Source organism: Perca flavescens, chromosome 11, assembly GCF_004354835.1.
Source record: "Perca flavescens isolate YP-PL-M2 chromosome 11, PFLA_1.0, whole genome shotgun sequence".
In the NCBI taxonomy this organism is placed as follows: domain Eukaryota; kingdom Metazoa; phylum Chordata; class Actinopteri; order Perciformes; family Percidae; genus Perca; species Perca flavescens.
In genome coordinates, this window is record NC_041341.1 from 31,727,535 (window position 1) to 31,849,430 (window position 121,896).

Below are 121,896 nucleotides of genomic sequence, written 5' to 3' on the forward strand. Positions count from 1 at the left end.
TGCAGTGTTTGGGGATAGCGTGGGGTGTCTGCTGCATGTGTGGGATGTAGAATAATGTCCATTTCAATGGGCTTTAAATGGGACCTATTACCAGCACATATCCCACAATTGTTTTTTTCAGTGGCTCACCCCCTCCAGACTGAATGAAGTAACAATGCCAAGAAAACAACAAGTCCTCCAAACCATACGACGATATGGGTCATTTATTCCTACCCTCTGATACGCACCGTTAACGTTGTGATATGGTTGCAGTTTGGTTAGGTTTAGGCACAAACGCTACTTAAGTTAAGTTTAGAAAAAGTTAGTGGTTTTGGTTAAAATCAGACTTCACTTCACTTCCGGTTACGCTGGTCGTGATGTGACTCAGTTTTGTTCAATTATTTTCCTTAAAGTAAAAAAACAACAACTTGCCCTTAAATTTTTAAACGGGACACAAACCCCCGGTCTCCTCGGTGAAAGTCCTGTGTTTGTTTGACTGTTTGACCCATCCTCCACCACAACTTGCCTCCTTATGAGAAACTCGGCGCTCTAATACTTGTCACATTACTTCCTGCTTTCAGTCGGTCGTAATTGGCGATGGTGATGACGCAGTGGATATGACAGATGCCTTTGGTGTGGGAGACACAGGTTCAATTCCCACTGCGATACATCAACCAATGTGTCCCTGAGCAAGACACTTAACCCCAAGTTGCTCCAGAGGTGTGCGTATATAGCAATTGTAAGTTGCTTTGGATAAAAGCGTCAGCTAAATGACATGTAATGTAATTGCTGCTTGAACAAACGACCTATGGGAGTGTTTTTTGGAGGACAGTCTCCAAGGAAATGTCTATAAACCTGCCCCCATGTTGCAGGTTCTTTATAACAATATAATGTAATGTTGTTCTGTCTGAGACTCAACAATTTCCAGTGTTTTTGTTGGATGCTAGACAGGCTAGTAATCCAACTACTTGTTAAACCTTCTTTAGCCAGAGCAGATAAACTGTATGAGGCTGTGCCACAACATTCAAAGCTTCATCTGGATGGAGGGGGTAGTTTTGAAACTGTTTACACAGTTCCTCTCTGGCAGCAGACCATGTTTTCCTCCATGTAGATGTGCCTGGGTTTGTGTTTATGCAGGAGTTAGACCTTTATACCACCATCCCTACAAAAACTGTCAGAAATCAACAGACGCCTTGATGTATGGCTCACATGTGGGGGAAAGATGCACTTTAAAGTAGCATTCAGCATTTAGCATCACTGTCTCCTACAATTTGGGTTCACTCATGAAATACACTGAGGTCAGCAAGTGTGTGTAGTTAAGCTTGGACTGACATAAGCAAATACTTTAAGGATGCAATGGGCATTTTAAGGGGACATAGAAAAACTAAACTGGCACAAATTAGACTACGGACCCCCATTTGATAAGATGTTGTCCCAGGGTCCCCCCCATCTGATAGGATTTTAGCTTTCAGACGTTTTATTGCAAAATGTGTATGTAAATCAATGTTAAAAAATAGTAAATTATTAATTTTTAACTCTCAAGGACCGGGACTCCACTTTGGGAACCACTGGTTCAGGAATCCTGGCAGAGAATTTTAAGTATTTGTGTTGATAATCTGAGTCATATTTGGCGCTGACGACACATCTTCCTGATTTTTTTTCCCGTTTATTGTTTTTTTGCTGACATGCAAAAGAAATACGACTGAGGAAATAATAATTAAGATAGCCTACATGCATTGTTTTATGACTTCTGGGAAACTCTCCAGAGGGAAATGAGGGGTTCCACGTGTTCTTAGACTAGTTCCACTAGCAACTCAGATGTCCGATTCAACAGAGCACTCCGTTGTTGCGTCGTTGGACTCACCCAACCCTTTGGGTCTTTGTGGGAGCTGAGGCAACACAGATGTTATTTGCTGAGTCGTAAGTCGTGTTACGGCTCTTCTACTGTTCTACTCCCTGCATTGTGTGGCTCACCACAACGTTCCCCTTTTACTTCTCCAGTGGAGTCGGTCCTGTTGGGAGTTGTTTTCAGTAGGTTGGTGTGATTGAATGGTATTATTTTTTTTTACCCGCAAAGATTTTTCAGCTCTTATTTTCTAATGTAACATCAGAGTCTAATACACCCTAGCTACTTTTCTTTCATGATACTTTGGACCCATCACAATTCATCTCAATTCATCTGGACTGCCCCTTTTAAGATGTTCAGCTCTGTTGAACCAGGCTCCCACGGGGCACGCTTTTCATCATCTGCACATTTGCAGTCCCGATCTGCCAACTTCCTTTCAAAAATGTCTGCTTTGACTTTACCATTTTCCAGCACAGGCGTGTACTGGCATTACTCTGACAAATCCTCATTCATTATTCATTTAAATGGCAGAGCACTGGGCTCATGATGGAAATATGCAAGGCTTTATATTGAGTTAATGAATAGTTAATTCACCAAATAAAAACATTGGTACTAAACTGTAGGGGGGAGCAATATGTTCGAACCCAGTGGTTCCCAAAGTGGGGTCCGGGGACCCCCAGGGTTCCTTAAGGGGGTTCCAGGGGGAATTTTTATTTTTTTGTTAACATAAGTAACACAATGACAGAATGTATGACTATTTTTATCATGGGCTTCATACACTTTCTGTAATAAAAAAAAAGAAGCAAATCCTATCAGATGGGGGCCCCTGGGACAAATTCTTATCCAATGAGGGTCTGCGGTCTAATTTGTGTTAGTTTGGGAACCACTGTTCTAATCAACGTTACTAATAATACTTCTGGCCTCAAACTGATCACCTGCATCAGCCTCAAACCAGAGCTGGCCCAACCCATAAGCGAACTAAGTGGCTGCTAAGGGCCCCTTGGCTACCAGAGGACACCCAAGAGCGCTTGAAATGTCCCACAATAGAGCTCATAATAGATAGCGTTGCTGCTAATAGGTCTCACATTAGTCTTTAAATGCGTATTTGTACATGATTAGTGCTTAAACTAATATTTACAATACACAAATTGGTTTAGTGCCAAGTGCAGTGGTCCTGCTTACGGCCCCCAAAAGTCTAGGGCCGGCCCTGCTCAAACCCTTGCCAATAGTGAATAATAAGTGTTTAAACTCAAAAAACTCACAAAATGTTTTCATACCTTCTGATTTGAAAACCGCTAGCACGCTAAGGCCGGCTGCACACTGGCTGCGTGGCGCAAGCGTGTCAGCTGCGTGGCGTGTCCGTTTATATTTCGGCTCCCATGTTAACAGGTTAGAGCTTACACACTGCCTGCGTGACACACACATCTCAGTTGCGGCTCCAGCCGCCCCCGAAGATGCGTGCATGCTAGAAATAGGACCGCATGTTGGAAGCGTTTCCAGGCGTTTATGTCATTTTGACACAAATACATTTAATAAATGACATTTTGATGTTTGAAAGTCTCTAAGTTTTGACATAAATGCAGATATAGTAAATGTAATGATTTTCTAATATTGCACCCGTCGATACAGAACAAAATATTCTGTAGCCTATTTTGCCGTCAATACTGCCAACGTTGTCTTTGCTGTAATCAGATCAGTATATATTTATGCTAAACATGGTATTTCAACATCCATGTCATCCAAGGCTAGCAGCAGCAGCAACGCGTCAGACACGTTTCTGGTGTGCAAAGACGTAGAAAACGCCACGCAGCCGCCACGCATCAGAAACGCCACGCTCACGCCACGCAGCCAGTGTGCAGGAGGCCTAAGATTGCTAATGAACTGTCCTTCAGATGACTGCGCACTGTGGACACATTTGCCTCGGTAACGCACAACAGTGGTGCTCTATCATTGCTGGTTGCTCTCCCCAGATGGGCTGCAACAACAGCAGAGAGAAGCGGAGGGGCGAGCTCTGACTCGCTTATCTGAAAAGGAAATCTGTATACAAAATAAATGAATTGACTCCATCAAATTCCAAAGGATGAGAGGGCGGGATGTACTGATTTAAATGAAATTATAACCACTGGAGAAGCTGTTTCATGACGTCGCTATTTGAAGAGCAATTTCTCGTTGGTGTTTATTTATTTTTTTTTTTTTAAGATTCCCCTCTTGTAATACACTGACATGCTGTTTTTATGTGCCACATATTTTGTTTTTTTCAATGTATCCACCCTAAGCACATGTTGCATTCCCAGTGGTGGAATGTAACTAATAACATTAATTTAATTACTGGCTTTAAGGTACTTGTACTTTACTTGTGTATGTCCTTTTTTTGTGCGTCTTTATACTTTTATACTCCACTACATTTTAGAGTAAAATATTGTACTCTTTAGGATTTTTTGCCAAGTAAGTAACACTTGGTTGGTGCATACATAGATTATGAAATAAACAATAAATACAAAAAGTGCATACAATTATTGCAAGATGTGTAAAATATGCAATACAAAAAAATTATAGATTAAACCACTACAGAAAAGGATTAGGGCCACATGTGAAAAATATATTTGAGTTCTGACTTTGAAGTCATAATTGTGAGAATAAAGTCAGAATTCATTGTGAGAATAAAAAAAATAAAATGTATTAATGACTTTAAACTCAGAACTCAAATACATTTTTCACATTGGCCCTAATCCTCTTCCATAAACCACCCATCAAAATATAACCACTACGGTCAGCTAAACCTGATTAATTTACTGATGCTAACACATGAATGCATCAGTAACAATAATCCAATATTTCAACTACTTTTTACTTTAAATACTGAGAGGGGAAATTGGTGGTAATTCGCTGTGGGTTTTGTGACCCCTTTAATATTGATTCATTAATAATATAAAAAAATATATTGATTGGCGCAGCTTTAAACTAAACAAATGAAAAAGACAAAACTTGAGTCAAATGTAAAATAGTCACGCATTGCCAGACCTATCTCCACAGCGCTGCGGTGTAAGGTCTGGCACCAGGAGCATACACTCCTGGATAGGAAACAGTCAGGGGTTGTTTGCATTTCTTTAAACCAATCACAATCGTCTTGGGCGGCGCTAAGCTCCAGACGCAGCGAACTTGGGAACTTGTTTTGGTGGAACATTTGCACCCCGCAAAAAGAAAATGCGACATACAATATTAAATGACGTTAACTGTTCACACAATACAGTACCGTGAACTATATAAATAAGCTGGATACATGGTTAAATGTCATTTGCTCTAACCAGTGTATCGCCATGTGTACTTCATCCATAGCATATCCCCGCCTATCGGTCTAAAACGTCCCCAGTTAGAGAGGTAATGCTGTAAACATATTCTTAGTAAATCTTTACAATCATTCCCTGAATGAACCAAGCAGACCTGCCTTGTTGCACGATCCAAATTTTCTTCAAAACTGGACATTTTCTTGGGGTTCCTGGATAGCTTACTTGGTTAAGCTTGTGCCCCATGTGCATAGGCTCATTCCTTGCTGCAGCGGCTGTGGGTTTAATTCCAGCCTGTGGCCCTTTGCTGCTAGCCTGGGAAAACCCTGACGAACTTCCGGCAAATTTGAGATTTGCTCTGCAAGTCAGTCTGGCCAAGAGCCCATTCAAGCCCATTTCCAGTTTTTCCAAATCGAGGCACCAACCACAACCGTTGAGGCGGGCCTTACACAACGACGATAGCGCAGCGACGGCGAGCAGCTTTTTGTTTACATTCAACACGACGGCCACCGAACCCGTTGATGCCGCTGTCGCTGCTACATCACTCGGATCGTTGGTCTGATTGGTTGAAGGACTATCCAATTGCGCCCAGAGGCATTTGAACGGTGTCCGTTGGTGACACCCCTTTGGAAATGAGCTGTGGATGAACGTTCCCCAGACCCACTCTGTTACAACTGAGAAGGGTCTGGTTGTCAACCAGGCTACTTTGCTGCATGTCTAATACAGGCCTAAAATGCCCCAAAAAATAATCTTGAAAAAACATATATGTACACTACCGGTCAAAAGTTTGGGGTCACTTAGAAATTTCCATTCCACTCCATTCCAGACACAATACCTGCTGAGATCAGTTGTATTGTTTTTTTTAACCAGGGCAGCAGTTTTCAGATTACATTATGTGCTTACATAATTGCAAAATGGTTCTTGACTGTTGTAGAAGGAAGTGGCTGAAGAAACACTTGAAATTCATGCTTTTTGGTCTAAACGTCATACCCAAATTAAAAGTGGTACAGCTCCCATATACTTTGACACTCAGGGGTGTGCCTGATATCATTGGAAAGGTGATTGATGTGGGTTTGTTTGTGTATTCGAGAAGTGTTGTATTTTGTAGTTTTTTGGCTTTTTTATTTGCACTTTTCAAATAGAAATAAAAAAACGCACAGACATATTTGTAGAAAAGAATTCATATAAAATCCATTTTTGAGTCTTTTAGCTTCTGAATTTTTTTCTGTAGTAAGCTGAGACGTCTGTCACCTGTCAGATGTGTTTACAGCAGTGTATTTTAATAATTTTACAGATTTATAACTTGGACAGAAATAAAAAATCTCCATTCTAGCCTCTGTAACTCTGTGTCAGTAAGGCCTAGAATCACCCTGACACTTGTAACAAAAACTTGAGAATGTTTCCTTTCCAATGATATCAGGCACACCCCTGAGTGTCAAAGTATATGGGAGCTGTACTACTTTTAATTTGGGTATGACGTTTAGACCAAAAAGCATGAATTTCAAGTGTTTCTTCAGCCACTTCTTTCTACAACAGTCGAGAACCCTTTTGCAATTATGTAAGCACATAATGTAATCTGAAAACTGCTGCCCTGGTTAAAAAAAACAATACAACTGATCTCTGCAGGTATTGTGTCTGGAATGGAGTGGAATGGAAATTTCTAAGTGACCCCAAACTTTTGACCGGTAGTGTATATACTTGCCATTTTCAGTGTGTAATGTTGCTCAGAGGTTCCGTGTAATGTTCCTAGATGCGACTGGAGTTTAGGGTAAACGCAAAGAAAGCGGAAAGTGAGTGACATCTGGCGGAACTTCCTCCGGGGCCGGAACTACCCCCGTACCCGAAACGTCGTCGATCCAGACTAAATGTAAAGCAGCCAATGGTTTGTAGCAGTACTACAGTTAGAGTACAAAACCAGGACTGAGTTGTGACTAAATTTATCAGAAGAAGAAAGGTGTTTGGACAGAGTGAAAGAAAAGACTGGTGGTCTGGGAGTATTATTTACCTCTTGAGAGCCTCAGGGACTGACGCAGCCAAATGAAACATCTTGTAAAAGCACCTGAGGAAGTCTGTGTGAGTTCACATGTAGGAAACACGCTCAAAGCGAGTGATTACATACCCCTGTAAGTTCATCAACTCTGCTGAGAGAAGGCTCTGGTTCTACTGTACGTGACGTGCGTGTGTGTTCACCGTTTTTGCCCTGCTGACTCCGTTCCACAACTGATCCCCACGTTTTAACTCATTCTTTGGCTCCGAACCTGGCCCTGTGCTTTCACATTCGACACCGTAACATTATTCAGATGCCGTTCATCTTGTTCATCATCAAATTGAAAGATAGCCACAGTGGGGAAACCCGAACATGGAGATAAGTGTCATCCCTGATTCCATGGGAACAGAACATCATACGTTCCAAGGTTCCATTTGGACAATGCTCCAGCTGTGAAATGTCTGCCTTGCACATTCAAACATCTGTGAACTTTAAACATTAACAGGGTTTCCTGACACCACTATAAAGTCTGCCATATAAGATGTCTTCCTCTCTTGACAGGATGTTGTGTGGCAGCCACTTGCCACGAACTGATCTGAGGAATAATGCTAAAAAATGTTCATTCATTCATTTTGAAAAATATAGGAGATGAATGCATCAGTGCTTGTTCTTCATTACCTGAGGCTTTACTCTTCCTGTTCATATTATAATTCATATTTCCTTATATATATTTATAGCATCATAAGCATTTGAGCAACATTTCTTTTGTAATTATGGTGACATACTGTACATCATGCACAAGTAACTCTTGCTATAAAATGTGTAATGCCTTTTTATATTTGAAGTTAGGGCACCCTCTAGTGGAGTAAACTCATATTGCGTATTGGCACATCTGTAGTTGCATGCACCAATGTACAGATTGTCTTCCCTCTGTTATGTGTGTACTCTAACTTGAGAACTACGCCTCACAAAATGTATTTGGAAATTATATGCTTGTGTATTAGGTGTGTTTATTTTGTGCAAAACTATCTGTTTTTTTTGGGTTTTTTTACAATCATTTGGCCACAGGTTCTCATCCATGTCCCAATGGATGTTTTCATTGGTCAAACATCTTGGAAAAAACCTTCGGGCATGGCGAACAATGTGGTTTGAGTATGTATGTATATATTTATAGTATATATAAAGTATATATCTCAATCATCAGTAACGAGTTGGCAGAATTGGACAAGCAGTTCCAAGGGGCTGCATGCATACAGTGCAGTACTGTCAATACTGTAAATAGTCTGAAAAGGTGGTCCATGGGAGCATAGAAACAGTGTCTGATAAACAGTAGTACATTACAGTAAAGAAATATGATGAAATATTACATCCATAGATACTGTAGTCTAATTGGTTCATGCTCCACGCTATTTGGTGACAATAAATCTTGTTATCTTGAAACTTTCATGATCTAAACATGGAATATTGTTTGTCTGTTTCCGTACAACTATGCATTAAGAGTAATGCAACAGTTACTTATCATTTTGAGCAGTTGTATCGAATTGATAGTTACATGATTGTAAAGGAATGAATAGACAATCATCTCAAATGTAATGTGTGAATTGCCTTTTGAAATAGTAGTACTTTGAGGTTAAGTTGTGTCATATTGAACAGGTGATGATCTTAGGTTTATGTGTATTGTATCCAAGCAATTGAAACAAGTGAATTGAAACAAGCCTACCCTCTGTTTAGGGTCAAATAGAATTCTAATTTACGGGCGCCTGTGTAGCTCACCTGGTAGAGCGTGCGCCCAGATACAGAGGCTCAGCCCTCGACCTCTGACCTCCCTTTGCTGCATGTCATTCCCCCTCTCTCTCCCCTTTCATGTCTAAGCTGTCCTATCAAATAAAGGCCTAAAAATGCCCAAAAAATAATCTTTCCTCTGGCCTCTGCCTTTCAGTCTCTCAGTGCCTCGTCTACACCAAGAACTGTTGTGTCTTGCATCCGAACTGTCTTCTCACCCAGATTGCAACATTCAGTTGCAGTTTTTTCTTAGACTCCTCAACAGGCGGAAACACTATAGGAAATAATGAAGGTGTCACACAGGCCCAAACAAGTGTTAGAGTTTTGAAAAAAATGGGAATCACAGGGAGGAAAAAGAATTGTTTGTCTGTCTGACAAAACCTGGAAAATTAAAACTTTGAACAGAGACAGAAACAATGCCATGGTTTATAATTAATTAAGAGCTGACAATACTATGTGCTCTTACATGTTTAGTTTCTGTATCTGAAAAAGTGTGTGTGTGTGTGTGTGTGTGTGTGTGTGTGTGTGTGTGTGTGTGTGTGTGTGTGTGTGTGTGTGTGTGTGTGTGTGTGTGTGTGTGTGTGTGTGTGTGTGTGTGTGTGTGTGTGTGTGTGTGTGTGTGTGTGTGTGTGTGTGTGTGTGTGTGTGTGTGTGTGTGTGTGTGTGTGTGTGTGTGTGTGTGTGTGTCTGTGTCTGTGTCTGTGTCTGTGTCTGTGTGTGTGTGTGTGTGTGTGTGTGTGTGTGTGTGTGTGTGTGTGTGTGTGTGTCTGTGTCTGTGTGTACCTGTTTTACTATATCCGTGGGGTCCAAAAACCGGAGACTACAGTATACTTGTGGGGTCTGCATGGCCTTGTGGGGACCAAAATGCTGGTCCCCACAAGTTTAAAGGGCTGTTTGAGGGTTAAGACTTGGTTTTAGGATTAAGGTTAGAATTAGGTTAGGGTGAGGGTAAGGGTTAAGGTTAGGCATTTAGTTGTGATGGTTAAGGTTATAGGGTAAGGGGCTAGGGAATGCATTATGTCAATGACATGTCCCCACAAAGAGTGCGCTAGGAAGGAACTTGTTTTGGTGGGAAATGTGTACGTTCAAAAGTTATTTTAGTCGTGCAACAGTCCTCATGAATCCACTGGAGTTTAGAACGGCAACACAAAGAAAGCAGAAGGTGACGGACATCCAGCCGAAATGAGGGACATCCAGCCAAAATGAGGGACATCCAGCCAAAATGAGGGACATCCAGCCAAAATGAGGGACATCCGGTGGAATTTCCAGCGGCACCACAGCAAATTGAAGCATTACTGCCACACAGTGGCTGTGATTTCCCTTGTCTGAGACCTCAATAATAAAACTGTGTAGGATGTTACCTGGGAATGTTATGTTATGGAATTATGTGTAACACTGTGTGGAACGAATTCTTTTCTCTATTTAAAACATCATGTCTATTTTTCTCTAGTTTTCATTTAATGTATTATATTTTATGATCCAACTAGCTCTTTCTTTCTTCAGTTTACTGTAAAGCTTAAAAAGCTGGAATTTGGTTGAAATTAATGTATTATTAATTATATAATATAAAGTATTATTTATATGTATTAGACATTTATTTCTCTGTTATTTTCCTATTAGATAATGTTTCAGCTGTATACTGTCACCTGGCAATCCTTTTTTGGTTTAATTTTGTGTGTGTGTGTGTGTGTGTGTCTGTGTGCGTGAGTGTGTACGTGTGTGTCTGTGTGTGTGTGTCTGTGTGCATGTGTCTGTGTGTAAAATATGCATGTGGTGTATACTTGTAGTAGAAAAAGAAGTTCCCTGTGTTAAGTCTGCATATCCTCACTGCACCACAGTAGGGCTGCAACTCGATTATTTTCATTGTTGATTCATCTGTCGATTATTTTTCTCCAATAATCGATTAGTTGTCTGGTCTATAAACTGTCAGCAAGTTAAAATGTCTTGTTTTGTCCACAACTCAAAGATATTCACTCACTGTCAAAGAGGAGTGAAGAAACTAGAAAATATTCACATTTAAGAAGCTGCAATCAGATTTTTGTTATTCATAAAACACAAAAAATGACTCAAACCGATTAATTGATTATCAAATGAGTTGCTGATTAATCTAATAGTTTATAACTAATCAATTCATATTTGCAGCTCACCACAGCCCCTACATAGCCTATAGCATATACTGCAGCCATGAGGCTTGTTTACAGTTTAAAGTTAATTTCACTGTTTTAAGTGAGTTGTAGGCTAAATACAATTACATAAACAGTAGGCTAGTAATAGAAGAAGGTCTTCTTCTTCTACTAGTACTACTACTACTACTACTACTACTAGCCTACTACTACTGCAATGAGGACAGATGTATCTCTGACCTCCTTCCTCCCTAAGAATCCTAACCCAACATGTTGACTGTTGTCCATCTATCAGTGACTTCACACTGCCAGGTTGTACTCCAGAGTCACGTGCTCATGCTGAGCATCCTTCGCAGACCCAGCAGTCTGCGTGGCCGGCGTGTCTTCTTCTCTTCACTGGGTTAAGGACCAGTATAACGTTGTCGAGCCGCCGTGTATGATAGCCGCAGCGTGTCTTGCTCGTAGTTTTTCCACCGCTGGACTGCTCTCTGAAACTGCAGGTAAGGCGACGCGTATACATATACGGCGGTTAGTTAGTTAACAAATGCAAATGTTACGGCAGCGTTGACTTCTGAGCGGATGGTAACTACGCACTGGCATCAAAATGATGCCGAGTCGCTGCCTGGGAAGGCTACTTGCTATTCAACAAAGACACACATTTGCGCCTCAGCTAAAGGACATGACGGGCTGACGGTATAGAATTTAGGTTTTTTTGCTCAGACTGAGAAATACTATACGTAGTGAATTGATGCTAGGTCCTCAGGTGTAGTGTTGCCTTTGGGAGCAGGGCTGCACTGTGAGGCAGAGCCGTCCTCATTGTGCTCCGGAGGCGGTGGCTTAGATACTGATGGGAGTATTGATAGTGGTTGTGCTGCAGTGTTTCGCCTGTCCATTATAAAGTATTGTCTTGCTCAAAAAAAAAAAAAAAAAATATATATATATATATATATACCAGAAGCTCTATAGGTCACGTATGAGCCGTGTGCAATAGTCTGAGATCCAGGTTCAAACAGAAAGCTGGAGGTGGTTAAGGTCACATACAGTAGTAATGACTCAGCAACTATCGTCTGCTGAGAGTCAACTCACGGTGCTTCACCGGATTTCCCTAAATTGAAAGCTGAAAGCAGCTGGCTGTTTAGTTCTTGGGGGAAACCAGCTATGTGGCATGTGGCAACCTGACACATTTGCAGCTTTAAAATTTTTTTTTCTAAATAAGGAGTTTGAGAATTGAGTGTGAGTATTGATTATTGTAGCACTTATGGAGCAGCCAGAGCGTGGGAATTCAAAAGCTGTGTAAACTACAGTAGGCTAGGTCAGCCATTAGGCCTGTTAATAAAAAAAGGGTAAAGACTCCAAATCTTTAAGCTATAGCACCTTTTGAGAGACTCGATCCCATATCTATTTTGCATGTTACATACAATAATATTACACATTTTCTAAACTCTTGTCACTTCATATAAAACTGATGATTGAGGGATAAGTGATTAAAGCGTCCGTTCCCCCTAATTAGCCCATGCATAATACACATTTTCTCACTTGCCTCTAGTTGTAACTCACCATGCGGATATAGTATTTTTGAATTGAGTTCTTTAGTCATCTGTGAGATTTCTGACTCCATCCCAATACAATCAAAAGTCAATAGAATTTTGTTTAGAGTCTACAACTCTGAGTCTGAGTCTAGCAGCTTTGCTTTGAGCTACATGTCAATATGCTAATTTGCACAAAATGACAATGCTAACATACAGCTCTTTGAAGACTGTAGTATTATACCCATTACAGTAAGCTACTCATTGTTGTTAGCATACTTTATTTTTGTTACTCAGCACAGCTTCGCCAGTCTGTCTTTAAACAACTCCAAAGCCTCCACACATATTCTGTATGTAAGTAGAAGGAACACGAGAGACATTTTTGTTTAAGCAGCCAGTTACCAAGTAACGTGTTACTAACCAGAGTTGACGCATAGACTGTATAGTTTTTTTAAAAATGTATTTCACCTTTTATACAGGTTAAAGATGAGACAGAGACACAGGTTTCGTTCACAGCTGAGCCCTGTGTACAGTAGAGCTGGGTGATATTGAAAAAAATCTAATATCACGATATTGTTGACCGAATACGTCAGTATTGATATTGCGGCGATATTGTAGGGTTGACAATTGGTGCTTACAAAAAAAATATTTACACAATGAGATTTTTGATATATAACCATCATTAATGTGTAGGCTATATAATAACTAAGTGGGTAAAGACAAATAATAGAAAAGCTAGAACAGTCTGCTGAGTTAAAAAAATTACATCACTTTACTGTAATGCAGCCTTTAAAACCAGGGACAGATAACACTTGTGTCATATCACGATATTACGATATCCAAAATCTAAGACGATATCCAGTCTCATATCACAATATTGATATAATATTGATATATTGCCCAGCCCTAGTGTACAGCATTATTAAAAAAATGATTAAAATCACCTACAGTAAGTGTTGATTTCGAAATTTAGGTGAGAAGACTCTGGGCCCTATCTTGCACCTGGTGCAGCAAAAAGCCCGGGTGCATTGTTGGCGTATTACTATCTTGAGGCAGCGGGAAGTGATCGCGCCATTGACCAACAAAAACCTGGTCTAAAGTCAATAACGCAGCATTTCATTGTTATTTTAACAGCAAATTTGTAAAATGTGCCTAGGCTCGTGCACAGCGCGTGCACACTATGCTTGTTACACACACACAGGAAAGCACAAAAACATGCAAAAGATTACAAATAAAAATATTACGGTTAGGCCTGCACGATATTGGAAAAAACTTACATTGCGATATTTTTGTTTCCTGCGATATATATTGCGATATGAAAAAAAATAGCCCTATTTAGAAATACTAAATCATTCTCAACTACTGGGGTGATTTTGTAGGGGAGTGCATCTACAAAGAAAATAAAAATGAAAATGGAAATTATCTTATGTGAACCAGTCTTTGTTGAACTTTAATGCTTTACAAAAACCAAAACAAGTAAGTGCTGTGACTACTCTTCTGAAGTGATTTTGGAGAGGGAAATTAGGAAGAAATATACTGGTTGACTGACATGACACCATTGTATTCATATAATATCAATCCAGGCTAAAGTGAATGATGTTAATAATGCATGCATGTTGCTTCCTCTAAATTTCTGGTTGTGGTCGACTAGCGGGGCCTGCTTTGGTTGTTTGATAAATTGATTAAAATTGATCATGATTGGTTGTTTTCTGTGCATGCAGAGCCTGCATGTCACACTCTTGCAACAAACTGTGTATCCAAGAGCACTTCAGTCAGTGTAAATTACGTTATATCAGAAACAGACTGCTGTTGTAGATTAGTGTTACGTTTCCAGCGTCGCAGCTCCGAACCGTAACATTAGTTGGGACAGACGCCTTGTTTCTTTAGGCTAACTATGTTAGCTTTAGCCTGGCTGGTAGCAGCTTTCTGCGGTGATAAATGGCTGGGAGGTGTCGGGATTACGTTGCATTAATCAGGTGATTTAGTTTGTCTTTGCAGCGTACATAAAAGTATTAGCATCACTGTGTCAGTGGCAGCTAACGCTTACGGTACTTTTCTACACACGGGCGAGCCTCACTTCCCATAACAACCCCCGTCAGACTAACGTTACTACACATGACCACCTGTCTGTCTTAAAGGGGAAGGGTCGGCCGGTAACAATCATGTAAAAGGAGAACAGTGAAAGTTTACTTTTCTATCAAGCAGCAAACATCGCAACGTCCTGCGATGTGACTATCGCGCATGCGCACATCGCAATGTAGACAATGAAACAAAATATCGCGCAGCCCTAATTACGGTGCAAATCCTCCATCATAATAGCAATGCGCCATGGTACAAACGCGCCTGGCTTTTAAAGGGAATGGGAGAGGACACTCTGATTGGCCCAAAACACACTCTATGAATTAAAGAAGACACTATACAACCCTTTTGAACCATGCGCCCGGCGCAGGGACCCTTTTTTCCGCCGTCAAACTAGCAAAAGTGGATTTGGACACGCCCTAAATGCACCTACGCCATGCGCTTCATGCCATGCACTTAGATTGTTAAAGGGCCCTAAATATGTAGTTTGCCTTGCATTTACCACCAGTTTAAGCTGGAAGCCAAAACATCGATCACTCCCTGGATGCTGGCTGCAGTATAGGTCATAGACCCCACACCGTCCATGTTAGCTTTTCTGATAAGTTTGGTTTTTATTAGCTGCTATAAATGCCATAAAAACAGAGTTGGGTATTCCTGCAGTCCTGGAGCCTCCTGTCTCATGCCTCCCATCTGATGCCCTCCCGTCTCATGCCTGGGCCCCGTCTCAGGAGGGCATGGTACCGGAGGTTCCAGGCTGCACCCATACAGTCTTGTAAAAACGGGGAAACGTTGTGTTTGACAGCTGTGATTGACTTGTTATTGGTCGATCGGGTGTATGGGCAGAACGTTGATACAGCGTCTCCGTCTCTACTTTGCAGACTATGGCTCCAAAATTACAAGATGGCGGCACACGTATCCATATTTTGGCTTCACTTTTGTACAGTGGGAGGAAGTGGTGAAACACCGTCTATCTTTGTATACAGTCCATGGTTACTAAGGGTTATTGTCTGAAAGTGGTTAGCATGCTAACATTAGCTTACTGGCACCAATTAGGGCTGGGCGATATGGCCTAAAAATAAAATTCCCGATTTTTTCATTCATTTTTCCTATATATTCAACAACAACAAAACAGATGCGTGAGATAAAGCTGTTTTCACACATAGGCCTACAGGTAATTCACTTCTCGTTCCTCGCTAAAAGTTCAAATCATTTTAACGTTATTGCGCGACCTTGCCCCTGTTTTCACCTGTTGCTGAGTAACGTACGTTAACATCCCATGGTCTCTTGAATGTAGCATACCTGTAGCAAGCTTGTCGAAGCAGAGCTCCGTGCTACAGAGCGCCGATTGCTAGTTGTTTAAGCCGCTACAGACCTCCGTCACAGCTCGGTTGTATCAGCGGCATTTAGTAGTTGTGTTGAGCTGCAAAAGAGTTCCTCAACACCGCCTCTGGCGCCCCGCATGGTGCTCCGTCAGGTCAGCGGTAGCTGGTGGTTCAGATATCCGAGAATAGGTGACTGTCAGCCGGGGACACAGCAGCGCGAGCTGCCGGTCATTTCGGCGGAGATTACAGTTAAGTAAGAGAAAATCGATTTTCATTTAAACAAAATCGACGTCAACTACACATTCGAGTTAATCGATAAAATCGATTTATCGCCCAGCCCTAGCACCAATCACAGGTAGGTTATACCTGATGGCGCTAGATGAAAAGTTAAGGGGTCACCAAAGTTATATTTCATGTTAGTGGATTGAGTAGTTATCGAGGCATCTCACTTCCAATAGTTGTTGAGATATTTAATTCTGGACCAAAGTTTTTAAAATTCAACAGTTATTTGTAGGGCTGAAACCATTCCTCGAGTAACTCGAATAATTGGATTACTGTGATTTGCCTTGAAGGTTCGTTTAATTGATGTTACCAATGTTGTATCGCTCACAGTGTTTCCGAACGGAGGATTATTACTATCGCACACCGGGCTGACGCTGTTGGTATCACATGCTATGAAGACTGATTACAAAATGAAGAAAGAGTGTAATGGGCTAAGAGACCGGCTGGAGATAACAACAGAAAGTGTCCAAAGTTTGGAATCAGTTCAAACGTAATTAAAACTAAAACTCTGTACAGTATGTCTACTGCAAAATCAAACTAGCTTACCACGATAATAGCACGACGTCAGTGCTTTAGCATCTCAACAGAAAACACTGAGTCGTATGGACAATGAAACTACACCAAACACAACAACTACCAAAATCCAAGACAAGAAAATACGTAGCGGTGACCACAATTTGGTCTAAAGAGCTGACACGTTGACTATCCCTTCGGAAAAACAGCTGACTGTTGCACAGCACTCTCTCTCACTTTCTTCTCTTCACGGAGAAACAGCTGATCAACGATCTACTAGCATAAGTGTAACAGAGCTGTGTAGCATTGTAATCAAATATATAAATCAAAATAGGTTAAGTATAACTAATATTTACATATAGGCCTATGTACAGATCAGTCTCAGGTAGAAACTTGTAGTTCTGAAAGTTAAGTTGCACAAATTGAGGTCATGTTTATGTATGTTTAATGTATGCCTTAGTTTGAGGTTGTTATTGCATTTCAGAAAATGTTTTCTTTAAAAACAACGTAACATGGCACTTAATATGTTTAGTTTTTTGAGAGATGATATTGTAAGCAATGTAGGCAATATTATTCAGATTATTCAGGGCAATAGGATCATATTTTGTGCAAAGAGATTTTGCTGTTGGATTTCTTTATTTTTTTTATGTTTTTGCGATGCTGTGAATTTTATAGGCGAGGAAGCAGAAATCTGACAGACACCGTATTTCAAAGCCTGGGCTAAACTGAGTTTTTTTTGTAATTCGGATGAACTGACCCTTTTAATAGCCTTTTCTGTGTTTGGATACAATAACATTGTGAGTGTAGTAGAGAGGTGAGACAGTGGAACGAGTTGAAGTTGATAAATGACAAATGTTTGGTTTCCATCAGATCTACTCTTTGATCACCTCTATTGTCTTACTAAATGAATGTATGAGGAATATAGTGATGCAACAATATTTGTTTATTGTGTGTACACTTTGGCTCTGGCCTTGAGGCGTATTCCGTTGTGGCACCTGTCTTCCCCATCCCGAGTTTGAAGCCTTTGTAGAACTATGAGCCACAGTGTCTCTGAGTTTGCTGCCCACTTGTCTCTAAATATAGATCAATACGTCAAGAAATAGCTTGCGGCTGTGTCTGGAGTGGATGGATCTGGCCTGGAGTGAGGGGAGTGGTTATTACTGGGCAAAGACCTGTGAATGAAGACTCTGCAGGTGGCCTCTGTTCAGACTTACTGGCCAACACGATTGCATTGTGTTTGCACAGATGGCGCTTTTGGCAGTGCTGCCTGTTAATAAAAGCTGTGTGCATATATAAAAGCTGTGCACGGCTCCATTAATCAGTCAGTATACCAGTAATGATCTGTGTGGTTTAACAGGTTAACTGTGGTTTGCAGTGATTGTAATCTTAACTCTCTCCCCCGTACACTGACTGTGAAGTCCCGTCCATGTGTGTCATTATGTCCTGTGAAACTCTGCAAGATGTCTCGGCACTGATGCCAAGAGTCATTCTTCTTCAGTTTTTCTTCAAAGTTAATCACTCGCCGGTTTCTTCAGCGCCATAATAACTCCCAGATGATTTACCGATTTAACGATTAGCTAACACCTTGAATTGCGCAATCAGAGTATCTGTTGCCAATCCAGTGCAGTTGGTGAAACATTTTATGGTGAAAGCAATTGAGAAGTTTCCTCACCACCTGAGGTTTCTGCCATTGTAACTTTTTAGTGACACCATCCTAATACACACACCTGAGTAGGGGTTGGGACACAATATCAATACGGCAATATATCGTTGTCCTTCTTTGTGCGATACGATAATCGACACGCTGGCACCAAATATTAATATTTTTAATCAAGGAAATAAGGCGCTCTGAATGGATTTCCCTGCTCCCAGCGCTGTTACTTCATGGCTCCTCGAAGTTGCGCTCAAACCATTAATGAGGGAAACTTGAACATAAGTTAACTAGCTGAAGAGGAAAAGGTTTTCAACGGATTGGCAGACAGCAGTTTGAGGAAAATAACAGATGCCCCATCCACGTTTAAGTTCAAAGTCCGGACCCATAGTTGAAATATAGTTGTGTCATTTTAATTTACAGTAAGAATTTGTGCTGCAGAATTGTGCTGTTTTCTAACAGTTTGGACTCGCTGTAAATACAGAGAGAAAACCTGCACCTTTTCACGGGCATTTTTTATTCAAAGTTAGACCGATATCGTGATGTATGCTGTGTTGTGATTCAATCGGTATCGTGACCTGTGTATCGCGTATCGTGTTTCGTATCATATTGGGAGTTTACCCTGTGATTCCCACCCATACACCCGAGGGCACGCCATCCTATACCTTTGACTGTGGACAATACTTCCCAAATTCTTGAAGTTTCAATCCTGATGCACCTCAGAGTGAACAGAGCCTCTTGTGACCATCACATGAACATGGACTTGGTGTGTTTGTTTACACTATGTGACAGGTGCGTGTGCAGCCACGGACTCCTGCTGAGGGACACAACTTTTTAATAATTCTATACATTAAGGATAAGTTTAATTAAGTTTTATCTATTTTTATTCTATTTAACAATAGAAAAAAAGTGTATTACCCTACACTAGATTTTTAAAGAAGTTCTACTGAGCTGAAGACTGATAGTGATACTAACTTTTTTGGAATTTTGGAAACATTCCAATTTGGAAACTTTTATGGGAATGAATGAAAATTATGGGAATTAATGGAAAATTATGGGAATTAATGGGAATTTACGAGAATTAACTGGAAATGTTGGGTAATTCATACAAACTCTATCTTATACAAACCTAAATATAAACATTTCAGCTTCAATCTGCTGTAGAATGTTGGATTCTAGAAATGATCTGTGCAGTGGGTGTGGCCTCAATAGCTAAGTAGTAGCCCAAACCATTGACCTTTAGCTTAACCTATGAAGGTAGCTAGCATGCTGCCTTTGATTTACTATGGTTATGGTTATATGTGTGCTAAGCTAACAATCAGCGCTGTCTATTGTTTCTAGCCTATCAAGAACAAGTGGGCTATACAATTAACACAAATAGGTTAATAGCAATGGGTTATGTATTCCACCCCCCCTCCCAAAAAAAGAAAAAAAAACTCCTGTATTTTAAAAACTAATAGTTGGCAAGTATGTAGTACCCTTTGCCGATAACTACATGCATGCATGTCATTAACAAATGTAGGGAAGACATTCAACTGAAGTTGAATTAAATAAAAAAAGGTTTTAACCAAGATTATGCTGCAAGATGGGATTTTTTCAAGTACACTTAAAGGACAATTCTGGCGCAAAACGAACCTATGGGTTAATAACAGATGTGTACCCACTCTGTCGTTCTATGGGACATGTTTTCATGCTAAATGAATGTGTTTGTAGCTTGGAACATGCTAGCGCGGACCGCTGATTAGCTTACAATGCTAGTATATAGGGCACAGGGACTCTCAAATTAAATAAGCTAAAGGTAAAGGTACTTTATTTGTCACATACACGTACATGTAGCGAAATTCATTCTCTGCATTTAACCCATCTCTCAAGGGAGCAGTGGGCAGCCAATGACAGCGCCCGGGGACCAACTCCAACTCTGAGCCAGTGCCGATCAAGGGCACTGCCTGGAGAACCTAGTACATGTCTTTGATGGTGGGGGAAACCGGAGCACCCGGAGGAAACCCACGCAAACATGGGGAGGACATGCAAACTCCACACAGAAAGGCCACGGAACGACCTGGATTCGAGCACAGAACCTTCTTGCTGTGAGGCCACAGTGCTAACCATTGGGCCACCATGCTGCACAAATCGCTATTTAATACCACTAAAAAGGCTCAAAATATCACCACACCTTAACGTTAGTATAATGAGGGTCCCTAAATGTTAACCGAAGCATTGAGAACGTTGTAAGTGTACAGATAGTTTATTGAAAAGATAGATTATAAAGACAGTCGCGGGCGCACAGACACTCCTGTTCGGTGGCCATAGCTTCACAATGTCTGCAGGTACACCACCAGTTTCCCGAAGTACGAGGCTGTGTTGCTGCATTGACTACCGGTAGTTCTCTCTCTCTCGTAAGCCCTTTCACGGAGCTCCCGTAACTCTTCGTCAGTATATTCCGGCTTGAAAAGATAAGGACATCCATCAAACTGAAAGGGTTTGTTGTCTATGTTTTGAAATTCGGTTAAATAATCCGCCATCTCTTTAGTGTATATCCTGTGGAAGCACTAGCTAGCTAGTCTGTTGCATTGAGCACTTCTCTTATGCGCTCAGTGCTTTCTTCCGGCAACATCGGACCATGGGAGATTCCACATTGCACGGCGTTCGGCTAGTCATGACTGGTTTCCAAGATGGCGCCCGCATGTAAACATGAACGCGACTGTCTTTATAATCTATCTTTTGTACACTTACAACATTCTCAATGCTTTGGTTAACATTTAGGGACCCTCATCATGCTAACGTTAAGGTGTGGTGATATTTTGAGCCTTTTTACTGGTATTAAAGTGTCCCTGTGCCCCATATACTAGCGTTGTAAGCTAATCAGCGGTCCGCCCTTGCATGTTCCAAGCTACAAACACATTTGATTAGCATGAAAACATGTCCCAGAGAACGACAGAGTGGGTACACATCTGTTGTTAACCCCTAGGTTCGTTTTGCACCGGAATTGTCCTTTAAGTTCCCTGTTATAGACTAACAGTATTATAAAAAGCAATATTAAAAATATCCAGTTTATTCCCATTAATTCCCGTTAATTCCCATATATTCCCGTTAATTCCCATGGAAAATTCACGGAATTTTGCAAGCCTATGCGCGACACACACCAGCTGCGGAAAAAATAACCACACTTCACATCAAACTGCTCCGTTTTAATTTGGTACTAGTCATTTTGCTGCTTTGTGGGTGCCAATTTAAAGTTCACCCTCCTCTTTCTCTACTTCACACTTTCCCTCCGTCTCTGTTTCTCTCAGTTTCTTTCTGTCCACATCACCTGGCAGGCTTCTGATATAATGTGATACAGCAGAACTATGACTGCAGTCATTTCTGTTCAATTTAATTGAGTAAGACAAGATGTAGCCTAAGTTAACTTGAAAAAAGAGAAATGTTCCTCTGGATATTCATGTAAAAAGGTTAATTATAGAGCATTGGTAATTGATACAATCATATAAATGGCTTAAAGAAACTATTGTTCAATGGCAGTAATGGCATTATTGTGAGAGGTACCCGGGTTAAAATTGATTATCTTATTTTCCCTAGAATGGGTATTTAATTTATTTTTTACCAATGATTCACCTAAACATTTTCTATTTATACGGTACCTATTTTAGGGGTTCTGTCCTGCTGAGTCACCCTCATCATCTTTATTGTAGCCCTGTCACTCACCAGAGGTTTTGTTTTCCTTTTTTTCATGTCTGTTGGCATTCCTCAGCTGCCCCCGCCCCCCTCACCCCCCTCTCAACACTATCAATGTCTGTCAATTCTGTTTGTCAGCGTCCCCTTCACACATTCAAAGGATGAGCCACGCAGAGCGCTCTGATTACACAGCTGGTATGAAGGGGGCGGGACTTGTGATATGACTGTTGCAGGGAGTTAGCTGGTGGTGGTAGTCCGGAGCTGGGTCAGCTTTAGCCAAGGTTACACACTCCACCGGTGGCCAATCAGGATGACACACTGGCCCGTCAGACACACTGGAAGGTAGGACGGAACATGTGCAGGCCCTGGGTTTATTAATAGGGCAAAGCAATATATCAATATTATATATCCATATCGATGTACGAGGCTAGATATAGTCTTACATATGGATATCGGGATATGACGTTGTAATGTGACAAAGTGTTGTCTTTTCCTGGTGTTAATGGCTACATTACAGTAAAGTGATGTCATTTTCTGAACGTACCACACTGTTCTGTTATTTGCCTTTACCCACTTAGTCATCATATCCAAATTACTGATGATTATTTTTCAAAAATCTCATTGTGCAGGGGGTATATTTCCCCATAGTAGGGCTGGGCAATATATTGATATAGATAGATAAGACATACTTTATTGTCCCCAAAAGGAAATTTGTTTTGGATGTCTGTTCCGCAGCTTTACAAAGACAACACAAAATACAGAAAATAAGCATCTCTCAACACATATTCTCATGCAACATATATCGATATCGATATATGAGACTAGATATCGTCTTAGATTTTGGATATCGTAATATCTTGATATGACAGTGTTGTGTTTTCCTGGTTTTAAAGGCTGCATTATAGTAAAATGATGTCATTACCACACTGTTGTAGCTGTTTTGTCCACTTAGTTATTATATCCACATTACTGATGATTAATAATCAAAAATCTCATTGTGTAAATATTGGGTGAAAGCACCAACAGTCAACCCTACAATATCGTCGCAATATCGATGTTGAGGTATTTGGTCAAAAATATCGATATATTTGATTTTCTCCATATCGCCCAACCTTTCGCCATAGCATATTTAAATAGCACAAATACCACTGTAGTTACTGAAAAGGTGTGAGGTGGTGGGAGTTGCTCAGAATGGATTCATCCATGGATGTGCAGGATTTGGTACATGTGCAGGCTGTTTATTGAGCTGTTGTTCTTGGAGATGCAGCACAGTGTAATAATGACACATTGTGCACAAGAATTGCCCCAAGTACACTTCTGCATCTCCTACTTTTAATTTGTGCAGCGCCTTGTGCGTAATGTGAGCTATATGAGCCAGCTGTAAACGTCTCAGAGGGAGCAAATGATTCAGCTAAATAAGAGGGAGACAGATGCAGAGCCTCTTATTGTGGGAAAACAGCAGCTCCAAACAGAGTGGGTCACTTGGGACTTATCAGCCATATTCCATCAATTCCTACGACTTCTTTATATACACAGTATCTAATATTCATAATGCATGCTTGATAGGGCTGCACGAAATGAGGAAAATATGCGATAACATTGCTGAATATCGCAATAGCGATATTACTTGCGATACACAGATATTAAAGTGTACTCAGTTCTGCATTTCTGCTGATTTCAGTATTCTGCTAAAGTACAACAAATTGCTTGTTGAATTAAAAACAAACAAAAGGAAGTAATTTCCAACATTCTTTTATTGAACAAATTGAACATAAAATGCACCACTAAATAAAGAACAGTAGTTACATTTTAAAGTTCCGTTTTCTACAGATATTTTCTTTAAACTAACTCAAAACATTTCTGAGTGTCCGAGGCTTTTGCCATGTGTTTATTGCGCAAGTTGATATTGCGATGATGAATCAAAATAAAGAATGGATTTGATTGTGCAGCCCTTAATGCTTCATTCAGTCTAATAGTGTATGCTTTTTTTTTTTTTTTTGTGTCATCGTCACATGCACTGTTCTAACTTTATAATCAGGGATCACAGAAGCACCACATTCTGCTATGCCCTATTCCAAAATTCTGGAGACAGACTAAGTGGCAATGATAAATGACCATGGTCTGGCCTGCCCTCTCACACACTGCCCAGAATAATAGCAGACCAACAATCCTTGGCATGTTTACATGGATGAGAGGCACCTGTTTTCCTCCCCGTGAAAACCAAAATAATCAGCAGTGTCTATTTAGGCATCCCCGGGATAATTAAGCGGGCCCCAAGGTGCCTTCTCCAGTTTGTTTATGCCCGTGTGTGCTACCGTGGCTTTCTAATTAGACTGATAACTGAGGATTAAGATAAGTTAAGTGATGCCTGGATATGTTACTGAAAATACAAGACATGGACTTTGATGAGAGAAAGGTTCATTTTATCATCATGTCGCCACCGGTAACAATTTACAATCAATCTGAAGTTAAAAGTTGCTAATTGCTAGGGCTGTGCAATTAATCGAAATTTCAATTGCGATTACGAATGGGATGAAATGTGTCAAGTCTTGAGTTTGAAAACAGAGAAGGTTTCAAGGGTGTTTATTGCAACAACAAAAAACTACCATAATGACCGAATATAATATGACCCTGATTATAAGACGACCTCTTCTTTTTCAAAACAAATTTTTGGAAAAAGACTTTTTGAAAGCCAAATCTCATTTTAATAAAGAAGTCTGTATGAAAAAGAGCGCAGAAATTCTCTCTGCAGTCTGAGGGCAAGCGCTGGGCGAGACTTGTCCTCAGCCACAAACACGGCCCGTTACAGTGCATCATTCGCCTGCACTACAAGCCGAGGCTGGCTTTAAACTCAATGGCGGGTATTTTTAACTCTCTGGTGATTTCCAGAGATCTCTTTCAGTCACACACCCTCCGGTCAAGCTCACGGAAGTGGCCAGTTTTGGGACCGCAGCATGTTTTTCTTTGGCTGTTGGCATTCGGCGACGGTCTTTTTGGGCTCGCCACCTCCGTATATTACATTATGTGATGCCATATTTATTGGCTACTTGGCAGTTTTCTGAGAACTATGCTGCGCATATCACCATCATCTCACCGTTAATCAAAACTTCTTTGCTAACTTGGTCTACTTTTGAGCCGCTTTGTTCGGGATCGCTCACCATGTCTCTGCATCTTTCAGGCTTTCTCGCTCTGTTGGGAGTTTGGATTGACGGATCTGGTCATGAGAGTACATGAGGTACATTCTGTTTACCGCTATTGGGCACCACCTGTTGTTGTGGATGTTTAAAAGTCTAGAAAAGTTTCAGATATCTTCATAGAGGGGAAAAAACCCTGTCTTACAGTTGGGTCAATACGGTAAAAGTCATTGATAAACTGGCTGGAGGCAGGTGGTGGCAGTTGAGTGCTGGCTGGCGTGGCAGATGCAGAAAGTTGTTTGTCCTGAAGAATCACTCGAGAGCCAGAGATCACTGGAACACTGGAGACTGTTCACATGGAAAAACTGAGATTAGAGGACTCAAAGAATACCACTGAACTAGGTAGTAAACTTGCCCTCGGTCGGTTTGGTTTGGTTTGGTTTCACACCTGGAAAAATCCAAGTGTACCAAAATGCGTCACTACAAATCAGGCAAGAACATCCAGCCCAATTAGTCGGATATGTCTGGGGTCAGGAGCAAGAAAGTAAATACAGGAAGAAGGTCCTGACTCCTCCTTCGCTCTGCTCTGCCGGCGTCGTTCTCCAATTTTAGCGGCAGCTGGTTTGACCACGGAGATACGAGTGACTGAGGGCAAGCTTGACCGCACTCTATTTCTGTGATAGAAACACTGCGAGCTGCTACAGTTTGCTACTCTGCTGCATCGCAGATTGCTGAACGCACCTGACTACAGGAGACATTAGCTCAGACTTGCGGAGTACATATTAGTTGGTGCGGTTCGAGTATGGATCACGTCCTCACCACAAGCAAACCGCTCCAGAGTTTGATTGAAAGCGTACCGAGACCACTTCTTCAAGCAGGTCTCGGTATGCTTGTTTGGTCCGCTTTTGGTGCGCACCCGAGTTCGATTGCTGCATTCTCACCTGCCCAAACGAACCGCACCAGCGGGGCAAACAAGCTCTAGTTTGATTCAAACAAACTAAAGGCTGTGGGTGTGAAAACGCCCTATATCGATGGCATTTCATTTCAGGGATTGTTCCGGTGCCGCCGGAAATTACGCAAGATGTCCCTCTTTTTCGTCCGCATGTCTGTCACCTTCACTTTCTTTGTGTTGGAATTTTAACCTCCGGTGGATTTCTGAGGACTATGGTTAACTGCTCCTCAGATCTCTGCAGGATAAATCCAGACAGCTAGCTAGACTATCTGTCCAATCTGAGTTTTCTGTTACACAACTAAAAAAACTTTTGAACGTACATATGTTTCACCAAAACAAGTTCCTTCCCGAGGCTATTTTGCAGCGGCACCATGGCTCCATCCGGCGTTTACCACCACTCAAGACAATTGTGATTGGTTTAAAGAAATGCCAATAAACCTGAGCATGTTTTCTTCCATCCCGGAATGTTGTGTGGACTAGCCAGACCCTCCTTTGCAGCGCTGTGGAAGAAGGTCTGGCTGCGTCTCTTAACCCTTATTTGATAGCTCCTCAACGGCTTGGTCCTCAGCTGAACCGGAAGTTGTTCTGTCCCTCCTCGGTGAAGGCCGTCTCAAAGCCCCAAGGAGTGAGCATCGAGGAGGGAGGGGGGAGAAGAGAAAAAAAATCAAACAAAATCAAACACCACCATGACAGAAAGGTCCTATATTCTTAGATGATCTCCTGTTAAAAGTGACAATCTTCACAGTGTAATAATGAGGCACCAAAAAAAGTCTTATTCATATCAGTGCATAGTATTCTCCTTTACTCCACTGAGACACCAGAGGTAGAAAGTATCAAATCTGCAGAGGTGACATGGGTGTGACCACCCCATCCTTGCTTTGAGACCAGAAAGAGGCTGTGTAGCATGTCAACGCCCTCTCTGTCGCCATGGCAGCTTATAAAAACACCACAGGGAACATGTGGCTCATAAGAGATAATACATCTAAAATAAAAAAACACAAATGCCATCACATGGGTGTGGAGCAGCAATGAAATGCCATGCTATACAGCATGTATAGCATGGCATTTCGCTAACGTTAGACCGAGCGGCAGTGGGTAGTTTTCTACTAATATTATTATATTGTAACAGTTGATATCACGATGTCAATAAAAAAAAACATATATTGTGCAGCCCTAGCTTGGTTACTGTCCAAGAGTTGCCCATATATTGCTCGTATCAGACTTGTAACGTTGTCACTCCTGTCCACTCTCCTGCAGGTTATGCCACCCGAAAGACTTCCTGGATCCCCAGCCGTGAAAGAGAAGGGCTGATCCCCGTCCTCCCCCAGGTTCCTGCGGCTTTGCACCCCAACTTTCCCTACTTCCCTCTCCTGCTTATTCCCTTCTCCCAACCGCACTAAACCCCACCCGACTCCTACACCCACACCCGACCGTGCCCCTCCCCCGGTCATCCTTTACCTCACGGACTGTTGGTCCAGTCACATCCCTCTCCGTAGCGTTTCCATACCCAGGCTCTCTGTTAAGTCTTACTCCAGCCACTAGCCGTCTCTTCTGCAGCCCCCTGCCCTCGTCATAGAGCTAATCTCCCCCAACTGGCTGCACGCCAGGCCCCATGGCTACAGGAGGTCATGCCCCAGAGATAGATGTGTTGATCAACCTACAACAGGTAAATATTACTTTAAAGAGTGTTTTCTTTTTTTCCCATCTTTTAGTGTGTTATATAGTTTTTTGTGTGTGTAATATATGTATAAAGTACAAAAAAGCTCAGGCAGATGGGCAGTATGAGAAACATATTTTGTTTTTTCATCATATCAAAGCATGCAAACCTATTCTAGTAGACCCCAAGAGTACAAATATGATCAGGGCTCGACATTAAGGCTTGTCCGCTTGTCCGGGACAAGTGGATTTTTTGTAGGGCAAGTGGAAGAGAAATGTACTTGCCCCACTGGACAAGTTAAAACTCAAATAAAATGGACCTATAACGTTAGACCCCACAGCAGTGGGTAAGCGGACCGCTAACGTTAGACCGAGCGGCAGTGGGTCAGTGGTCCTCTAATGTTAGACCCAGCAGCAGTGGGTCAGTGGTCCTCTAATGTTAGACCCAGCGGCAGTGGGTCAGTGGGTTAGACCCAGTAGCAGTGGGTCAGCGGACCGCTAATGTTAGACCCAGCGGCAGTGGGTCAGTGGTCCTCTAACGTTAGACCCAGCAGCAGTGGGTCAGCGGACCGCTAACGTTAGACCCAGCAGCAGTGGGTCAGCGGACCGCTAACGTTAGACCCAGCGGCAGTGGGTCAGTGGTCCTCTAACGTTAGACCGAGCGGCAGTGGGTCAGTGGGTCAGGTCAGCGGACCCTCGTTAACCCAGCGGCAGTGGGTCACCCAGCACCCAGCAGCAGTGGGTCCTATAACGGACCCAGCAGTGGGTCAACTAACGTTAGACCCAGCAGTGGGTCCGAGACCCAGCAGCAGTGGGTCAGTGGTCCTCGTTAGACCCAGCAGCAGTGGGTCAGTGGTCCTCCGAACGCGCCCAGCGGCAGTGGGTCAGCGGACCGCTAACGTTAGACCCAGCAGCAGTGGGTCAGACCCAACGGCCCAGTGGGTCAGTGGTCCTCTCGTTAGACCCAGCGGCAGTTCAGAACGTTAGACCCAGCAGCAGTGGGTCAGCGGACCGTGGGTCAGACGGACCACTAGCTAGCTGTTCAGCTCATTCTCTAGCGTGTCAGACCCAGCAGCAGTGATGAATGAAGCATGAAGTTAATTTGACTCATTTAGCTTGCTGGCTCTCCATGCCTCATAGAAAACAAGTTAATAAAGCTGTCACTCGTGGCTCCACTGCTCGTTTATCCGTCAGTTATACTAAAACATTACGTTATATTACATGTCATGTAGCTGACACTTTTATCCAAAGCGACTTACAATTGCTATATATGTCAGAAGTTGCACACCTCTGGAGCAACTAGGGGTTGCAAGTGCCTTGCTCAGGGTTGATGTATTACAGTGGGAATTGAACCCGGGTCTCCCACACCAAAGACATGTGTCATAACCACTGTACCTCACCACCCACCTCAGCTAGGTGCACAACCTCAGCTCCGAGACTTTCCGGATTAAATATTAGGTAATAATCAAGTGTAAAGTAGCTACACCTTTTAAAGGATCCCTTGGTAAATCAGTCTCTGATGGGTAGAAAGTGAAATTGTAGAAAGAAAAAAAACAAAACACAGACATTTATTGGCAAAATCCATTGTTATGTCTACGAAATTATTTTAGTTATAGTATAAGTTCAAGTCACCACCGCACACCGGCGTGAAACGTATAACTTTGTATTCTGGAGTCTGGAGATCCTCTTTTCTTGTTGAAGGGGAAATCTATTGTTGGGACACGTTTGTTTCTACTGTTTCAACTGAATTTTATTAATGTTGATAGTGTTTGGATGCTTTCAACAGTTAGTTTGAATTCTGCATTAGCAAAACACAAAATTATAAAATGATAAATCTTTACCTGGACAAGTGACTTTTGTGCATGGATAAGTGAAACGTAAATGAAGCCCTGTATGATGCTGAAAAGTAGTATAATAGGGTCTCTTTAAGGTATTTCTTAAATTGAAAGTGGTATTTGACAGACACTGGACTACTCCAGTGGTAACTCAGTTTACATGGACAGTACATGCAAATAACCTGTGGAGAAAACCATCTGGAAGGGCTTTGAAACTCAACTTGCCATTCAAAAGACCCTTTTACAGTATTTATCCAGTTCTGTTCAAGGAGGGTTGTTTCTGCTAGCCACCCACAACGTTATCGCTTCCTGATTTCCCAAATTACGGAGCCGCCCGAGGCCCAAATCACTAAGAGCGTGCATGCGTTAATCCTGCATCAAAAAATTAGTGCCGTTAAAAAAGGATTGTGCGTTAACTTGTTTTTATCCCGTTCATTTTGACAGCCCTCGTTAAAATGTACTTTTTTCTCAGAAACCATACCACCATATGAATTAGGCTTCTGCTCATGTGAAACATTTCTTAAACTTGAACTGTTATAAGCTAAGTATAGCAAACCACAAGCTCCTCTTTTGTTTAACCCAGAGCAAGTCCATTCTGAGCTGGAGAGATTCTGTTGCCTTTTGGCCAGCAGCCCTCTCAAAGGTTAACTATCCAGTACCGGGCTTTGAGTGGCATAAACTTGTGATAAAGCCAACAGCTTTCAGTTTGATGTGAATTGCCCTAATTAGGCCGAGAGCTCTCACAAGTAACTACGAGATTAGGAACAGTGACAGAGTCCCTGTGGCAAGTAAGGTAAGAATACACTAAATGGGAGAATTTCTTTGTTTGCTTGTGGTTTTCTTTTAAATTCACAAAAATCAATGAGCATGTGCATATTCAAAGGAATAGTTTGACATTCTGGGCTAATTTGCTTTCTTGCCAAGAGTTTGATGAGAAGATCCATTCCAGTCATGCCTGTAAAATAAAGATTTAGAGCCAAGAGGCAATAAGCATAGCTTAGCAAAAAGACCGAAAACAGGGGACACAGCTAGCTCTCTCCAAAGTTCATATTTTTGTATTTTCTAAAATGTCAGACTATGCCTTAAACAGAAACTCAAGAACAAAAGAAGAATACAGTTATGCTGTCTTGGCTATATCAGTTAACACACATACATTTGTGAAACTGGATTCATACAGCAAGCATTTTGTGGTAGCCTATTTAAAACCACTGAATGCAAATATATATATATATATATATATACAGTACAGGCCAAAAGTTTGGACACACCTTCTCATTCAATGCGTTTCCTTTTTATTTTCATGACTATTTACATTGTAGATTCTCACTGAAGGCATCAAAACTATGAATGAACACATATGGAATTATGTACTTAAAAAAAGTGTGAAACTGAAAACATGTCTTATATTTTAGATTCCTCAAAGTAGCCACCCTTTGCTCTGATTACTGCTTTGCACGCTCTTGGCATTCTCTTGATGAGCTTCAAGAGTTAGTCACTTGAAATAAGTCTTGAAGGAGTTCCCAGAGATGTTTAGCACTTGTTGGCCCTTTTGCCTTCACTCTGCGGTCCAGCTCACCCCAAACCATCTCGATTGAGTTCAGGTCCGGTGACTGTGGAGGCCAGGTCATCTGGCGCAGCACTCCATCACTCTCCTTCTTGGTCAAATAGCCCTTACACAGCCTGGAGGTGTGTTTGGGGTAGGGCTGGACGATTTTGGCTAAAATCATAATCACAATTAATTGAACAAGTTACCTTGATTACAATTATTATTTATTATTATTATTATAAATTATTATTATTTTTTCTAATGAAAGAGTGCATATAATCCTATCTTTGTGATTCTAAAATAAGGAAACAACACACAGATAGCAGGGATCCAGACTAACTTTTTTCACTAGGAGCACAGTGGCCCCCTACTGAAAATTTTAGGGGCGCAACCAGAAAATTTAGGGGCACACACCGTAAATCAACATGCTAACCAAATATTCAAATTTCTACTAATTTCCACTGTATTACTAATAAATACTTTGATAATAGATGCAGAAATTACAATGTGCTGTTTCAAATTCAATGTCACTTTTGAAGATGCAACATAGAAGGCACCATTGTTGTCATGACAGTAAACAAAATATTAAAAAAATATACCAACTCTAGTCTACAATTACAATGAATTCACCTTAAAATTAAACATGCATTGTTTAGGCTACTACCCTTAGGGTTGGGTACCTTTCGCATCTGAACCAATATTGGTACAGATACCTGAAATTATAACGGTAAATTTTTTCGGTACTTTCCCTCTGTAATTACAAAACAATTATTTCAGTTGTAAAAATAATTCCAAACCTATTTATCCTATGTACTTAGAACATTATGTTATTTTATTAGAATATGTTACACTCTAAAGAAATTAAACAAAAATAAAAATAAAACCCCTCTCTCTCTCCTCCCAAACCCATCCCTACAACCTATTAAATTGAATAATTATTAATTTTTTACTCACTGTAACTTTTTTAGCCTGTTGTATTTTCATCATGACTGGTTTTCAATTGCTCTTTAATGTTTCATGTAAAGCACTTTGAGTTGCCTTGTTGCTGAAAGCTGCTGTAGAAATAAAGTTGCCTTGCCTTACAGCCTCAGCCTGTCAGTCAGTCCCCAGGGCACAGTTGCACACTGTTGAGCCTGCTGCTTTTCTCAGAGGAAGTGTAACGTCAACAGCACCGTGACTGTTTTTAATATCATATAGCAACAAAACGCTGTCTGCGTGAAGTTTTTAAAAACTGTAACCATACTTGAAACCACTTTATCGGCATCACTCACTGTGACTTCAACAAAACGACGTAGTTTGCGCCGATCGCAACTCTGCGCGTGTGTGTGTCGGAGCACCGCTCTCTGTCAATTTTCAGAGAGGACAGATAAGCTTGCGCTTACGCGCTCAGGTACCTACGTTTCAACATTTAACGTGTAAAAAAAAAAGGGGGCAATTTTATTGGTCGCACATGTGCGACTGGATGTAAAATTCAGTCGCACACTCTCAAATTTTGGTCGGAAAATGCGACCATTTGGTCGCAGTCTGGAGCCCTGGATAGCAATTAATGCTTATTTATTAAATATTTCAAACAACAGAACTAAAATCTACAACAGTAGATTTTACAATGAAATAAAAATGTCTCATAAAAAAGTAATTTAAGTTTTAATGTAAAAAAAAAAAAAAGTTTCCTAAAAATGTAGAACAAAGAAGTTTTAAAAATAGTTATTTTTGTAAACAAAATTATGGTAAATATTGCAATGCCATCTTAAAAGTAAAATATAATTTCTCTCTTGTAAACAAAATAAATTATTGTAAATAAAATAAATTATTGTAAATATTGCCAAAATATAACTTGTATCCTTTGTAAACCTTTTGATCTTCCTCTCAGGGATATTGTCCTGTCACTCTCTATGCATAAGCGTTTACTCCAGGTTCTTACTAAGAAACACTAGCATGTTTACTAGGGCTGCAACTAACAATTATGTTAATAATCGATTAATCAGTCGATTATTTTTTCGATTAATCGATGAATCGGATAAAAAAACAAAAAAGCATTAATTTACATCAACTCAATACATACTTACATACATACTTGTTGTTTTAGTTAATAGTTGTGTAAAGGTAAGTAACCCAAATAGCAGATACAGACAAGACAGACAGACAGACACACACACACACTTATTCATTAAATTACCATCATTATAAGTGCAAGTTAGTATATTGCAAGTAATATATTTGTCAACAATAACTGATATGGGACAAAGCACAGAATATATACATGACAACAGATGGAAAAATTAATGGGCCAAAAAATGCGAGTGAATAAAACCGTGTCGTTAGTCTTGCAAAGTATACCACCCCTGCTTTATTACTGTTATTAACGAGCTAACGCTAGCTTGTCATGCTAGTCAGCTGGATAACGAGTAAACAGCAGCACCAGAAGAGCTACTGGAGGGACGGTACGTTCCTCACTCAACGGAACAGAAGTAAGATTGTGTAGTGACTTTACCCTTTATAAATGTCAATGACTTTACCCTGCTGTTGAACTCCCTTCCTCCTCCTCAAGGACTCCAACATGTTTACGTTTTAGGTGCTGACTCATCACCGTGGTGCGCCCGTGCCATGCCGTGTCGCTTTTGCTTATCTTGCAATTAACACGTTTTTGATTTATTTAGTGTGAAATGCTCCCACACCTTGGATGACTTGGGTCATACTGATTTCTCTGCCTCCGGCGAGTGTTTCAGAACAACGTTACGGGTCTCTCCGGTCACTCTCCGTATTTCCTCTACCCCCGCTCTGCTCTTTTTTCTTTTCTTTCGCTCCGCGCTGCTCCTCTCTAACCTGACTCCGCCAGATGGATTGCTTCGCATTTGCTCGGCATATCCATCTGGGAACTTTCCGTTGGAGAACTTTTGGGAAGGGGCGGAAATACTGGTTAGCTGATTGGATGAACCATCTGTCTATCACCTATGTTGGTGATAGACGGGCCAAATCAACCAATCAGATCCACAAAGCGTATGAAAATACAACCACAAGCCCGCCCCTGCTGCTGAAGGCAAAGCATAGCTCGTTAGCTCAGCGTTTGTGTAACGAGTTAGTTTGTGTAACAAATTTAGGAATAAAAGGCACCATTTCAGGTTCCAGGTCCATATTCCAAAAGAAGGATCCAAGAGAAAAAAGCATTAGCGAGCGGCTAACAGAATTAGGGCTACCGCTGTCTGAAAATACTGGTTAGCTGATTGGATAAACCATCTGTCTATCACCACCTAACCCACCTCAAAACCAACACTGATTGGCCCGGTCGTTTGGCTAACGGCTCCAAATTTTCTCTATCTCAAGATGCCAGACTGATCTGCGAGTGGAAAACTGGAGCTCGCCAGATCAGGACGGTCTCACAAGGCTAGCTCCTCTCTGCGCTCAACTCAATTTTTTTTTATCTCCGCGAATAGGTGGCATAATAGTTGCGTGACACAACTAATCGATAATTAAATTTGTTGCCAACTTTTTTAGTAATCAAATGTTATCGATTTTATCGATTCGTTGTTGCAGCCCTAATGTTTACCTTTTCAAAGTGCTTAACAGACTCAAGTCCAGCAGCTACTTTTTTACGATATGTTTGGTACATGTTGGGCAGCGCAGTTTGGGAAAAATAGTGTCGCGATGGCACAGTGTGTCTTCTGTCGAGTGTTTTAACGAGTTGTTTAAACCCACTGTGCTCCACCGTAGCTATGGGAGCCATGTCCTTCGCGATGTAGTAACTAATGGCGTCAGTTATTTCTCTCCATTTTCTTGAATCCTTTTCATATTGTGTAGCATTTGTAAATGCGTGTGTTATCGACACTTGCTTTGTGGAGGCATTTGTTGCTGGGCGATTGTCAGCCTCTCTTTTTTTGAGCCATGCACTGTTCCTATTCGGTAATGTGATTGCACTCCAGGTGTTGAAATAGATTGCTGGTATTACCTTTGGTCGCTATAACAGTTTTTCTGCAGAGTTTGCATTTGGCTTGAGTGTGTTCGGTGTCGTCTTTATTGAAACCAAAATGTGTCCAACGACGGACACTGCGTGTTTTTTTGGTACAAGCGGCTCTGGCTCCTGTTGCTGAGTTTACTCGGTGTTTGAGTTCTCCTCCATGTTGCTTCAATGTCGCAGACTCGACAGGGTGGAGTCCCGTGACTACACACACAGAGACCGTAATATGTTTTAAGGGGAAAGTACTACTAACACACAGTGGGCGGCCACGGAAATATTAATAGGATTAAAAGACCAAAATAACCGACTTGGTAAAATGACATCGGTTATAGGCTCTGAATTTCGTTTTCGATTATTTTTCGATTAATCATCCAGCCCTAGTTTGGGGTTATTGTCCTGATGAAAAATAAATGATGGTCCAACTAAACGCAAACCGGATGGGATGGCATGTCGCTGCAGGATGCTGTGGTAGCCATGCTGGTTCAGTATGCCTTCAATTTTGAATAAATCCCCAACAGTGTCACCAGCAAAGCACCCCCACACCATCACACCTCCTCCTCTATGCTTCAGGCATGTAGAATCCATCCGTTCACCTTTTCTGCGTCGCACAAAGACACGGCGGTTGGAAGCAAAGATCTCAAATTTGGACTCATCAGACCAAAGCACAGATTTGGTCTAATGTCCATTCCTTGTGTTTCTTGGCCCAAACAAATCTCTTCTGCTTGTTGCCTCTCCTTAAGCCTGGTTCAGACGGCAGGATAATTAGTGTGGTGTCCCCCCAGGGACAAACGAGTACGCAGCCTGTGTAAAATAAATAAAGTCGATGGGCATAACTACATCCACAACTGCAGTCCACCAGAGTACATGGAAACGAATATATGAACGTTTATTTCAACGGTAATTAATCTGTGTAATACATAACGACATTTCTATGAGAAAAAACCAATCACCTCCATATCAGTATAGTATAGTCCATGCTTGTGTTGTCTTCTTTGACCATCGCCTTTACGTTTTTTTTCGGTTAAAAACAAAGTACAAACTATCGCCACTGCATCCTCTTCGTCCGCAATGATTGTTTACTCTGAAGTCACGTTTGATCTCGAGGGATTTTGCGAGATTTCCCGTCTGACCTGGGAATGCTCGGGAGTCAAATCGGTTCGTGTGTGATGTGTTGATTTTGCCGTGTGCTGCGCACCACACACTGTACGACCAAAACTGTTAGACCCGTGATTTCTCATCACCGTGTGTGGGGTCTCTCAGGATTGGAAAATCGGCCGACACTTTTAAAATTGTCCCGTGTGAAGCAGGCTTTAGCAGTGGTTTCCTAGCAGCTACTTGACCATGAAGGCCTGATTCGCGCAGTCTCCTCTTAACAGTTGTTCTAGAGATGTGTCTGCTGCTAGAACTCTGTGTGGCATTCATCTGATCTCTACCTGAGCTGCTGTTAACTTGCGATTTCTGAGGCTGGTGACTTAGATGAACTTATCCTCAGCAGCAGAGGTGACTCTTGGTCTTCCTTTCCTGGGGCGGTCCTCATGTGAGCCAGTTTTGTTGTAGCGCTTGATGGTTTTTGCGACTGCACTTGGGGACACATTAAAAGTTTTCGCAATTTTCCGGACTGTCTGACCTTCATTTGTTAAAGTAATGATGGCCACTCGTTTCTCTTTACTTAGCTGATTGGTTCTTGTCATAATATGAATTCTAACAGTTGTCCAATAGGCCTGTCGGCTGTGTATCAACCTGACTTCTTTACAACACAACTGATGGTCCCAACCCCATTAATAAGGGAAAAAATTCCACTAATTAACCCTGACAAGGCACACCTGTGAAGTGAAAACCATTTCAGGTGACTACCTCATGAAGCTCATTGAGAGAACACCAAGGGTTTGCAGCGCTATCAAAAAAGCAAAGGGTGGCTACTTTGGGTATATCTAAAATATAAGACATGTTTTCAGTTATTTAACACTTTTTTGTTAAGTACATAATTCCACATGTGTTCATTCATAGTTTTGATGCCTTCAATGAGAACCTAGAATGTAAATAGTCATGAAAATAAAGGAAACGCATTGAATGAGAAGGTTTTGAAACTTTTGGCCTGTACTGTATATATATATATATATATATATATATATATATACATATACACATATACATACAGTGCTGCTCATAAGTATTCATACCCATGCTAAAGTTGACTAAAAAAAAGAATAAAATAATCATCTTTTGGAAATTGATCTTAATGCCTTAATTAAAAAAAAAAAGGAAAAATCCGACCTTTTAAGGACACCAATTTGTTTTGTGAATGAATAATGTATTGTATATAAATAAATGTTCTTCCTTAAAATACAGGGGCCATAATTATACACACCCCTATGTTAAATTCCCATAGAGGAAGGCCAATTTTTATTTTTAAAGGCCAGTTATTTTATGGATCCAGGATACTATGCATCCTGATAAAGTTCCCTTGGCCTTTGGAATTAAAATAGCCCCACATCATCACATACCCTTCACCATATCTCAAGATTGGCATGGGTTTATTTCATTTAGCCTAATAGCTAACTGAGATAAGATCCATATCAATGCAAATCAAACCAGCTATTAGGCTAACTGAAATAAAGCCATGCCAATCTCTAGGTATGGTGAAGGGTATGTGATGATGTGGGGCTATTTTAATTCCAAAGGCCAAGGGAACTTTATCAGGATGCATAGTATCCTGGATCCATGAAATAACTGGCCTTTAAAAATAAAAATTGGCCTTCCTCTATGGGAATTTAACATAGGGGTATGTATAATTATGGCCCCTGTATTTTAAGGAAGAATATTTATTTATTTACAATACATTATTCATTCACAAAAAAATTTGGTGTCCTTTAAAAGGTCGAATTTTTCCTCATTTTTTTTAATTAAGGAATTAAGATCAATTTCCAAAAGATTATTTTTTTATTCCTCTTTTTAGTCAACTTTAGCATGGGTATGAATACTTATGAGCAGCACTGTGTATATATGATTTGTCCTTTTCAGCTGGCAGTTCTGGTTTGCATTATGGGATAGAGAAGTCAGGAAAGTGAAGGCGGGTTAATAATTCATTTTGGAAAGTGACTGAAGTCTTAAGGATGGAAAAAATGAATATGCAAATGCAGACTGCTGAGAAGTGAAGAGTCTGACTTTGCTACTCCGTCAAAAAATATCTGAGGAGAGAAATGTGGACAATGTGTGTGTAGCCGATGCCGACCTTACTATGTCAGCTGGTACAATGGAGTCTCAGTGAGCCTGTGAAAGAGTCCTTTATAGCTAGAGTAGGTGGCCTTTTTAGTAGACATCAATGCTGGCAGTGTGGCTGGATGCTTGAGACTGAGAAGTGGAATTAGAAGAAAAGACTTAGAAAGATCGGTTGACAGATTGCTACGAGAAAATGCTTTGCGTCTGTTATTTCTTAGCTGCGAAATTTCTCAAACACTAATTTCACATTTTCACACCAATCAGCTGCCAAATAGCTTGTGTATTATAGGCCACTGTGCAATGCCAGAAATGATATGCTTAAACAGAATTTGTTGGATGTGGCGTTTCCTGTTTTCCTAATTGAGTATTTTCCCAGCTTGATCTGATATTTCTAAAAGAAGCATTTGGCTGTAGCTGTTCTCTAACCCTGAGGCCAGTGCTGCCCTTTGAAACAGTTTGTGTATCATGAATGTCAAACAAAGGGACTGTTTGACTTCGTTCAGATGCCAACTTTTGATATGCCTGATGTTTTAACATTAGTTTTCCCAGATATTGCTATACCAATATGTTCACACATGCTAGTAACGAGCTGCAATGTAAAGTTAATAGACAATTGCGCACCTTCATTTTACATCCACTAAAAGCGCTTGTTTTGCCACTGACATGCTCAGATTATTTTTGAAATCGCTGTCGGCAAACTGACCAGACATTTTATCATTGTAAAATACACTTCATTCAAAGTCGACAGAAACTAAATACCACTCTTGTTTGGTTGAAATGACCCCCTAATTCACCCATTTACATGTGGAAATATATGCTGGCTATATACACGCTAAAAGTATTGTTTATTTACATGTAGTCTAGTGAGTTTGGCAATGACGTTTTGGAGCTGTAAACATGTTAAGATTTTTTTTTTAGGATTTATTTTTGGGCATTTTAGGCCTTTTTCTCAGAGGACAGCTGAAGACATGAGAGGAGAGAGAGAGGGGGTATGACATGCAGCAAAGGCCCGCAGGGCGGAGTCAAACCTGCGGCCGTTGCGTCGAGGACTACATCTCTATATATGGGCACCTGCCCTACCAACTGAGCTATCTGGGCGCCCAGGATCTCACTCTTCAACAAAAAGGTCTATATTTGTATGGATCATTTCCACAATGTTGTCAGACACTTACTTTTCACAATAATAATCGGAGGTTGTCAGTGGCAATCCTATAGGATTACATTGCAGCCCGGTATGCGGCTGCCGGTCACAGCGTTCTTGCTCATTCTCGCTACTGGAGAAATTTTTTAGCTTATTGTTCACATCATCACGTGCACACAAATGCATGGGAAAAATACTGACATTTTCTTTTTCTTTTTTTGATTTTAAGGAATATAATTAAAAGGAATAAAAAGGAGCACAGACATGCCTTTAAGACTGAATTGTTCTCTCCAGCATCTCAACACAGGGATGAGTCACACATGGTTGTGTGGAAAATTCACATGTCTCTATCTGTTATTCAAGTGGAACAGATAAGACTGTGTTTTCAGGGGAAAAGATCTCTGCCAACTAAGGAAGTGATGTGTCATTACATACAGTGGGGACCATGGCATCCATAGTGTGCATCCCATATTGTGACACTGAAGGAAATAATAGGCTGAATGCTCGGCTACATAAGTGGACACTTCAATTTCCTTCCTTCAATTACTCATGCACTATGTACTTAAAACACACACACACACACACACCCACACACAGCACCCATAGGGAGAGAACAGCTTCTTTGCACCGTGACTTCTCATTAATGTCGCTCTGAACTATGGCCGGTATAACTTTTTTGTAAGGTAGTTTGGTGTGAGGGTATCTGCGTATGGAGGATATTAAAACAAACTCATGTAACCCAGCTGAGTGTGGGTTACCACAGAAACATCACCAGCTGCCAGCTGACGTCAGCTTCAGTTTCTTGAAGAGATCCTCGTATGGATGATATTAGCTTTAGTCTCTGCATGCGTATCCTAAAGGTCCTATATTGTAAGAAGTCTTTTTTGATTATAAAGCTGGTTGAGGTGCTAATTAAATACTGGGAAAATATCAAAACGCTCAATCCACAGAGCAATGCACCTGTGAAACTGTGCTTTTAAAAGAGCCGTCAGGACATCCGTACAGTTGTGATCTCACAAAGTGTTGCTACAGTGCCGTTATGGTCATTCCCCGGCTGCAATGACAGTGCAGAGACACCGAGAGTGCAGATGCAGGAGACCCGGACATGCTGACCAATCAGCGCAGACTGGGCTTTTTTCGGGAGTGGGGCTTAAAGAGACAGACGCTAAAACAGCGTTTCAGACAGAGGGTGAATACAGGTATATTCAGACAGACAGTATGAGAAAAATAATGTGTTTTTTCAAGCATTAAAGCAAGTACACATGTTCTAGTGGAAACCCAAAATACAAGTATGTACCTGAAAATGAGCATAATACAGATTAGTATTTTTAATTTTGATGGAGATCACAAAGTTTGGGTAATGTGTATAACAATGGCCAAAGAATCTACAATATTTCCATTTGATGAAGTCATGCAGCTGTAAGGAACGTGTTTAAATATTGAGTGTTAACATCATGACGCTTCAATGAAGAGCTCAAACATACAGAATATATACAATACTGTCAGACAATGTGGAATATTGCTCATAATACTGTATTGCTGCTGCTGCTGCTTGATATTGGCAGATTACAAGTGTAGAGGTGACAGAAATATGTGTTAGTTAGATGTTTTAGTGCATGTAATGATTGGATTACATTGCATGTATTAATCTTGCTTCCTTTCATTAAAAAAAATCCCATCCAGTAATAAGGCAAACGTTTTTAAATAATGGCTCATAAACATCAGCTGTGCAGTGACAACTGACAAGAAAAGCAAAACACTGATGCGGGTATTTATGTTAGTTGTGATTTGTTTGTCCCAGTGGGAAGCAGTTCTAAAGACTGTTATATAAAAAGAGTAGGAAGCTACAGAAAGCAGCGTAATCTGCAGAGGCAAACAAAATGATTGCATATTCTTATCTGCCGGAATTTTAATAAGCGAGTGTTTTCACATTTGAAACTGACGCCCTAGTACTAATCTACCCAGCTGTACGATCCATTATGCCTGGCACTGGATTATAAATCGACAACAAACATACAGCGACACATACTATCACATAGTGTAACATACTGCAGCCTGAAGGCATCAGCACTGAAATCTGGCTCAGCATAAAGACAGAGACAACTCTAGGGCTGCTCTCTCTTAGTCGATAAGTCAAATAATCGGTTGTTTTGGTCTTAGTCAACTTAGATTTCTTTAGTCGATCAGTCATGTTTTATGCTTTTTTCATGCTGACTGACTTATTTACAAGAAACGTACGAGCACATCTCTGGTAAACACAAGAATTAAAGTGGTGCTTTTGCATAACTCTTTGCGGAGAAACTCAGATTTACAGATCTGTCGATTAAATCAACTAATCGATTAGTCGATACAATTGAATGAGTGTTAGTCGACTAAGAAATTCTTTAATCGAGCACAGCCCTAGACAACTCCCTGATTTCATTAAATTATGTTGATTCACGTTTCATGAATGCACCTGCAGTGTCCATAAATGTTGTGGTCCCCTATACCACCTCAATATTTCATATGCTACTTCTTGGTCTGGTTTGCCTTTATAGTACATATACTGTATTTTAATCCCTTTTGAAAACTCCACACCTGTATATGAATTTTAATTGGATTTATGCTCTTTTGTCTGACCATGTATTGCATATTGTATTTGTTGTTAAAACAACAGTTTTTTGTGTTGTCTTCTTGGCTTAAAAAAATAAACTTTTCTACTCACAAAGACCCTTATACCTGTGAAAATAAAGGAAAATAAATAAGAACTGTATTCTTGTAGGGTATACCGAACAATGATGATGACTTAAGTATATTTGTATGGTTTAATGGCACCATCACATCAGCAAATATAATGAATGTCTTGCACAATATTTACACATTTCTCCCAGTTTTTCAGCATTATTATTTGATATACAGACTTGTAGTTTAGTTTAATGAATGAGGTTTTTTGGGAACTTGCTCAGCATGTGTTTGTAATAATTGACATCTGTTGGCTTGGCAGAGTGGAAGAGACTAATTACATTGGTCAGGTACTCTGCAGGTTTTATGGGTGCATATGTTACATTGTGTTCAGCTTCTAACTACCCAAGTGCATTACTTAACCAATGGTAAAAAATAGTTCCTACCGTTGTTGAATTTCTTTGTTTCATTTGTATTTTTGTCTTCCATTTTTAAACCTTAATCCATCATTAACCAAGCTATTTAAATTGCCTACGTTGTTGTTGCTTTGAACTTAATTACAATTAGGGCTGCACAATTATTTAATCAATTTGATCAAAATCGCAATGGTGCAATATCCATGTCTAAGGGCCGGCCTTTTGATAAAGGCAAAATATGTGCCAAACCATTTTGAATGAAATATTGTGTTGCTGCCAAGACGTCCCGGCCTACAACTCCTATCCTAGAGGCTAAAGAAAACATCTTTCTTTGCTACAGATCCACACTATAATCGATGAAAATGAGAATTATGATACAAAACTTATCATTCCCTCCAGTATCGTGAATCATATTGCAATATCAATCAAAATAATGACAATTAGAGATTTTTCTCATATTGTGCAGCCCTAGTCACAATCCCTAACCTTGATATTAGACCTAATGACATACATCCTAACCCACCTTTAATCTTTAAACCTAATGTCTTGGACATTAATAACCCAAATATGCCCTTACTCCACAAGGTTTTCCTGGAGTAAGGGCATTTGATCGTGACAAACAAGGCAAACACAGACCTACTCTCCTCCATATTAGTCAGCAGCTGATGAATATTTTAATGCAGCTCTCTGGCTCAGCATTCCATTAAATATGAAATATTAATGTGGCAGTAGAAGTTGGGGGCAGTTCATGAGAAAAAGGTTTGACAGCATGTTTGTAACTGTTCAGTGGCTGCTTGGCTGTTTAATTGAAGCCTCCTGTTCTCATAATTGATTACAAGTGGCCAAATCAGCCACAGAGTAACATCATTGTGTTTGATGTCGATGGTATCCCAAAGTGCTGACACTCACAGTAAACAGATGAAATGAAAGCTCTTATCCAGCAATTATTATAACCTTATTAATATTAGGAGGTTTCCATCTCCGTGTTGGCAGCACAGCAGACTCACAAGGGATTATATAAATCCATTTTGCTCCAGTGGGTTTTTACAGCATGTCAAAGGATCCACTGTCTAACTACTGATTCTTTTTTAAATTAATCGCTAATTATTTGAATAACAAGATGTCAGAAAGAGTCCACGTCATCAATGACATTGTCCAACCAATAGCCAAATACTCAAAGACATTTAGATGACTATTAAAGAAAGATGAAGAAAAGCAGCTAATTTTCATATTTGAGAAGTTAAATCTTTTTATAGTGCAATTTGAAAATAGCTAATGATATATAATGTGTACATACATAACTGTGTGTTTCTCCTGTGTTGTTCAGTTAATGTATTAAATGCATGTATTTTCTCTTCCTGGAAATAGTAGACTTATCTTGACTTTGTACACATACATGTAGCCAATCAAATGTGATTTGGAGCAACTAGATAACCATAATGTAAAACAGCACTTGACTGTCAGCATAGTAATAGTAGTAGTGTGTTTGTGTGTGTTTCAGTCGCCAAAGAACTCCTCCAACACAAATGAGGGAGATGTGGGTAAAGTCCAACAGTCAGTTAAAAATAGGGCAAATCCCTCTTATAACAAACCTGCCTACAAATATGTCCAACTGACATCTAACTCCCCTTTCTCTGTGACTTTAAGCAGCTTTTGGTGCTATTGTATCTATCAGATTGTAGTATCGATCCTGCTTATCTCCCATCAGACACAATGAATAGTCAACCTGTGTCTGTGTGGATGAAAACAGAGTTTTAGTGTGTCCAAACACTGGAATAGGAGCCTGTTCTTAAATCTGATAAAATGTAGTGTATTTGATATCACTGTACAGTGTCGGCCATCCAAATCCGACACACATAGTGCCTGCACCACCTGAGCATGGGTTGCCCCCCTCCTGTGTCCCTCCACCCCGACTGACATCAAAGCTGACAATAAAACTGTTTGAGTCATTCGCACCAATGGAGCTCGAGCAAAGCAAAAGCAGGTTTAGAGGAAATCCCTTCACTATATCTGCCACAGCTGAGAGTATTATTCCCTCATGCATTACATTAGGACTATTCAATTCAGAGTCTTACACTGAAAAACAGTGCTTACCAGAGCAAGGTAAGGAACGGAGGAAGTTAGAGAGGTTGAAATTAAAATAGAATTTGTTCCAAAGGAATATAGAGCACCTTAAACAAGGAGCAAAATTGAGCCAGTGTAAACAAGGCTTTTACTGCTCAGTCAATTTCAAATTCTCCCTTTTTATTTTCTGTCTGGCTTCATCTGCCTGGGCCTTGTGTAGATAGGTAGCTCAGACCATTAAACGTGTCCTGTCCCTTCATCCCACTGGTAATTAGGAAGTAATGGAGCTCTGGCTCAAGAAATCGGAGACCACAGAGCAGGAGCTTACCAAGCCAGCACCAATCTAAAAGCAGAGGAAGCAGCCGGTCCCGGTGATTTTAACCTATCAGAGGCACCATATGTCTCTGGCAGGACACTCCCTTCAGCCTCAGCTGTCTCCAGGGTCTGTCCAGTGCATTAGTTCTTTGTTGCTTAGCTTTTTGTTGTATTGATTTGATGTCCAACATACATGAAGTGGAGGATGTACAGGCACTGTGTGCCTGTTATACTGAAACATAATTCATTTTACAATATACTTTTTAGGTGTCTCCTGTGATGAATACAAAGCAAAAACAGGGGCTAGGGCCAACTGTGGTGGGCTTTGGCTTTAACTGGAGCAGACAAAATAAAAAGTTCCGTTGGCAGCAGATTGTATCTGTTCTCCACAATTGGAACTACTTACATGCAGTGTGTTGAGACAGTTTTACAAAAAAAATATACCTACTGTAGAATCCAGGGCTGCAACGAACGATTATTTTCATTGTCCATTAATCTGTAGATTATTTTCTCGATTAACGGATTAGTTGTTTGGTCTATAAAATGTCAGAAAATTGTGAAAAATGTCGATCAGTGTGTTTCCCAAAGGCCGACATGACATCCTCAAATGTCTTGTTTTGTCCACACCTCAAAGATATTCAGTTTACTGTCACACTAGAAAATATTAACATTTAAGAAGTTGGAATCAGAGACTTTGTAAAAATAAAAAAAATTACTCAAAACGATAAATCGATTATCAAAATAGGTGGCGATTAATTTAATAGTTGACAACTAATTGATTAATCGTTGCCTCTCTAGCAGAATTGGTGATGGAACTCCCACACATTTATTAGTTCTACGTTCATCCTGATTAGGATTTTACTTAAATTTATCATGAATCTGCTCCCTGTGTGGCAGATAATCAAAGCCAAGCTGTGTTATGTCAAGAAAGAATGTCTGATTGGATGACCCACTTGGATAGCAAATGCAACACAGCAATCAGATTGGCACAATTCGTGTAACCATCAAATTCCAAATCCACAGCAGTGGTGATCGCTGTCTGCATGGACAGATGGACCATATGGTCCCTTATAGATTTCTTAGTGAAAAGCCTTTTTCTTTTACAGCTAGTGCTCTCTTCTCCTGCAATTCTTATGTTGTATTGTCCTCTCCCTGTCAACTCTTTCTCCCTGCACGTTTTCTAGCGTTTTCAAGTGACCGTGTTCTCTCCATCCTTCCCCTAGGTGAAGGTGGAGGAGGAAGATGAGGAAGGGTCCATGGAGGAACTGGAGGAAGAGGAGGAGGAGGAGGACTGGGAGAAAGCCCTATCTGTGGAGCGCTTTGGAGACATCATCAGTGACTCTGCTTCTACAAGTGGAGACAGGATGGGTCGACACTACACTGAGAAAGACTTTGAATGTAAGCCAAGCTGCCATAGTATCATATAGACATTGTACCTACAACTACCCAATAGCTGTCACTTACAAACTAGCCATAACCCTAACCCAGTACAGAGTATTGATCCACATTATTATCAGAAATCAACCTACTCAGAGTAAGAATGCATAAGTTTCCCTTAAATTGTTCATTCCATATGACATCAACATTCTTACAATGATATAATTATATCACATTACATAGTCTTAAAGGCAGGTAATGTAGAAAATCTAGCAAGATTGGAAAGTAGCAGCTCCTCAGGTCTCCGTCTAAATCCACCACTTTGGTCCAGACTGAAATATTTCAGCAATGAGCTGGAACGCCATGACATTTCTTTTTTGAAACATTCTTGGTCCCCAGTCAGCAGACTCAACATTTCATACCGTGATGTCATTTAGATTTTATTCTTCTTCTTTTGTTTAACACAGATCACAGACACTCATTTCACCATACGCACCACCCCTTATCCACCCACCTGCCCCTGGCCCAGCGTTTACGCAAGAGGGTGCACAGCACGGACCGAAGGCGCAAGAAGAAACGGAAGAAAAGGAAGACCTCTCTGCCCCCCTCCGATGTTACACCCACCATCCACGAGGTAGACGAGGAAGAGGCCGAGTCTGAGACGGATGGACAGGGAGTGGCTGCCCCCCCCGCGGAGCTACCTGACATCCTACCACAGGTAAAATAAGACTGAGGAACCGTGGGGCCTCTAGTCATACATTCATACCATTTCTTTTAGTCAATTATTTGGACATGTTAAAAAAATACAAACACAAAGTAAAACTTATACGCAATAACAATGATAAGCAACTCAATGGACAAACAACAAATAATATTGTTCATGTTCAAAATGGGTAGTAAGAATTTGAGAACATTTCTGGTACTACGCCCAGGTACATTAAAGGTGCAGTAGGTAAGACTTATAAAACTAACTTTCTGTCATTATTTGCTGAAACTGACCCTATGTTCCAGTAGAACTACATGAAGCAGGTCATTTAAAATATCCGGCTCCTCTGGCACCACCTACAGCCTGTAGTGCAATTTGCAAAAATCCACAGCTCCCTGTTCAGATGCACCAATCAGGGATGGAGGGGTCTAACTGCGTGTCAATCACTGCTCATGCACACGCATTCATTCTCCCTTGTGGGGGGAGGGGCTTAGGAGACCTTTTTGGGCTTAAGCGGAAAAGGGGGAGGGCCTGAGAAGTTGTCGATGTTCAAATTTTTTTGGGCTAAGTCCTGGATCTTCACAATCCTACCTACAGCACCTTTTAATTATAGTAATAGAAATTCAATTTGAACAAAATAATCTGAACTGATGAACCAAAAACCATTAAACAGTCCACAAAGACGAAATAACCAAACAGGAAAATCACTGGTCCAGCTCATAGCCATTCCATATTTTTGTTGTCAATTTGTTGTCCATTAATATTCCAAGAAATTGAAATGAACGCAGGATCTTCCCTGCTATTGAGATGGCCCGAGGCATGGACCCGCGTCTCTGTGTTGGTGCAAGAGTGCCTGGCTCTGTGCCAACCTACCGATACCTACTGTATAAGCACAGGTTAGCATCTTCTTCCCCTCTCACTGATCTTCCTCTTCCTCTCAGTTTAGTTTGGGGAGCCAAGAGGACTTGGAGGAACCTCTCCCGCTCACTGCCTTGCACAAGGAAAACGAAGAAAATCCATTGTCGAGGCGAGCCACACCCGTTCTGATAGAGGGGGAGGCTCATAATGGGGGAGTTGTTCTCGGATCGAACGAGGAGCTGCGTGGAGAGGAAGCGGCTTGCAACAGGTAGGCTATTACAACATTTCAGCTGACATCTCTACTGAGCTTTTGCTAGTATAGCAAGGCAAAATGACTGCTGTGAAAAATCCCCATTGCTGTAGCCTGATGCTGAGCAACATAAATATTCATCTGGAGTCGTGTTTTTGGCCCGCTGGTGAAGTAGGGCTGGGTATTGTTCAAAAATATTCAATACCAGCACTGATACCAATACTGTGATTTCAAAACCGGTTCCTAAACGATACTTTTTTCGATACCAATTTTATAAAACAAAAAGAAATCACAACATTACAAATTACGGCACAAATCTTCTAATTCTTTTTTTTTTCTCTCCTACTACATGAGCCCCGTCTCTGTGTAACGTAGAGTTTTTCCTGAGTGTCTCTACGACTTGTTACGTTAGACAGCAAATCACAAACATTATTAGATCTTGGTAGAAGCATGCTGCATGATGACATTTACTCCTTAGGGATTGAAATTTGGTACTTTATTGGCAATTCAGTCGATACCCAGCCCTACTGGTGAATGTAAATCCAATATTCAAATATACTCTCTGTTCAGATCTGTTTTGGTCTCCACTAACTGATTATATCTGTCAAATATCAGTCTCTTCTGCCGTTTGGTGCTGGGCAGGTAGTGTACAGTGGGTTAACCAGGGCTTTTTTTTTTGCGGTAATGTGGCTAGAACCAAGGTTGATTAGAGCAATGAGAAGGCTGCGATCCAGTGCTGTAGTCAAGACCAGAGTGTATCGAGACCGAGACAAGACCAAGACCAGACCAGTGCGAGTCCCACCCTGAATGACACGATAAAATGTGGAAAATGCTAACCATAGGCACTGAGACCGAGTAAAAATATGGTTGAATCTGAGATGAGACGGAGGCTTTCGAAAAGTGGTCTTGAGACACTGCTGTGGTCCATAAAAATAAAACAATCAGCTTGAAGATGCTAAAATGCATCGTAGAGCTGAGGGGAACTGCACAGCTAGGTGTCCTTTCACATTGCACATCCATTGGGATAAATTGATACAGAAATGTTTAATTATGCAGCTTTAAAGGTGTGAAGTCAGGTTACACTTTTGTTACTGTAAGTCCATTTCACTGGGGAGTCTTCCTGGTAATGTTGAATGAAACAGAGGTACGCAGAAATACGTTTCTATGGTTACCTGTAGTTTATGTAAAGTGCCCTGTGGACTGGTTTGCCGTAGATTGGTTGAACTCACACACCAACATTGTTTGGGTGCACTGTTCTTCAAAATTATGGGGCCACCTGCCAGCCACACAGAAATGAGCATTTTGTCGGCCATAGTATAAGAGCAGATAGCTCTACACAGCAAATCTCCAGAACCATGAGCTATTTCACTCAGTTTTCAATTGCATAAAACACTTTTTTTCAAAACACTACCCACAATTCTATACCTAAGACACAAAACTCTAACAGGAAGTGACTTGCTTCCCTTTCCAAACACAACCAATCAAAATGCTACACTTATATACCAGGGAACAAGCACTCCTCATGTGTGCAAACACATAACTGAACACTAACCAATCACTGCTTTAGTATAGGCCTATATATAGGTCAAAGGTCAGATTACCTGCTTTGAACAATGGATGCCAACAACAGACAGAGAGCAAAGGGAGGAGGAGGGAGAGACAGGGGACAACAACGAGGAGGAGGAGGAGGGAAGAAGAGAAAGAAGGTGAGCCATCTCTGATGAGATTAGGGCCACACTTATTCATCATGTGATTAACCACGGATTGACCATGAGAGAAGCCCATCTTTTTTGTCAGGACACCAGATGTTCCAGAACTTTACGACATTCCATTCACAACTATGTTCTTTGTCCCCAATTTTGTTTTTATACAACACACAACAGAAGCATCCTTTAGACTATAACAAAGGGATAAATAATAGAAATCTGGAAACTCTTTGATCAAATTAACTCAGGCAGCACCTGTCAGCCATTGAATACAATTTCAAAGCTGTAGACAACACTATACAAACCAATAAAAATAAAATAAACAAACAAAACAAAATTAAACAATAAACATGCCTTGGTAGAACCAGTTACCACGCCTACTAATCCATTATACCCATTGTTACTTATAAAAATCGGACAGACATTTCTTTTATTGCATCCAAAAAGGAGCCCCACACTCTTCTGAAAATATCTTCCCTACCCCTGACTCTATAGGTAACCCCTTCAAAAGTAGCCATCTTTGTCATCAACTCAATCCATTCCTTAAAACAGCATGAGCTAATTGACTTTCAGTGTCTTAATACAGTTTTTTCCAACTGCTTACACACGTTTTCAAAACTATGCCTCCTTTTTTCAAAACTCTACACACAATTCCCAAAACTGCACACACAAAATGCTAAATGCCTCACATTACCTTCAAAATGAAACACGGCATTCAAAATAGGGTTGGGTACCAAAACTCGGTGCCAATAGGGAACCGGTGCCGACGTAAACGGTAGTAACGAGACCGAATAAGAACGAAAGTTTCGGTGCCTCATTTCGGTGCTCAACTTTACACTACACCTGACAGCATGTAACGTTAGCCTACCTTTAGCTAGCAGCTGGATTAATCACGATTAAAATGCTGACAGCTAACGTTAAACAGTGTAAAGTGTGACTGTATTTCACTGTGGAGGACTTCTACAGCGGGATGTAACAGTCTGCACTGCAGCGCAGCAGCTGCCGTTGTCGCAATTCATAGATATCCAGTATGTTTATATGGTCGGAATTAAACAACACAGACGGTGCGTTCACTTGCAGCTGCCATTGTCGGAATTAAGCAACACAGATTCACTTAAAACAGGTAGCCTCGTGGTGCATTCACAGTAATTGTAAAATACCCTTTTCCTATCTGGGGTTCAACAGCAATTTACTGGTGAAATAGGTTATTGTTATAGTTATTACATTATTATTAAATCTTTAATTTTGACCATGGCCTTAGCAATAAACAAGTCACTGACTGTTGTTTACTACCCTTATTTTTTTTCTTCTTCTTTTTTTTTTTAACTTTATTGAAAAGTACCGGTTCAGGCACCGGTTCAGGCACTGGTTCAGGCACCGGTTCAGGCATTGGTTCAGGCACCGTTTAGGCACCGGCACTGTTTTAAAAGTATTGATTTAGCACCGGAATCGAAAAAAAACTGAACAATACCCAACCCTAATTCTAAATACCATAAACACATCTCAAAATGAAGGATTTACATCAAATGGCAAACACTTTTTTCACAATAGTAAATGTTTAGATATACCATGTACACATGTTGTTCTAAATCTGAAGCTCTTTTGTCTTTCATAGGCTTAGTAGCAGAATAAGAATAAGAATAAGACGATATCCTTTAAAAATGTGTTTTTAAAAGTCTGAGTTACTTAATCACTGATGATAATAATGGGCACAACGTTGAATGAAAACAGTTCTTATTTATTTTCTTTAAAATGTAAGTAAGTAAAAACAATTCAAAGACATAAAATACTAATACTATACTAATACTAATTGAACTAGTGTAGGAACATTGAACTCTGAGTAAACATTCAGTTGTACACCTCTGCTGTAATGTAAATTGTGCAGCATACTAGCAAGATGAAATCATAATAATAAACAAAGGGCTCTGTTCTGTAACATATGGCACACAACCATGTCCTTATTGGAAGCAGTCCTGGAGCTGGGATAGGTTAGTGTCAGGCCTGGTTCTGATAGTCCTTCTACTTGACTGTATAGTCCTTCTGACCGGGGACGTATGCTGGGATCAGGAGTAGTTGGATGTGACCTGACTGGCCCAGGTGAGGAAGAGGTGTATGGAGTTATATTACTATCTTTATTCAAGAACGCATTATTTCAATTTGAGAGCATTTCTTACTGATATTACTTTCAGATTTCTTGATCTCACACTCAAATAGTCACTGCTTGCGCTCAAAACCTTGCTCTCACACTCAAATAATCACTGCTCACGCTCAAAACCTTGCTCTCACACTCAAATAGTCACTGCTCGTGCTTGGATTTGCTCTGCTTGTGCTCAAACTTTCTGCTTGGACTCAGATATGTTGTTGTTTGGACAGATTTCCTGCTCTCAGCTTTGAACCTTCTCCTCGCACTCAGGCTGATTCTGCTCGCTTGCAAATTTTCTGCTCTCGGATTTCTCCTGCGCGCTTGGATTTTTTTTGTGTTATAACCAATCAAAATTCAACAACCAATAGAATGCCAGCTGTAGTGTTGACCAATGAAATGATCCCTGCCCTGTTGAGGGTGCGTTCACTTTACGTTAGAACGTCTGTTGAGGGCGGCTGCTCTGTTACCAAGTTTATTTATCCCCGCGCCGTCCATTGCTTTATTATAAGTATATGTCAACAATGTGCTAAGAATGATTGACGCACTTTCACCTGCACCCATCAGGAAACGGGAGAAAGCTTTGAAGTGGGATGTATGAAGTTATGTCCACAACTACGAGGGTGAGTAACATAACTTAAGCACCTAGCTAGCTAGCATATGGCGCTAGCATATAGCCTAGCTTGATGTCCATAAACAAATAGATTTTCTTTATTGTTTAGCTAGATTGAACGACATATAACGGACAGTATGTGTATATGTGATGACCCCACTTTGTATTTTTTCCTCGTTTGGTTAACCATGTTCCTGGGATTTGGCTAATTTCATGTTAGAGCCAGTAGTAAAAACTTAACTGTAATATAACTGAAAGAACACAAGAAACTGGATTGTTTGTGTCAGTTTCTGCATCATTGTTGTGTTGTTCATCAGAATTTAGTCTTCATTCCTTCATATAACATTAGTCTGAAAATGATGGATTCATATCAGTCTGTTTAAAAAGTTGTAACATTAAGTACAATTTCACCACTATAATAAAAACAGATCTAGAAATGATATGCTTTCTTATTTGCTCTTTAAATAGCAGTTATTTGTTTAATTAATACAAAGCAAACTGAATTAAAAAAAAAACTATTTTGTTTTACTTTTCATCCAGGTGGAGCTGAGGGGCTCGACCCCTGTTGATCTGTGTGTGTCATATCACCAACCCATGATAGCTAGAATTCACCCTGCTACTCCAGATCTACCTACTGTATGACTGGCTACAGACTACAACCATCTGCTCCAGATCTACCTACTGTATGGCTGACTACAGACTACAACCATCTGCTCCAGATCTACCTACTGTATGGCTGGCTACAGACTACAACCATCTGCTCCAGATCTACCTACTGTATGGCTGACTACAGACTACAACCATCTGCTCCAGATCTACCTACTGTATGGCTGACTACAGACTACAACCATCTGCTCCAGATCTACCTACTGTATGGCTGGCTACAGACTACAACCATCTGCTCCAGATCTACCTACTGTATGGCTGACTACAGACTACAACCATCTGCTCCAGATCTACCTACTGTATGGCTGGCTACAGACTACAAACATCTGCTCCAGATCTACCTACTGTATGGCTGGCTACAGACTACAACCATCTGCTCCAGATCTACCTACTGTATGGCTGGCTACAGACTACAACCATCTGCTCCAGATCTACCTACTGTATGGCTGGCTACAGACTACAACCATCTGCTCCAGATCTACCTATGTATGGCTGGCTACAGACTACAACCATCTGCTCCAGATCTACCTACTGTATGGCTGACTACAGACTACAACCATCTGGTCCAGATCTACCTACTGTATGGCTGGCTACAGACTACAACCCTCTGCTCCAGATCTACCTACTGTATGGCTGGCTACAGACTACAGCCATCTGCTCCAGATCTACCTACTGTATGGCTAGCTACAGACTACAACCATCTGCAAGTTTTGTTTGTAGTGAACATCATCAACAGCTGCACTAAAAGCCTCTTGGGTTCATATGGGACTTGGTTGTTCTCCATACTACATCATACACTATATTATTTTTTTGTTTTGTTATATTAGTACAGACAACAGTAAGTATCATTACTTAATCACAGTATATATTATTCTGGTGTACACTGTTGACTTGACTCCATGCTATTGATTATACGTCACTCTTGCCACTACCTCATAACTTTACCTTAATTGCTCTTGTATAGTTAATTTATCTTCTACTAGTTGTATATACCTCCTATTTAATTGAATTATTCTTAATTTGTGTTGCAATACCTGAATCATCCCTCTTGTGAACACTAGGCTTATCTTTATTCATAACCCTGCTCACAAACTCACCTGAACCTGAGTCATCTGTTTGCCAATATCAATGTTCCTGCTACAGTAAATCCTATAGGCAAATTGTACTGCTTCACCGTAGTATGAACCATACACTTTTAAGGTTTTGTGTCAAATATTGTGCAATTTGTTATGAATTACTCATTGTTTTGACAAGGTAAATTAAAGCCATTTACCAAGTGTCAGCTCTGGTCAATTTAATTGTACTGTTTTTTTTATAAATGTTATGGAAAATGAAAAAACAATTTGCCTTGATCAGTGTTTTAAATTAGGTGTACATAGCTTTCTTTAACGTCATTACTATCTTACCTTACCTTCTCTGATTTGGTTTTGTGGACATCAGTAATTTTCTCTCCCAGGCCTGGTTGTGCACCCTGTGAATTTAAGAAAGAAACATAAATGATAAGTGTATGTAACATGATTTTACTATTACATTATTATTATATTTTTTTACAATTAGATTATTATCAGACTTACCAACCTTCTTGGTTTGTGCCACTGCTGCCTGCATCTGCACACAGGTGAGTAATGTACTGACTGGAACAACACTGGTCCATGCACATCAACAGGGATACTTCAGTCACACCTGGAGAAACAAACAAACAAAATACTATGTATTAATTTAAAAAAGCAGATATTTAAGTTGCAAATAAAGCATATAATTTCTAGATCTGTTTTATTATAGTGGTGAAATTGTACTTAACAGACTGATATGAATTCATCATTTTCAGACTAATGTTATATGAAGGAATGAAGACTAAATTCTGATGAACAACACAACAGTGATGCAAAAAACTGACACAAACAATCCAGTTTCTTGTGTTCTTTCAGTTATATTACAGTTTAGTTTTTACTACTGGCTCTAACATGAAATTAGCCAAATCCCAGGAACATGGTTAACCAAACGAGGAAAAAATACAAAGTGGGGTCATCACATATACACATACTGTCCATCCATATAGCTAAACAATAAAGAAAATCTATTTGTTTATGGACATCAAAATAGGCTATATGCTAGCACCATATGCTAGCTAGCTAGCTAGGTGCTTAAGTTATGTTACTCAACCTCGTAGTTGTGGACATAACTTCGCCGTCCATAAAGCAATGGACGGCGCGGGGGTAAATAAACTTGGTAACAGAGCAGCCGCCCTCAACAGACGTTCTAACGTAAAGTGAACGCACCCTCAACAGGGCAGGGATCATTTCATTGGTCAACACTACAGCTGGCATTCTATTGGTTGTTGAATTTTGATAGGGTTATAACACAAAAAAATCCAAGCGCGCAGGAGAAATCCGACAGCAGAAAATTTGCAAACGAGCAGAATCAGCGAGTGCAAAGAGGTTCAAAGCTGAGAGCAGGAAATCTGTCCAAGCAACAACATATCTGAATCCAAGCAGAAAGTTTGAGCACAAGCAGAGCAAATCCAAGCACGAGCAGTGACTATTTGAGTGTGAGAGCAAGGTTTTGAGCACGAGCAGCGACTATTTGAGTGTGAGAGCATGACATGTGAACGTAGTATCAGTGAGAAATGCTCTCAAATTGAAATAATGCGCTCTTGAATAAAGATAGTAATATAACTCCATAGAGGAGCAGTTCTGTATGCTTTCTTGATGTTAGAGTGTACATGGTCTAGTGTGTTCTTCCCTCTAGTAGCACAATCTACATGCTGGAAAAAGCTGGGGAGCACAGACTTTTAGGATGCCTTGTAAAAGTCCTCTGCTACAATATGTATCCCCTCCAGGTGATCGTGCTGCAGTTTGTTCCCTATGGTTAGCAGTGAGCCAAACTTGTGCTAACGTTAGCATCGGGGGCTATGTAGACAGCAGTGTGCTGTTTTCGTGGTAAATATAATGGCTTGTATATTACCGATATACATCACAAAACAAATATTATGCAAATAAGTACATAGGTAAATAAAAAAATAAAATAAAAAATGTACTGCATTCATTGAATCAATTCATTTATTGATCATGCCTCTCAATTACATCTGGCCAGAGAATTTCATCAACGTCACAGCAAATATTTTCTGACGTGCTTGTGCCCCAATATCTCCACGGGCCTCTTCCATCGCTTGAAGAAGACTTACTTGGTTGTAAGGGTTGCGATCATGTACTTTCCATCTCCAAGAGGAGAAGAATTCCTCAATTGGATTCAGGAAAGGAGAATATGGTGGAAGGAACACCATCCTGAAATGTGATGAGATGATTCTCAAACCACTCTCGCACTAGTGCTGAATGGTGGAATTGGACATTGTCCCAAACAACTACAAAATTCCGCACCATGTGCTCCCGATCACCCTGCGGAAAGAGGATTTCATTGAGGAGGTTTAAAAAATGTAGGAGCCTTGCTGTGTTGTATAGTCCCAAGACAGCATTGTGTGCCACAACACCAGTTGTAGAAATTGTGGCACAGAGAGTGATGTTGCCTCGTAGGTCAAAGGTCAGATTACCTGTTTTGAACAACGGATTTTGAGATGTGTTATGTGGTATTTTGAATGCAGTGTTTCATTTTGAAGGAGATGTGAGGCATTTAGCATTTTGTGTGTGCAGTTTTAGGAATTGTGTGTAGAGTTTTGAAAAAGGAGACAGTTTTGAAAACAAGTGTAAGCAGTTGGAAAAAACTGTAACACAGTGATCTGTACACTTTGTAATTGTCCTAAACAGATAGTAAATTTTCCTTCATTTCATACAAATTACAAATCAAAAGCATCATTTTCTCAAAACACCGTGCACAAAATTCCCTTATGTTATCACAGCAGTTCATACAGCCAGTCAATCAGACTTTGTTTTGCATACAATAACCCCCCCCGACACACAAGCACGCACAAACACACACACACACACACACACACACACACACACACACACACATTTATTATATTTATTCTAAAAATGATAACTTTGGTTTACATGTTTGTAGTTGTGTGTTTTCTTGTGTCATGCTACTGTATACAACGCTGTGCTACTCTTACTAACGTGATGTTTTGCCCAATAAATATTTTCCGTTTTACTGTATACATTACATTGTTTTTTTACAGGGGCACTTTTCAACTCCTCTCAGCAGATTTACTTTCCCTCTAGAACATTGTAAATGTAGATACAAACCTATGAAAGACAAAAGAGCTGTGTACATGGTATATCCATATATTTACTATTATGAAAAAAGTTTTTGCCATTTGATGTAAATCCTTTCATTGTGAAGGAGATGTGAGGAATTTTGCATTTTGTGTGTGCAGTTTTAGGAATTGTGTGTAGAGTTTTGAAAAAAGGAGACATGGTTTTGAAAACGTGTGTAAGCAGTTGGAAAAAACGTTAACATAGCAGGTGCTTTTCTGAACAGCAAACGATAGAAGCAGTTCAAAACAGAATAGAACAGACAAGGATAGAGATGTTTTTGCTCTTGTTGGATGCATAGGCTGGCTCAGATATATACATGTTAACTTTACATCCTAAATCCTAAATTTCCACAAGGGGATGATAACTTATTTGTATAGCACCTTTAAAAACAACAGTTAACAATGTGCTTTGACAGAAGAGACAAAATCACATACAAATCAGTACACATATATACACATCATATCAATACACATACACATATACAGTACACACATCATTGTAATAGATTAAATAGAAGATGGGGCACCTTTAAAGGGGTGATAGAATGATTACATTGGGTATTTTACACTGTTCCTTAAGGTCTCCTAAATGGGGTATGTAACATTGGTTGGGCTGAAAATTGCCCGAATGCTATTTTATTAGGCCCTTAACTACCCTGTGAATATGGCTCTATTTGGAACAAGAGCTTTTCTTCCAAATATGGTATGCTCATGAATATTCAGAATGAGCTACGTGCTGATTGGTTTGAGCAAACTACATAGAAACACAGGGGAGACTCGACAGCAGGTCCCACTGCAAAGTTATGCATTTTGTCGGGCTATTATGTTATTAAATTCACTTCTGAGACTTTTTTAAGCGAGAAATCAACTATATAAAGCTCAAATATGGGACGTTTTACGAAAATGTATGGCTTATTGCAAATTTGGTAAGACTGTGTGTCGGAGTTCAGCTGCCGGTGCTGCCTGTGTTGCTGCCTCGCTGCCCGGCCTGCCTTCCTCCACAGACCCTGGCCTGCAGCTCCTCTCTTCCTGCTAGCTAAATGGCCTGTGTGTGAGAGTGATAGCGCGGTCAGCGAGCTTGTTACACCAGCAATCTCTTACCACAGTTCCAGTTCCAGTTACTCTAGGCTGGCTGTCAGTTGCCGGCATAACTAGAGTAGCTATATTTACAGTTTGAATTTTGTCACGCCATTTATACAACATATCTCTAAAGGTCTTAAAGCTAACAACGGTGTCCGATTTCAAGTTAATGAATTTTTGTGAACAGTGGGGGTTTTGTTATCTATGACTGTCCCTTCAATCCTAGCTGTGTAGCTACAAATCACGGATAGTTAGCTTCATTTTCGGCATAAATAAAGTATATTTACAGTTTGAATTTCATCACGCTACTTATACAACATCTCCCTAAATGTTTTCTAAAGCTAACAACGGTGTCCGATTTCAAGTTAATGACTTTTTGTGAACAGTGGGGGTTTCGTTAGCTATGACTGTCCCTTCAATCCTAGCTGTGTAGCTAGCTACAAATCACGGATAGTTAGCTTCATTTTCAGCGTAATTTGTTTATATTTACAGTTTGAATTTCGTCACGCCACTTATACAACATCTCCCTAAATGTCTTATAAAGCTAACAACGGTGTCCGATTTCAAGTTAATGACTTTTTGTGAACAGTGGGGGTTTTGTTAGCTATGACTGTCCCTTCAATCTTAGCTATGTGTAGCTAGCTACAAATCACAGATAGTTAGCTTCATTTTCAGCGTAATTTGTTTATATTTACAGTTTGAATTTCTTCACGCCACTTCTACAACATCTCCCTATATGTCTTATAAAGCTAACAACGGTGTCCGATTTCAAGTTAGTGACTTTTTGTGAACAGTGGGGGTTTCGTTAGCTATGACTGTCCCTTCAAACCTAGCTATGTGTAGCTAGCTACAAATAACGGATAGTTAGCTTCATTTTCAGCGTAATTGGTTTATATTTACTGTTTGAATTTCATCACGCCACTTATGCAACATCTTCCTAAATGTCTTATAAAGCTAACAACGGTGTCCGATTTCAAGTTAATGAATTTTTGTGAACAGTGGGGGTTTCGTTAGCTATGACTGTCCCTTCAATCCTAGCTATGTGTAGCTAGCTACAAATCACGGATAGTTAGCTTCATTTTCAGCGTAATTTGTTTATATTTACAGTTTGAATTTCGTCACGCCACTTATACAACATCTCTCTAAATGTCTTATAAAGCTAACAACGGTGTCCGATTTCAAGTTAATGACTTTTTGTGAACAGTGGGGGTTTCGTTAGCTATGACTGTCCCTTCAATCCTAGCTATGTGTAGCTAGCTACAAATCACAGATAGTTAGCTTCATTTTCCGCAAAATTTGTTTGAATTTCGTCACGCCACTTATACGTCTCCCTAAAGGTTTTATAAAGCTAACAACGGTGTCCGATTTCAAGTTAATGAATATTTGTGAATTTCAGAGGAATTCTAAGAGGAGCTTGCTCTCATTGATAGAGCTACATCCAGCCGCAGGCTCTATCAATGAGACTCAGGGACAAGTGGCGTTTATTTCCCCAATCGTTTGTTTAAATAACTCAACACATTATAATTACACACATTAAAAGATTAACTGGAACCTGTGGTAACAGATTGCTGGCGTAACAAGCTCGCTGACCGTGCTCTCACTCACACACACCGGGCATTTAGCTAGCAGGAAGAGGGGAGCTGCAGGCCCTGGAGCTCTGTCAGAGCACCGGCGTTTAGTAGTCAATTATCCAAAAAACTGTGACTTTGCGCGGGTATGGAGTGCTGTGGGCTGCCAGTCTTGACGGAGCTCCAACCCACATAACAAAATTTGTCTGGCCCACCACAGGGCCACATCCTTGCTACAATTCTGGCCCAGTTCTGGCTGGGTCCCCGGCCCAAAACTGGTCCACACATGAAAAATAGACACAAAAACAGTCCCTCCGGCCCAGATGAGGCCCACACCCTGTAAAATGATTTGTTTTGTTTATGTGGCCCAATTCTGGCCCAGACACTGTAAAGTGACTTGTATTGTTTTATTTTGGCCCAGTTCTGGCCCAGACACTGTAAAGTCCATCCATCCATCCATCTTCGTCCGCTTATCCGGTATCGGGTCGCCCAGGGGGCATCCTTACCAGATGCCCGAACCACCTCAACTGGCTTCTTTCGATGCGAAGGAGCAGCGGCTCAACTCCGAGCTCCTCACGGATGACTGAGCTTCTCACCCTATCTCTAAGGAAGACGCCAGCCACCCTCCTGAGGAAACCCATTTCGGCCGCTTGTACCCTGGATCTCGTTCTTTCGGTCATGACCCAGCCTTCATGACCATAGGTGAGGGTAGGAAGGAAAACTGACCGGTAGATCGAGAGCTTTGCCTTCTGGCTCAGCTCTCTTTTTGTCACAACGGTGCGATAAATTGAATGTAATACCGCACCCGCTGCGTCGATTCTCCGACCAATCTCCCGCTCCATTGTCCCCTCTCTCGCGAACAAAACCCCAAGGTACTTGAACTCCTTCACTTGGGGTAAGGACTCATTCCCTACCTGGAGTAGGCACTCCATCGGTTTCCTGCTGAGAACCATGGCCTCAGATTTAGAGGTGCTGATCCTCATCCCAACTGCTTCACACTCGGCTGCAAACCGATCTAGTGAGTGCTGAAGGTCACAGGCCGATGATGCCATCAGGACCACATCATCTGCAAAGAGCAGCGATGAGATCCCCAGCCCACCGAACTGCAACCCCTCTCCACCCCGACTATGCCTTGATATCCTGTCCATAAATATTACAAACAGGATTGGTGACAAAGCACAGCCCTGGCGGAGGCCAACCCTCACCTGAAACGAGTCCGACTTACTGCCGAGAACCCGGACACAGCTCTCGCTTTGGTTGTACAGAGATTGGATGGCCCTGAGAAGAGACCCCCTCACCCCATACTCCCGCAGCACCTCCCACAGTATCTCTTGGGGGACCCGGTCATATGCAGGCGTAGGGAGGCAACCCTCTCGTCCACCGGGGTAAACTCCAACGTAGCGGCGCTCAGCCGTGGGCTTGTGAGTATCCCCACACCCGCCCGGCGCCTCACACCCTGGGCAACTCCGGAGAAGAAAAGAGTCCACCCCTATCCAGGAGTATGGTTCCAGAACCGAGACTATGCGTAGAGGTAAGCCCCACCAGATCTAACCGGTAGCGCTCCACCTACCGCACCAGTTCCGGCTCCTTCCCCCACAGAGAGGTGACGTTCCACGTCCCCAGAACCAGCATCTGCTGCCCGGGTCTGGTCCGTCGAGGCCCCTGACCTTCACTGCCACCCGTGTGACAACGCACCCGACCCCAGCGGTTCCTCCCACAGGTGGTGGGCCCATGGGCTGGAGAGATGGGAGCCACGTAGCTTTTTCGGGCTGTGCCCGGCCGGGCTCCGTGCAAACCCGGCCACCAGGCGCTTGCCGACGAGCCCGCCATCTGGGACACTGTAAAGTGACAGTGTTTTATTTGGCCCAGTTCTGGCACAGACACTGTAAAGGGACTGTTTTATTTGGCCCAGACACTGTAAAGTGACAGTGTTATGTGGCCCAGTTCTGGCCCAGACACTGTAAGACAGATCTGGCTGAGACTCGGCTTGGTCCCCTGGCCAGATGTCGTCCAGAAACTACGACATGTTTGTTGCTGGTTCCAATGTTGACTCTGGAGGAAGAAATGACACACACACACACACATCCATTAATGCCAAACCAAAACACTTTGAGTAAGCAAACTTTTCTTAATATTATCTTAATATTAAATTAATATATTTCTATCGCCCTTAGTTGAAATATATATATATATATATATATATATATATATATATATATATATATATAGGCTATGTAACAGAATTGGCTATGTAATTCAATGGGTCACAGAATGCTAGGCCTGATATAGCCCATTCATTCAGATGAATCGACGCTGGCGTTGAATGAACTAACACTCAAAATAACTCCAAATCATTGGATTAGCTATAGTGCACTGGAGCAGTTATAATAATAAAACAAAATAATTAATTAAATTTACACAATGAGATCGCACTCATCTAGCCTATTTGTGATAACATATCAGAATGTTTTCTGATAGCCTATCATCACAAACGATCTAATTGTTATAAAGATATTAATTCTTCTTGACATTTACAACAGCTTCTAAATGTAATACAACATTGTAATGAACATTACATTTAATTACTTGCCTTTTCTGCCGCTGAAAATGTTCCTCCCGAAAATGAAATCTTCTGCAGACTGCAAATTTAACCGCCAAAACTTTTTTTTTCATGCGGCTGAGTTCCATAATTCTCGTTGTGGCCCGACTGTGACAAAACGAACTCGGGCCGACGGTAAATATACACAGCTACACCGAGTACGGAACTGACACTAGTACAACTGCTTCTAGCCGACACTGGCCCATTAATAAAACGCCGTATTTGAGCCAGCACGAGTAAAACTGCTTTTAGCCGACACTGGCCCATTAATAAAACACCGTATTTGAGCCAGCGCGAGTAAAACTGCTTTTAGCCGACACTGGCTCTTCATAAAAAGCCGTATGTCGGCCCAAATGTGCTTGCTATCTGGGAAGTACCTCATAGCAGGCCGGGGTGTGTGAAGGAAGGTAGGTCGGGCGGTGAGGCAACACAGGCAGCTGAATTCCGACACACAGTTGAACAAAATTTGCAATTAGCCCTCCATTTTTGTAAAGTGACCCATATTTGAGCTTTACATAGTTGATTTCTCGCATAAAAAAGTTTCAGAAGTACATTTTGTAATGGAATAGCAGAGATCTGCGTGACCTAGCTAGATTCAGAAGACTACCTGATCTCAGGTCAGTTGTGTAGCCTATGTAAATGTTGGGGCGTGACCGTTCTCTTAATACACCCATGGGCTGACAAAGGTTCCGGTTTTTGGGAGGTTGACGTCAACTTCCAGCTTTGTTGGGATTTGCCCGTTTTCAGCGGCAGTTTCAAAATATGAGATTTTCATAGTAAAGGGGTGTCAATGGGACTTTGAGCTTCTATGTATGTCCTATTTACCCACCAAACTGTCGTTATTCAACTATGACACGGTAAAATCGGTTTTGCATTCTATCACCCCTTTAACAAATGAATAAATCAAATGAAAAGACGATAAAAGATGATGATAAGACAACACCACATAAAAGCAAAAACTATGTTTTAAGAAGTTTTAAGAAGTGATTTAAAAGAAGTCACTGATTCAGCAAGCCTTAGTGTCTATCCTTTATCTGAAATGTTTCATTAGGAATGTGAGCAAATCACATTCTATCTGACACTTAATAACTAATTTATACTGTCCTTAAGGCTACAATGGGTCACTAAAGGCTCCTTCTGAAATCTAGATATAAGAAGACCATCTGGCACACATGCATAAACATAAGGCTGTAAATTATTGTTGTTTTTTAATTGTAAAATGATGTATGAGTGTGTGTGTGTGTGTGTGTGTGTGTGTGTGTGTGTGTGTGTGTGTGTGTGTGTGTGTGTGTGTGTGTGTGTGTGTGTGTGTGTGTGTGAGTGAGTGAGTGAGTGAACACAGCTGTGGATGACTCAGAGGGTTGGTGAGGAGATGCTGGCCTGTTGCTGTGTTGTGAAGCCCTCTCCTGGTGAAGACATAGCAATGCAACCCAGAGCCACAACACAGCACTTCAGTCAGCACAGCAGCAACATTTGAATTTTGTTCCATAGTTTATCTACATTTGACCAAATTCAGCATCTAAACCTCAACACTTTATGGTGACAAAAAAAAAAAAAAAAAAAACAAATCTTAATCAGGATACTTTTGGTCAATATTGAAATCATGATTATTTAACACGATTATTCATTGTCTTTTGGAGAGATGTTGCATTTATTTAAAAAAAAAAAAATAGTGAAAAAGTTAAACAAATCAACAGTACACCTAAGAACTGTGACATTTCCCTTCATACTTTTCCCGTTTTAACTTGTTTTTCCATTCAGAAAACTTGTAAAACGTAACATGCAAAATAATGTTTTTTTCTCCATTAATCTGTTTTTGTGATAATTAGGAGCCGGAATCAATTACAATTTTTATTAATGGCACAGCCCTACTTTAAATTCACCAATGTCCGTCTTTGCTTTCTGTCAGTGTTCCCCCAGGATCACACCCCTCGAGATTAAACACGACCCGCGGCTGGTTCCGTAGGAAGCCCGTCCACCATCGTGTGGCGGGCGCCCAGCGGAGCAACTATGACCTGCGGGAGCGGATCTGCATCGGCAGCATGACGGCTCTGGAGACGGCCGTCTACCAGCAGGTGCCCACCGATGAGGCTGAGGCCCAGATGTTGGCCAGCGCCGACCTGGATGACATGAAAAGTAAGAGGGATATAATTGAGGGCTTTACTGAACTTGTTAGGAAGCTACATGATAGCTGGATAATCATGATATTCATGTCATTTCAAATTATACAGTACAGGCCAAAAGGACACACCTTCTCATTCAATGTGTTTCTTTATTTTCATGACTATTTACATTGTAGATTCTCACTGAAAACCATGAACTATGAATGAACACATATGGAATTATGTACTTAACAAAAAAGTTTGAAATAACTGAAAACATGTCTTATATTTTAGATTCCTCAAAGTAGCCACCCTTTGCTAATTTTGATAACTCTGCAAACCCTTGGTGTTCTCTCAATGAGCTTCATGAGGTAGTCACCTGAAATGGTTTTCACTTCACAGGTGTGCTTGGTCATGGTTAATTAGTGGAATTTGTTCCCTTATTAATAAAAAAGCAAAGGGTGACTACTTTGAAGAATCTAAAATATAAGACATGTTTTCAGTTATTTCACACTTTTTTGTTAAGTACATTCCATATGTGTTCATTCATAGTTTTGATGCCTTCAGTGAGAATCTACAATGTAAATAGTCATGAAAATAAAAGGAAACACATTTGAATGAGAAGGTGTGTCCAAACTTTTGGCCTGTACTGTATATTTCAGATGATTTTGCCCCAGTAGTGAATGACGTAAACTGTACTGACAGTGTCATTGTCAAGTTTGGCTGTAACAGGCTGATTTTCAAGCTACAATATAAGATAGCATGAAATTAAAGTACTGTTGCTATGGTTGCTGTACCCTGTGGGCCAGATGTACTACCACTTCAGGTGTATTTGTTTCTCAATGTGCGCGTAAAAGCACATTGTACAAACAGGCAAAAGAGGTAAAAGTGCAGACTCACTGTCGCGGGAATTGAAAATGGCAAATTTTCGTCAAGGGGACAGTGGGAGTTTTCCATAAAGAAATGGGAGGGGAAGCGTAAAGTGCGCCTAATTATGTAGCCGCAGTATGTACAAAAACCGCCCGTGAAAGCGCGCCTCTATTTTGCAGTGGAAAAAGCAGGTGTAAACCTGGAAGTAGGTTTCCTCACATTTGCCTCCTGGTGAAATGGCAGCAGTAATCCGAGCAAGACGAAGACATAGGCCAAGGAGACGAGCTGAAAGGATTTTTGCCACAAGGATCACACTTTTTCAGTCGAGTGAACACGAAATCATTCAGCGTTACAGATTAAGCAGCCATGCAATATTACAGTCACTGGAAGAAATCAAAGATGACAATGAATCTCAGAGTCAGCGTTCACATTCCATTCCAGCAGTTGTTAAACTCCTCGTTACATTACAAATATTGGCATCAGGATCATTTCAAACAGTCATAGCATCAGCAGTGGGAATATCACAGTCTGCACTCAGCCGTATCATAGCACCAGTACTTTGCTACAGCGCAATTTACAGTATAGTGGGCGGAGAAAGGCGCTGATTACCCGATGAACTGCAGGTTTGGTAAATACGACATGAGCTGAAGTATCACAGCGTGCGCTTTCTGCGGGTTGGCCATGGCACTGATAACGCTACATTCACAAATGTACCTACATCTGGCCCTGTATGTCTTTCATTGACCGACCTGTCTCCACAGCGCTTGAGTATGGTCTAGCTACACCCCCTATCTATTCTGAGATAAGTGAAACCGCTTTGGCTTGTTTGTATGTCTTTAAACCAATCACAACCGTCCTGGGCGGCGCTTAGCCATGATAGCGGAGATAGCAAGAAGGGAGGGACACGTCCCGGATGTTATTCTTTATCCCAGCAATGTACATCCATTGAGCCAGACTACCTGTGCACGGACAACGTAATTTATGTTGACGGAAGCATTCTACGGTCTGTTCTTTCTGTATAACAGACCGTTGCTAAGTATAACAGACCGTTGCCATGGACGGAGTTCTGATCACAGACTCTGGCGGAACATTTTTAAATCAATATCTGTGCTCATACGGAGCTCATACAGCTAATCAGCGGATAACAAGGACAGAGAGAGGGTGAAGGAAACGGGGATCGCCAACAGCACTAATGGCAACGGTGCAAACAGAGCATTAGTTAGCTCCATGGTTAGCTCACTCACCGGGGCGACCTGGCCTTCACCGGAGAGCCGTGCTCATCAGCGGTAAAGTTATCCGTCGTGACCGGGACTGTAAGTCCTGTATCAGCCTGTCAGGGTTCTAACTGGCTATAATGACCGGCTCGCTCTACATTATCCCTTAAATTATATATTTTATATTATATATATCCCATAGACTTGGTAGTACAATTCATTAGGTCCACCAGTAGAATAGAATGTTACCTACTACCATAGTGCTGCAAAAAAATCCTCTCAAACCTTCCAATCTTAACTTTTTTTTGTACAAACCAAGATGTTATTTTTTAATGATTTACTGTGTGGTAGTTTTTTTTCCCTATGTGTGAATATAATAGGGGTTTAAATATGAATCCGTTGCTATGTTGTGACATATTTTGCCCCACAAAGTAATCACATGGCTGGGCTACCAGTTGACTAAAACACTACCTTTTACATAATCTCTTTGCTTTCGAGAAATAAAGGCTTTGGAGCAGGGGATACGGGAGACGATTTTCTCTGTTTCTAAAATGTAACTTCTCAGATGACTCAATTTGACTTTGCACCCACGCCACAACAGCGTGTGAGGGGGATCTTTGTGAGGTGTCTTTTTCTAGCGTGGTATCTATACTGTATCAGCCAGTCACTGGGCTCTACCACTTCTCCAGCAGACCTTCACTATAGCGCCTGATGTGGTTGCTAGGATATTTATGATATAACTGCCAAGTCTCTATAGCAGCTCATGTAGTCATGCACGCAAATGCTATTCAGCCTGTGTATTTAGGCTAGTGATTCATTTCCCCAAATTTTCAAAAGGCTCACATCCTTTTTTTTTTTTTTTTTTTTTTTGTATGTATTTGTGTTATTATAATTATTTATTTCATTGGTTATCTTGCTTTAATGTTACTCACTACACTAATGACTATGAAGTACCAGCCCAGAATGATAATGCCAAATATTAGTAAGATTAATGGTATCTAGGTAAATGGAAGAAAAATTCCATCGGTGTATGTAGGGGTGTGCAAAAAAAGTGATTCATGTTCGAATCGCGATTCAAGCTCTACCGATTCAAAATCCATTCATAGAATTCCAAAAATCCATTCATATTTAAAAAAAACAAAAAAAACAAAAAAATGGTATGTCTACTGCGATCACATGGGAAAAGTAACTACATGTACATACAGTGAATCGTTTTTGAATCGAAAATTGATTTTGAATCGAATCGTGAGCACTGTGGGATCAGTATTGGACAATGGAGCGTAGGACTGCGTGGATAAATGAGTAAATGACTGAGAGGAAGGAAGAGAGAAAACACGTACACTAACAGTATCTGCTGTTTAGGAAATTCAACACATTAGGGCTGGGTATCGTTCAAAAATATTCAATACCAATATCAATACTGTGACTTCAATACGCTTCCTAAATGATACTGTCTTCAATACCAATTTTCTAAAACAAAAAGAAATTACAACATTACACATTGTGGCAAAAATCCTATAATTTATTTTTAGGCTCCAACTACGTGAGCCCCATCTCTGTGTAATGTAGAGTTCTTCCTGCGTGTCTCTACGACGTGGAGCGTTAGGCAGCCAATCACAAACATTATAAGATCTTGGTAGAAGAATGCTGCATGCTTATTGGCTCGTAGCACTGACGCTGATGAGATTTACTCCTTAGGTATTGAAATTGGGTATTGAATGACGAGGCATTTTTCAATACTCGATACCTTAGAGGCAATTTGGTCGGTGCCAAAAAAGTATAGAATTCGGTACCCAGCCCTACACAACATACATACAGTACACAGACACAGACTGTTACCACTCTGCACGGACACACTCATATTACATGCACAGACTGCCACCCGCCAACAAAACTGCACACTGCCCGTTGTACGACTCATCATAACAGTCATAATAGTACATAATATGTGCAGTAAGGGTAAGCAGCCTCATCAACATAGTCATGATAAAAAAATAACTATGTTAAGATAAAAGCAGCAAAGAAAAGAAAGAAAGTGTCTATTTATGGTTGCATCAGCAGCACTCTGATCTGAACATAAATGGATATGACTTCAGACTCTTGGCTCTGTGCAGCTCCCTTCAGAACAGACAGTAAAGGAAGCATCCATTCCACCTGACAGAGAGCTGGATACCATTCTGTTGATGTTATCCTGACTGTGTTATTATGGAAGACCGACTACTGCTGCTTTGATTACAATATACATGTTAAGTCATAGGCCTATTTAACTGTCATAGGAATAACTTGTCAAGGTCCCTGTCTATAGAATACAGAATAGCAATTTCAAGCAGCAAAATATATCTAGAAATTAGAGACAAGTTTGGATCAGATGTTTTCACCTGCATTTATGATTTGAGTCATCTTTTTTTTTATCACGTTCAGCACCCTCTACTGGCAGTAAAGAATACATCTGCCTACACAACACATTCATAGTTCAAAGGAATTATGGCTATTTTGTAACAACACAAACATTTTAAATATCAGTCCATGAGTTCTTTCTGACCCGCTTCAGTAGTCAGATCCTGGGCATATGTGTTTAGAAATAATAGATCACCCAATGGCTTTTTCTTTTTCATATGTGTGTCACACACACACACACACACACACACACACACACACACACACACACACACACACACACACACACCATATTTTGTTTTATCATTTTCCCTGACTGATTATAACTCGGCTGCTACTCTTTGGGTTGCAGCTCTTTTATTGTGAGAATCCAAAACAGGAAAATAACTTAAGCTCCTTAGTATTATCAGCTTTATTTAATTTAAGACACCTTAATTATAGATACTGGTGTTTTTTGTACATACTGCATATTATCTGTTCTATTATTTTGACCTGCTAATAGAGCAAGAGAGAGTTGTTGTCACTTTCAAACAGCACAATACTAACTGTAGTAGTATCAAAACACTTCATGGATGGAAATATTTCTAACCATCGAAATCCAAAAGTTATACAACAGACCTCTACTTGGAACGAACAGGACTGTCTACTAACTAGAGAATGTTAATGCTGTTTATACAGTATTTTTCCACCAAAAGTAGCTACTTTGTATTTCTTTTAATGTCAACTGTAATGAATAACATTCTTTATATATCGCGTTTCATCTGGATTATAAAACGTGTGTAATCTAAAATATGTTAACCATATAGTCTATTTAATGTCAGCAATATTGGAACAGTAATATAAGAATGTTATTAGCCCTGCCTCTTTGAAATAGTGGTCAACCTGGAAACCCTGATGCAACACGTATTGACTCCCTTGCTGCTCTGGCGCCGACCATTGACAAGTTTTCTCCCTGCTGCCTGTAACTTGGCTCCACTATGGGCGTCCCACACACTCTGTCTCATGAAAGCAACCCACACAGCTTCTGGCCCCCCGCACACACTGTTAAGAATAAGCTTCCGACCAAATAACACAAAGGATGGAGGACAAAGAAATGACAGTATCTGCTCATGGTTTCTGTAAATGATAATCACATTTACAGTAGGATGATGAAGAGAAAACTCCACACTACTCCTGGATTTGTATTATTGAGATAATTTTACATCAATGTATATATTCAGTTATTACATATTGTTGTGACTTATGAGACACTGAATCAAATGTGTCAAAACTATACCTTGCCACCCATTTCAATCTGAGCCCTACTGCAGTTAACAATGGCAGTGAGGAAATAATTAGCACAATTAGGGCAGAAAACAACACACAACAATTTAGCTTATCTTCATCTCCTTAAGATTCACACATAAATTGCTATTGCTGGCAGACTTTATCTTACCAAAAGGGTGTAAAGTATCATGTTATTACAGGGTAGAGGCCATAGCTACTGATCTGCCAACAAATACAGAGTTCACTGTTTAGAATCAGCAGAAAGTCAGAGTAAAAGACGTTAGGTGCTGTGACGTTTTGACCGAGTCAGTTGGAACTTGTTGAAGGTGTATATTCCCTCCGTCATATGTTTATCCTTATATAATATTATTTCCATGAAAGTTTCAGATATAACGAACGAAAATGTACCACATCTCTCACGTATCCACACCGTGGAGGGCCTCCCTACTGGAAATACGTTCCTGTGAGCAACACCGCGTCGGTAAGAGATAGAAAGAGAATGGAAGGAGAGAGAGATTGGGAGGCAAAAGCTTGTGTTGCCAGAGAAAAGCTCTCTCTCCCAGCGACCAGGGCATTAATTAACAGGGGCTGCAGTCGATTCCCCTTCAGCAGCGACCCTGCCCCTGGCCATTCCTGCTGCAGCCGGGTGATCATTGACTGTTTAGGAACCGTCTGGAAACAGCAAATGGGACACCCAGAGTCACTCAAAAATAGCTATTGGATTTGTAGGGAGTGCTGCTTGCCATTGACAGGCCATATATACATTTATATATATATATATATATATATATATATATATTACTGCTGTACGTCTGGGATCGTCAGTTGCACTCACAGTTTAGAAATTTTTAAGTCTAAGTGTGAGTTGGTTTTAGTTTTATATTGATCTTTGGCTGAAGAAGTTATTTAAACTTTAAAATCACGTTGTCAAAGTGTGCTGTCTGCCGCTGTCTCAGTCCTTAACCTATCTCTTGACGAGTTGGGAGTGAGAGTTGGACAAGTTGGACTTAAACTACTAAACTTATACCCCATTGAAGTCGCCATTGTGACGTGCAAGGTGTCTTTTTTTGGGGATGGAAATTGATTGAATAATGTGTGACACGTGAGCATAATTGAACTGACTTCCGGAAATGAGAAAGCGAGAAAGAAAAGAAGAAACAGATATAAAGAGAAAGCAGAAAACATGTACATGTGGGCAACTTAATAAGAGAGTGAGGGCCTGGATTGGCAGAAACTGAATTTCATATTCATAAAATGTAATATGACAGCTGTCTCATGTGAGTACAACAGGCTTTTAGCAGGCGGGTATCGTACGCAGTACTGTGTTACATGCACCCTGGGAGAGCTGGTGACAAACAGCTGCATCATTTCATCAGATTCATTTCATGTAAAAATTAGATTTGTTTGAAGTTATGCTTGGTAGAAATCTAATTCCGTGGAGGGTTAGGGTTCGGATTAGTGACACATATGGCACTCTGTAGTTTGGCTTATTTGAAGCTAATGTACTTCTATGTGATTCCTGCTGTTCTGAGTTTGTGCCGTCATGGTTGAATGCACTTATTGGAAGTCGCTTTGGATAACAGCGTCAGCTAAATGAAATGTAATGTAATTAACACACACACACACACACACACACACACACACACACACACACACACACACACACACACATACACATTATTCAATCATGTTGAGCGTGTTTTAGAGAGGGTCCTGTTTAGCTCACACTGAAGCACCTGTTGTAGACAAGTCAGACCACGACACCTCATGGTTTCCATGGAGACCCAGAGACAGGAGCGGTACAGCTTGCCCTGATAATTAGCACCATGATATCTCACTAACCAGAGTGCTGGATCTCATTCATTTAGGCTCCACACTCGCAGTATTTGTGCACTTAGAGCTCTCAGTATTTATTTCTGCATGTGTGTTTTGTATTTTATATGGGTGGAGATGCCGCCCTTTGGAACTTGACCTTTACCCTCCTGCACATCACATGGTGGGAAAGTGATGGCGGCACTATGGAAACAAAAGGCATCAGCTACTCTGCTCCGATCTACTTTCTGTTTGGTTTCCAACAGCCACCAAGATCAATGCGCTGGGGACATCGTTAAAAAAGGGCGGCATTTCCATTCAGCTGACAGGCAGGTCTCACAAAGTAGACCATCCCTTATCAATACTTCCTTTAGGAGTTGCAGCTAAAGTGATTTTCGCTACAGTACTATGTATGCATCTCTCTCATTGTGGATACAGCAGGGGCTTCTGCCTAAGGGTGTAGCTTCAACTTTGCTTTTTGTTTGGATTTAAGGCAAAGGATGTGACAAAGTTTTTGTCACATTGAGGATCTTGTGTTTTGTATTTCTGGACTGCATTTTCAAGATTGTTCTTGTTGTGTGCTTGTTTTTTTTGCTTCATAGAACTTCTTTTTCTGAAGTTGGACTCCCTGAACACAAGCTATTTGTTTCTCGGGTGCCTGAGGCAAAAGCCTTTTTAGAAAAACATTTTGGAGCTGGTTTGCAAAAGTGCACATATAGGTTCTTTTGCACAACCCAAGCAATACAACTGAGGTAGGCTAGTGGTCGCTGCAAAGACCCACGCTCATCAGAACTGTGAACCAGGGCTAGCGACGGCGTTAAAGAGTTGGAATCCCTGAATGAGCAGTGTGTCCACTCAGAGAGAGGAGGATAGCAGGAGGTACCAACAGTGGAGATGACAGACGTTGAGGGAAAGGAGAACCAGGTGGCTGGGACTTCTGAAAAGAAGCTTGCCACTGACCGCCGTGGATCGGAACGTTGGCGCAGTGTCCAAAAAGGCCTTGGCACCCTAAGGCTGCACCCAATGGAGCACCGCAGCTCATTGAGCAACGTGGAAGGGGACTTTGAAGAGTTTGTTTTGGATTTTGATGACTACGACTTGCTGGAGTCAATCCACACTCAAATGGGTTCACCGGAGGAGCCCATCTGTAAGTTGTGTGTGGAGATTCACCTATACTCCTGCTGGGTAGCATTACATTTCTGCTCATTCAATGAAGAGCTTTAAAGTTGAGTTAAAGAATGTTGTGTCAAGCTCCCAATAAAGGAAGTTCTGATGTCATAACACAGTGAGAAATTCACACGGATTAGCATTTTTATTCTATTTTTACATGGATGATCAATGTACAGGAGCTCAATTGTTTCCATTGATTATGTAGCATGCTGTGTGCTTAATTAATGGCAATATAAGCCTCATTCATGCCCACAGACAGAACAAAGTTGTCCCCGGTATTGAGCGAAATTGACACGGTGCTCCACTGCTGCTGTTTCCTGCTTTCTCATTGATCCAGTGGCACCCATTTGGCTTTGTGGGTCAGCCACAGCTAGAGCGGAAAGACATCGCATTGACAAGCAATGTGTAGTTCCGCTGTTTTTATCCCTATTTTGGACATTAGACACTAGTCCTGTGATGAAGCTAGATTCCAGCCCATGCAAAAGAAATGAAGGTGATTAGCCTACAATACCTGAGCACATATATAATTGCTGATTGGATTAGGGTTCAATTGTAGCTAAAAACCGCTAGCACCAACTGAGTACGTTGGGTAGAAACTATAACTTAAATGATTGACATGACTGATGGTCTTGTTTGAATTTTGAGCAGTATTTTATGTTATGTTATGTATATTGATAACTGTGCCTGCCAAATGCCATTGTAATGTAAATGTCAGTTTAAAGCTAAAGTGCAGAACTTTTACATATAAATGAACGTCAGTTACATTCAAGCCCTTGCCATACGAGTTCATACAATTCTGATTAAGCCTATCTCTGCCAGGGAAGGTTTGGCTGTCTTTAGTATACCAGAGTTGTGGTTGTTTGGTGTCTGTGGTGACATTCCCGATGTGGCGCACCAGCAAGACACCAATACAGCTTATTTGTTCTCCGAATGGGTAGTGTATTAACTCCACAACAAAGTCATTACATGTGCTGTCAACTAACTTTACTCACTCACATTTCTTCACTGTGTAGCTACTTATTCTAAACCTGACTCCGCAAGATGGATTGCTTTGCATTTGCTCGGCATATCCATCTGGGAACTTTCCGTTGGAGAACTTTTGGGAAGGGGTGAAAATACTGGTTAGCTGATTGGATAAACCATCTGTCTATCATCTATGTTGGTGATAGACGGGCCAAATCAACCAATCAGATCAACGAAGCGTATGAAAATACAACCACAAGCCCCTGCTGCTGCAGGCAAAGCATAGCTCGTTAGCTCAGCAAGCAAGCAACATGTCGGTAAACAATATTTGCCGTTTGTGTAACGAGAATTTACGAATAAAAGGCACCCTTTCAGAAATACCTATGAAACTAAACACATTCATCAGCCCTAGCTATACTTTGTGTTTAGTACCAATTAGCAAATTACAGCTTCCTAACGTCCTAAACTAGGATGTTTTAATTGGCATTTTGCATTTTCTATTGTGACTGTAGACTCTTAGTCTTGTTTAACTAGAGCAAGATCTGTGCAATGATCAGAAAGTGATGAGATGCTTTGGGTGTCAGTTGGCCTGGAAGCCACACCCCTCTATGACTTTGTTGCACCAACAATAAAATAATGTCTGAATTAAGAGCAGGACAATTGAAGGCAAACATTCCTGTTTTTACAGACCTTTACCACTAGTATCAAAGGGGAACTCCACAGATTGTACTCATCACAGTCTGTTTCCAGATGTTGGGCAGATCTACTGCATAAAGTCTTTAGTGCAGGGCTGCCAACTTTTCAATTTAGTTTGGAATGAGATAGTAAAATGACTTCAGATTGGACATGGTCATAGTCAGGCTCATCCTGAAGAGGATTATATTAAACATTTTAGCAAACATCTGAAGCAATAGATTTCATGAGATTTTAAACACAAGGACATTTTCTGTGTGTTGTGTATTTTGAGGTGGTTTCCCTTTTATTTTGAAAAAGGACTGTGCAGTAAAATAACTTCAATTTTGACACGGTCATAGTCAGGGTCAATCCGACCAAACTTACATTGAAACATTGACAGCAAACCTCTGAAGGAAGACATTTAATTATTTTAGAGAGTTCAAAGGTGGTGGCAAGCTTTGTAGCATGATGACTTTATATGGAACAAACATTTATAGCTAGATTTAAGATGCTTTGGTTAGAAATATGTTGCAAATCAGAGTTGTACAACATTTGGATTTCACAAGAGCACAAAGAAACAGAAAATGAGATATGTGGACAGCAATGTACCTGGCAAGCAAACAAATTCCATCATGATTTTTGATAATGAAGGGATTTTGGTCATTCTTGGGATTTGTTTGATTTCTAAAATGGACATTTGATCAATGTAATCAAAATGAGGTGGATAGTATAGCTGACTTGTTTTCTTCAGAATAAATATAATCTAGAACATGTGTGTCTTATTGTTGACCCAAGTAATCGATCAAGACCAGTCCTGTTAAGTCCCGTCACAGAAAAATGCCCAAGGGTTTGTCCTCCAGTTTACTACAAAAGAAATAATAATCCAATGTCTATGAATGTGGGATCTACATTTACATTAAATAAAAAATGTGTGGGTAGACTTGGCATTGCCTTTTAAAGGCTGTATCTGTATAGCTTACTAAATTAACTCCAATTCATTTTTTTTGCATAGTATATAGTGTATTTGTACGTATTTACATGTGTTTAGGTGTGGATTTTGCAGAAAGTGCATGTTAGCCAAGGAGAGTTGGAAGATTTCTAAATCTACATTGTGGAAAGCTGTTGGTACCACAGGAAACTACTCAGAGATTTAAACATGATGTGTGGTATTGTTGGATTATAATAACAAAAGTAATACTTTTCACTAGGGGTGTGACGAGACACTTACTCCACGAGACGAGACACATCACGAGATTGGGTTCACGAGAACGAGACGAGACGAGATTTTTAAAAAAAATTTGAAGAAATCCTCGATGAAATATATGAATGGAAAATATTTTTTTTATTCAACTGACCTTGGCTTCTTTGTAGAGGTTTGGGACTACAGTGCGAGTTAAATGCGCGCGTGATGGGATGACGTACCTCGTTTCCAGTGTGTGGAGGAGTCACCGAAATCCAACATTTTCCACCACAGAAAATGGCCTCATATCAGCTGCAATAAAAAACGCCTATGTCCCTCGTTATTGCCGTGGCTCTTGCACTTACCGGTGGCAGAGATGCAAAGGCTTTTAGAGTTGTTTGCCCTTTTAATGTTTTCATCGCGGGTGCAGTAGTTAGTAGAGAGCTGTGGTGGTGCTGTAAGTGTTTTTGCATAGTGCTCGTGTTAGCCGCGTGTATACGGCATTTTTTTTTACAATGTTTACATATTATGCCGCTCGTCTTGTCTGTCACTCTTTCGCCGTTTATTATTTCCGCAGGAAAACCAAAATGTTGCCACACAAATGATTTAAAAGTGGCAGGGGGATCTTCAATAGTAATTTCACGCTCCATCACGCTGACATCACATCGCCTCACGAGACAACTTTTCACCTCGACGAGAAATCTCGTCACGTTTTAATCTCGCGAGATCTCGTAAAACGAGATCTCGTCACACCCTTACTTTTCACACTTGCTGTAGATGGTTCAAGTATTTTGGTATTTTAAACATGGGGGGCTTAAGATAAAAAGGCCTTAGCCCCTGTCAGACACCAGTTCCAGAGGAGGAAGTGGAACAAAATTAGTCAAGGCAGCTTCATTTATATATTTCCGCAACAAGGCAATTCAAAGTACTTTACATAAAACATAAAAAAACAATAAGAATATAAAAACAGGTCAAATAGAAAAGGACAGGTATGAAGTACAATAACTAAAGTTACAGTGGAGTGTAAGAATGAACAATTACTTTAAAAAAGCAGCTTCAAACAGAAAAGTCTTCAGCCTTGATTTTAAAAAAAAGTGAAAGTTGCAGCGGACCTGCAGTTTTCTTGGAGTTTGTTCCAGATATGTGGTGCATATCTGTGGTGGTCCGTGGCCCGTGCCCTGCCCTTTGGTGAACAAATCAGCTCATCCACATCAGCTGGAGCAGTTCATACAAGGATGGCCTTCAGAGCTTCTCCCTTGAGAGACTCACTAGGATGAAATACAGCCTAACTTCATCTTGATTTCCATTTCACCCTGTTTCCTCGTGGAAGGCATTACGCAGCAGAATGGAACGCTTGTTACAGTTTTATGAACACACACACACTCTCTCTCACTCACCTCCACTTTGGTTACAACCAGCTGCTCATTTAAAGATGAAAAAAAGACAGTGTTGATCTAGTAAGAAATTAAATTCAGTCGTTGGACAGTCTGAGTTGTCAACAGCAGTTCCAGACTGAATGCAAATATCAGTTTCTAATATGTCCCCCAGATCTTTGCCGTGACCTTAAATACACCAACCCCATGTCTTAACTTAACCATTACTATAACCTAATACAGTACCTACCCATAATCCCTAATTGCTGCCTGGAAAGTGTTAAATCAGTCCAAACACTCGGGGTATGCTTTGGAAAAGTAGTTGACAGAAATATAAATACACCTGATTTGCACAACTACTGATATTTTCTAAAATGTATTTCTTAAGTTATACCTAAATGTCACCAAATACCCACATTTGACCACATCTGTATGAAAACACATAATGGGCCTGGAATTATTCATTAGTCACAATGTTGCCAAATCATAACCATTACCTCAAATCATGTAAGTCATAATTTGCCACTCGCTTAACACATTTTCCACACAGGTGGTTAGCTTTTTACTTTGCATTTCCCAGTTCCTGTATCCAAATGAAGTGACCCCACAAGCCTCCCACTGTTTTACATGGCAAATGACCCAGGTCCTCACTGTAATGAAAAGACCTCCTCATTATGTTAAATTCAATCAAATCTGATTTGTGGGGGAAGGAAATTGAAAATGAAATTAACTCTTTTTGAACTGACAAATGTCTGGGGACAAAACCACCTCCTCTGTAACACTTCCACTTGGCATACATAGATTCTCGCTCACCCATGGAGCTGTTGCCTTCTGTTATTGGATGTTCTGCTGTCAGCTGGAAACTTAAACAGAAATACAAATAAGATTTCAGATTTTCCAGCACGGATCACATTTTCTGAGTTGTTTTGTATTTGTATCACAGTCCTTAAAAGAGCATTTCAGCCTACAGAGTGCACCTTGTTAGGTTGATTTCTGAATTACTCCTACAGAAATCTAGACGTCATGATTTTGCAATGTTGATCTTTTGCATTTTCTTTTGTCTTAAAACACTTGTGGCTGTCCAGGTCACAGATTTGAGGACAACCCTGGCGTGAGACGCCACCTGGTGAAGAAGTCCTCACGATGTCTGGTGACCCGAGGCAGCAACAGTTCCATACCACTGAGCAGCCTGAAGAAGAAGAAGAGAGCAGCAGATAAGAAAACACATGAGGTTTGCAGCAAACTTTGTTCCCCCCACCACAGCTACGTTACTTTGCATTGCGACCACTGGGTGAACAATTGAATAGAGCTCATCAGTGTGGTTCCGGAAGTGAAAATCCCATTCATTTTCTCCATAAGGATTTTGATTATCAGCCATAATGTCTAAACCATCCAAGGTAGACTGACGACGAGCGACAAGGATGTGAAACGGAACGATTCTGCTCTTATAGAAGCTCGAAGTCTGTCTAAAAATCAACCTTCCTTTAAGAAAAAATGTTTTACTCGCAGTTTTATGGAGAAAGCGTAACAGCGACTTCTTTGATTGGTGGAACTCACGGCTAGAGCGAGCTTCTACCATTGACGTCTATGTTAGATTCTGTACACAGTATTGCACCTTTGCCTTTATGTTATTTTGCCCAGAATGAAAGGTTTTAAAACTCTTTATATAAGCATTTAATGAAACGTCAGTGGAGATATTGAACGGGGAAAAACACTTCCTGAACCAGAGCCGTTAAAATAGTGGGTGGTCACTGTTGAACTTTATATGCAGGCAACATAAAATCATAAGGCTTCTGTTGTTAAAATCATCATCTTTAAAGCAGTATTAAATTTTTGGCCACTTGGGGGCAGAGGATCTACCTTCAAACACAGAATCTTATTAAAAGGGATAGTTTGAATCTTTTGAAGTGGGTTTGTATGATGTACTTATTATAGTCAGTGTATTACCGGTACCTACAGTAGATGGCAGTTGGCGCGCCCCAAGTTTGGAGAAGCTGACAGGAGTACCGACACGGAAGCTAAGCAATGTTCTGCTATGTATGGCGCCACACAGGGAAATGTATTTTAGCTACCTAACAAATAAATATCAGTTTAAGTGTGTTCTGCATTTAGAATATTTTCACCACTTCACCTTGCTGTCAGACAGCCCTTTCCGAAGGGAAACTGAAGCCGTTATATCCATCTATCCTCTCTTCAAAGCCACCAGACTCCTTTGACAAAAACTGTCGTTTTACCTCGCAGTACACAGGAATTGCTGGTCTACAGCTGGGGCTGTCTGACAGAAAGGTAAAGCGATGACTTAAATGGATTGTGATTTTTTTTTTTTTTAGGTGGCTAAAATATGTTCTTGCTGCTGCCCTCATCCACAGCCAACCGCCATCTACCCTACCCTAACCCTTTAAGTTGTTTTGGTGAACGTGTTAACTTCAAAATATGTATTTTCAAAGCATTCATTTGGAGTGGTGTTTCAGGTCCCCCAACAAATGTATGTCTAATATTCACTCTCCTTGTTGCTCTGGTTTGGTCTCCACCAGCTCCTGAGGGGAAATCTGGCTATTTAGCTACTAAACTATCCACTATTCGTTTGTCAGCTATTAAGTGCTAGGCAGGTAACGTGAGGGTTTGTCAATGGTGTTGCGCTGAAAACAGTTGCCTAGTGCTGCTAGAAACCAGATTGATGAGAGCAGTGCGAGTGAACCAATAAGTCAAAAGTAAAGTTGTGGGCCATGAAACCAAAAACAATGAGCTGAAAGAGGCTACATAGGTCTTATAAAGTTCATGGCTCATGGAGTGTAGTCTTAATTTAAAGCTATAGTGCACAACTTTTTCATATTAATGAACCTCCGTTATATTCAAGCCATTGCCAAATGAGTTAATACAGAGCTAATTAAGACTATCCACTCCACACAACTCTCTCTGGATTTCTTAGTATGGCTATGTTTACAAAATTGTGTCGTCCAACTTTTGCGCGCATAAACTCAAGTGAAGATAATTGTAGGAGTCCATCATGTTTTTTTAATCCTCTGTGTCTTCCTTGATTTGACAGGATAAATGCTACTAGCAGCTGCGTGGGGGTGGTGCACGATCACCGAAGGTTCGCGTCATGTGGATGCGCCGACAGTGTTGTTGTCATTACTTAGAATTCCTCACGGGGGCGACAGAAACTACACACTATAGCTTTAAGGACACTCATCTTCATTGACCTGATGAGACTTGAATACAAACTTGGTCCTTACAGTATGTTTCACCTCAGTTTGACAGCAAAAATGTCACAAAAACACAAATCACGAGGAATTCTATGTTGAAATGTGACTAAATGTCTCTCCAAACCATTTGGTTATCCTCTCAGTCCAAACCACTCTTGGCTGGATCCAAACCACTCAGCTCAGTTGCTCCCCATAAACATGTGTGTGGACTGTATCCTTGGATTAACTGTCTCTGAATCTATTTTCCTATCAGTATATTATCGTGTTTTGGTTTAAAACTATCCAAGCTAGGTAACAGCCAAACTGGTTGCGCTGGTGTTTTCTGAAGTAAAGTCGTTCGTATAGGTGCTAGCCTCATTGTACTTGATCGGAGTGAGAAGGGGAATCTCCACAGCTTTTTAATGCTCACAAGTCCGCTCTGCTTCATCTTCAGTTGTTTGTAGAGCTGAACGAGCTAATTGTGGATAAGGACCATGAAATGCGTTGGAAGGAGCGGGCCCGCTGGATCAAGTTTGAGGAGGATGTGGAGGAGGAGACAGACCGCTGGGGCAAACCACATGTGGCCTCCCTCTCCTTCCGCAGCTTGCTGGAGCTCCGCCGCACCATCACACACGGTAAACAGCTTCTTCTGCATGCATACAGCTAGGCAGATGTTCACATCTTATGGTTTACCTATTTTCATGTGCAGCTGAAATAAAATCCACAAAGATAAACATGGCATACAAAAAGAAGCAAAACTCATCCAGTGTGTTTTGGGCTAAATTTCTCAAGTAACAATATGTTGACTTGCAAAATGTTCTCCCCCATTTAGCCAAGCGCTGGATGTGAATACTTTTGAAGGAATCTGATTATTAGCAGCCACTTATTATCTTCCTGTACCTTCCTTCCCTAGGTGCCATCCTTCTGGACCTGGAGCAGAACTCTATGCCCGGGATTGTCCATCTGGTGGTGGAGACGATGATCATCTCTGATCAGATCAGAGCCGAGGACAGAGCCGGTGTTCTCCGGGCTCTGCTTCTCAAACACAGGTCAGAAATCAGGCCAACATCACTTTAGTATTTAAAAGACATCTAATTCATTGTACCTTTTTTCAAAGACAACATATGTTTCCGTGCACAGTGGGTTAAACAAATATTTTAAAGTACATGAGGCTGCCTTATAAAGTTCAACTTAGTCAGGCTCTCTTTGACTCGGCTCCACTAAACCTGATATTCAAAATTTTCATAACCATTGTCATGAAGCTGGTCATAGAGCCAACTGTTATGGAAGCATTGCAGGAGTATAAAATGCATAAACACAAATCTGTGGAGAGAATTGAAAATGGTGTATGTGCAGGAATCAGGTTCTTCAGGGTTTAACTAATGGAACATAAGTATGTTAAAAAGGCTGCACTGATCCTGTCCCTGTCAGGAATGCTGTCAAATAATTTCAACACAATTAATACAGTGTTTCCCATAGGATTTTTTTCCGGGGGGGGGGGTGACTCTGCCCCAAAAAGTTGTTGAGCGGGTTGGCTATTGGGGTGCTGCAGGTGATAGTGTTGCTGAATAAATAAAAGCAACATTGATTTACACATCACACAACTATTTATGAGCGTGTCCAAACACGTAACTGTGTGACCACTAGCACAATTGTGGTTTAGTGCACATCATTACGGAAAATAAATAAAAACAACATTGATTTACACATCACACAACTATTTAGTGTGTAGTTTAGTTAGTAACAGTTGAAAATAGGGGCAAGGTTGCGCGACTTTCGATACATTTAACGTGTAGCGGTATGTGAACCGTAAGCGGAGCGGATGTGCCACGAAATGTATCCTTTAACTGGCTACACCAGCTGCGCACACACGGCGTAGGATTGTGTGATTCACAGGCAAGACGGAGAGCTTTTGCTTCGGGGTTGTTGTTTCTTCAGTTTTTTGGAGCTGGCACAGCGCTGTGAAAACGTCAATCTACTGTCAGCTGTTATCAGAGGACGCAGGTGAGGGAAACAAGAAATAGAAATAGAAACTCTCAAAATTAAACTGCCAATACGCTCATTCACAGTCATTAAGTCGTTTCCTGTGTATCGGTAGTTTAATTTAAAAGAAATAACGACAGTTTCTGTGTAAAAGGGCCGCACACACCTTGCGTAAAAAATTAAATAGAAGACTTATGTGGTATGGGAAACACTATGTAATGTAACATTACTTTTGATTTATACCTAATACTGACAACCAGTTCTGTGCTATTTGCTAGAAATCATGGAAAATATTGATACTTGTACTAATATCGCCAGCCTTATCGTGTCACTTTAATGTGAACACTATTTCTGACTTGTAGTTGTTTTATGAGGACTTTCTACTTTTCTATGTTTTTATAAGTTTGATCTGAAAGCCTGAATTAGAACACCTACATGCAGTTTTGGTTAGTCAGTCAAGTGTTAGTTACCATGACACAGATCTTAATTTCATTGCGTTTAATAACAAAGTTGGATGACTCTAGTTGTTTCTTTATCTATGTATGAACTGACCTGTCAGTGTATGGCAGTGTGGATGCAGCTTTGTTTACATTTTGATCATGGGTTGTAGGTATGGCAGCATGAAAACTAAAATCCTAGCCCTCTTCCTCCTCATTTATCATCAAACTCAGGGGAACTGAACAGGGAAATTCCAAATTATGACATTTAACAACACTTGGCTCATCATCTGGTGTACTTCCCCGGGGTTGACTAAGTTACAAATCTTAATACTGTGCTGTAGCTGCACTGGGTCTTAAAGCATAGACCTTCAGATTAAAAGTATGTGTGAGCCATCCTGGCCCTTTGATCTCTGCCTGTTAAGATCTTTGCTTTCTCAGTCAGACTTACTTCTATTTCATACACAAAAGAGGGTTTCAACCTGATGCTCAAAACTACACACCAAGATTGAAAATATAGTGATAGAGGCATTATAAAAACATTTAAATTGGCTTAAAACCAGTTCTGGCTCTGAAGCCGGTAGAAAGGCTTAAAACCAGCCTTTCTACCAATTGTGTTGGCTAAGCACGAGGCTATTTGGGTGTCTTCATTCCAAAAGGTTTCCTGTTTCTCAACAACAGGGTCAGTTGTTATTTTAGCCTTTGAGCTTTTTGGTGCTTAGTTGTTTTAGCATGAGCAGGTTTTTTCCAGCTTGCCCAGTCAGACACTGTTGGTTTCAAGTTTGATGATGTTAAACCAGCAGAAGTATATGTGTGTAGATTTCTAGAGGGGGTGGTTATCATGGCACACCATGACTTGTTTTCAGGTGTCAGGTTCTCAATTCAAAATGGAATTACCGACCAGTGCTTGCCCACAGCAAAGCCAAATTCTCATGCTCACAAAACACCAGAGGGGATAGTTACATCACATCCTGCACTCTGCTAAATATAAAGTCAAATAAACACAAGCATGTGGCTGTGTAATAGATGTGACATGTCATATCCACACTATCTCTAGCTCTCTCAAACGGTCCCCACTTATTGATTGGCCATCGCATTGACACACATGGCTAATGGAACAGTGCTCTACACATAGTGCATTATATAGATCTTAAACAGTTACATAACCTAAAAAACCTGCGTTACCTAAATGTCGGCTGTCAAATGGAATTAACAGAGGAAAGATAAGCCACGCCTGTACAAATGAGGTTTGTCATTCTCGGTCTTTCCCCAGTTCGGTTTAGCTAGAAACATATTTTATTAGTGTGTCTTTTGGTCAGCCTGTCAATCATTACTGTTACTATTGGATGGATTGGCATACAATTTTATTCAGACATTTAAGGTCCCCCTGATGAAGTCCACTAAATGAAATAATCCCCTGACTCTTCCTCTAGCGCTACCAATAGGTCAACAATTTCACTTATACTGTGACATATTTCAACATCTACTAGGTGGATTGGCACAAAAGTTGGTTTGGACATTCATAGTTGCCAGGTGATGAATCCTAAAAACTTTGGAACTCCCCTGACCTTTCCTCTAGCGCCACCAGCAGGTTGACATTGGGTAAATTGTCATTTCATTTGGTTTGTTTGTCATTTTTTTAATGGCCAATGCTCTTAAAAAATGACAAACAGTCCCATTAGCCTTAGCTGTACTTGGTGTTTAGTGCTAGTTAGCAAATGTTAGCATGCTAACCCACTGAGCTAAGTTACTGGACATAGTAAACATTATACTGATAAACACAAGCTTGTTAACATTGTCATTGTTAGCATGCTGATATTAGCATTTGGCCAACAGAGAAGCTAGCATGTTGACTCATTTTTCTTTGAGTGGACTAGCATATGGTGTCAATGCCCACTTGCAACTATATACTATACACTGTTGAAAGGTTCATTTATTTGTTATTATATCATTATTTATTAGCTATTTTGGAGCTTTTGATATTGATATAGAGATTGGTATACATGATTCCTTAGGAGATGGAGGTTACCCAGTTGTCGTAGAATTTCTTTTTAGCACTTTTCAGACTTCTTGTCTAAGTTGGCTTAAAAGTTCTCTACTCATATAAAAACATTGAAAGCTCCAGAACAGCTACTATGTGGGCCTTGGAGTGAGATAGTTTTGACAACTCTTGTTGCAAAGGTCAAGAAAAAAACGTTCACTTATACCTGTTTTAGTTTCCAAGGAACTCATCTTGGCCTTATGTCTCTGTATACAGCTCTGCTCAGCCACTGGTCCAGCATTCTCTGTCTTGCTCCCCCTCTGTTAAACCAGAATGGTACAGTCTGGGTTTGATCAGTTACAGTTTTATTGCATGGACAATGCATCGGTGTGATGACGCTTTAAAAGTTTGGATTAGGCAATAGATTATGGCAAATAATTCAATATTACTAACATTGTTGTGACAAAATGTGTTGTTTCACTCAAACCTAACGGGATGGATTTTGCACACGCAAAGCGACACAACAGATGCACATGAAAATAATCTGGCCAGCGGACATTGTTAGCAGCAGGCCATCATGCGATCATTCCATCTTTCACAGCCTTTCCACATAAAGTCCCAGCATGTCACTGGCTGCTTCCACAGGGGAGAAAACCGACTCTGTCATTAGAGTCATCACCGGTCTGAGATATCCGATTTATGACGTGGAAGGAAACACATTAAGGTGCTGCTAAAATGTAGCTCATCGCTTACTCAGACCACTTTAGAGATCCTCTGGAAACGGCTGAAGCACAATTCACTTCAGTGTCACACCTCGTTCTTTTGTCTCGTGGCGCCGTCGCATCCAACTTGGGCGCCGTCTTATTGGACCGTGTGGGCCTAATGAGGTGATGTCACCATTGGACTGAGCAGTGATGTAATGAAGCAGTGTTCAAAATCTTGGCTGGTGTGACACACTAAAAACTTCTCTGTGAGAGGGAGAGAAATGTGCTTACACTAACATGCACAAAAGCGCAGCTAATAAGGCTACACAGATTAGTCTCCGGCTGTTTTTTTTTATGTTCTAATGCAAATACCACGTTTTGAAAAATTACAGTGTCAGCACAGATTTTCTCTTAGGAGATTTTATTATTTATTTTTATCATCTCTTTATTTGGGGAGAGTGTACAACCATCAGCAAACCATACATGGAATGTCCCCATATCCCCTGTCCCATCCACCCCCAAACTCCCACGGAAATCCATTAACTATGGGATTAGTTTTGTGACTTTAATTCCAAGCAAAACTTCTCAAGTATCAAACAAAACACACTAACTCAAGCAAAAAACTTGTCACCTCAAAGGTAAAACTTAAAACTTGCAAACAAAACATTTGTGTAGTTGTAAACTATTGGTCTTTTATTTGTTTGATATGATGTCCTTTTGTTTACAGTTCCCTCTGCTTCTTTCTCAATGATCAGTCTTTTGCTCTCTCCATCACGTTTGCAGTCATGCTCCCAGCTTTCTCCTTTGCGCTCCCTGAGTTTTTGCTTGCGATTCTGACACAAATATCTCGCGTGGGCGGGTCTTACAGGGGTGCGCCCCCATTGGCTAATGAGTGTTAAGGGAAAGTTAAGGGAAAGTTTGAGTGACAGCTCACCCTCAGTGCAGGTAAACTAACGTTGGACAGATGGTGCGTTCTTTTTGTCCACCAAAGTCGATTTACGAGTTTTTTTTCCGGAGTTACGAACCGGAAGTTGCAAAAAGAACGCCACTGAGGTCGTATTTACGACTCGTCAAGTCGTCTGAACTCAGAGGACCCCGAGTTCACTTTCAAAGATGGCTACGTCGTGCATCACACATAGTAAACATTGTGGTTTTCTACAATTTTAAGCACTTTTGTCTTTGTTGTAACCAAATGAAGAAGTCGTACACATAGCACTGTATACTGCTACCTATAGGCATGTCGCTACAGTCTTATTATGAGTTAAATACCGCCTGATTAGTTATTTTGTAGCTTGTGCAGCTGAGACGCTTGGTTGCTATATGACAACAACGGCTAAGCCGAGCCTTGAGCAGAAAGCAGAGCAGTAGCCCAATGTTAATGTTAATCAAAACGTAATTTTCATGTATCAAACTGTGAAATATAGTTGTGTAATATGTCAATAACTGGGTGAATAGAATCCTAAATGTTACTAAAAATGTTACAAAAATCCATCTTTTCTCCAACTCGTAGTATTGTGTGACAAAAAGAACGCAACAACCCACGGTTACTCGTTTTCCGACATGGATGTGACGTCACACTAGAGCTACTAGTCGCGATTACAAGACAAAAAGAACGCACCAAGAGTCTGGTCTGGAGGACACACAAGTCACTCCACAGGGGATTACTACAAGATTAATAAAGTGTAAGTATTGATCATATATATATTATCTGTGATCTACGTTGCAAGCATGGTTACTAGACATTTGTTGTTTCGTTGTGTTAAGTTACTAGCTAGCTTGCTAGCTAGTGAAGCTTTTTTAAGTTAGCATTTAACGTTAACTATACTGTTAACGTTATCTAAAACTTGTAGCCACCGGCTACCTTACTGAGCTAATTTACCATGGGAATCATGTATTCTTCGTGAGGCCTTACTCAATGGAGCTGTATTAATTATCGTCTTCTCTCTGTAGAGACCTGCAGGACCCGAGCAGAGCTACGATGCTCTCCCAGGTAACCTTAGGTTAGTAACGTAGCTATATTATGGTCTATTAGGAAAAATTATTATCCAGCTAACTACTAATTGTTGTGGTTGCTATTGGCCTGATAATACACAATGCTAGGGTATTGGTTAAGTTGTACAATGTAGAAGCTGTGAATGTAATGTATTATATATAGAGTTCGACACATAGCTACATTAGATAATGTTCCATCTGTACACACTGCTTCTTCTTTCTTTGCACTACCTTAAGATGACAGATAACGGACATATTTTTTGTATTTCTTAGCACTGTAAATGTCAACAATATTTAGAATGAATGCATAGTGTTACTACTGTCCAAACTATGTACTTTAACTAACACACAATGCCCTTGACAAATACTTTTTTTTTACAATTATTTATTATTGAGCTAATTTCAAACACTTTTTATGATCCAATAAGGTACTTCAAGCTTTACAATAAGAAGTCAAGGAAGTGAAGGACTACAGCCACATCCCAGCCCTTCAGAGAACTGTCCTGCAGAAAATGCTGTTGTCCAGACTGGAGCGGTGGGCCATCAGTGAGCTCAGGAGACCAGATGATCCCAGGAGACCAGGAGTTTTGTGTGATATTCCTGCACCACCCTCAGAAGTGTTGTTGCAGACACAAATCAGCAGAGAAATACAGCTTGCCTTAGGTGAAACTGAATATGTGAAATATATACATAACCCAATTACTCAGTATGTTTGTTTGTTGTTGGTGATGAAAAACTGACCCTGACCTGTGATGTACTGCAAATAATGACTGACACTGAGTTCCAACTTCTTCTACCACCGGGGCCCCAGCAAAATATGTTCAAATATCCATTATGTATGTGAAGTTTTATATTGGACTAAAAATAAAGCATTATAATAGTTTCAACCTTATTTCCTGTTTTATATAATGAACCAAACAGACAAGGGTGAATGTAAAAAATGTTTTAATATATTATGTGCATTTTAAATGCCTTAGCATTATAGCTAACCTTAAATTCTAACTTAAAAAAAAGCTTTACTAGCTAGCTAGCTAGAAACTTAACACAACGAATCAACAAATGTCTAGTAACCATGCTTGCAACGTAGATCACAGATAATATATATATGATCAATACTTACACTTTATTAATCTTGTAGTAATCCCCTGTGGAGTGGCTTGTGTGTCCTCCAGACCAGAGTCTGTCTCTAATGTTAGTTTACCTGCACTGAGGCTGAGCTGTCACTCAAACTTTCCCTGAACTTTCCCTTAACACTCATTAGCCAATGGGGACGCACCCCTGTAAGACCCGCCCACCCAAGATATTTGTGTCAGAATCGAAAGCAAAAATTCAGGGAGCGCAAAGGAGAAAGCTGGGAGCATGACTGCAAACGTGATGGAGAGAGCAAAAGACTGATCATTAAGAAAGAAGCAGAGGGAACTGTAAACAAAAGGACATCATATCAAACAAATAAAAGACCAATAGTTTACAACTACACAAATGTTTTGTTTGCAAGTTTTAAGTTTAAGGTAACAATTTTTTTGCTTGAGTTAGTGTTTTTTGTTTGATACTTGAGAAGTTTTGCTTGGAATTAAAGTCACAAAACTAATCCCATAATTAACACATGCATACATTCATACATACAAGCACACATATATACACAGACAAATGCATTTTTTTTTAAATTACAACAAAAAAACATTACAAATCATAGCATCATTGCATTATCATTGTTGACAACCTTTAAAAAAGCCCTCCAAACAAGAAATCAACGGGAACTAGAAGTCCATGAAAAATATGACCACGATTACATTTTTCCAAAGTTAGTTTCTCTTACGGTAAAAATTGTGACACTTGATCCAAAAGCAACTTGAAGGTTGCCATAGATTCATTTTTCCAAAAAAGTAATATACATTTCTTTTCAAAGTATGTTATAATAATTAATATTCTACTTTTTATCTAACTGAACATCTGGGAAATCATTTAAAAAACACAGACAAGGGTTTACCTCACATCGTAGGAGATTTCTAATTCGCCCAAATGGAAAGGTAGTTAAGATTTGGAAGGACTTTTCTAACTAATGAGCTGAATTGCAATTGCATGAGGTACAGCTCTTTAACATGTTGAATAAACAGAAGGTAAATTAGATGAACAAGAATCACAGCTGTGCTTGTCATTTCTAGAATCCAAATGATCTTGCAGCCCTCTTAATTAAGAACATATTTCTTAACAATGCTTTGTCGTTTTTTTACAAGCAAAGACTGAACTATTATCATATTATAATCGTAATTTAATTCATCCTCAGGCTAGAGAAATAACAAGTAGATAGACATTCCTGTTGACGTTTCTGATAATTGGGAGAAATATATATATATAAAACATTTGAGCATGGGAACAGTAGCTTGACAAAATTATCGTAATTATTAGCAGCTGAAAGAGATCCACGGCAACTCGTCCAACTCCATTTGTTGATGAAGGCCATAAGATGACTTAAAAGCCTAAGTGGACCTTGAGTGTTAAGAATAATGTGTCATTAAGCATGTACTGATATACAGTATCTATGAATGAAATGAAAGCACAATGTTGTGTTGGTGCCCCCTGTCACTCTGCACTTGTTGGTCTTCCACCATAGTGCTACAATGGTTTGGGTTTTTCTTTGAATGACTGAAGCTAAGGTAAAGTCTCTGTAGAGTCATTTCAGTAACAGCTATCAGATAAAGCGGAAATGAAACATAATAAAGAACAGTCCTCCCAGTACCAAATGCTTTTTAGCCATGCTAGCAGTGGAACTAGCATGACGTTTGATACAGACATTTATGATTAGGGCTGGCTATTTTTAAAACATTACGATATCAGTACCAGTACACTTAAAATGATGCCGTTACCAATAGAGTAACTTTTTTTGGTACTCAATACCTATGCATTCAGTTGTGTAAAATAGATGGCGCTCTTGGTTTAAAGAAAAAGGCTCAAGGAATTGGATTTCAGTGGTTTTTTAACCCTTTGTTGAACAGAGATCGCCATCTAGTGGGCTTAGAAAATGAAGATAATGGTTCATGAAGATTCATGAAGCTTCAATTTTTTTCTATATCTGGGTACAAAAAGGAGTGAATGCAGGTATCGTTTGACTGGAGAAGTTCCGATACTACTTAATACTGGGTTATGTCAGTGGATATATTAAAGGAATCAAAATACTGATACCCAGCCCTACAAATACTGATACCCAGACCTACTGATCCACAGTGGATAAATCCTATGGACTTTGGTGATCCTTTTATCTAGTACCACAGGCAAGTCAAAGTTTCAAGTACACAGTGAACTTCTTTACATTACCTGGATGAATTGGCACACAATTTGATGCAGATATTCATGGTACCAAGAGATTATATCATGACCACTTTGCTGATTCCCTGACTTTTCATCTAGCGCCATTGTCAGGTTAACAATTTAATTTGTACTTATCGTACTTTGGTGGATAAAATGAATGGCATTCCCAACAGCATCCGCTGTGCTTTCTGCTAATTAGCAAATGTTAGCATGTTAACACACTAAAACTAAGATGGTGAACATTGCTAAACATCAGTGTGTTAACGTTGTCACTGTGAGCATATTAGCATGCTGAAATTAGCATTTCACTCCAATTCTTTTTCTTTCTTTTTTTCCACAGCCATCCGAGCGATCTGAAACATTTCTTTCACCGCCACCACTCATCCAGCAGTCTCCATGGCAGCTTCAATCACAACAACATCCCGGACACCAATCTGCCGCTGGTGGCCGAAGAGCAGGAGGAGCACCCGGATAGCAAAGGGCCGGTATACGACCCAAAGCAAGACGTCTTTGTCACCCTGTTTGTAAGTTTCCTCTTTCTTTTTTTTTATTTATTTGCCCTTCACTCTCAGTCTTGTATAAAGTACTTAAAAGCTTGAGAAATACTTGAGTACAAGTACCAGAAAGTGACTTTGGTAGAACTTAGTCATCTTTTGGGAATTTACTTGAGTAAAAAATCTTAAAGTATCTGACATTTACTGTACTTAAGTATCAAAACTAATTTTCTGATATTAAATATACGTAATTATTAGAAGTAAAAGTAAAAAAAAAACTTTATTATTAACTTTATTGTGGCTTCCTTATGGTAAAGCATAGTATTCAGGGTTTCCATGCCTTCTTAAACATCTAATTCAAAGTCTGACATTAACAAAGAGAAAAACAGAAACTGAATTTTCATTCTTTTGTGAGGAAGAATCTTTCACTCCAACGTACGAAAGCATTTCTTGCAAATACGGCCACAGATGTCTTACATTATCTTCACCGCTGTCGTCGGGGTGGTCGTTGTCTGTTGTGTTGGCGCCAGAGCTTGCAGCAGGTGCTTCTATGACGCTATCAATTATGCTTCCTTCTCTTCTTTAGTTTTGGCGCTTGGCAATAAACAGGCATTACGTCACAAACTGGAATGGAGCGTGCATTAACTTACAATCTAGGAGCAATGATTTGCCAAACCTCCTTTTACAGTCTTCAGAAATTTCTTCTGATTTTATTTTGTAGTAACGAGTAATGAAGATGCTTAGGGGAAATGTAACAGAGTAAAAGTATACATTTTTGGCCGGTTTTCACGTGCTCGGCCATGACCGGCGACAGGCAGGTCAGTCTGACATATGCCGATTTCATGCCGGTCAACGCTACAATTAACTGACAACAAGTTATACGAGTTACAGTTCTCAAGGACGCACGCACACACGGACGCGACAGCACAGTCTCTTTTTCCTTTCTCTCAACTTTTCCGCCGTGTGTGGCGCATATCCGCTCGCAGTGTGAAGGGCGTGTCCGCGCTATTCTCACACATGTAGGGAACCTCGTGAATTAACCTGCAACATGTCAGCTGTTTGGAAATTCTTCAGTGTGTGCAGAAGATAACAAGTTTGCAATATGCGACACCTGCAAGGAAAAAGTAGGGCGTGGAGGGACGACACCAAGAACCAAAATCACATTTTTTTTAGTTGGATATTGGATGTGAAAAGAAGAAATGGTTCTAACATTGCACTTTAGATGTGTGTGAATTTCCCAAGCCAGGAGTAATTTATATAGTTCTATTTTATAGCAACCCATTATCTGTTCCAAAAATGTTCTATGTTCTGTGCAAAATGTTCTATTAAAGAAAAGATAGAAAATAAATAATTGTGTGTGCTGTAAAGTGGTTAGAAAAAATTTAAATCGGAATCGGCTAAAATCGGTTATTGGCTGGCCTAACTCAAAGGAAATCAGAAATTGGAATCGGCCTAGAAAGTTGTAATTGGTGCATCTCTAATTTTTATGTGTATTTTTAAAAGTAAAAGTTCCCAGAAATATAAATAATGAAGTAAAGTACAGATACGTGAAAATTCTACTTAAGTACAGTAACAAACTATTTGTCCTCTATTTGTTACATTACAACACTGACTACGTTTACAAGCTGTCAATTTTCGGCTTATGGTCGGATTAAGGTCATTATTCGGGTTTCTGAAACATTCGGAATAACCCGTTTACATGCGTGAGCAGAGAGAGTTACTCCTGTATACATGGAATTTGTAATCAATTGGACCTCAACTATATTATAATAGTATATAATTATTATTATAACTATGTTTTCTGGCGCATACAAGAAGTTCCTCTACTCAAAAGATCAAGATTCCTTGCGAATAGAACATGCACAGAACACAAATCAATGTTCCTTTTGATGGGGATATGCCGATACGCGTTTACATGACCAAAATGTCGAGTTAGAAAAGGGGTAACCCAGGTAGCATATTCGGGTTTTTGCCGGTGTTTACATGGCCATGCGCGACCGGGTTATTGCTAATATTCCGGTTTTGAACGGGTTATTGGCTGCATGTAAATGTAGTGACTGTTCACTCTACAGCCTTATTCTTCACACATTTGCATGTTGTGTCAATTCGAGAAGCTGGTGACAGAGATCTGAAAGATAGGAGATCTGGGTGATGATAGAAGTTGACAGAGTTGAAACAGTGCAGGCAGACAGCACATTAAATATGATTTACAAAAAGCCAACGTAAGCGATTAACTAGCTTTGACAAGATACCACAAGGATAATTGAACTCAGCTATTTAAATGGACAGAGATAAAAGCCACTTTGAGCTGTCTTGTTCCAGTTTATGGTTTGCATTAAGTTCCAAGAATCAGCAGTAAGTGCAGATTTAAGCGTGATTACATGACATTCCTGATGTGAGGCCTGTGGCTCTTGCATTGTTCTTTGAAACGCCCCTGCATGAGGTCAGAAGTCATGTATGTAGTACTTGAAGTGGGAGAATGCAAGGCTCTCTGGGCCACATGTGTTGCATTATGTTCTTAGTCAGCTTACAGGTGTTCCTAGTTAAAGCTTCTTGATGCATTAACTGTGAAAACTTAATGCTACCCGTGGCTTAAAATGTTGTCAAATTCAAAACAGCCTATTAAAAACATTTTGTCCAAACATAAAGAACCAGTCATCCAGTTGTGCAGTTTAAAATGAATTGTGCAGGGCCATTAGAAAAATTATTATCCACACACACATTGCTATTTCACATTATTGGTCCCGTGGTACGTTATGGTGTCACATCACGTTGGTCGGGGCAACAATGTGGATAATCTTGGTTCGGTTCTTCCTTCCAAGAAATCTCTCCACCCTCTGCCTCCTGAGAGCCATCCAGCTGCAGCCAGATCGCTGAAACTCCTCGCCAAGATTCCCAAAGATGCCGAAGCTGTCATTGTTTTAGTTGGTAAGCTCCGTGACTTTTGACAAAGTGGATTTGAGGAATTATGTTTTTTTATTTCTTTTAGAAACTGCTAAGAGATAAATCTGCTTGTTCTTAGTTCTCCATTAGACTGGGCCTCAAATACAGAAATAAAATAATTGAATTAAATCAGTAGAACACCACAGTGTCACCGCTAATGGAACCTACTTCTGTGTGTATTCTACTGTAGTTTGAGGTGTTAACGCTGCTTTGCTAAGCCCCCTGAGGAGTTGGAAAGCATTCACTGTAAATCTGCAGGATGTCTTGATGTAGCCTTAACAGCAACTTAGCACTATAGAAGATGGCAATGGGTAGGAGGAGGCATTTTCCAGATCAACTTCTGTTGAGATATTTCAGAGTAAACCGGTGATGGATGTACCAATAGCCCAAGCCCCCCTTATACAGAGATGTGGAAAACCTCAATCGACTAAACTTGTGGTTCACTGTCTTTTTTTTCTTTCAGGCTGCGTGGAGTTTCTGGAGCAGCCGGCCATGGCCTTTGTCAGGTTGAATGAGGCAGTCATTCTGGAATCCGTGCTGGAGGTCCCCGTCCCTGTCCGCTTTATCTTTGTCCTGCTTGGTCCCACCCAGTCCAACGTGGACTATCATGAGATTGGACGCTCCTTCTCCACTCTCATGTCTGACAAGGTGAATAAAACTTTATTCATACTCAAGGGATCATTGAGGTGCAGCCCTCATGTACAATGACATGGAGTTACAAAGACAAAGAAAACAACACAGAGAAGGAAGCAACACCATCATAAGAACATAGAAAGACACTAAAACCTTCCGAAATGGAAAAAACAAAACAATGTGATAAACAGATCAGGACATTTAGGATGCAAAAGTAATACAACTATGTAAAGCAATTCCAAGTAGAAGTCTGGAGTTCCAAAATCAGATTTCTAAAATGTCCAAAAGGCACATATGAGTTGATTTTAAGTGCTGTGTTTGTTCCACGGGTCAAACCTAAAAGATGTAAACCAACATTTTAATCAGATGATTAAAGGATTGAGTCACAAGAACCAAAGACAACGATGGGTTATGCCATTTATACACTCAAACATTAAGAATTAGATTTAGATTTGACATGGATTTAAAATATGCAAACATTAAAGGGGGATGTATGGGGCATGTGTTTGTAGTTGCGGTTATTCAGTGTTGTGTTGGACATCGAAAATGTATCTCTCTTTTTAGCTTTTTTTTTACCAATTTTCACTTAACCACAAAGTGGACAGCCCAGACAATTCTCCCAGTATTATCAAGTCAAGAGAGGAATGGGGAAAAAGATGCACTCACAAAAAAGCTGCTAATCATCCCCCTCGAAAGGATTTATGAAGCAGCCATTTGGATGTATTCATGTTGCATAAATTCATTCTGGTGATGACATTCAATTGTATTTTGTTGCAGAACTTCCATGAGGTGGCCTATTTTGCTGACGACAGACAGGACCTCTTGAATGGTATCAATGAATTCTTGGACTGCAGCATCGTCATTCCACCATCAGATGTGGAGGGCAAAGACCTCCTGAAGACAGTGGCCGACTTCCAGAAGCAGATGCTGCGCAAAAGAAAGGAAAGAGAACTCAAGAGGCAGCACTCCTCATCGGGAATGGAGCTCAACAATAAAGGTACTCTTGTCAAGTCTCTAATAAAAAAAAGCTTATTTTTCCAAGCCAAATCCTCATTACTAGGTTTGGAGGACGCACCTCCGATTCTGCAAACCAATGTTAGTCCTGCAATGCAAACACAGGACAACCCCAAAAGTCAGACTATTTTTAAATTACGTGCAGACCATTCCCTGCATTTGCATTGTTAAAAACATAGATGTGAAATGTTTGAGAGCAACAAATCAGCAACAAAAAAAAACAGAGAAACTGCTGTACTTTTCAATAAACAAAACTCAAGTGATCTGTTGGTTAGATTGGTAGAATTTCCACATTTTGTATCAGTTAAAAGATCTTGTAGCCTGACGAGCCAGACCCACATCAAGATGTTGGATCTGGGAACTCACCATTGACAGAGCTCAAGCCGAGGGGCGGGATAAACGCTTGTCTTTCAAATTCCCTCACCACGTAATAGGATAGCGCTACAACCAGGCAGAGCAACGAAGAAGGTAGCCGAGCTAGTTGATAGATTAAACTTTTGGTATCCAGTCGGAAAAACTCTGAACACATCTTCCTTATTTAAGAATGATTTCAGTGCCGTTCTTTGTTCTTTTCTCAAAGAAAAGCTTAACTCCAAGTCTTCCAGAAGACCGCTGTTCCCAGCAGCAGTAGCCATAAGCCCCGCCCACCCACTCTATTCACGATGTGATTGGCCTGACCAGAATTTGGTTTTTCCAGCTCGCAAGCCAACGGAGAGTGCCTAGACCCCCCTGGCTGCAAAATAAATTTGCTGCCACTAGGGTGCGTCTAGATGTCTAGGCTAAAGATCTTGACCTTAATTAGGTAATAATCAGCCTTTCCATTCAGAATTAACATCCAATTGTATTATTAGGAATAACATAACTCTTAATAATATGATGCTTATAATATGATGATTAATGCTTTAAAGCTGCCTTTCACTTGTTTGGAAGTCAGTCCAATCAGTATTTTTTACCATATACATTTGATGCATAAATATAAATAATTACATAAATAACTAAAGTGTTTGACAGATATATTGTAGATCATAGATACAAAATTGACATTGTGTGTTCCTCAGGAGTTTTTTTTGGATACAACCACATGGGACCACATGGGCATTTTCATCCTACACAAAGTAGCTAGGGGATTAGGATGGCATTAGTCTATATCGATGACGTTTCATTTCCGGGATTGAAATTCCGCCGGATGTTCCGCTTTCTTTGTGTTGGCGTTGTAACCTCCGGTGGATTTGTGAGGACTATGGTTAACTGCTCCTCAGATCTCTGCAGGGTAAATCCAGACAGCTAGCTAGACTATCTGTCCAATCTGAGTTTTCTGATGCACAACTAAAACTACTTTTTAACGTACACATGTTCCACCGAAACAAGTTCCTTCCCGAGGCTATTTTGCAGAGGCACCGTCATTGTGTCCGGGGCTTAGCGCCGGCCAAGACGATTGTGATTGGTTTAAAGAAATGCCAATAAACCAGAGTGGGAGTTTTTCCCCCATCCCGGAATGCTTTGTGGACTAGCCAGACCCTCCTCTGCAGCGCTGTGGAGAAAGGTCTGGCAATGCGAAACTAGGATGGCATTAATCTTTATTTTTCTTAAAATAAAAAAATTAAAACGTATAAAAGGAACTAACCCAACAATTCATTAGTCCATCCCTTAATACTTTTCCAAATTCCCAGCTGTTCAGGTCTAAGTCTTCCAACTAATGAAGTAAATAAAATAAGAAAACAGTGTGATCATGGTAACGAAGAAACATGTCACCTAGTGCAACAGATACACAGAAAATACTTAGTTAGTTTTGATCTTTTCATGGGATTTGTTCATAATAAGACAAACATAGAAGGTGCGTCTTTGCTTTTTGCACTACAGATTGTGCCTTCACTGTCAGTTGTTGACCTATATAGTTGAATATAAACATACATTGTTTTATTATTATGATGTAGTAGATTATTTATATAATGGAGCCTGTAACACCACCCCTCCCTCCCCCCTCTAGAGGTGAGTCCAGAGGAGGAGGAGGAGGAAGACCAGGAGGTTGACCCATTAAAACGCTCAGGGATCCCTTTCGGAGGCCTGATCCACGACATCCGCCGCCGCTACCCGCAGTATGTCAGCGACCTCAAAGATGCGTTGGACATGCAGTGCGTTGCCGCCGTCATCTTCATCTACTTTGCTGCACTGTCGCCCACTATCACCTTTGGAGGCCTGCTGGGTAAACTGGAACTACAGAAAAACAATACATTTGGAGTCCATGTCGTTTTAATACCTGTGCTCTGACGTGTGCGTGTTTTTGGCTGTTTTTGCACATACAGGAGAAAAAACAGAGGGCATGATGGGAGTGACTGAGCTTATTGTGTCTACTGCAACTCTTGGAGTTATATTCTCGCTGCTTGGTGGTCAACCCCTCCTCATCATAGGCTTCTCAGGACCCTTACTGGTGTTTGAAGAAGCCTTCTACAAGGTACTGAAAACATACAAGTCGTATGATTTGGGATGTTTTGATTCTACATGGGGAAATTTCATATCCATAAAGCGAAATTTTCTAAATCTCCGCCAGCTTTTACTCACTTCAGAATTGAATTTCGGAATTTTTTTGAGTCTATCCAAATGATTAATAATAGAAAAGTATTTATATAGCTGATGTACTGCAAGATTTTTTCAATGATGTGTGATTATATATATTATTTTGTATTGTTTTCTTTTTTTACCTTCCTTTTTTAATTTAAATTTTTTCTCTTTATGTATTGAAGTGCTTTTCTTCTTGAGTGTTATTAGTGTTATTTTTTTATTTTTTTATCATTAAGTAAGATTATAATGGTCTTTGGATGGAAATGAATATCTTTTTTGATATTTTCTAAGTATGATGCCGAATTATTCAAACACTGTATAACATGTTTGTAAAGTTTGCAAATAAAAAAAAAAGATTAGGGATGTAACGATGCATTGTGAATCGGTTAAAAATCGATATAAATATTTAAGATTACTACAACCAATAAGATAAAAAATCAATCACAATGCAATTTTTAAACAGCCTATCGCGTAACCTACTTTTGATTTCATTTGTTTGACTTCAGACGTCACCACGTCTTCTTAGTTTATTTATTTGAAAAGATTTCTTTCTATTTATTTATTAAAAAATATTGGGGCAACCTCTAGCTCACCCAGTAGGAGCATGTGCCCCATGTAGGTCCTTGTAGAGTCCTTTGCAACGGCCCGAGTTTGAGTCCGACCTGTGGCCCTTTGATGCGTGTCATCTCCCACCTTTCCTGTCTGTCCACTGTGACTATCTAATAAAGCGGAAAAAAATTATCTAATTATTTATTTTTTATAAACTTTTTCTTACATAAGATAAAATACAATACACTTTTGATAAGACGACATGTTGTTTTGCACAATTTATATAAAAAAAAATTGTATTTTTCAGTCTTTTTTCTGCAGCTCATTCTGTTTAAAGGTCCCATGGCATGAAAATTTCATGCCATTAATAACATTAATATGCGTTCCCCCACCCTGCCTATGGTCCCCCAGTGGCTAGAAATGGTGATAGGTGTAAACTGAGCCCTGGGTATCCTGCTCTGCCTTTGAGAAAATGAAAGCTCAGATGGGCCGATCTGGAATCTTCTCCTTATGAGGTCATAAGGAGCAAGGTTACCTCCCCTTTCTTTGCTTTGCCCGCCCAGAGAATTTGGCCCACCCATGAGAGAGAGAGAGACATCATGGCTTTCAAACGAGCAAAGTGGCAGTTGGTCAAGGCCACACCCCCACCCTCCACCTTGACCCCCCCCCTCTCTCCCCCACAATAGCTACAGACACAGAAATGGCACATACTGGCTCTAGTGGCTGTAATTCTGCACCAAGGCTGAATTTTGGGAAAGAGACTTCAGATACAGTATTAGGGGACCACTAAGGTCTATATAAAAGAGACTTCAGATACAGTATTAGAGGACCACTAAGGCCTATATAAAAGAGACTTCAGATACAGTATTAGGGGACCACTAAGGTCTATATAAAAGAGACTTCAGATACAGTATTAGGGGACCACTAAGGTCTATATAAAAGAGACTTCAGATACAGTATTAGGGGACCACTAAGGTCTATATAAAAGAGACTTCAGATCAGTATTAGGGGACCACTAAGGTCTATATAAAAGAGACTTCAGATACAGTATTAGGGGACCACTAAGGCCTATATAAAAGAGACTTCAGATACAGTATTAGGGGACCACTAAGGCCTATATAAAAGAGACTTCAGATACAGTATTAGGGGACCACTAAGGTCTATATAAAAGAGACTTCAGATACAGTATTAAGGGACCACTAAGGTATATATAAAAGAGACTTCAGATACAGTATTAGGGGACCACTAAGGCCTATATAAAAGAGACTTCAGATACAGTATTAGGGGACCACTAAGGTCTATATAAAAGAGACTTCAGATACAGTATTAGGGGACCACTAAGGTCTATATAAAAGAGACTTCAGATACAGTATTAGGGGACCACTAAGGTCTATATAAAAGAGACTTCAGGTACAGTATTAGGGGACCACTAAGGCCTATATAAAAGAGACTTCAGATACAGTATTAGGGGACCACTAAGGTCTATATAAAAGAGACTTCAGATACAGTATTAGGGGACCACTAAGGTCTATATAAAAGAGACTTCAGATACAGTATTAGGGGACCACTAAGGTCTATATAAAAGAGACTTCAGGTACAGTATTAGGGGACCACTAAGGCCTATATAAAAGCATCCAAAGAGTCATGGGACCTTTAAATAAATCATGAGAAAATCGTATCATGAACTTCAAATCGTTAGAATCATGAGTTGAGTGTAACGTATTGTTAAAGCCTACCTATAAGTATACACAGTATACCACACATCACATACTCTTTTGTGTTGCATTATTCCCATTTTGTGTCCCCTGAACATGTAATTAACACGTCTGTGTCTTTTCACTCAGTTCTGTCAGGCCCAAAACTTTGAGTACCTGACTGGCCGTGTGTGGATTGGTTTCTGGCTCATCTTCATCGTCCTGATGATTGTGGCAGCAGAGGGCAGCTTCCTCGTTCGCTACATCTCACCCTTTACCCAGGAGATTTTTGCTTTCCTCATCTCCCTTATCTTCATTTATGAGACTTTTTCGAAACTCTTCAAGGTACACTGAGACCCTTTTTTTATGCATATTTCCCCATAACAAGAAACCAAGATATTTTTCTTAATTAGTCATTCATTATGATTGGGGCTGCAACTATCGATTACTTTCATAGTCGATTAATGTGTTGATTATTTTCTCGATTAATCCATTAGGTGTTGTCAAGACGACGTCCTCAAATTTCTAGTTTTGTCCTAGAAAATATTCACATTTAAGAAGCTGGAATCAGAGACATTTTACCATACATTTTCATAAGAAATTACTCAAACGGATGAATTGATTATTAAAATACTTGCTAATTAATTTAATAATTGACAAGTAATCAATACATTTTGCAGCTCTAATAGTTGATATCATCTAGAAATTAGGCTGAATCCTTCCCTTGTCATATCTGCAAAAAATCCACTGCAAACAATCCACACACGATAAAACGGAGACTCCCTTCTTGTTTCCAGGTGTTTAAGGAACATCCATTGATGTCAATGTACCCCAGTGACTCCACCCCAGCTACTGAGCTTCAACACGCTGATGGCGCCATCTTAAACCAGCCCAACACTGCTCTTATGTCTATGGTCCTCATGATGGGCACTTTCTTAGTGGCTTTCTTCCTCAGGAAATTCAGAAACAGTCGGTTTTTAGGTGGCAAGGTACCCTGCTTTATTGAGTCTCTTAAAATCTTAAAATTCAAACAGTGGAAGTAAGCATGGGCCTTTAAAGAGACCCTGTGGAGCTCTCTTGTAAACTAGTGCGCACACTAGCGCTACTAGTGGTCAAAAATGTATTCGTGAATGTGTGTTTGGCCGAATACACTGGTTAAGATTCTGCCGAAACCGAATCCTACCCCCATCCTCAGTAAACACAGTAAACACATTAATGAAGTAAACAACGTCCATAGCCTCTAAAATAGTTAAGTGTAACAACTTAATGTTGAATTCACACACACTTTTCACAGATGAGTGACAATTTAGTTTGGCAATAAACTGTGTGCAAACACAACATGTCTATGGGCTTCTGCACACTAGCAGTCAAACGGAGAACAAAACACTACAGCCTGTCAGACCACACAACAAAGATTACACACAAACAAACACAAAATCATGTCACCACTACACACTGTTGAATGACACTCATCTCATAGTACTCTCCTGGAGGAAAAGCTTGTGCTTGTGCAGTCTTGGCACCACAAGCGTGGTGCCAAGACTGTCCAGGGTCAGAGTCACGGGCTGACAGGTCAAAAGAGAAAGGTCACCGGTGGCGCTGTGTGTGGTCAACTTAATGTGGAATTCACACGCTCTTTTCACATCGTAGGAAAGCACATCGCTATTGCCAGATGAGTGATAATTTAGTTTGGCAAATTTTCACTAACCAGTGTATGATGAAGGCATGTTGGGTGGGTGGAATTAGAAAGCTAACGTTGGCTAACGAGCAGCAGCCGGCCGTTCGGTCGCTCCGCTCCCACTGTAGGGAGACTCATTTGCTGAGGGAGCAGCTCTTTTGGCTGGGGGGGCTGACGTTCCATTTTCACTTTCTCACAGCCTACTGCATTAAACAGTCCACCTACAAAAACACCTTCCCATAATCAACGGCGGCATCATTAGGTCGACCAGCGTAGTGCAAGCGTAGGGTTCGGTGGAAAACCGGCAGAAACCGAACCCCGTCAAAAAGCCCAATATCCGTCCAAACCTGAATCCTGGATTTGGTGCATCCAATACACTATATATTTTGTGTACGGATTGTGGATTTTATTCCACTGTGTGAATAATTGTCCAAATTTAGTCAATCACAAGGTGCGTCCAGTACAGCTACACGGAATCCTGAAAGAGGAATTGTTTTCAGCGGTGTCACAGTAAATGTCACCTTATAGCCTGTCAACTTAGTGACAAAACAGTAATACAGAATCAGAAAAGCGTGTATTACCACAGTAACTTACACTTATGTGGAATTTGTCTCGGTGATTGGTGCATACATAAAGACACAAACATATTGAAGATTACTGTAATAAGACCTAAACCTAAACAAATATATACTAAATAGCTGTTTAGCATAAGATACATATAATGCATATATTACAGATACTTTAATGTGGTCTTGCTTTCATTCTAACCAACAACACTGCTGTTTCTGATAAATAACAATATGTACACTTTAAAAACAGAAGCACCAATCTTTTATGTCAGCAGTAGCCCCAATAAACCCTTGAGACGCAGCCACAACACATAGAATAGTATATACTGTTTTTCACAAAAGAATTCTGTTTAGGCTGGGTGTCTCAAGGAACTCGGAACAGTCATGGCAGTTTAAGGGAAAGTGGGCAAGTCAATTATGGAATTCCAAGATTGTAAAGGAACTAAAAGTCTGTGTTTAACACATTTTAAACCAATAACACTAATGCATCCAACAGGGAAGGTTTCCCTTTAAATTGAACTTGAAGATAACTTGCTTTGCCTCCATTGACTGTTAAAATTAGTGGACAACGCATCCGGTTTCCGCGAAGTGCTGCAAATGCCGAAGTGCCTTAAACCTGCATTCTATCCGAATTCCAGCAGGGGGCGACTCGTGCGGTTGCAAAAGTAGGTCGGTTTCTGTAGAAGTCTATGAGAAAGTGACCCTACTTCTCACTTGATTTATTACCTCAGTAAACATCTTCATAATGAGTTTATGGTCTTCTGCAACACAGAATGATGTTCATTTTTTTAATTATGGTCTCGTTGATTTTAAAATCAGCGATAAAGCAGGGGGTGTTTTAGGGCGTGGCTATCATGTGATTGCCACTGAATGTGTGTAACGTAACGTGGAGTGTAAGCAGCTCCTCCCTCACTCTTCCCTCTCGTCTAAAATCGTCACATCCGCAACCAGGACGGCTGCGCCCGTAACGGCAAACTCGACGACTCACATCAGATCACCACAAACCAATGGGTGACTTCACACACGCTCTGTCCATTAATATTATACAGTCTATGATTGCCTCCTTTCTGGTTCATCACTTGCTTGTGGTAAAGTGAGCTTTATATAAATTTGTATGTGCTAAAGGTTAACTTGATTTGATTGATGTTTGGTGTCTCATTATTCCCAGGCCAGAAGAATCATTGGTGACTTTGGCATCCCCATCTCAATTCTATTTTCAGTTTTGGTGGATTACTCCATTACTGACACGTACACGCAGGTAACTGTCATGTCAATTACTTCTGTCACAGTATTACAGTTACAACAAATCAGGGCCTTTTTTCTCAGTACTGAAAATTATCTTTATTTACTTTTAGAAACTGAATGTGCCGCCAGGCTTCTCAGTCACCTCCCCTCACAAGAGAGGCTGGTTCATCAGTCCCTTTGGGGACAAGCGTCCCTTTCCCACCTGGATGATGGGAGCGTCCATTGTACCTGCCATTCTCGTCTTCATCCTCATTTTCATGGAAACTCAGATCACTTCGTACGTACAGTAGAATCTGTGCGTGTGTGTGTGTGTGTGTGTGTGTGTGTGTGTGTGTGTGTGTGTGTGTGTGTGTGTGTGTGTGTGTGCGTAAAAGTAAGATAGATAGATAGATAGATGAATAGCTTTATTGTCATTCAACTGTACATACAGAGTGCATATATGAACAAAATTGCATTCCACTGGCTCATAAATACTGCCTCAACTAAAAACAAATTAAGTATACAAAAATTAATTCAAATGCCACAGTGTTAGTTTTACATTATTGTATGACACTAAAAAAGGTGTTTGACAGCAGCATCAATAATAATATTGAAAACAGTTATTGTACGTTTAAAAAATAAATACTGTTTTTGCACACGTTAATAAATACTGTAAATAAATAAATATAATATAATAAATAAGGTATACACTACAAATTTTTCTTTGATTTAATTTTTTTCATATTTTCTCCATTTTCCTCCAATCTGTCAGATTGATAGTCAGTAAGAAGGAGCGTCGCTTGGTCAAAGGCTCGGGCTTCCACCTGGATCTCCTGCTCATCGTCATCCTGGGCGCCATCAGTTCTCTCTTCGGCCTGCCGTGGCTCACGGCGGCCACCGTGCGCTCCGTCACTCATGTCAACGCCCTCACCGTGATGAGCAAGGCCACGGCGCCCGGCGAGAAGCCCATGATCCAGGAGGTGAAAGAACAGAGGCTGACCGGCCTTCTTGTGGCTGTTCTTGTCGGTAAGATCAAAAGGGAAGGATGGACGTGTGGGGTGCTAATGGTTCCTTCCCCTAAAACCCACCCCCGGACAGCAATTTTCCAAACACAGCTTAGCAACTGTAGCTAGCAGTGGCGGAATGTAACTAAGTAAACGTGTATGAATACTCAAGTACTGTACTTAAGTACAAATTTCAGGTACTTGTACTTTACTTGAGTCTTTTCTTGTCATGCCACTTTCTACTTCTACTCCGCTACATTTCAGAGAGAAATGTTGTACTTTTTACTCCACTACATTCATCTGACAGCTTTAGTTACTTTACAAATTAAGATTTTTGCACACAAAACACATGTAGTTTATAAAATACGATGTTTTTTTATAAATTAACGTACCCAACAATAAATAGGCCTACAAGTCCAGCTGAAATGACTAGCCGATTAAACACTTAGGGCGTTTTCACCCATGAAAGTCCGAACCAAGGTCCGGACCAAGGTTCATGTTTTTGTTGCATTGTATACATTTGATCGGGTAAGTTTTGGTTTCACACTGCAGTTATGCAAGCGCACTAAAGATCTATACGTGACAAACCTACGTACTGCCGTCATCACATACGTGAGCTGCGTCTCCAGATACTTATAATTGATTGGTTTGTTGACGGGCTTATCCCCGTCCTCTCCTATCCTCTCTCTGTGTGGAGTTTTTTCAACTGACTACTGCTCTCCCTACTGCCGCGCGGCTCTTTTTGTTTTGTTGTGATGTTGAGAAGCAAGACACGGGAACTTTCTTTCTGGAGCATTTATTCAGAGACAAACTGAAACATACACTGTAGCCTACATTTACTACCACTTAACAAAAATAAACTGCTGATGTATTCTCTGCTCTGATAGCCGACGGCTGTCTTCTCTGGGCACATTCACCGTCACTCTCTCTCTCTCACTAAGCACCGAGGTATTCCTTAAAGGAGCTTCTCCGGTCTTGTAACACGAGGAAAGCTTGCCAGAGCTTCTTGTATTTGGTCCGAAAGTCCGAACCATCCAAAAAATGCTTTCACACTTGCTTTCTTTTTATCGGACCTAAATTTGGTCTTTTGATCCAGACTGTGGTCCGGGGGAGGTTTCACACCTGTAATTTTGGTTCGGATCAAACTAAAAAGTCCGAAAGTCCGGACCAAATGAGGTATGTGTGAAAACGCCCTTAGTTGATTGACAGAACAGTCTGGATCGTTTCCAGTTTCTAAAATGGGAGGATTTTTTCACTTCAATGTGAAACCAGAGACCCATTGTTTCAACAATTACTGAGAATTTTGCGATGTCATTCTGCCACCGTTATCACTGTTAACTTCATATATGCTAGAATGGAAAGCTTGACAGGCAAAGCTGCGGTGAGTAAGGGGGTCACCGCTGCTTAGCGCATGGTCAATTGGTTGGTGGAAGGCTCCTCTTGACCATGTAACATTTTATTTGATTATGAATTGAATTATAAACTTATCAAATAAATCAAGAAATGCCTTTAATTCCAGAAACATAGTTCTCTCATTAAAAGACACAAGAAACAAATCACATCATCACACAGCAGTGCATCTGAAAGGAGCAGAAGGAAAAGAGGAATCTGAACTACTGACCACTTTCAGAGCAATTATTGTGTTTTATTATCTGGCTGTGGGGGTTGTATTTTGCCACAGCATTATAACTTTGCTGGAATTTCCAGGCAATTATTTGTCTTAAACGAAAACATGAGCTCAAAGGTACAAAGTGCCACTTCTACAGCTCCTGCATGTCTAGACATTCATGAAGTATGAATCAGCCGTTCCGACAGCTTACAACGAGTTTACGCTCTGTTTACAAATTGTCCTCAAAATGAACCGAAAGACAAATTTTTCCAAATGAAAATCGTTAAACTCTAAATGCAATGTCTGACATTGCAACATTGTCTTCATGCAGTGACTAGTACTATTTTGCCAGCAGAATATCTTGTTACAATTAAGGTAGGGTTCCCAAAGAAGTCTTAAGTATAGTTTGATCCAGTTTGAGTATACAACCATAATGACGCATCATGATTGTTGAGCCTTTGTTTGATTAAAAATGCTATTTGGATTAGGAATAAGACTTTTTGGATTAGCCCAAAGACAGTTTCAACCAAGGCAGCTGAACAGTGAATACGATTCAAATAAACAGCGTTGACAGTATGTTTATTATGTTTTTGTTATGAGGGCTGTTCCCTTGTTGAATGAATAAATATCTTCGTAGTTGCTAGTTATTGTACACGTGATGTGTGCAGAGTCTCAAAAACAGTAGTCTCGCGTTGCTAAATCTCCTATCGCCTATCTCCATAGCGCAAGATTTAGGGTTAGGGTTAGAAACAAAACTAAAAAACATACATTCTGGGATAGGAGAAAAAAAATGCTCTGGGTTGTTTGCATTTCTTTAAAGCAATCACAGTTGTCTTGTCATCCCTCAGCTTGGGATGGAGACGCTGGTGGCTCTGCAAAATAGTCTCAGGAAGGAACTTGTTTTGGTGGAACATTTGCACCTCGCAAAATAAAATGCCACATACAATATTAATAGAAGTTTACTGTTCACACAATATAGTAACGTGAGCTATTTAAATTAGCTGGATACATGGTTAAACAATACTTTCTCTTTCCAGTGTATTGCCGCGCATACTTCATCAATGACAATCCTCTCCAATCGGTCCCAAAAAGTCCCAGTTAGAGAGGAAATGCCGTAAACATATTCTTTGTAAATCTTAAAAATCATTCACTGAGAGAACCAAGCAGGCCTGCCTTGTTGCACAATCAAAATTTTCTTCAAAACTTGCCATTTTAAGACTGGAAATGTACTTCCGTTGATCCAGACTACAAAAACAGTAATATCATTAGAAAACCTCACCTGTAACCCCTTTCTGCCCATCAGGTATGTCCATAGTGATGACAAACGTCCTCCGCCACATCCCTCTGGCTGTGCTCTTTGGCATCTTCCTGTACATGGGGGTCACCTCTCTGACAGGCATCCAACTGTATGAACGCATCACGCTGATGGTCACGCCAGCCAAGCATCACCCTGACCACATCTACGTCACCAAGGTAACATACGCAATAAGAATGTTGACATGCCCTCGTCTTCTATTATTAGTGGTAAGACGGAGAAGCCAAACCCAGCAGAGCGGTAACTGCAGCCGAGTCGAGGCAGCCTTTTTTCTGCAGTCTTTGGTTTTTAGCTCGGTTTGATAGAGAGACCTCATTATTCTGATCCCTGTACATGCATATGTATCTTATTTGTGCCTTACATTGACTGTGAGCAACTGCAACTTCATAATTTCCCTGAGGGGATCAATAAAGTATTCTGATTCAGATTCTGTATACATGGTGCATGAACAACATCTAGGTTTTCGTCAATTTTTGTCAAATCTGGATTCCACCTACTTCCCAGATAACTGGAGAAAGGGAAATGTTGCTGAACTTTTGACCCCAAACAGAGAGTTATCTCAACAGTTGAATATGAACATAGTTGGGTTACTGGCTGCATTCATCGCACTGCTGGATTTAGCTTCCCTGTCTGATCTCCATCATCAGATGGAGATGGAGTCTTGAAAAATGGAGAACCTATTCTTTAAGCTTGTGAGAGGGGATGATGTATGTACATTAGGAAACTATCGTGCAAACAGCACACACTGCTTCCACTTTAGGGTGACCAAGTCTATAATAAATGGAAATATAATAATATTTGTAATTTTATAATGAACAAAACCAATCACTAACGTACTTGTTAAAGATCAGAGTAAAATGGGAAGATGACATGAAATGGCAGCTGACAAGTTAGTAGCCACAACTTGACTAGCACAATCAACATGTTGGCATGTAATACAATCGCAGTCCCATAAAATGATGACACAATAGCTTTTAAAGACGGGAGTGAACAGGGAAAGAAAGAAACGGGGCCCAGGTTTCTTTTTGAGTTCATACCGGAGCAGACAGATCACAAACTTAAGTATCAATATCACACAATCTTGCTTTGAGTATTGATACTTGCTTGAATAGAATTGACACCAAAGGGAAAGACCCATCTCACATTAGATCACTGTCAGGGCACATGAACACTCATCTCAGTGCATGCTTCTCTGCCACTCTTGTGTGCATACACCTTTTTGTTTCAGAGATTTCTCACGATACACATGTATCATTATTGTTAATAACTTGTGTTTTACCCTGAATTTGGTTAAGCAATCAAATCAAGTTTTGTCGTACATGAAAAACAGGAAAGGACAGGACAAGGTTTACAGAAAATTCAGTCTCTCACACCATTAGACGCAGGACTACCCACTAGATGGAGCCAAAAACATGTCAGATTTTCCTTATGTGAGGGAACAGTTTGGGATTGAGTGTGTTTATTGCGTCTCTGAGTATCTGTGTGTACGTCTGTGTGTCTGTACTGGGCTCTCTGGCCTATTGACTTTCAACCCATTAACCACCACATGTGTGTTGCTTCAGGTGAAGACATGGCGTATGAACATGTTCACCATCATCCAGCTGGCGTGCATCGTGGCTCTGTGGGTAGTGAAGTCTACCAACGCCTCGCTGGCGTTCCCCTTTGTCCTCATCATGACGGTGCCGCTGCGCCGCCTCATCCTTTCCAGGATTTTCGAGGAACGTGAGCTCCAGGCGGTAGGTTTGGGTAGCGGAGACACTCCAGAAATGTTTGAGTCTTTGCCACCATAGTCTGATCCCACATAGCCTCAGGATACTTATTCTACAGCAAATGTAATCCTAGATGGATGATGGCATGTTTTGATATCTGTCTTCCACTAACATATCTTAACGAAATCCTACAAATGACCTACAAATTATTTTCTCCTCTGTGATTATGGACAGCTTTCTCATCCAAATCTTTTTTCAGATGACATGCAAATATTTCCTTTTGCTCTGTTTTCTAACCAGAAAAAAAGATTCACTGTCCGTTTTGAAGCCAGGCTTCATGTTTTCTTGGTTAGATCGCCTAAACTCATACACGTCAACGCTGTCAGATTAAAACCTTCCAGTTCCAAAATGTCAACTTTTTCAGGAGCTAGTATAAACAGCTTTGTTCTTAACTTGACCACCATTTGTGTTGTGTTCATCCAAAGGTCTCCTGAACCTGAGGCACTGTAAAATCAAACGACAGAGGACCTTGAAATTAAGTTAAAACTTGAAAATGACCAGAATTAGACCTCAACCCTCTAAACTTCACCTTTATATGAACCAGTTTATACTCTGTATTTTTTATTATTTATTTTTTTCATTCTTTGCTTTGTTCTGTTCAAACACGTTTAGGTACCAAATATCTCTGAATCTTTAACACCTTGTTTTATCTGGTTTCAGACCAAAAGACAAAAAAGATACATTGTTGCCTTTTAGTTCTGGTTCCGCCTCAGTGTTATGCCGTCACTGTCTTTTTACAAACAAAGAGCTGGAGATTGCTCTATTACTGGAACAAAATAGTCTGACATTTTAGAAAATAGCCAGCAGTGGGCTGACTTAGCTTAGCACAAAGAAGTACGGCAATTAACCACCATATAATGGTAAATTGTTGTTTTTACACTTTGGTTTTGATATGGATAAAACAAATGAGATACAAGATTTTTATTAGTGAGCTTAAGCAGTGCTGGTAAACAAATTGTGTTACCTTTGGACAGGCTAGCTGTTTCCCTGTTTTCAGTTTGTATGGTAAGCTAAGTTAGCCAGCTACTAGCTGTAGCTTTATTCTTAGCAAACAGACATTGTGTCTCTCTGCAACAAAGCGAATGAGCGAATATCCCAAAATGTCCTAACATTTCTTTCAGAATTAGCAGCTTTAAACGTACAATATGTAACTTTCTGCCACTAGGGGTATCTCAATCAAAACAATGGACGTTAAACACTGACTTTTGATGACATTGGGAAGTTGCGTGGAATTATGGGAGTTTGTTAAACACCATCGCCGATTAGAATGCATCTGTTCACGGACGAGTTTACCCATTCAAGTTCATTCATGTTACGTTTAGTAACGTTGTCGGTAGCAGAAGATCTCCTAGCTGCCTGGAATTATCTCCCCCTTGACTTTGCTGTAATCTTAACTAGCTAGTCATTTTGGTGCTTAACCCACCTTTTGTCGGGTTAATTTAGCTAACTGTAAAAACAGCTAAACGCGAAGGGGGGACAAATTTGGCAGGGAGGAGATTTTCGGCACGAAAACACCGGTAGCGCTAACGGAGACGTAGCTAACGTTATGGATGGCCGCTGTTCTGGCTCCGGTGCCTGGGTCTGATATGGTCTGTTTCCCGACGCTTTATTAACCGTTAGCGTCCTTAGTACCCTGCACTGGAGTTAAGTGCTGGCCGGGTTTTGGATTGCTGTAGCTAATGATAGTGACTTGCTGCTAGCTGGCTAGGGGCTAATGGTAACTATATGTCCCGGGGCTGTTGTCAGCTGTCATCTCGACTGAAGTCTCTGCGCCGGGGGAGTGAGGCACATCTACATCTACTCTCAGGAAATCCACATGGAAGCAGACCCACCTTTTCACATGGTCTCAGTGCGATAGTTTAGTCCAATGGTTCCCAATCTTTTTCATGTCAGGGCCACTAAACTGACACAAATTAAACCAATGGCCCCCATTTGATAAGATATTGTCCCAGGGTCCCCCATATGATAGGAGTTTTGTTTTTAGATGTTTAATTGCAGTCATACATTCTGCCGTTGTGTTACTTATGGATGGAATCGTAGTGGAAATAATTGTTCCCCTATTTTGCTTGGGACCCCCTGGAACCCCCTCAAGGACCCCACTTTGGGAACCAAAGTCTGCACCAGATTTTAATTTTCAGCTCTCAAACCAGCCAACGATTTAGTTTAGTTTATTTGTTTCACAGAACATAAAAAACAAATTACATTGAAGAAATACAGTACAGGCCAAAAGTTTGGACACACCTCATTCAATGCGTTTCCTTTATTTTCATGACTATTTACATTGTAGATTCTCACTGAAGGCATCAAAACTATGAATGAACACATGTGGAATTATGTACTTAACAAAAAAGTGTGAAATACAAAAATATATATAGTTCAGGGGTGGTGAACCTGTGGCTCTTGAGCCACATGCGGCTCTTTGCCTGCTCCTTTGAGGCTCTTACTCTGTGGCTGGGGGCTGTGTTATTGGTAGATTTTTTTTTTACTTTTTGAAACATTTCAGATAAGTTTAAAAAAAAAAAAAAAAAAATTTGAATGATGCATTTGCCAATTATTTTAAAATAAAAAATAATGCAGCAGAGTTTTTTTGGACAGATTCTGCAACCTGAGGAAAAAAAGCGGCCACAGATCACCTTCCTCATTAACCCTTTTACTGCTGATTGTTTGAAAGCCCCTCTAGTGACAAATGAGTGAAAGAGTGGCCACAACAGAGTACAACCAGACCTAAAAAGGATTGTGGATAACAAAGACTGTCAGGTTTCCCACTGAGTCAATCTAAGTAAGAAAAAAAAACCTATGAAAACTGCTATGTATTATGACTTTCATTAGATCTGTCACTGTTGTAATATGGACGTGCATGTGTTGTGTGGCTTTTTGCTATGGTGCGTGTTTTTTTGTGGCTCTTTATGCTGAACTGGTTGGCCACCCCTGTTCTAGTTTCTTCAAAGTAGCCACCCTTTGCTCTGATTACTGCTTTGCACACTCTTGGCATTCTCTTGATGAGCTTCAAGAGTTAGTCACCTGAAATGGTTTTCCAACAGTCTTGAAGGACTTCCCAGAGATGCTTAGCACTTGTTGGCCCTTTTGCCTTCCCTCTGCGGTCCAGCTCACCCCAAACCATCTTGATTGGGTTCAGGTCCGGTGACTGTGGAGGCCAGGCCATCTGGCGCAGCACTCCATCTCTCTCCTTCTTGGTCAAATAGCCCTTACTCAGCCTGGAGGTGTGTTTGGGGTTATTGTCCTGTTGAAAAATAAATGATGGTCCAACTAAACGCAAACCGGATGGGATGGCATGTCGCTGCAGGATGCTGTGGTAGCCATGCTGGTTCAGTATGCCTTCAATTTTGAATAAATCCCCAACAGTGTCACCAGCAAAGCACCTCCACACCATCACACCTCCTCCTCCATGCTTCACGGTGGGAACCAGGCATGTAGAATCCATCCGTTCACCTTTTCTGCGTCGCACAAAGACACAGCAGTTGGAACCAAAGATCTCAAATTTGGACTCATCAGACCAAAGCACAGATTTCCACTGGTCTAATGTCCATTCCTTGTGTTTCTTGGTCCAAACATATCTCTTGCCTCTCCTTATCAGTGGTTTCCTAGCAGCTACTTGACCAGGCTTGATTCGCGCAGTCTCCTCTTAACAGTTGTTCTAGAGATGTGTCTGCTGCTAGAACTCTGTGTGGCATTCATCTGGTCTCTAATCTGAGCTGCTGTTAACTTGCGATTTCTGAGGCTGGTGACTCGGATGAACTTATCCTCAGCAGCAGAGGTGACTCCTGGTCGTCCTTTCCTGGGGCGGTCCTCATGTGAGCCAGTTTTGTTGTAGCGCTTGATGGTTGTTGAGACTGCACTTGGGGACACATTCAAAGTTTTCGCAATTTTTCGGACTGTCTGACCTTCATTTGTTAAAGTAATGATGGCCACTTGTTTCTCTTTACTTAGCTGATTGGTTCTAGCCATAATATGAATTCTAACAGTTGTCCAATAGGGCTGTCGGCTGTGTATCAACCTGACTTCTGCACAACACAACTGATGGTCCCAACCCCATTAATAAGGGAAATAAATTCCACTAATTAACCCTGACAAGGCACACCTGTGAAGTGAAAACCATTTCAGGTGACTACCTCATGAAGCTCATTGAGACAACACCAAGGGTTTTCAGCGCTATCAAAAAAGCAAAGGAATCAAAAATATAAGACAGTTTTCCGTTATTTCACACTTTTTTGTTAAGTACATTAAGTACAATTCCACGTGTCTACAATCTACAATGTAAATAGTCATGAAAATAAAGAAAACGCATTGAATTAGAAGGTGTGTCCAAACTTTTGGCCTGTACTGTACATGTGAGGGTGTGGTAGAAACCTGTAACAGCTTATATTAAAACCACAACCAAAGGACATACACAAATGTAGACATACTAAATCAAAATAAATTTGTTAAAGGAACACGCCGACTTATTGGGAATTTAGCTTATTCACCGTAACCCCCAGAGTAAGACAAGTCGATACATACCCTTCTCATCTCCGTGCGTGCTGTAATGCTGTCTGACGGCTCCAGCATTAGCTTAGCCTAGCACAGATCCTGCAGGTAACTGGTTCCAACTAGCCTACTGCTCCAAATTGTGACAAAAGTGACAAAATAACGCCAACATGTTCCTATTTACATGTTGTGATTTGTATAGTCACAGCGTGTACAAAAAACAACGTAACATGAGACACAGCCATCTTCTAACAATAAACAAACCAGGAACTATATTCTCAGACAGGCTTGCTGCGAGCATATCACTCCGCCCAAGTACTATATTCTTCCGCCTGAGAATATAGTTCCCAGTTTGTTTACAGTTAGAAGACGGCTGTGTCTCATGTTACGTTGTTTTTTGTACATGCTGTGACTCTATAAATCACAACATGTAAATAGGAACATGTTGGCGTTATTTCGTCACTTATTCGGAGCAGAAGAATTACTGGAACCATTCACCTGCATGTTCTGTGATGGGCTGATGCCGCTGGAACCGTCAGACAGCCTTACAGCACACATGGAGATGAGAAGGGTATGTATCGACTTGTCTAACTCTGGGGGTTACGGTGAATAAGCTAAATTCCCAATAAGTCGGCGTTTTCCTTTAAGTGTTAGAATACATTTTAAGTGTTAAGGTGCACCACCAGAGTTGGTTTGAACAGCACCAAACTGGTTAGGTGTGAAAGCATCCTGAGTTGAGCTTTGGGCAAGCCTTGAATAAAAATGACTGAAGATCATTTGTCCTTTCACAGCTGGATTGCGACGAGGATTCTCCCAACTTTGATGAAGATGGACGAGATGAGTACAACGAGATCCACATGCTTGTATAAATTTAAAATTGGACCCAGCCAGTAGGACTTCCTCCGCCCTCCAGCTCTGACCAAGTCTCTTCGGAAACCTCTGCATTTTTGGGTAATGGTGACACATCGAAAGGGAGCTACCATAATGGTGTTTGTAAAATATACCAAAAGCTATGGCTGGATGATCACTCCTTACCTTTAGTTTATTCCAGTTTTTTTTTAAAGAGCACCCCTATCTGTGGTGGTGGTGGTGGTGGTGGTGATGTGTTACCCTCCCTGAGGCCAGAAAATAACTCTAAGCACCCTACCTGAAGTGGACAAAACTAGCAACACTGACACGAACACTTTATCCAACTTTTTATCCTATTTATCCCTTTAATTAGTCTGCAGGTTCTGGGCATAAGTGCAATGATGATGGTGAGCTCAGCAGGCCGGATCATTTATTTAGACTTATTTTTGTCCTGGAAGCGGGAAATAGGGTCAATTTGCTTTCATATAATTTAATTCAGGAAGCAGATTTTAATCAAAATTCATAATTGTTCGTTTGAATTGACCCTAAAACTCGAAGCCCAGAATTCCACTCCGTCTGTGTCGTTTAGCTGCCTTTTTTCCTTTAAACTACTGCCATTTCCTATAGGTTGCAATGATGTGCAAACAAGGAGTTAAGTAGTCCTTTTCCTTTCTATACAGACTTTTAGTAATGAGTACTTTGACTGGGCAAAAGTTCACTTTTGCCGCTGCCAACTGTGCTCCCTGGCACAAAGCCTCCACTCTAAATGTAGTCTCCCCTTGAAGCCAAAATCTCTGCAGAGACTGTGCAAGCCTCTTCAAAGGGCCGTTACTGTACTTTGTTAGGTGTTTAACGCCCAACATGCCAGTCCACTGACCCCCACTATTGTCACCTTGGATGTATAAGTAAATAGCTAAGATGGTGTCAACCCTATTTTTCTACTGTGTTGTATATCTATTTATTTTGTGACCTTGGGACTTAATGCCATGCCAGATTATCAGCGATGTTTCGACTCTGAAAGGCTCAAAGTGCTGTAAGAGTTAGTTTAAACTAAAAAGGAACATTGTGTAAATTGACACATTCAGACATCATTCATCCGTTCTTTCACCTTCTCTGCAATATTTCCATGGTGTGGTGCATTTTTCATGTCATGAATAATATAACACACTTGTGTGGAACAGCATAGAAACTAAGCAAACACACAAGCACTGAAAACGCTGGGGAACAGTTGAGTGTTGGCAGGACGTATGAATGATGTATTGTACAGTAAGACTGCGAGTTTGCAATTACAATGTACCATCTGTGTTCAGAGTTGTTTTTTTATTATTTTTTTTAAATACCCAGAGATTTAGTTTTCACCTATATTGCGAGCCCACTATAGGATTTTAATGGCCATTGAGTCATGACTCCGATAAACAGAAACCTTACTTCTGCCACACACAAACACCAGTTGTTAGAACTACTGTACATAGAAATGACACATTTCATAAGTGACTTAATCATTCAGTAACAAGTTGTGCACAGATGTGCTCTTATTTAAGAAGAAGAGGAAGTCATTGATGTGATTTTAGGAAAAGGCCAGTGAGTTAGACTCTACTCTGACACACTTTCCTCTCCAAATACTGCATTTTGGAGCATTCTATGGATGTTAGAAGATAGAAGAAAAAGGTTTCTGCACACTGTCGCTATTCCCAAATTCAATATTTAGTCTGTAAAAATGACAATTTCAGAGTAAATAGTATGCAGAATCACTATTCTGCGTGTTCACCTCTACACTGTATCTGCTGCAATGGATAAAGACATTTAAGGTGGAATCAGTAAAGACACAGCTGAAGAGGTTTATGTAAATAACTATTAAATATAACAAAAAAAGAAGAAAAAAACCATAATGTTTTCTTGTGTTCACCTGATTATAATGATTACTGCTGCAGGCATACAATCAACAACATAAAACTCCAAAGTGCTAAAAAGTGAAGCACAGATTATGACAATCCCAAACTACATTTAAAAAAAAAAAAAAAAAAAAAAAAAAGTTACAGTTTACTTGAAGGTATCTACATAAGGCCGGTTACACACTGCACGCGTCACGCGAGCGTGTCAGCCGCGTGGCGTGTCCGTTTATATTTCGGCTCCCATGTTAACAGATTAGAGCTTATACACTGCCGGCGTGAGACACGCGTCTCAAGACGCGCCTGAGACGCGTGCCTGCTAGAAATACAACCGACGCGAGACGCAAGCGTGTTGGAAGCGTTTCCAGGCAAAATAGAATAGGAAAATATGTTTATATGTCATTTAGACACGAATGCATATTAATAAATGACATCTTGATGTTTGAAAGTCTAGGTTTTGACATCAATGTAGATATAAATGTAATACAAAATTTCAGAGAAAATATTTTCAAATGTTGCACTGGTCATACAGAACAAAATATTCTGTAACATTTTTTGCAGTCAATACTGCCGATGTTGTCTTGCTTTAATCAAATCAGTAGGCTATATATAAAGGGTAGTAGGATAGGCTACGATTACAACGTGAGTGACGGTCCAACATCAGATAGGCTGTATAGGCTCTTTACAGCTACACAGACAGCCCACTTACCCATTTTTCAGTTTGAATCTGTCGGCACTATGTCCCGAGATCAGCCCTCCCTGTACCTAGCAGCAGGAGCAGCGCCGCGTCAGACACGCTTCTGGTGTGTAGGACACAGAAAAATCCACGCAGCTGAGACGCAACAGAAACGCCACGCTCGCGAGACGCATGCAGTGTGTAACCGGCCTAAGAGTGACATGACACTGTCATGAACGTGTCATAAACATTATAAAGAAGTCATAAACATTTATGACATAACGCTTCTCTCATTAAGTTAGGGTTAGGGTTAGAGTTACTGTTAGGGTTCATGTGTTCATGACAGCGTCATGTCACTCTTATGTAGATACCTTCAAGTAAAGTGTTGCCAAAAAAAAAAACTTTAGGTGTCCTGAGTGTGGTATAGTTTTTGTATGCTAACCACAGAAAAGAGTTGTTTTACATAACCGTGCCCTACCTATTATGAGCCATGCAAGAATTCTGTCTCAGGGGAAACTGACCTTGGATCTGTAAATATCACTTCCAAGCCTTTAGTTTGTTGTCTCTTGTGTGTACATAAAGCGGTCAAGGCAATCCAACACATGCAATGTAAAAATGTATGGCTTACAGTCCAGGCTTTTGTGTTTCACTTTCAAATGGAGAACAGGAGCTCGAGTGAAGAGGATAACCTTTCCAACCATGTGTTTATGTGTCAGGCTTTACAAAGACTGGAAAGGTAAACGGAGCAAGCACACCGATATAGGTTATCTCCATTATACTCCATGTTACGTGGCTCCATGGTGTTCCTGACGTTGTTGAATGTAAATGTTTGTCTGCCTGTATTTTTCAGCCACACGATTTTGCTTGTCAGATTTAGCAATTTATGATTCCAATTTATGGAGGTCCATTAGCGACAAAGCTGTTGAGCGAAGAACTTTATGTGACAGTTGAGCAGAAAAACAAAACAAACAAAAAACAAGGATTATGTTAGATGTTAACGATCAGGGCTCTAGCTAGACTTATATGTAGTATATATATATATATATATATATATATATATATATATATATATATATGGACATGTACCATAAGGTTTCCTTTACGCTCTGTCTTAGCTTATCATATGCTCTGTGTTTTGCCCCTTTATATTCCTTTATATGTTTATGCCAGTCCATTGGAATTGATCTGGAGTCTCATATTGTCAGAAGATTTTAATTGTGACCTTAATAGCTGCATGTGCAAATGTCTTGTTGAAGCCCGTTAGTCCAAAAAAAACTCTTTTTTGACGGACTAAATAAGCTTGAGGAAAGTGAGAGCATTTTGAACAGTTTTACACCAAACTTGTTTTAAGCGGATGAATGTGCATTCACGCTCTCATGGTGACTATCAGCTTTATTGAAGCTTAAATTAGTTTTGTGCTTGATGAATAGTTTTGTCATTAATTAGCTTCCGTATGTAACCAGCACAGGCTCATATTCACACGACACTTAGTCGTTGTCGGGTGAAAACCTTGTAGGTCCAAAGCCGTTGTTTTTCAGTAAATGTAAAAAATGTTTTTACCTCAGACGAAATCGCCTCGTCACTGTTCAAAAATGTGTAAAATCCACACACAGACGTAAAGGGATAACCAATAGGATTGAGTTATGATTTATAAAATAAATGGAAATGACAAAATATGGAGATAAGAGGTTTCTGCCCGACAGGTACAACCTACAAAGTGCAACGCTCTGAGAAGCAAAGATTAGATGGACACCAATGTGATCATCTGGTCAAAAACATTTTGAACTGATGAAGCTCAAGATGGGAACCAAACGTCTTTTTAAATAAGATTACAATGACTTGTGCAGGCCAACCCGTTCTTATTCCTAACTCGATAAATACTGACGCTTGGTCTCAGCGTCAGATACCGACGCAAAAATCACCCTTCAGCGTCTGTATGGGACGCACCAGGCGACCAGCACAGGCTCATATCGACCACGGCGCTGTGAGATGACGTAGTATTAATAGTGACGGCGGTAGCGACTAGTATAAAAGACCGAAAATCCGCGTAAGGACGTAGGTCGGGGTGGTGGATGAGTCAAACAACACAGGACTGTCACCCAAGAGACGGGGGTTCGTGTCCCGTTCTTGTGCCCCGTGTCACTGAAACGTACATTTCGTAACCCCACCCACGATCTTTTCTTAAACCTAACTGTCCCGTTCTTGTGCCGCATGCCGGTTAAACGCACGGCCCGACCCAGAGCGTCGAAAAGTGACGCCAATAGTCCCGACCAAGCGCATCGGAAAAAATGACACCAAAGGAGAGTTTTTGCGTCAGTAACTATCGCCTAAGGCACGTGACCAAGCGTCACTTTTTGACGCGATGGGAGTGAGAATGTGTTGTGCGGGCGTACGTTTGGTCCTAACACATACTAAATTAGCTCATTGGCATCTGACGCAGACTGATCTCATGAATTGGCGTATGTATGACACGGCAATTTGTATTCCATTTTTGCGTGTTATCAAGACGCATAATCGCATTTTTGCGTGTATATCAACGCAAAACGGCCGCCATTGACCTACATTGCGAGTCAATTTCCGCCGTAGCGAGTAGTATAAAGGAACGGGGGATTGAGTAAGGAGGTAAGTTGGGGTGGCGGATGGGTAAAACACAGGAGAGCTGGGTTTGTGTCCCGTTTGTGGCGATTTTTCAGCCGTTTCAGCCTTTTTTTTTTTTTTTTTAAGCCTTACCCAATGTTTCTTTCCTAAACCCAACCATTTATTGTTTTACTAAGCGTGTTTTTGTCGTTATTTTCCGTGTTTTTGTCACTATTTTGTTACTAAAGGCTTTCCCTGTGTTCTTTTCCTAAACCCAACCTTTTTTTTTTTTAACAGCCGTGTGACGTTGTTCTCGCGATAGTACGTTGCGTTCTCGCAATAACACGCAACGTGGCGAGGCCACGTGTGGGGATGTTTACATCAGCTGTATACAGCGTAGATATACACGTGGATAGCTGAAAATGCGTACAATAACACGCCATTTGGCTTTATGAAAGTGGCGTGTATATTTACGCAAAGTCATGATGCCATGTTGTCTGACGTGACTTTTGACCAATACCTTTTTGCGGTTGGCATCTGCCACCTGAATCCAGTGGAACTACTGTAGTCTGGCGAGCGTGTGCTGGTTGACCCACAGTGGTGAAAGAGTGAAAAGGGTCAGTGTTGTCTGACAATACAAGTCTGCTAGACTGCTCAACACATCCACGTGCTCTTGTTATTGCAAGAACTGGTGTGTCTGAGTATGTGTGGAGCTGCGTAGACCGTAGCCAAGACACAGCCAGCCAGCGTACACTTAGCAAAACATCCTCTCGGTGTTTACACAAGAGAAAAAGTGGAATTGTGGATATTATTTAAGATAATAAAAGGCGTGGTGCTGCCACTCTGTCCCGTCTGGGCCCTAGATGTTGAAACGCGCAAGATGAAAAGAAAAATAGTTGTTTTTTTTTACCCTCAAAAAGTTCTGCCATGTCAATGTTCTGAGTTGACCACATTTAGTCGCCTTATACCACCATGGTAGCAGGGCAGACCACCCACCCAAATCTAAGACTTGGCTCTGTTATTTTTAAACCTCTTTTAATTCA

The 121,896-nt window shown here is 40.6% G+C and overlaps 1 protein-coding gene across 2 annotated transcripts; it reads left to right on the plus strand.

Annotated features, from left to right (window-relative positions):
- Positions 1-27,617: 27,617 nt before the first annotated feature.
- Positions 27,618-117,523, plus strand: slc4a3 (solute carrier family 4 member 3). Of its 2 annotated transcripts, XM_028590966.1 has the most exons (22): positions 27,618-27,798; positions 46,161-46,335; positions 46,782-47,032; positions 47,962-48,146; positions 64,623-64,849; positions 78,821-78,966; positions 81,375-81,555; positions 81,834-81,969; positions 91,664-91,847; positions 94,640-94,745; positions 95,224-95,408; positions 96,171-96,390; positions 98,395-98,610; positions 98,711-98,859; positions 101,360-101,554; positions 102,007-102,198; positions 104,625-104,714; positions 104,812-104,978; positions 105,453-105,706; positions 108,597-108,766; positions 110,171-110,344; positions 115,654-117,523. In XM_028590966.1, the coding sequence occupies exons 1-22, from the start codon at positions 27,745-27,747 to the stop codon at positions 115,729-115,731; spliced, it is 3,735 nt and encodes a 1,244-aa protein (XP_028446767.1). In that variant the 5' UTR covers positions 27,618-27,744; the 3' UTR covers positions 115,732-117,523. The 2 variants fall into 2 exon arrangements, with proteins under 2 accessions (XP_028446767.1, XP_028446769.1); XM_028590968.1 differs by lacking the exons at positions 27,618-27,798; positions 46,161-46,335 and having other exon boundaries at positions 46,906-47,032; positions 47,967-48,146.
- Positions 117,524-121,896: the final 4,373 nt, after the last annotated feature.

Coding starts and splice junctions, on each gene's coding strand:
- slc4a3 (XM_028590966.1), top strand. CDS start 27,745: ATGGCTACAGGAGGTCATGCCCCAGAGATAGATGTGTTGATCAACCTA. Junction 47,033..47,961: donor TACCTGACATCCTACCACAG/GTAAAATAAGAC, acceptor TCTTCCTCTCAG/TTTAGTTTGGGGAGCCAAGA. Junction 78,967..81,374: donor CAGATAAGAAAACACATGAG/GTTTGCAGCAAA, acceptor CTTCATCTTCAG/TTGTTTGTAGAGCTGAACGA.